Source organism: Primulina huaijiensis, chromosome 1 (assembly GCF_012295235.1).
Source record: "Primulina huaijiensis isolate GDHJ02 chromosome 1, ASM1229523v2, whole genome shotgun sequence".
In the NCBI taxonomy this organism is placed as follows: Eukaryota; Viridiplantae; Streptophyta; class Magnoliopsida; order Lamiales; family Gesneriaceae; genus Primulina; species Primulina huaijiensis.
Genome location: NC_133306.1, coordinates 1,944,977 through 2,073,592, shown reverse-complemented (window position 1 = coordinate 2,073,592; position 128,616 = coordinate 1,944,977). Strand labels below are relative to the sequence as shown.

The window sequence follows — 128,616 nt, the reverse complement described above, 5'->3', positions numbered from 1 at the left end:
TAATAATAATAATAATAATAATATTAATATTGATATTGATATTAATATTAATATTAATATTATCTCTAATAATAATAGATAATATTAAGTTTTGGTTTGAGAAAATTTCCGAATCCGTCATCGTCTTGTCATATTAATATTTTTGAAACGGGGATGGGAAGTTGATCGCCGAAGTTTCGGGTTTGGGGATTCCTCGAACCCGAAAAAGCGGGGATTGGGGCGGGTATGGGGGTGGGGATGGAATTCGGGTATGGGGATGGGAATGACAAACCCGCCCCGGCCCCGGCCCATTGCCATCCCTACTCCACATTATTGAGTTAGTTGTGGCTCATTATTGTGGAAGTGTCTTTTCACTTTCCACATTCTTGAGTTAATTGAAGAGTTTTGGCTATTCATATTCTTGAGTTAATGGGAAGATTAATTGAGTTAAATAATCTTGCATGACTCTTGGTATGCATTTTGGAGGTTATAAATAGTGTTTATTTCCTCATTCCATAAACATATAAAAATGGTTTTTACATTCAAGATCTCTTTCAAGCATTCTCTTGCATTTCATATTGTTAGCTTTCTATTTGGCCTCCATTAAATTTTGGTGATAAAGTGAAGGTACGTTTTCGGTTCGCTGGTGTAGTTACTTCGTGTTAAGTTGCTGCAAAGTTTTGCCGTTGTATCCTGGAAAACAGTTGTCCGTCAAGATCCTCGAAACACCGTCGGAGGGGACAAATCTGTTTTAAGGAAACCGTACTTCGTACAGGACTCGGTTTGATTTATTGTTTTATTGTTGTTATTTTATACACGATATTCATACTTTCAATAGTATGTTCATTCTTGTATGCTGTTTTTGATTGTCGACTACCGAGACCTCAACAAGGCATACCCAAAGGATGAATTCCATATACTGAACATGGATATACTTATTCATCGACAGTGGTTTGAAAACTTTTCATTTATATATTGATATATTGAGTATAATTTAATAAAGATGGCTCCTGAAGATACCGCTCTGTGTGTATCTTTACGAGATTGCTTTCGTTCCCTACTTCTATATTTTTGTTATTAACAATTTGGCTAACAGTTTTTCTAATATGTAGGGCGGGATTGAAAAGGGAAAATAGATGCAATGTTATCGGATCTTTCTCAACATGGTTTTCAAAGTTAGGTTTGAGAATATTCATGAAGGATAATAGAGAATGGGGGGATGGAAATATTCGATTGTGAAAGGGGATTTATTTTATGATGTTAGGATGATCCATTATTTTGTGAATAGTAATTCAATTTCTAAACGTTGTGTTAAAATTTTCAGTATTTTACCGAATCGTGATGTTTAATCTTTATCATGCATAATATATAAACAAATTATACAATGGTAGTATATCTTATACCTGAATTAAGATAGTGTTTGCAATCTTTAAAAAAACTGATTCGTCACTTTTTCACTTGAAAAAATTCAAATGAAAATTGAAAGAATTACTTTTTTGTGGAGGTTGCAATGTCACCATGTTTCCAGTTATAATAATTGCGCAAAAAAAAAAAGATGATCTGTTCCGATTATAATTAAAAAAAGATGACAAAAACTTGTATGAGACGGTCTCACGGGTCGTATTTTGTGAGACGGATATCTTATTTGGGTCATTCATGAAAAAATATTACTTTTTATGCTAAGAGTATTCTTTTTTATTGTGAGCATCGGTAAGGTTAACCCGTCTTACAGATAAAGATTCGTGAGACCGTCTCACAAGAGACCTACTCAAAAAAGATCATATATCTATAATGTTATATAAAAAGATGAGGTCATCATAGTTACTAATTAGGACGACACCAAAATATTTTATCACATAATTATCTTTCTTACTCACTACTTCCACTAAAAAACTTCTGAATTCAATCCAAGATCGAATTTTATGCATATCCTATCAGTTTTCATATTGTATTTATACGATCTCCCCAATTTATAAGAAGTTATACCATTGGAATTAACTGCGTGTTTATTGTAAATGAGAAGGTTCCTTTTTTTAAAAAAAATNAAAAAAAAAAAAAAAAAAAAAAAAAAAAAAAAAAAAAATTGGCCAAGATCGAATCCATCGTAGTGGAAAATCCGTTGCCATTTTCTCTTTATTCGATTCCAAGCTTGAAACCAACGTCTTGATTAAAATTATCAGGCTATTTACAAGTCGGATTAGTACCCGTAGATTAGAACTCGACCACGGATCCATAACTCGTAAAGAATATAACTCATTATGTTATTCTTATATATAAATTTTTATGTTATGACCGAATGGTGTTTTCTTATTTTTATTCAAAATAAGCTAGAAAGATGGTAAATGATCAATGATGTAGAATGGTCTCGAGTTTTATTTAATTTGTGTTAAAAAATTATTGAATTAATTATTTCATTTAACAGCTCGATAGTCACCCTTGAATATTAAAAACATACTCTGTACAAAAATAATTTAAATTAAAAGAATTTATGAAAGTGGTATCGAAATGATTCTCCATAAAGCTTGAGACTCAACTTCAAAACAATAATCCATATTCACATCTGAATTGAACTAGAACATGATGAAACAATTTACTTCTCATATTTTTAGTCATTAGAACTTAAACTTAAATAACATTTAATTATTGTTTTAAAAAATAAGATAAAATGATAATTATAATATTTTTTTAGCCTTGGGATAAATTTATTATAATTGGGGAAAATTGTAAATATTTTTAATAAATAAAAAGATAATAATATTTGTAGAGGTTTGATATTTTTAAGTTTTTTTATGAGATTGTTATAATTGAGACTCGGACATAAAAGGTCATGCAAAAACAAGGCAAAAACTTGTGTGAGACGATCGTACGAGTCATATTTTGTGAGACATATATCTTATTTGGGTCATCCATGAAAAATATTATTTTTTATGCTAAAAATATTACTTTTTATTGTGAATATCGATAGAATTGATCCGTCTCACAGATAAAAATTCGTTAAACTATCTCACAATAGACTTATTCTGAAAACAAATGGTAGCGTAAAAAACCCACGCACCCAACCACCTATTTCGTGGATATAATCCGTATATTCTCGTTTTACACGGGCACGTACGTGAGCCCCTCGAGTTTTGATTATTTATAATGTAGCCCCTCGTCTATCCTCATTTCCACGGATTACCCCTCCATTTATATATTTACACGGATCCATACGTAGGCAGAGCTGCTGCTGCTTTTTTTTTTACGTGTCTTTTCGGTTTCAGCTTCTCTCTGTTTCTGGATCTGTTATTGAGCTCATAGTGAGTGACATTCATTCTGAAATGGCTACTAGAAAATTGAGCGATTCTGATGAGGAGAAGATCTTCAACCTCAAAATAGCTGTCTCCGGTCTCAATCAAATCAGGTCTTATTTCCTTGTTGCTTTTGTTTTTTCAATATTTTATTTTAGTTGCAAGTAAAACGGATCTGAGGAGTGAATGATTTTGATTGGCATTCATGTTTCAGCGAGAATGAGAAATCTGGATTTGTCAACCTCGTATCTCGATATCTCAGGTGCGGTTGGAGATTTTTTCCCTCCCTTGAGTGATTATTCATGTTATGATCGTCGGAGATGTTTGGATTCCGTGTTTTGTTGCGTGTATAGTAGCTTGATGTGTTCCATTTGTCGGAATTTGTGAACAGAGGTGAGTAGATTTATTTAATTTACCTTTGTTTGGATTTTGAGCTCCATGCTAAGTGCGGTCAGCAAGCTAGACGGAAGATGAATGTTTTTGAGTCTCATTTATGATATTTATAAAATTTTATGCTCAACATCTAACAAACTTAGTGTCTTCTAACTTCTTACTCATGTATGATTTAATTCGATTGAATACAATGGTAGTGGATTGCATTTACTTATGATTTCTGCTGAACTGATTTTTTTGTGTATTTTACGTTCGGTTGTAACTCGTAAATAATAGTGGTGAAGCTCAGCATATAGAGTGGAGTAAGATTCAGACCCCAACTGATGAGGTCGTGGTGCCATATGACTCCTTAGCCCCTGTGTCTGAAGGTGTTATTCCTTTTCCAATCCTATATTTTTTCGCCTCTCAATTTCAAGACATCTCTCCTTTTCTCCTAAAACCATCAAATTTTTGATTGGAGTAATATGTTTTAGCCTACCGTAATTAATATATATTTGGTCTGGTGTGTTTACCTGTCTATTTTACCACAGATCATGCAGAGACAAAGAAAATTTTGGACAAACTTGTGGTGTTAAAGCTCAATGGAGGCTTGGGAACAACAATGGGATGTACTGGACCAAAGTATGCCTTGACAATATTTCTCCTTTATGGTCTACTTATCTATCTGTGATTACTTTACAATTGAACCAAGGAATGCTTCTATAATGTTGCGTCTCATGCAATAGTTTCTGTAGGCTATTGAAAACCAGTGAAATTCTTGTAATAATCTTGGTGCACAAAGTGTTCTCGGGTATCTAAATGAACTGGTGAACTGCATTTTGTCCTCTAACCCGATCTTAGGGGCTGTCTGAAAATTTAACCAAGTGTGAGGGTGATCCACCTTTTTTTGTTTAACGCGGTCTAAAATGCAACTGATTCTGAATGAACACTAGCATATCAAATAGGTTTTTTTTTACTTTACCATTTTATTATTTGCTACAGATAATTTTTTTTTATTACTCTATCATTTTATTATTATTTTTTTCAAATTTTAGACCAACCAAATTTTCTAATTATAAAACTATTTATGTGGGCTGTATACCCAGTCCCTTAAGAAAATATCATTTCCTATCTATTTTCCAAGGTGTCATATAGGAGTGGAAATATATGACTGATCTTGGAAGTCATCCATCTGACCAAATATCGTTTCCTGAATGCCAAAGTTTATATTTTGACCTCCTTGGCTGCAACATGTGTCAGAATTGTGCCATGATTTTCACCATGTTCATAAGTTACAGTTCACTAGCACAATATTTATCCTCGTTAAATATATTTTCTAGTACCATAGGAAAAAAGGTGATCCATCCATTTCAGAAGTTTGGAAGTGTGGACTGAAAAACTCTCTATGCTTCGTTATTTAAATATGTTATTGAATAGTTATTGCTTCCATTTTTCTATGCTTCGTTATTTAAATATGTTATTGAATAGTTATTGCTACCATTTTTCTTGCTAGTAAATCATTCTGCTCAATTTTATTGAAGATTGTTGATGAATGTTTTTGTATTACTTGGTATTGCCCTTACAGCAAAAGCTTTTCTTACCTTATCACATTTACATAGCATATAGAAAACTTGTCATAGTTGTGCTCGGTGATGCTCTTTGATTATCATAATCGGCTTTAAGTTGCATTCATTCCCATGATTTAGGTCTGTCATTGAAGTTCGAAATGGTTTGACATTTCTTGACTTGATTGTCATCCAAATTGAGGTATTATTCTTATGTCACATATTCTCCAGTTTTGTTTTATTCCATGGTGCATGCAACTGATTTTTTCAGTTGTCAATAGACACTCAATGCTAAATATGGATGCAATGTGCCCCTGGTTTTAATGAATTCATTCAACACTCATGATGATACTTTGAAGGTAAGATATCAGTTCTACCTATGGGAGGAGTCTCCCAAGATGAAATTAAACATGATTATTTTTTCTTTTCATATGCTAGATTGTTGAAAAGTATACCAACACAAACATCGAGATTCATACATTTAATCAGGTCTGTATACATATGTTCATTTTTCTGCAATAATTTTGTGATGACAATTTTGCGGTCTTAGTTCATTTCCTTTACTTTTCAGAGTCAGTACCCTCGTTTGGTGGTTGAAAATTTCTTGCCCCTTCTCAGCAAAGGAAATGTTGGCAAGGATGCATGGTATATTCTGTCACTGATTCGTTTGTTCTTCTGATTCTTGCAGATTTATATTTTGGCAAGTTTTTAATTTAACTGATACTTCTGGTGTCCGTTGTTATTTTCTTATGCAGTGTTTACTTTACGTATTTTTTAAGGACATTATGTATATTGTAATCTTCAAATCTATCTTTAGTTTCGCTAATCTTTTCACATTTTATGCATATTTCATTTTCTTTGTTTTAGAATCTTTAATTCTTATTAATGCATGTTGCAAATACAGGTACCCCCCTGGTCATGGAGATGTCTTTCCATCTTTGATGAATAGTGGGAAACTTGATCTCTTATTATCACAGGTGCAGCTGTATAAAACACCAAGCTCTTTTTATTATGGTATACAACTGCTCAAGGATGTCTGGTTACATCTCATTCTTATTTTCTTCTTTCTTTTTCCTCTCAGGGAAAAGAATACGTCTTTGTTGCCAATTCTGATAACTTAGGTGCTGTTGTTGATTTGAGTATCCTTGGTGACTGAAATCTCAGCTTTACATATTGTTCAAGCACTTAATATTTTTGTGTTTTGCTGCCATCTTGTAGAATTTATTTTTGCTTTATACATGTATGTATGTGTATGTGTGTTTTATCCGAGGTAGAATCTGTGGATTCATCTGCAAAACCCCGCCTTAATTCACTGTTGCAGAAATTTTAAACCATTTGATCAATAACAAGAATGAATATTGCATGGAGGTACTAAAAAATGGTTTATTCTTGAATTTTATTCCTTTTAGGACAAATTGTTTCCAGAGATCAATGTACGTGTTTCTGCAGGTCACACCCAAAACTCTAGCTGACGTGAAGGGTGGTACACTAATCTCTTATGAAGGGAAAGTACAGGTATGTTGAGTGGTTGCATTTCTCCTCATATAACATTCAATCCTGAAGTTTAAATTCTTTGATTATTATGAATCCACCTCCATATCATAGTAGATTGAAATAGAACAATTTCATATGCTGCCTCAATTTTATTTTATTTTGTTTTTCCTGAAATTATCTTGGCTCAGTTTTTGTGAACTCTGGTAGATTCCTTCCTGGAAGGGTTTAAACTAGTGGCCACCATTTTGGAGAAATAGGTGGCAAGCCATCAAAAGCTGTTACCCAATGTTGAGCCTTATGCTTCAGCTTTGAGATACCAAGTTACTTTTGTGCACGTGAACTCAACTCTAAGATTTGGTCCATGTGTTGTCTTTCAGATTGTAACTATAGCAACACTGACATATTTCAGTTCTGACAAAATAAATTTCTGTTATTTTGTTTTCCAGTATCTGACAACAAATTAGCAATAAAATACAGCTGTCTTCTCTATCACTTAATTTGCGCCTGTATATACTAATCAATATTTTTTTTACACTCTCTTGTTAATCTTCAATATTAGTTAGGGTAACTGTTGTCTTGTCTGTGCTGCAGCTTCTGGAAATTGCACAAGTTCCAGATGAATTCGTGAGTGCTAATTCTTTAATCTGTTCTATTTGGTGTTCTGTTATGGCAGTTTAAGTAATTTCTTATTTATGATGTGAATATATCTGGTCACCATGGTTATTAAATCCACGTACAACAATGTACCATTATTTATTGCATTTTAGGTATGGAAATAAACACGTATTTTCGGATGCATTTTTAAGGCTCTTATAACTGCATCAAAACTTTTATAGTTTCATATTGGACGACCATTGAAAATAAATTTTGGAACTAATAGGTTGAGATGATTAATAATCATCAGTCATATAAAATGGAAAGTCGAGTTCACTGATCAAAATAAAAATAAATGAACGTTTAGTTCTTATAATTTTCCATGATAAGATGTTTAGTGATCATAAGTTCTTGTTGCAAGAAATCAGGGAGCCAACTCATTGTTAAAAATGTCAAATGTCTAGTTTCTTTTTAGAGTGGAATCAGGGAATCCTAACTCATTTTTTTAAAATGTCAAATATCTATTTTCTTTTTTCACTAGAATTACGATAACATAAAATAAATCATTTTATATGCTTTATAAGAACATATTTTACAAATGTGATCTATAATCTTATAAGTTCTTCAGGAACATGACAGTATGTCTAGAACGTTATAAGATGCTTTAAACAAATTTAGCCAAAAGCCCCCTTAAATGGTCTTGTCTTTTTGTGTTCCTGCTGTTAATAAATATCATGGGCCACTACTGCTTGGGGTTGAACTGATGGATATTTTCTTGTTGATACAGATCAATGAATTTAAGTCCATAGAGAAGTTCAAAATTTTCAACACCAACAATTTGTAAGTCAGAAAATTACCCCAGGTTAAATCTGGCTATATTACTGCATTTTTCTAGAGAAATGCATAACTACTTGTATAACCATATCTTGCAGGTGGGTGAACTTGCATGCAATCAAAAGACTTGTGAAAGAAGATGATCTGAGGATGGAAATTATTCCCAACCCAAAGGTACAACGTTTATTGCTAGTAGAAATCTTTCTGGGAAACCAGACATTTCTAATGCGCCAATACGACTTTTATAGGAAGTGGATGGGGTGAAAGTTCTTCAACTTGAGACTGCTGCAGGGGCGGCAATAAGGGTACAGTACCTTCAAATGTCTTTGGAATAGTCAAATTTGACGCATTTAATTTTAATAATTTGGTTCCCAATTATTTTTCCACGTTAAATTAAATTAACTTAAGCAATCGTAATTCAGTTCTTTAATCATGCTATTGGCACCAACGTTCCCCGATCTCGTTTCCTTCCCGTAAAAGCAACTTCAGATCTGCTTCTAGTCCAAGTAAGTCTTATGGCACATGCCATAGTTTGTGCACTGAATACACTAATGACGGGAGCCACGCGCTGCTTATAATTGGTTTCTGACAAAATCATTTTCCTCAGTCTGATCTATACACCTTGTCTGATGGCTTTGTGAACCGGAACCCTGCAAGGGCCAATCCTTCCAATCCTTCTATTGATTTGGGACCTGAATTCAAGAAGGTTTGGGTTTATCTCAGCTGTTATTTTCTTTGATTGGCGAATATCTCTAAATCATGTAATCTGAGATCTTTCCGTAGGTTGGCGATTTCTTAAGTCGATTTAAGTCTATCCCCAGCATTATTGAACTGGATAGCTTGAAGGTAACGGGCGACGTATGGTTTGGAGCTGGTGTTACTCTGAAGGTAACTTGAAATTCGGTTGCTCTTGCGGTTTAAATGTGAATGAATGCTTTTAGGCTTCTCATATCTCATTATATTTTTATTCATCTTTGTGGATGTGGTACTTTTTCTTTCAGGGTAAAGTTACAATTTCTGCAAAAACTGGACTGAAGCTGGAAATACCTGACGGAGCTGTTATAGCAAACAAGGTAATATGCTGCATCTATCATGATAAATCAAGTGTTATTGGATTAGAGAAATTACATGGTTTATCTAGCAAGATTAATTGTAGGATTAAAATGTCGACTTGAAACCTAAATGCTTCATTCATGAGTTTGTACAACCCACATGCTGGTATGAAAAATTTATTAGCTAGAAATAACTTTGTTTCTAACAGGTAAAGTAAATCATTTCAAATCTACTGAAAATTTTTTTAGCGTAGGGATATTTCATTATTTGAGGATATGTGCAAGTTTTAAGTGCAATTGTGCTGTGTTCGTATAAGCCAAGATATATACACTAGAGGGGACTTGAGGACTAAATACCATTTTTATACATCAAAATAAACTTTTTGTAATTTTAAAACTTCTGAATTAAATTTCGCTTCGTTTCAGACACGTTTATTTTTATTTTTATTATTTATTTATTTATTTATTCAGACACGACTGTATGTGCCACGGTGCGACGAGTAGTTTGTTTTTTCCCCATATTTACGATTAAGTTCGAATTTATATCTATGGCTTATCTTTGTCCAACTTGTTTCCAGGAAATTAACGGTCCTGAAGATATATAGAAGACTTGTTTCTTTTGAATTCAAGTAACGTTTCTACGAGAAGTTCTTTTTACATATTTCTTGTGATTATAGCATCAAGAATTGAAGTATGAGTTGAATAAACCCATTTGAAGCGTTCTTTTATAAAAAAAATAAAAATAAAAATTGTGATGCATTGATTAGTCATCAGAATCTGTGAGCTCCCATGTGTGATTCCTTGAGTTATTACTCAGGAAGGAAAAAAACACGCACAGGCACACACGAGAGCACCTCAGATCCAATAATTGATCTCCAAACACCGCACGTTCCCACAAGCGCATAAATTACAAGTGAGGAAAATATATTTTCAAGTAAATCAACATTAAAAATTAATTCAATAATCGTGTCAGATAACTATATTCAAAAATTTTAATTTGAATCTAAATCCTTCTCACAAGCCTAAATTAAACGCCACAATATCGATTATAAAAAGCAGTATTTCTTCATTTCTTTTAATGACATATCAAAGCAGTAAAATTTCCAAATTCGTGGGACCAAGTTTGCAAGTAATTGACAGTTTAAGAGTGCCACGTTCAAATCAACCAAGGGTATACAGACTCGTTTTCAGTTCTTTTGTACTTTTCCAGAACGAAAATTTTTAAGTTTGAGATATATTAAAATGAAGCAATTTTACCCAAGACTACATTAAAAACTAACGATTTAACATAAACACAAAAACCATAAGTAGAGAAAGAGGGCTTCCAAAGCATGATCTCAATGGCCAACCGAACCATCAATTGTTGGTGTTAAATTGGTTTTTATAGAATTTGGCTCGACTCACAAATTAACTTAATTTTTCTTTTTAGAGAGATGAACATATAATTTTATTTATGGTCTTTGTCAACGGGACAGATTAATCACCCTCATATACACATATAACCAAAAACCAAATGCACGCAAGATCAATACAAATATAACATAGGAAGGAGTTAGACTATAGATAAATTAATTATATCCCATAGCCATAACCACCAAATTGTGCTATCTCATATATATATATATATATAAGATTTGACGACAGTCTTTATTGTAACGTCTCAGATTTGACGAATGTCACCACTGTAACAGGACAAGTCTTTCCCGCATATCTCAGAATTACTTTAAGTCAAACATGTTTAACTTTGGAGCTCTTGTGTGATGAGCTACCGAAAAAAAGATGCGCTTTATTTAGAAGTTCGGTTTTAGATTTTTAAAATATCAATTAGTTCGGCTTGATTTTGAGTTTTAATATAAAACTTCAATTAACCGAGCAAACCGAACCTTTGTAAAATAATAATAATAATAATATATTATTAATTTTCGAATAAAATGTATTAGGATATAAATATTATAAATTTCTAATAATTTTTTATTGGACACCATAAAAAAATTACAAATATATATATTTAATAAATAAATTTTAAATTTTTTTAATTCGATTTTTATAATGTATTTTTTAATTAAAATTTTATATAAAAAATCTAAAATTTTGGTTAATTCAGTCACCGATCGAAATAACCAATTTTTTCGGTATAGTTTCTTAGGTTTTCGTAGTAAAGTTTATTCTTTTCAGTTTGTCGCAAAAAAATTCGGTTAATTTGATTTTAAAAAGTTTAGTTCAATTTTAATCGAATACTCGCGCCTGTTAATGTATAGAGTATGTCTTTCATAAGATGGTCTCATGGATCTTTATTCATGAGACGGATCAATCATGTTCATGTTTACAATAAAAATTAATATATTTGACATAAAAAGTAATAATTTTTCGTGAGCGACCCATATAGAGTATTCGTTTCACAAAATTGGCCCGTGAAATCGTCTCACATGAGTTTTTATGTAATGTATAACCCGAGATGGAGACAACTCAAGATATTTTGAATAATGACTCTGCGTCTCTGTATATATATCTAACCAATGATGTATACCTAGGAGATAAGTATCCCAAAAGTTTTAGAGCATATAACTAAGTACTACATCATAGAATCCTAATAATCAAGGAGACATTCACAAGGGTCATAATATATTATATTATACTTTGGGAATTTATATATATATTTCGAATAAAGGCCTTTCCATACCTCTAAATACTCCGAATATGGAACAAATTTACGATTTTCACTTGAGTCCTTGAACATAGAATATATTTGATTGGGAAAAATAAAACAACGAATGTTTATTTGTAATAATGATAATAATAATCGGAGAATTACGAAAAAAAAAACATGGTTAGAATACGTACAATTTGTACGTAGTACTGATGACACATCAAGTGGTCCTCATACACGACATATCTATTTTCAAAGGCTCCACATTATTTTACTACGCAGTTGTAGGCGGATTAATTTATTTCCGAGTAAAAGGTACGTATGGGCAAACAACCCTCCACATAGATTCTATCCTCACAATCTACCAATTTTTTTTAAAAAAAATGATGCATGCATATATATATATATATAATAAATCTTTTGTGAGATGGTCTCACAAATTTTATATTTAAAATATATGTATTCCGACTACTATTTTTAATCAATATGATGTCATTTTCTCAAAACATGTAGCCAGATTTGTGTTTCTCAACATATTTTTAGTCTTCTAACGACTTCAATCCTCGTTAATGTTTTGAATACAACATACACACACAAACTACGGCAATTTCAGAACTAAAATGCGCTAGACTTAAGGATTTTGACATTTTTTTTCACTCAACAGGGATTGGAAGTTCAAACAGAAGAGAAATAAATGTTACAAATCCAATTTATGGATACATTAAAAAGGAAAGGGAGGTGGTATAAAAAAAAGTCATGAATTTAATGAATGAAATGCTTTTGTTTTCACGTAGATTATAAAAATAAATTATACAAGTAAATTTTTTATTTAAAGAATAGTCACAATAAAAAACTAATAATAAATATAAAAAATGAGATTATATGTTTAAGATTAATAAAAATGTATGTAGAAATCTGAATAAAAAGGTAAGATGATGGTACAAGTTTGATTTGAAGGGTTTCTTTCTCTTTCACTGTCATGTGCAATATTATATTATGTGTGATGGTCCGTACTCTGACAATGACCACTGAAGGATGGTCGCACATGCTTCCTGTCAAATCATTTTTCCATTCCACGGTCAGAATCCCACCGTACTATTTCATCAACGGTCGAAATCCCATCTTTGCCAGAACCTACCTCTGGTGACAGCCCAGTAGTCCAAGAGAGAGAGACAGAAAGAAAGAGGTGCACTCACTGAGCCATTTGCATAGTATCAGCAGTACAGAATTTGCATTTACATTTTCATCTGCATCATCATCCTCATCCTCATATACACGCACATACTTACACTTTTTTTTTTTTTTTTATCTTCCTTCCTCTCTCCACTGCGGGGTGACTGCATCAGGTCGACCTTTGGTCGGGTGGACTATAAAAGATAAAGAAGGCCCTTTTCTTTCGTTTTCTCTCACTTGTTCTCTTCCTTGATAGGAGTGGAGTGACAGCGAGTGGTTTGAGTTTAAGTTCTTATTGGTTTCCAGCTTCTGCTTACTGTAACTGTAACTACAAAACCAGAAGCAAGACATGAAAAATAAAAAAGATGGGGCTTTTCCCCTTTGTTTAACTTGTCAATCAATCGTCCATGGGGTGTCTTGCTGAAGGAGATGAAGTGGTCTCTTTTTGGCTTTATTTTTCTTGTGGGTTTCTTGCAATTATCAATTATCAGCTGAAATTGGGTGCTTTGAGGAGTCCATATGCACTTTCTTTTCGTGGGTTCGTGTGAATTTGGCCGTACTTGTCGGTGAAGAAAAATGCGGTGAGGATTTGAGTTGGGAGGCTGAGATGGTAGGCAGAAGGGGACTGTTGGAGCTTATAATTATGGAGTGTTTAGGGTTCGAGATATTTTTGATCTCTCGAATGGGGGTTTTTGTGAGCTGAACCTGATGTTACAATTAATAATTCTGTTATAGTAGGAATCGTTGCTACTTTAATTTATAAAGATTGATATATTCTAAATTCAAGTGAAGTGTGGATAAAACGATGAAGTCTTCAACATCAGGGATGGGTCAGCAGTCACATGAAGGTGCCAATCGTGTCTTCCCTTTGCTTCTTTGCACTATTCTGTTTTAGTTTAGACTTTTCATTTCTTTTTAAACTCTAATTCTCCTCAACTATTTCTCATGTTACCTATCAGTTTCTTTTCTTGCTGAACTGCACACTTACTGTCTCTTGGTAGAATTCTTTAATATCTTTTGCCAAAACAGAATTCCCAATACGGTATTTAGCTGCACGATATCATGGCTGATGGGTGATTTCTTGTTGATTGTGATTTTGAAAGGGGAGAAGAAGTGTTTGAATTCTGAGCTATGGCATGCCTGTGCTGGTCCTCTGGTTTCCCTACCAACGGTGGGGAGTCGTGTGGTTTACTTCCCTCAGGGTCACAGTGAGCAGGTTAGTTTGGAGTATTCTATTGCAATCTTTAATATGTCTTTTAGCATCATGCACCTTTTAAACACGACATTATCACTTTACACATGCGTAGCATCTAAAATATTATATTATTTGTAACTGGTTTGACAGGTTGCTGCGACAACTAATAAAGAAATAGATGCCCACATACCTAACTACCCGAGCTTGCCAGCACAGTTGATTTGCCAACTTCACAATGTGACAATGCATGTAGGTGCTCTTCATTATATATTTTGTTTTTGCCTTGCAAATTAACTCAATTTGGTAAATTATTGTGTCGACCTTTAAAAGAGTTCCTTTCATATGTTGAGTTTCAGGCAGATGTTGAAACGGATGAAGTATATGCTCAGATGACATTGCAGCCCTTAACTCCGGTACTTTGAAATACGCAAAGAATTGCTTGATACTTTGTGTAGCTTTCTTCTAATAATCAGAATCTGTGTATGAGTTGATCTTTATTTAACTGCAGCAAGAACAAAAGGATACATATCTTCCGGTGGAGCTGGGAACTCCTAGCAGGCAACCAACTAATTACTTTTGCAAGACTCTGACAGCAAGTGATACTAGTACACATGGAGGATTCTCTGTTCCACGTCGGGCTGCAGAAAAAGTTTTCCCACCTTTGGTAAAGATACTTGTAATCTGATCATTATGATGCAAAACTGGTGTTGAAACTGTCAGCAATTATCTTTTCTTCCTCAGGATTTCTCGCAGACACCACCTGCACAAGAACTTATTGCCAAGGATCTTCATGATGTTGAATGGAAGTTTAGGCATATTTTTCGAGGTCAGATTCTGAGGTCTTGCAACCTACATTCGTATGTTAGTGAAATAGTATTTGTCATCTAACCTCAGTCCATCTATATTTTATATCATACTTAAAGAGATTATATGCATGCATAACTTAACTATGAGCTGAAGTTTCAGATTCCGGACATATTACACTCTTTCTTTACGTGATCAGATAAATTGGGGCCTCAAATTAAAATAAAAGTCACCCAGATACAAAACCAACCCCTAAACCCTAAAAAACTATCTGGATACTAATAGGGGTATTTTTTTTAACCTCAGTCAACTCTTTTATTAAGAAAATGACCTCAATACACTTTAGGAGGTCATTTTCTTAATAAAAGAGCTACTAAATCAGGCAGCTGAAGGTGTTAGCTTTAAAACTCAATTTTTTTACGAGTGTTCTCCATTAGTCGCTATCATCATTAGAGTTCCTATTATGGTATCTCCTTTTGTTACCACTTAAAAGGCTTCATCTACTTAGAATATTCAAAATTAAAGGATACTGATCGTATGATGCATATTAAGTACCTTTCGCTCTTGCCTTGAACTCATGCTATTTTGTTATCGGTCCTTTCCTGTTTTATCAACTTCTTGTATCAGTAACAAATTCAATAGGACAATTGGTGACCATGCAAAAGCCGTCATTAAAATAAAAATAACATTAACTAAAATAAAACGAAAAATTTATTAAATTAAACAGCTTTAATACTGGGGATTCGTCACAACCTGAATAAAACGAAACTAACTTGTTGGAAGAAAATAAAATAATGAATAAAACAAATAATAATTTATGAACTACCTTAAAGATTTGGATAGCCTTGGATCTTCAATCACAGTCCTTGCTGCCCATAGAAAATCTCCTCTTGTTTGGATATTGAAACCTCTGAACTATTAAACTTTAGAGACAGTTCTTTCCTTCTGTCAGGAGCTGTTCTTCCTCACTTTTCTGCTGAACTAATGCGATTTGCGATAGTAGCAGCCCCAAATTCGTGACTTGGGGAGTTTTTCAGGAATATTATCTGTTGCTTCGGTTATGTTCATCTCATCGCAATTTTTTTCTTGATCTAAGCAGAATTTGGTCAATTGATGGACATAAATTTTTAGGCTTTTAGCCATAACAATTTGATAAGCTATCTTACAGGTATATGAGTAATATCTACAAAGGTCATCGGCCTTTGGATACGTAAAACAGAAAGAGTTCAGATAAGAAAATTTTGAAAGTTTTATAATTTTTATGCATTCAAATCAACTTGATTTAAACTTAGTATTGTGCACAAAATGTATACAAACCACATTTGTCAACTTTTTGAGGTGGTTTTGTGGAGCATCATTACTAAATGATTATACTGTACAGTGAAATAATTTATTACAGGATGAAAAAGAAATCAAATTTACTTGCATTTAGTGTGAAATTCTTGTCCTCCATGTTACTCCATTCTCTGAGTATATTTTGGAAATGTATCAGATTATTTCGGAGAACAACCATAATAACTTTTGGTATGAATAAAACAACTCAAACTACAAGAAACCTAAATAGTCTTGGCTGATGTGCATAAAGGCTCACAGTCTGGCGGGTTTTACATGCTTTAAATCTAAATATTTGATTTGTGTAAAAAATTCACTTACATTGATCACGGGTCTGCCTTGACCTTCTGAATTTTGCTATAGCATTCGATATTTTGACTTCATGCAGGTCAACCCAAGCGTCATTTGCTTACGACTGGGTGGAGTGTCTTTGTCAGTGCCAAAAGACTAGTTGCTGGAGATTCTGTTCTTTTTATCTGGTACCTTATACCTACTTGATTTTCAACCTCAATTTCAGTTTCTTCTAACAAAGTCTTATTCTATTGGTTTGTTTGCAGGAATGAAAAAAATCAGCTTCTTTTGGGAATTCGTCGTGCCACTCGACCACAAACTGTGATGCCATCATCCGTCCTTTCAAGTGACAGTATGCACATTGGACTTCTTGCTGCCGCTGCTCATGCTGCTGCTACTAATAGCTGCTTCACTGTATTCTATAACCCGAGGTGGTAATCATGATAATCATAGTAATTGCTTACGTTTATATATAAAGATAAACGTAAAATAATAATAATAATAATAATAATAATAATAATAATAATAATAATAATAATAATAGAAATATATAAGTTAGTCTGATAACAAATGCTTGTTACGCCAGGGCTAGTCCATCTGAGTTTGTCATTCCTTTGTCAAAGTATGTCAAAGCTGTTTATCACACTCGTGTTTCTGTTGGAATGCGTTTTCGGATGCTATTCGAAACTGAAGAATCAAGTGTGCGAAGGTATTTTTATGCGCATTTTCTAATTTTAGCAAAGAGCACATGCGCTTTATGTCAACACACATTAGATAAGAGCTCAAATTAATATTAAAAAAAAACAAACGGGATAAAAAATTTAATTCAACACAACGACGACAAATAAGCCTTTATCTATTTATATATATATACACCTATAAAAGCGTTCATGATGGAAAAAATTTTCAAATGTGAACGGACATAATCATCCTTCACACTTTTATTTCTTCCCATTATCAAGTGACACGTGGTACTTTCACATTTTATCTATTAATTAATAATTAATACTAATTAACATTTTACGGTTATGGTTTTGTGCTTTTGACTTTCTCCCGTTGCCTTTCTTTCATTATAATATTTAATTATGGCATATTGTATTTTATTTCATTTTTTTTTAAAATATTTTATTTCATTTTATACCTATAAAAGATTAAAAGTTGGATGTTGGAAAACTTTTTCAATTATAAATGGGTGTGGCAAAATAAAGTTAAGTTATATTTATATTTTAGTTTGTATGTAACAAAGTAAATCATCTCCATGTTCTTAAATATTTGAGCTAATTTTTAAAAAAATCACCATTAAATTTACTTAATATTAGTATTAATTATTTTTCTCATTTTAATAATTTTCTTGAACTTTCATTTAAATTCTAAATTAAATTAATTATGTTATTTATTGAGTTATTTCACTATCATTTGAATAAACTCAATGAATTATTAAAAATAATTATAATGTAGTTAAATTTTATATATGAAGGACCCATGATAAAATATCTGAATATTTTAATTGGAGAATCATCCAAATGGATTCTAAATTAGATATATTGGAAAATGAAAAAAACAAAAAAATGTAAAATCATCATTATTTTTCGTTGAATCAGATAAATATGATAAATATGTACAAATTTGAGTTGAAAGAATGTAAATAGAATAATTAGGTGCATATATTTATTTAACTTATACGACAATTAATTGGTTTATGATGAAATGATTACAAGTTAATTAGGATGATATATGCATTAAGTTTTTTTATTAAGAGATTATATACATTAATTTTTTGATTTATGATTATTTGTTATTGTTAATGTTAATGTGAGTTAAACAAATTGATTTGTAATGATTTTGATAATATTAAATTTACATCCGAATCTTTACTTGTTATAGCATTGTATTTGTTTACTATTTAATTTACGTTATTTATTTATTTTATATTTTTTATTATTAAATTTATATTTTAATTTCATTATAATATAACTATTGTTTCTGAAAAATTAAATATATTAATAATTATTTTAATTAATTTTAGTTGTCCAATTATGAAAATCTTAAATCATCAACATAAATCGAAAGACTTCTTGGGACATATATTTAAAATTTTAATATCATAAGATATGGAAATTGTATTCTATATTATTTTTATTTTTATTTACTTTAATTTTCTAACATAATTTATTCGTTGGTTAATGGGTCAATGATCATGAATATCATTAAATACTAATATTATTCACGTTTAAATTTTATAACCATTATTTCTCTCTTTAATTTCCTTGGAACTCACAAAGGCTTCATCTTATTGCAATTATTGTTTGAAGTATTCGTAAACGCTAAGGGTTTAAGATTGAAAATTTTGCAATTTTCTTGAAATTGCATTTGGGATCATAAGGCCTCCAGTTTCTCCCAAAAAATTGCAGATGAGTAAGTGCGAAAGGAAGAAAGAGCCATTCATTTAATTTACTTGTTTGATTGTCGTTTTTATTTTTATTTTTCAAGTGCTATGTCATCCATTTTTTTTCCATATTGTACTTACTATTTATTTCTATGATATATATCTAGTTAGATGTTGCAATGATAGTAGATGATTGAGGTCAAACTATAAATTTGAATTGACATATGATATATTATTTATATATTCTGCATGTCATTTCATCTTTATCTAATTTTTTTTTTGGTTACTTTACCTAATGTATAGTTTTTGAGTTTGTTTTCAATTTATATTGTTTTATATGTGTTTTGTTTCGCCTTTTATTGTAACGACCCATTACAGGCCCAGTGGACCGCCCATACGGCCCACTGCCTAGCTCAATTGGTACCAGGATTGTGCTAAGTACCTATATATCCATGTGGTCTTAGGTTCGATCCTGGGGAGGTACAAACTCCAGTGCATGGGCTGGAGTAGCTTATGAGTAACGATGCCTATGGAAAGCCCGTGAGGGAAAGAGTCCAGAGCCATAGAGCCCAGAGATAAGAACCCAAGACAGGGATAGCCTTGATTATCATTTGCTAATAATATAAGTTTTTGATTTTGAGAATGAATTTTTAACTTTCTATATATATATATATATATTTAATTCATATCATATATAATTAGTGTCAACATGCATCACACGTACTTCATGCTAGTTCAACTAAGTGGGGTCAAGTTATATGCCCTCCTATGTCATTGTGTTGTATCTCCTATTGTGTCTTTATTTATTTTACTCGTTTATTAGCCTACCCATTATTGTATGTACGCATATCCACCTTAGCATTCGCATATCTACGATATTAATGTTTTGTTCATGTGTCCTCTTTACTGCCTAATATTAAGATTCATATAACATAGCAGACCTAACCACTATTTTTTAATTTTTTGAGTTTGAGGGGTATTTCATGATCACACAAAATGCTAGATGCACTTTTTCACTTCTACCATCCTAATTTCTATTCCATGTTATAAATCTCTATCCTTCCCCCATATTTTTGTAAAGATGATCCTAGATACTTAAAGGTCACACTTGCAGATAATTCGACATCTCTTATTTTAACTATTGTCTTGTTGCTCCTAATATTGCTAGACTTAAATTCCATGTATTATATATTTGTTTTACTAAGCCTAAAACATGTCTTCCAACATTTTTTGCCAAGTTTCAAGCTTGAAATTTACTCCACCACGAGTCTCATCCACCAAGAGTAGCTTCATGGTATGACTCGTTAGCTTGATATTTTGTTAAATAACTTCATAAGTCATCCAATGCCTTGAGTCCCTCGGTACTTCCATACCTCGACAGGAATATCATCGGGTCTTATAGCCTTTCTGTTCTTCATCGTCTTCAAAGCTTCATCTACATCTGAAGTTTGAATTTTTTGATAAAAACTCATGTTTCTATGCTCCTCTAACTTGCTTAAATTACCTAAGTTAGGTTTATTACCTTAATCTTCATTATAAAGGAAAAATACCTCTTTCATCGCTCTTTTATTTCCTCGTCATTCTCTAACTCCCTACTTGACTGATCTTTAATACATCTTATTTGATTGAGATCTCTTGTTTTCCTCTCTCTTGCTTTAGCTATTCTATAAATTCTTTCCCCTTTTGTATCAAGTGTCGATAAAAGTCTTTGAAAGCTTTATCTTCCGCTTCTCTCACCATTTTCTTGGCCCCCTTTCTTAGCTACTGACATATTTTTTCAACTGTTATTCATTACAAAGAAAAAAGAAAAAGAAAATCATATAGGATGACTAGGAACGACCAACCCCTACATTATGTTCTAGGTTTTATTCAATAAAGATTGATGAACCTCAAAATTACATTATACTGAAAATATATAAACACCGAGGTTCTAGAAAAAGAAATTGAACAGTCCAAAAATTTGTGTGTTATTTTAAGATAGCAAATATTAATCGCGGGTTTGGTTGGAAGTTACACAATTCGTACTAGCCTGGTTGATATGAGGGATGTGCAGGTATTGGGGCGATCATAGTAGATTTTGTTAGGTTGCAAAAGGAAGCATTGTAATAAACCATGCGGAATGATTGGTTTTAGACTTTCCTAGCAATATTATTATTATTATTATTATATATATAATCATTTAGATTTTCATGGTATTGATTATTTAAATATTTTAATAAGTAGATTGTGACAATAATTGAATGGTACAATTATTTTTTAAAATTTTGGAAATTATTTTAGTTTCAATTACTATACTAGAATTTATTATCCTATAAAAACTAAAATAAACATAGAAGGGAAATAGTGACAATTAGTTAAATGAAGAAGTAACTTATGGCGGAATGCCATTAGCATTTTAGGTGTGCGAGTTCTTGTAGATAAGTTACAATTATTTATCTGTCAAAACAAAAAAAAATGTTGGTTCACGCAGATGGTATCATATTTCTTGTAGATAAATTACAATTAATCATCAGTCTAAACAAAAAAATGATTATCCAGGCAGATGGTACGTTATGCGTGCATGTTTAGGGTACCTTGAGTGCTCTATTACCATAGAAGACGGTAATTCTTAAAGTATGCACATACCAAAATTCATTATTGGTCTCTTTAAAATCTAGATGAGAATGAATTAGGCCTAAGAATTGGACTCTATAATAATAATAAATTAAAGTTCATCGTCAGTGTCATTATATTCTAGCTCATATATATGAATTAATAATATTAGCATTATCCATGTGTAGAATTACCCTCCGTGGTCTGTATAATATGGTAGATTTCTCGCAAAATCTTTGTCACATGCTTCAGTTAACCCAACTAAATTTCCAATCCATTCCACCTCTGGCAAGATTGTTCTCACCAGGTTTGCTAACCAGCACGGTGCATCTGTTTGGAGAGAGTGATCTGTACGAGGGGAAATTTTGATTGATCGAGACACGGTGAAGGGTGGGAAGATTGTTGATAAATAGTGGACAAAGAAATTATGTAAAGCATAATCACTCTTAAGTGCAACTCTATATTTTAGAAAGTGCAATGAATTTGGCCCCCTCTTCTTTTCCTACTGTTTCTGTTTTCTTGTTTCATAGTAAGAAGGGCGCATAATAGGTTCAAAATCCTGGGACAAAGCTCAGATGAAGCAAATGACACAATATTTATGTGTTTTGGTGAAGAAAATATGAGATGCTTTTGAAATACATTTTTGCAAAATACATTATAGGCTTTATTCCAACATCTTTACATGAAACGAAAGGTAAATGATGTGTGAACATGGGAATAATAGGAGACACGAAAAACAAAATTGAAAGTTGAGTGGATGATGGTGCATATGCTATGGAATCTGTTCAACGAATATGATAGAAGGAGAAGAAAATTTTGAAAGTGGAGAAGAGAAAAGGAAAAATTAGTTAAAAAAATTATTTATGACTGTCCTTTTACTTTGTTCCCCTTGGATGATTCCACATTCAATCACGCACCAAAATTCTTACTATGTCATCCTACTCGTTAACCACCGCATCCTTTTACAATTAAATAGTCAATCGCTCTATGTTCGAGACCACTAAGAAGTTGCTGTTAAGCTCCAAACTTAATGATGCCAGGACTTCATAAAATTAATATTTACATGAAAATTTTATCCATGAATGATTTTACATCTAGGTACATGGGAACGATCACTGGCATTGGCGACCTGGATCCTATTCGTTGGCCAAACTCACATTGGCGTTCTGTGAAGGTAAATGGCTTCTCGTTACTGCTTCAAATAATGTCTTTTCTTGCTCCTTCAGTATTTTTATTTCTCAACTGACTTCTATTTTTCCTGCTACATTCGTTTAAAGAGCCAAAGCCTTTTTATATAATCACTCTGCCCATTTTTCATCTGGGGATTTTTGTTGAGGTCAATCTTCCAATCCCACTCCCCTTGCTATCTAGTTATACCGATTGTGAAAAATATTAGAATGTGCTGCACAAAATTCAGATTCTCGTAATGTGTGCAGGATACTAAACATTGGCTTTATTTAGCGAACATTTTGAAATAGTATTTGGATGTGAATGTTGACAGTCAAAGTGTCCTAAAGAAAAATATCGCATAAAGATTAGAAGTGCATCTTGAGTCGTAAAGGCTGTCTTGGTTTTGTAAGTGTCAAAACCGTCAGTCTCGGATTAAATGACTGTCTACGGATGTCTCCTGTTCTCATTATTTTTCTTGGTTTTGTAGGTTGGCTGGGACGAATCAACAGCAGGTGACAGGCAGCCAAGGGTATCACTTTGGGAAATTGAGCCTTTGACAACATTTCCCATGTATCCGTCGTTATTTCCTCTCAGGTTGAAACGGCCCTGGTATACTGGGGCCTCCTCTTTTCAAGGTACAACTTTTGCCTAATGTTTGGTGAATTTTCCTCGTTAGGGAAAGGTTACATGTTCCAAACTTCCAGTGCATCATGAAACTGTAGTCTGTCCCGTGGGTAAGTGCTTGATGATGGAGTTCTCTTTACCTGGACAAATGCTGAACTACCTTTTGTTCGGCTTATTCTTTGTTTTTGCTTTGTGTCATTTCTCAAACCCGATATCAAATTTTATGCTCGTTTTATGTAGTTTACTAATTCCCAAACTCTTTTAGCTCAGATGGTAACAACGAAGCAATCAATGGCATGACATGGTTAAGAGGTGAAGCCGGTGAAACTATGAATTTTCAGTCCATTGGCATGTTTCCATGGATTCAGCAGAGATTTGATCCATCGGTCTTGAGAAACGATCTCAGCCATCAGTATCAGGCTATGCTGGTGTCAGGATTGCAAAATTTAGGTGGTGGAGATATGTTGAAACATCAAATAATGCAGTTCCAACAGCCAGTTCATTATCTTCAACATCCAGGAGGGCATGATCCTACGTCACGGCAACAGCAAGTAGTCCACCCCTCAGTTTCTTCTTCTCATATGCTTTCAGCACAATCCCATACGCTGTCGGATAACACGCAGAGTCCACTGCTACAGCTGGTTGACAATCATTCGGAAGAATATCATCAACAACATACTTATCAAGAACCATTTGCGATTCAACATGATCAGCTCCAACAAAGGCAGCCATCAGATGTTCCCTCCCCTTCTTTTACAAAACCGGGTTTCACAAATCCAAACAGTAATTTGTCGGCATCTATGTCGCATTCTAGTATGCAAAATATGCTGGGTTCTCTTTGTACTGAGGGGACTGGGGATCTTTTAAATTTCACAAGAACAGGTCAGCAAATACTCAATGAGCCGTCACCTCAACAATCTTGGTTGGCAAAATTTTCTCTGTCGCCCGTCGGTGATCGTTCCAATTCAACATCACTTCCTCTGTATCGTGGGAAAGATGCTTCTGGTGAGCACGAAACTTGTAGTTTGGATGCCCAGAATCATGGTCTTTTCGGCACTAATATTGACTCCTCTAACCTCCTCCTCCCCACCACTGTGTCTGGTCTTGGCACTTCTTCAGCTCATGCTGATATGTCCTCTGTGGCACTACGGGGATCTGGATATCAAAGCCCTCTATATGGCTATGTGCAAGATTCATCTGATGTTTTGCACAGTGCATGTCACATAGGCCAACCGACACGGGCCTCTACCTTCGTCAAGGTGCTTGTTCGAGATTGATATAATGTTACATCCCAACCTTTACTTAGTTTGAGTGTGTTGGAAGTGATTTTTTCTGTGTTCTGGTTTCCGTTCTTGTGTATAGGTCTATAAAACGGGGTCAGTTGGTAGGTCACTGGACATCGCCCAGTTCAACAGCTATCAGGAGCTGCGACTGGAGTTGGGCCAAATGTTCAGGATTCCAGGGTTGCTTGAAGACCCTCAAAGATCAGGCTGGCAGCTTGTATTTGTTGACAGGGAGGACGATGTGCTTCTCCTTGGAGACGACCCATGGGAGTAAGTATCTATATATGTCATATGTAAGTAAGTAATCATTATATAAACTACCTTTATATGTAAGTGAGTAATCATTATATAAACTACCTTTATATGTTTGGTGGGAGGTGGTAATAGAATGAAAATGATGATCTTAATAAAACATAAATACATAAGAACACATTTATTCTTTTTATTATTACGTAATGAATTATGTTTTCTTTAGAAATTTGAGATGATTGACATTCCTCTAACTCCAACTATTGTGCAACCTGAAATACTAAGCTGGAAAGTAAATAACCATAAACATATGTTGAACTGATGGTGTTAAATGCATGTACAGTGCTTTTGTTAACAATGTCTGGTATATCAAGATTCTTTCTCCCGAGGATATGCAGAAGCTGGGAAAACAAGATGCTGGGTCCTTGAGTACAAATGCAGTCGAAACGGTGGGCAACAATGATGCCAACGACGTTGTGTCGAGTACTCCAACTCTAGGATCTCTCGAGTATTGAGCAAGCTCAAAAGCGGGGCTTCTAAAGCACGCCTAGCTAGAAGTCACAGCAGATGTTGATTTTCTCCGGCTGTCTTTTATTTCGTTTCCAGTTCCAGACATGCTATTTATGATGTTATTAAGATATACGAGACCTAATATAATGGTGGTTAATTGTCTCCATTCAAACAACATGAATCTAGACCGCCATGCATTCTGTATCACAACTATTAATCAGCAACTTAAATTAGATAACTTGAGGATATTACTGTATTGTAATCTTTAAGTTGTTTCTAATCTTCAGTTGCTCTCAGCTTTTGATAATTATATATTCGATGCAAATATTAATATACCCTTGAGTTTTTAGCATTGATCTACGTACTTTTCTTTTGGATTTTTCATCTGTTTGAAAATGTTGCTTTTCACTTGCAGTGATTATGTTTTATCCCTGTGTTAGAACCTTTTTTTTAATAGTAATTTGAAATTTCCATATAACTAACAATTGCAGTATAAATTATTAATCTCTATAAATTAAATTAATATTTGACATGTAAGAAAATGTATGGGAGAGGATCGTAAAATGGCATTGTGTTGCGTGTTATAAATTTTGATTTTTTTTTATTTTGTTTCTAAAATTTTGGTTTCTTGAATTAATTAATTAAGATAAAAATAAAAATAATAGTTATATATTATTTTTTAAACAATCAATTAATTTATACAAAATATATTATTATTAAAAATAAAAAAAACATACAAATACTTAAATTAAATCAAATCTTCAATAGAATAATTCAATGATAAATTAATGATAAACTTAACTTAAAAAATTAGATATGAACAAAAAAAATTAATTAAAGTGAATTTTTTTAAATAATTATATATATTAAATTCTTGTTAGATTTATTTTGTATGAAATAGTATTTATATATAGTTTAATTCTATTAAGTTAAATTAATGATATTAAAATTAAATATTAATAGAATATTTTTAATAGTTGATAATAATTTCATAATATAATTTTTCTGAATTCAACTATATAATCATTTTGATCTAAATCATATATATAATTAAAAAATAATAATAACAACGCATCATTAGTTTTTATATATTTCAGTTATTCAAAAACACTCTAAAAATAAGATAAATCAAACTTGTGTAATCATTTTGAGCCTCCAATTTAGATAACAATTTTGAGCATTCAATTCATTTAACATTATATCCATATGAATTATTTATTTTTCTTTTCATGCTGAAATATACTTTGAATTTCACAAATTTGTCTTAAGTACTGATCTTTAAAGTGTTTTTGAAAAATTAAAATATATGGAAATTAATGATGCATTATTATTTGTATTAGTTTATTATTCAATCAAAATTGTTAGATCATTGAATGCAGCTAAATAATACGAAGAAATTGTTACAACTAGTAAAAATATAACTATATATTAATATAATAATATTCAATTACAAAATAATTAATTTAACTTAATAAAATTAACTATATATGTTATTTCATACAAATATATTTAACAAAAATTTAACATAAATAATTATTTAAAAATTAATCCTTTATTTAAATTTTTTGTTTATAATTATTCTTTTAATTAAAACTAATCATTAATATATTACTGATATATTATCCAAAGATTTTGGTTTATATCTTTTTAATTTTTAACAGTAATACATTTTGGATGAATTAATTGATTGTTTTTAAAAATAGTATATAATATAATAATATAATAATATATTTTATACTCTAATGAGTAATCGAAAAATAATTTTGTTCGTCGCGTAGCTCGTCCGAATTATTTTATCGATTCTAAATCAGTCCAAACTCATTTTTCTAACAGAGACATCACATTCTAATTTTACGTCATTGTTGCATGAGACATCAAATCAAAATAATTTGAAAATGAAATCATATACTCTATCTTAAGGAAAATTTGTAAAAAAACATTACACCTATTTGATATTAATAGACAATTTTTGGAATTTAAATGTTTTAATTCAAGGATAGTATAGAATACAGATATTTTCCTTTAATTTCCGACTAACATAATATAATATTCCCTGCATTAATTTGATTTATATAAATTTACAGTTTAAAAATGAGAAAAATTAAATGCTCTTCACGATGTATTTATTATTTTCTCCGACACCGCCTAAGAACAAGATTCCTTCCTAGGATTCTCGTAGGTGTACATTTAATGAGGACCCAAAAGAGATATCGAACAGATCGCGTCATCGATTCAGAAACCCAATCAAGAAGCCGAGATTTCTAAAAGCAACAATGGCGTCAGCCATTAGTAGGCATTCCCATGCTTTCCTGGAGGAAATAAAGCTGCTGGAGCATCCGCATTGGCGTTTCTTTCAGCTTTCCCTCTGCTGTCAGCAATGGCGGTTTGCACAGCACGATCAGGGCGGTGGTCATAGTGGTAGTAACATCCGTGTCGCAGGCTGTTTTCGGGGGAGTCGGAGCATATCAGTTAGGGTTTCTGCCATGAGAGTTCTGGTCAATATGTTGGTTTGATTCATTTCACTTTAGCTTTAAAAAAAATCAGATAGATTATTAAAGAACAATTTTCGTTGCAATTAAATTATAAGGAAAAATAAATAAATAATGTTTATTTCCCGTCCACTCCGCTACAACTTTAATTGTTTCCTCGTAAGTAAGAAATAACTCGGAAATCTAGGGGTGTTTAAACTTCGGATAAAATTGAAAAAACCGAAAATTTAAACCCAAAAAACCGAACACTGAATCGAACCGAAAACCGAATTTTATAATTCAGATATAATGTTAAAATCAAAATTTATTTGGTTCAGTTTCGAATTATATATATATTTCAAAACCGAACCGAACGAAAAAACCGAAATTTAATTAAATTAATAATTTTATTTTTATTATATATTTTTTGAGATGATATCAGTGAATGATGAATTATTTTGAATAATATTTAGTTGATTGTTGTTTATGTAATTCATTTAGATTTTATATTTAAATGTTTTACTAAGAGATTATGTAAAAAGATAACATTTTATATTTTACAATATATTTATCTTATTAATTTATGGGGAAGTTGGTGAAAAATCCTCAATCAAAATATTTCTTTGGGTTCACCCCCTACCCACAAAATTGTGGTAATATGTCATACAAAATGTGGTACGCTTCCTGTGGAAATGTGGTATTAAAAAAGTACCCAGGGACTGAACACAAAAAAATCGACGGCTGGGGACTGAAAGCAAATTTCTCTTTAATTTAAATAATTATATCAATATCGACATAACCGACCGAAATAATCAAAACATTTCGACAGAAAACCGAACCAAAGAAAAATAGTTCGAATATTAGATTATATATTTATAAAATCGAAAATCAAAAAAATCGAAAATCGAACTGAATAGATCGATAAACACCTTTACGGAAATCGGTTAATTAGCATAACATCGTGCAAATCAAATCAACAATGAGAGGCTCCAACATAAGATTCCTCGCCTGTAAATTTACTTTTCTGCAAAGTAAGAATTATTTAAGGAATACAAATCAATTTTCTAAACTAAAAAAAGAGAATAAAGTACAACAGCAAAAGTCAGCCTTACACACGTAGATCCGGTAATTGAAATTTCAAAATAAAAAAAATTTTTAATTTAAGAAATGTTGACCAGGACAAGTTTGCAGCAGTCATATATATATATACGCAAGGCAAGTTCCCGGAAACGCTAATACCCATACAAACAAAAATTGTGGTATGATGTCTTAGCAAAACATTTATTGTTATTTATGTATAGTCAATAATTGTTATAATATTTTATAAATATTATAATCGTCAACTCATTATTTATCGTGGATTTAGTCCTTATGAATAGTTTGGACTAGAGATGGCAATGGGCCGGGATGGGGTGAGTTTGTCATCCCCATCCCATCTCCGAATTCCATCTCCGTTTCAAAAATATTAATATGATAAGACGATGACGGATTCGGAGATTTTCTCAAATCAGAACTTATTATTAGAGATAATATTAATAGTAATATTAATATCAATATTCATAATAATAATATTATTAATATTTTAAAAAATATTAATAATAATATTATTATTAATACTAATAATACTATTATTTTATTATTGTTATTAATTTCGGGACATATTCGGAGATTTCGAGGATGAGGATAGTAATCGCATACCCGTCCCGAACTACATCGAGGATTTTTTTAAATCTCCGAACCCGAAAAAATCGAAGATCCCCATCCCCGTTTCAGATTTTCCCCGTTGGGTCCTAAACTTTTGGGGAAAGTTCTCATCCCTAGTTTGAACTATTTAAAAAAAAATCTCATATCAACGAAGATATCTTTCATCTTATAAATATATAATTTTCTTCTACGTAAGATTTGGATTGAATTTCCAACTATATGTTGTTTATATCGTCTAGAATATATATTTATATGTATTATATTGTAAGTGAGTTGGCATAAATGAGGTTTCATACAAAAATTTCACTTATAACTAACACAACACAGTCAATTTAATTTATTTATATTTATTTTATTCAAAGTAGACGTGTTAAATGTTTTTGGCATGTGATGGTACAATATAAATAATAATTTTGAAATAAATGGGAATACCCTTGGCCTCCCATTATCTTCTTCAAAATTCCAGTTGCAGCTGCCTAAATAGCAAATGAAATGGTGAATCTGATAATCGCCGCAATAGCTATAATACTCTCTTGCCTTTCGACCATTGGTGCTGAAGCTCAGAAGCTCAGAACATTCCAGCGCCAATACGGCCCTTTTAACCAGACACACTTCGGAATCTTTGAGGTTGTCAGGCCTGCCACTATCAGCAACGATGCTCTCCAGGTGACACCTGACTCGGCTTCTCCTGATTTCAATATGACTTACAATTCAGGCCGTATCATCTTGAAGCAGTCTTTCAAGCTGTGGGATGGAAATAACACCGCATCTTTCAACACTTCTTTTCTCGTTAACGTCTACCGGCCCCAAAACGACACCCCCGGCGAAGGCGTAGCCTTCGTCATCGCCCCTGATCTGTTGCTGCCTCATAATAGCTTTGGGGAGTTTCTGGGTCTGACGAATTCGTCCACTGATGGGAACGCCACGAACAAGATTGTCGCGGTTGAGCTGGACACTTTCAAGCAATCTTTCGATCCGGACGATAATCATGTCGGAGTGGACTTGAACAGTGTCAGATCCGTGAAGACTGAACCTCTCACACCCCACAACATTACGATTGCTCCCATGGGAGCCAGATTTTACAACGTCTGGATCGATTATGACGGTAATCGAAAGGTGATTGAAGTGTACATGGCGGAACAGCCGACGAAAAATGGCCCAACTCCCGCGAAGCCCGGCTCGCCCATCCTATGGGTGGATAACCTGGACCTGAGAGAGCAAGTGAACCAGTACTCGTATTTCGGGTTCTCCGCGTCAACTGGGAACGCGTCAGAGTTGAACTGCGTGCTGCGGTGGAACCTAACCGTTCACTACTTTCCTGAAGAAAAGAGTAAATGGATGATAATCGTAGTGGGTGCCGGAGTTCCGGCACTTGTGCTACTGCTGGTGGGCGCCGCGTGGTTTGGGTATTGTTTGCACAAGAAGCAGATGGCAAATTCGAAGCGAAGTTTGGTGGGGGCATTGAAAAGTTTGCCGGGGACACCACGGGAATTCAGGTACAGGGATTTGAAGAAGGCAACCCATCATTTCGATGGGAAGAATAAGCTTGGGGAGGGAGGATACGGGGTGGTGTACAGAGGGTTTCTGGCTAAGGAGGATTTGGAGATTGCGGTGAAATGCTTCTCCAGAGGGAACATCGAAGGTGAAGACGATTTCTTGGCCGAGCTCACAATCATCAATCGGCTTCGGCACAAGCATCTTGTCAAATTACTTGGTAAGTCAATTTTTTTTACCTTCTTGATCAGTTCGAACTATTAATTAAACTTGAAATGTGATACATCGAACAATAATTAATAATAAGATGGAATTTGATACATTATTGTCAATTGAATTAGTGCAAGAAATCGATCGTCCTTTTTTCACAACATTTGAACTGGGTTTGCAATCCAGTTTTTTAGAGAGAAATTTAATTTAAGTTATTAAAGAAGTCAATTTTTTTGGACTTGGAATGTAAAGCTTCATTCAGTCAATGTTGGGAGGAGTTTGGGAGAATTGAATGCGGAGCATCAAAGAATACAAGTCATGACTCAGTTTGTTGCTTATCCGCCGGGAGAACCGAGGCGGCTGAGCAAAGGAGGTTGACGTGTATTATCATATATGATGATAACTTTAAATATATGCCCAATTTATATTACTTTATTGAACTTAAAGATTTGACCTTTCATTAAAAAAAAAATTTTTGACCTGATTATTTGTTTTATTTTATTTAAATAAATAAAAATATTCAACCTCTTTTTACTGATAGTTATTTTTACTGTAATTTATATTTTCTTAAAACATTATAATATTTTAGGTAAAGAACTGGATATTTCTGACTGGGTCATGTCACTTGTGGATTTGACTAGCTGTATGTGATAGATATGATTTAAAATTTAAATAGGAAACCTATATTCTCATTACTCAATGAAAACCAAGGAAATTTCCTAGCAAAATGCCATGTCTACTAATTTAAATGCTTCATGAAAAGGACTTATGGCTGACTTTGGAATATTTCACTAGCAATTAAGTAGCTATTGAAATTGAAATTAATCTTAGTTTACAAATAAAAAAACGAATGCAGTATACTCCAAAGTTGAGAATATTTGCAGGTGCATCTTAGGAAATAATATGACAAGGCAAGAGAGAACATCTTAAATTAACTGATGATTCATGGTGAAATAAAAACAGTAATTTGATTTCTTGCAGTGACATATTTAGTGTGTAAGAATATTTCAGTCCATAATTCCACTACCGTCTTGCGGTAGAAACTTGAAGTTTTTCTAATTTATTTGATGCTGAAATTAATTTATGAAAGGGATTATTCATTAGTAGTTGCAATATATGTGTATTAGGATGGTGTCACAAGAATGGGAAGCTGCTGTTGGTGTATGATTACATGCCGAATGGAAGTCTGGACAAGCACCTATTCGTAGGACCAAACGTAGAGCCACTCGAATGGAACGTCCGCTTCAAAATTATTTCAGGTGTAGCCTCTGCCCTACACTATCTCCATAACGAGTATGAACAAAGGGTTGTTCACCGCGACCTTAAAGCCAGCAACATCATGCTGGATTCAAACTTCAATGCTCGTCTAGGAGATTTTGGCCTTGCACGAGCATTAGAAAATGAGAAAACCTCTTATGCGGAGGCCCAGGGGGTTTTAGGCACCATGGGGTACATTGCACCCGAATGCTTCCACACAGGAAAAGCTACTCAACAATCAGATGTTTATGCATTTGGGGCAGTCTGTCTTGAAGTAGTGTGTGGCAGACGTCCTGGATCCAAGATTGACAGGTATAATTTGTTGGTGGATTGGGTTTGGTCCTTGCACCGTGAAAGGAGATTGCTCGAGGCTGTGGATCCAGGATTGGGGGAAAACTACGTTGCAGAAGAAGCAGAGAGGCTGCTTCTGTTGGGGCTGGCGTGTTCACATCCGGATGCTAATGAGAGGCCTAAAACACAGGCTATATTTCAGATGATCATATCAGGGACTATGCCTGTGCCTGAGGTGCCACCGTTCAGGCCAGCATTTGTGTGGCCTGCTGCAGGACCGATAGATTTGGATTCGAGTTCGGTTTTTTCCACTTCACAGTACCTCAGCAAGGAGAGCTATACAGGGAACACGGACTCTTTGGTGTAAATTTGGGAAAGAAGAAAATAAATCAAGAATATGCATTGTTTGTTTCCTTTCTCAGTTTTTTTCTTTTTCTTTTTCTTTGTCTCTCTATGTATAGTTTCCTATTCTTGTAAATATCCTGCTCTTGTAAAGCTATTGTGTTGACAGAAAAGAAGTCCAGATTTCGAATACTGTTTTATATGCTATCTTTTTTTTTTCCTCTCATTTATCTGTCGAGAAAGGATGATGGAGGACTTGAATTGATCTTTAAAACTTCCAAGAATTTTTTGTTGATAAAGAGCAACCATACGCTCCAAGAGATTATTTGCTGAGATATGGTTTCAAATGTTGTTGAATGACAAACTATTCAAATACTTGAAAATTTACAATACATATTTATATAATCTTATTATAACTACCTGGAAAACTATGTAATGCTAATACTCCATACAAGTGTTCGTTCCTTGGAACCTTAACAACAGAATACTGGTCAAGTCAACCATATAGACGTAAGTTATAAGCTAAGATATAGATATCCTTGACAGCAAATACCGCTGATTACTTGAGCTCGGGGGATTTCACGATATGACCTTACTTCACAATTTTGTGTTGGTCAATAGCCTCGACTTTTGGTAAACTAACTTATTCATATCCAAAATTTAGGCAAATCAGTCGGCTGTAAGCAAGTGTAGAACGAGGACAAAGATCGAAGGACGACACCGTGGAAGATTGATGATTATTAGAGTAGACCCAATAAGAAGGATTAAAGATTTCAGAGTCTCTAAAAGAGTTGGTTTTGATTTCTCTCATGTGATGTTACGGAATTCTTGAACAAGATTAGTTTATTTCAAGAAACCAATGTAACATTAGATATCTTAGTTTAAACATGGCTAAAATATTTAATTCAAACTATATAATGAGCTTTATGATAACTTCAAATTTGACGGACTTGCAGAATCTTACATGAGAAGATGGCCAACATCATATCACAGGCATAAGAATGAAGCCTTTATATTTTCAAATGCCCAAAGTTTGTGTACAATATATCTATACATACTAAATATGCACGGCCAAGATGCTTGCTTTGAAATGTAAAACCGGTCGTGTTAATTAACCCATCGTGTCTAAACTGGTTGATACACGACTGCTTAATGTAAATGATGATAAATAGACTAGAACATCAGTATCACCTTAGGTAGGGCGAGAACTGGTATAATGTACTTGACTCTTTCCTGCCATTAAAAGCTAGATATGAGTGAAGATTGCGATCCCAAAAGATATTATTCTGTAAATGAGGATAAGCTAAATCATATGCCAGTTTCTCCGAGAAGAGCACTGAGGTGTAGAGAAATATCACAGCTGCCTCCTTCTCTTCTGCAGTTCAGTATGGACTCTCTGGAAGTTCAGTACAGCCCACACTAAATGGTGTAAGCCAACCTCCGGCCACAATGCTTTGGGGGAATACAAAAGGCAGTTTGAAGTCTGCCAAAGCAGAAAGTTGCTTAGTCGAGTCTCGCCTGAGGAACGGATCAAAATATCAGGATCAGGTGCCACTCCCATGTACATGTTTCTCTCGATATCTGCAAGCTTTATAACATGGTTTTCCCCAAGTTTTCCCTTACCATTCTCACCATTTTGGGCATCATTCGTTTTCATTCTAGATTGAACCTCATGCCACTTATCTTCGCAAGATTCTTGAGCAGCATGCACAATTTCATCAGTTGAAGTATAGGCCACACAAATAAGGAGAATGCTTTTGTCATTATTAGATGTGGCTTTCATGGCCTTTTCAGCGGCAAGTCTTACAGTTTCACTTAAAAGATTCAAGTCCCCGATGAAATATACCCTCACCCCATATTGGTTCACTATATTTTCTTCCTTGAGCAAACCTTCGATTTTCTCGAGCATCAAATCCATCACACTCTGAACTTCGTCAGGCCTTCTTTTGAAATTGTCGATGCTAAATGCATATATGGTCACGTATTTCACACCCAATTCGTAGCAGTATTTCATCAAAGACATGAGAGACAAAAAACCGGCTCTATGGCCCTTTCCTTCTCCAAGATTCCACTTCCTGGCATATCTTCGATTTCCATCTAAAATAAAGGCCAGGTGATTTGGAATTGGACCGACAGAAAGAACACTAAAAATAAATCTTCGCATGTAGCCTATGGAACTTCCAAACAACCTGCCAACAAGACTTTCCTTATTGTTGTCCATTTCCATTTTTCGCCAAACCTATGATACTGCAAATTCAGTAGAAAAATGCCAAGGAAATTTACGAATATAGATCCAAGCATAATTCTGAACCATTATCAGGAAAGTTCATCCACTGATATACAGGAATATAAAAGTGAAAGAAAAGAATTCAAGTCAAATTTTGCAGCGACCGACCAAAGACCTTGTTGCTTACACTGTTGAGCCCGTGGGGATGGAACCAACAAAGGCAGAACGTATGCTTCTCCTTCTCAAGCGTAAAGAAGGACAATCTTCAAGTATTATCCACAAATCTTAACCTTTTTCATCTTTTTTTTTCAATTTCGAATAAGTATTATCCAAAACCTTTTTCCCCCATGAATCAAAAGCCTGATTCTGGCTTTTGTTCATTGAATGGTTGTTCATAAAAATTTCTTGGCCTCCATTGAGAACAGAATAGAAAAGAAAGAAACACATTAAAATCAACACCTCCCCCAATAAAACCAAAAATAAAAACAAAGAAAAAAGCTGAAAATTTTTCAGAGAACCGCAGATTCCAGGTAACAACTGGTCATAAGCGCGATGAAAATCAAAATATATACAAGTGCTACCCACTGGGAATTGAATAAACATAAGTTGAGCTTGAACTGATTGATTTGATTTGGAGGAAGGGATTTGAATTAGGAAGTATTTGAGCACGTTTTAGATAAATTTGAAACCTATCATAATTAATTATTAAGATTACTTAACTCGATATGGAGTGAATTTAAATATTGCTTCAATCCTTTTCTATTCAAATAAGTGAAGGAATTTGAAATTCATTAATTCAAATACATCCTTAGATTGACTATGGATTATAAGTCTCAAATTTGAGGAACAGATTTGATCTGGATTTGGACGGACAACGTTATAGGGTAGATTCAAATCCATTAGAATACTTGACAAATTCAAGGAGATAAAAACAAAACATCCAATCTAACAGGATTGATTCATGACAATGGGTTCCTTCACTCCAAAAACAACATACACATCATTTTTGGGACTTATCTTCAAAACTACACCACGACTCCAAAGTTAAATCAGACCAACGAACTAAATGCAAATATATTTAGACAATATAAAAGAAAAACCATACATGAAGCATAATCTCGCAACTTTTCAAGATTCCTGAACAGGAACCAACACATAAAGCATAAATACAGAGAATTCAATCGTAAATCATGCGCGATTGGGAAAAAAATACCTCCGCGAATGTTTGTCGACACAAAATCACGCAACTAGTTCAATCATAAAACCCTGTAATTTATTGATAGAAAGAGGTTAGGCAGGAAGATCAAACAACATAATTGTTCAACAGAGTTGAAAAGCGCGAAAAATCATTTGGAGCCATGTTCGCTCATAGTTCAGTATGCAATTCAGAGGGTTCCACACTGTTTGTATGGGCGACTGTTCGGGGCAATGTTGGCGGGAAACACAGCTTTGCGTGATCGAAAAAGAACGAAAGGAAGGAAGGAAGGAAGAAAGCTGCGCTCTCTGTTGGGATCACAGCTTCGGTGTGGTGCAGGGAATCTAATTTATAGAATCACAATTTTTCTTTTTCTTTTTTTTTAATAGAAAACACATTTTTATTATATTTTTATGGTTACCATATATAATAATTAAAAAAAAAAACAGATAAATTACCAAGGGATCAGAATTATACAAGTGTCTAGAAATGAAATCCATAAAGAAGTTTAGATGGTGCATAATATTCGGATTTGATTTGAATGACAAGATCTTATCTACTCAACAAATGTCATGATAGTGTCATCATCCAATCAGCACATGACACGTATGTTGAGTGATGAATCATGGTCACTCATTCAGTACATGTGTCATGTATTGAGTGAATATATAAAGACATTACACATATAAATAACATGAACAAAACTATTTTTCTCATGAATAAACGGCTCATCGTTTATTTTATTTTTCGTTTTTCCGGCATCGCTATTGGGATAATGCATTCGGAGAACAAGGATGGCAAGTAATTTGGATCACATTATTGTGATGAGCATTCTTTGGTTCAAACATGTACTAAAGTCGCATTCAAAAAACATAAATCATCACATATTTATTTATATAGCAAAATGATGTATAATTTAATTTGAAGATGAAAACGTGAAAGACTATGGTCTTCTCAAGTCCCAATTCATGGGAATTGACACTCCAAGTAGATGGACGTTTCGGGACTAATCCAAGAATAAAGCAACTGTTTCGTAATTATTGGAAATTCCAAACCACGTCCGGTTAACGGGTTAAGATCGAGCATTTATGACCCTTTGTTCTTTTCCAAACAAATCAACATTAAGTTTTGCTTTCGTTTTACAAAGTTTTTTCCTCCACTTAAAAATTAAAATGCAAAATCATCAACGGTTCTTGTTAAACTACGTTTTTATATCTATATATGTTTATCTTTGTGTGATTTTGGTTTTTTATGTTGTCAAATTTCAATCTAGTCATGTATCTTTTATTTTTTTATGAAATTTCCTCATTTTTTAATTTGAAATGCTCATGCAGCAGCTCCGTACACATCAGCATCGTGTCGTCGTCATATCAGTGTTACATTAAGATCGTGTTAGATATGGTGGAATGAAATAATGTACTAATTAAATGGATTTTTGAATGAAATGGTGTGTATATTTCATTCTTATTATTAGTCGTCATATCAGTGTTACATTAAGATCGTGTTTGATATGGTGGAATGAAATAATGTACTAATTAAATGGATTTTTGAATGAAATGGTGTGTATATTTCATTCTTATTATTAGTATCAGAAAAATATACAATTATTTTAAATAGCCAAATCGTATTATATTTAAAATATTTCTATAATTATTTTCTATTACTATCATCATCATTCACTACACAAAAATAAAAAAAAATCAACTAGAGATAGTCAAAACCGTCGTTATTTAAATTAGCGACGGTTTTGAATTTCGTCTCTAAAATAGTTGTCGTTGAAAATTAGTGATGATTTCAGTAAAATCGTCGTTATTTAAATTAACGATGATTTTAGAGACAATTTTGAGTTTCATCACTAAAATAGTCGTCTTTGAAAATTACCAATAGTTCGCTAATTTTGTGATGACTTTTTAAAAATCTTTACTAATTTACCGACGGTACGTTTTGGGAATAACACAATCGTCAAACCTATTTATGTTTATTTAAAGTTTTGCTGATTTGCGATATTTTTTAAATCTGTCACTACTTGTGATGGTTTTGAAAAAAATTCAATAACAATAAAGTGAGTTGTCTTTTCAAAGTTTCTTTTCGAAGTTCCCATGTCTATTGGATAACACAATTTGAAATATTTGATAATTGATAATTAATATGTAATTAATTAAAGTAGGAAAATTAATAAAATTGTCGTAAAACATATCAAATTCTTGTTCAAATTTCAGTTTTAAAATTGAATTTCTTGAAAATATAAATTTCACTTTTAATTTCAAATTTAAATCTAAATATATTGAAAAAATAAATAGCATTAAGAAATTTGACATCGGTTCCATCACATGATTTAATATCACGGTTCCATCACACGGTTCATACTAACGAGGTTGTGCTGAATATGATTTGATTGAAAACAAATAATTTTAAAAATGATAATTCTAAAAAAAAGACATATCATTAATCTCGAAATAGGTGAGCTACAATAAATGATTAAAAACAATTAATTTTATGTGATTTTTATTGATATTTTTGTAATAAAGAATTATATATTTTCTTTTTAAAAAATTCAAATGTGAATTGAAAAAATTTAAAAATATAAACTTCAATTATTGTTTGAATTGATTATATCGATTCCTTTATTAGTTTAAATTTGAATTTAATTCATTTTTATAACAATGTAAATGTAATATATGAATTATGTGTTTTTATATTCTTTATTCAAATTGAAACTAAACTCAATTAAAAACATAAACTGCTTTTAAATCATTCAAAAATACATTAAGCGCTTAAACTCTTATTAGTTCGTTAATACGATTTACTAACATATGGAAACAACATAAATTCAAGTTTAAAATGTATTTTTTATTATCAAGATTTTATTACTATTTTTTTCATACTTTTTATTTTTGATTTAAGGGTATTATTTATATTTCTTTTATTTTATTTGGTTCACACACGCACACACATATATATAAACAAAGTTTTTTCCATATCTTGAAAGTTTTTCGTCAAAAATAATATGTTATAAAAAAATATCATTATTAATGTATTCGCATACCACATTAATATTTGAAACAAATAGAAAATAAACACGTTATTAAATGTGAATTGTTTTCAAATATTTATTTTTTAAAATTCAAATTTAAATTTGATGTTTTTTGAAATTATAAAATATATTTAAGTATCTGCATTGATTATATCATTCTATTTAATTTCAATTATGATTTTAAATTGTGTGTTACTTTTATAAAATTTATGTTTACTACTCTCTATCATATTAAGTAAAATACAAAAGATTTTATATAATATTATGTTTTTCAATTTTTTTAAAAGAGCGTATGTAATTTGTTGTTATTATTGTTATGTATCTTAATAGAACTTTAAAATATGTATTTTAATAAAAATTTAATATAAATATTTTTGACATGTCCAAAAATAATTACTTTTTTAGTCAAAATTTATTCATATAATAAATGACGAAAAATTTGAGTTTTTAAAAAATATTTATTTATTCTTTAAAATTTTGATAAACAAAATAATATAAGATTTTTTTAAATATTTTTCAATTCTTTTTATTTATAGCAGTTCCACTTAACCAATATAATAAGTCAATTTAACGACAAAATATTGTTATGATCATTTGACCGTTATTTCAAATGACATTAATATTTTGATATAATAATATTTGATAATAATTTTTAAATTTTAAATATATTCATTATATTAAATCAATAATTTTAAATAATTATTCAAACACTGATACTTACTAATTTTAATCATTAATATTAAATCAAAAGAAGGTCGTATAGGTTTGTTATCATACTTGCTGGACCGACTACATTGACGTGATCATGTCGATCCATGTATTCTCATTTTCTTGTAGGACTTCATGATCATCAACATAACTTAACATTTTCCATAAAATTTGGAATCTTTGTCCAAGAGTTAATAAATACGGGAGTTTTTTCAAGCTTTATCCTCACCTTAAATTTATGCAAGTTCATAAATTTTATGAATCAGACACTAAATTAGTTGATTGTTGGTTGCAAGAGAATTATTACAGCTTTCTACTTGAAGTTTAGCCTGTTATCTGTCACAGTTGCGAGAATTGAGAAATCATCCAGGGGCTATTATCATTCATATGATATCTAGAGTGTGTTAGACTTTATATGTGAATTTCCATTTTTTCACGATGGCAAATACATTGCATCAAATGAAAAAATGACTTGATCTTATACATCGAAGATTTCTAATTTATATGTCGAAAAAGAGCACGAATAAGGGAAAAAGTTAAAAATCTATTCCAACTAGAGGTTGGTTTCTTTGATGATGGCTTGCCTAGTTTACAACACAAATAGAATCTTTGAGAAAAGCTCATTGTTTAAGGACCATGCACATGGTACACGCTTCCGACATCATTTGATAAGGTTTCCTTTACAACCTAATAAAAGCCCCACCCCAAAGCAACTAGCTCCTAACAAGTATTACATTTTATTCCATCACCCTAAAGTTGCTTTTATTATTTTACAATCATACAAAACACCAAACCCCACTTACTCCAACACATATTCCCACCCATGGCCTCATATATATATATATATATCAAATTATTCGAGTTCAACCTACCATTTGAGTAAGTAAAAACTTGTGTGATACTGTCTCACGAGTCGTATTTTGTGATACAGATCTCTTATTTGGATCATTCATGAAAAAATATTACTTTTTATGCTAAGAGTATTACTTTTTTTATTGTGAATATCGGTAGAATTGACCCGTCTCACAAATAAAGATTCGTGAGACCGTCTCACAAGAGAACTACTCATTTGAGTATCATCATAAATCTATAACCAAAAATCTACATTTATTCTTACATATGAGATTTATGAATTTTCTCCGGACGAAAATTAATATAGCATTATCTTAAATATGTAATAAAAAAATATTATTAAAATAAAGATGTTTTACATTAGAATTAATAAAAACTCAAATCATGAATTGACTCGTTGAACAGTTAAGACCATTGAAGCATACTTTCCCTGTAACGAAATTGATTGATCGGTGCCCTTGAGGTTGTACTTTGAATAGGATGTGAAAGTTCTATCATCGTTTCGTGAAACTGTCATGCATCATCGCATGCACGTCTGTGAAATTTGACTGAGGATTAATTAATTTACAGTTTTTATAATCGATTTTTTTTACTGTTTTTAATTAAATGTACATGCATGTGTACGTTCTTTGTTGAACAAATATAAGTCCAGATAAGATAAGGTATTATTTTCGGATTAAAATATATATTGCTATATTAATAATTATTAAATGATAGGATTTGGAATATAATAATTAATATTTACAGCTGGTCACTCTAAACGATTATGAGATTCTTTCACATATACATTATTTATTATTTTTCCAATCTCGCATCAAACCATTGATCAAGACATTAAATTCATGGCCAATTTCTCATTTTATTTTTAAATAAAAAATATTTAACGAAGAAAAATTGACAAACGATTTCCACGAAAATCGTCTTTAATTAGCAAAACCATTGGTAATCAACTTTTTTTAGTGAATTTTACGATTTATTGTGTTCAATAACAATCGTATGAATAAAATTTTCATTTATTCATTTTAATTTCCATCAGATATTATAAATGTATTATAGGATAATTTCCATCAGATATTATAAATCTATTATTTCCTATATATATAGATATATATTGTTTATATATATATAGAAACTCGGTTGCTCTGAAATTGAGGTGATTATCCCAGAAAGCCGAATGATTGGATGCACTGTGGAGAATTCGTTGACACTGACATTCATCTGTTTTTTCTTTTTAGATTGAAAATTGAGCCAAATGGCGCACAACACCATTTTTTTCTTAGCTGTATTTAGATTTTGAATATATATATATATATATATATATATATATTAAACACGAATAACCCGACTCACGAATAGTGAGATTTTAATAATAAATGTTCTTGATGGTTATTGACTCGATCCTTGTTTGATTGAAAATATAATATTTTATTTAACATAAAAAAACAAAGCAGTTGATTCGTTTGTTCCAAAACTAAATTGTATTTTTTTTATTAATGTAATAATGTTTATTGCATAATAGTTGTAGCTAATTTTTTTTTAAATAAACATTTCAAATATTTAAAAAACACTTGAGTGAGTTTGTTTTTTTAAAAAAACAAAATAAAACTGGCCAATTTTTTTTTTTTTGCCAGTTATCTTTTTAATAATATCCATATTTTTGGCAATAAAAACGAATATTCAATTATCAACGTTGGCTTAAATATAGTAGTGTTCATGCTTAATTCTATATTAATAAAAGATGCACACGCATTTCATGTGTTATTATTATTATTTTTAATTTGATCAAATAATACTAAACAATTAACAGGAAATTATTTTCAATTTTAAAAAGTTGTTCGATTTAAAAGGAAAGTTTTGTTTATATTTTTTTCTATGTAAAATATGAAGTGACTTGAAGATGTTTTTAGTAAGCTAAGACCGATAATTATGAAATTAAATATTTTGGTGTCCTCTAAGATAGTTACTCTAAAAGTCTCACACTTAATAATATAGTATATATTTTAAAATTTTTTGGGACAATGATAATTATTAGATATATCACGAAAGTATTCTCATTAAGACAGCTTAATTATAACCGAAGAAATATTACATATATTATATTCAATCTTTTCTTGGAATTTAGTCGACGGTAAGTGTTAATTATATTACATATATTTTGAAGATAGGTATCCTATAACTATTAGAATGTCTTACGAATTTATTTTCGTGAGAAATGTAGACTAGATCTATATTTATAATGAAAACTAATATTTTTATTATAAAAAATACTAATTTTTCATGATCCGGATAAAAACGAGTGATTTCCTATATTTTGAAATGATTTGAGTCAAAACTCTTAATATCTTATATGTCATATTGATTTTAAAAAAATTATTTTAGACAAAATAAAAATAAAAAATTGTGAAAAAACAAGTCTAATGCTATCTTAAGTCTTAACCAACTAATTAATTAATGTTTAAAATTAATTAAATTAAAAGAAAACAGCGGGGAGAGAGAGAGCTGGCTTTTGGGTTTCTGCTTGCGTGATTTACAGCAATGGATGTCATCACCTTATGCTTCTTTTTGTCGAGAGCAATTATATATTAATTTTACCATACCATTATCTCCTCAAAGCTAGCTACCATTTCTTCTGGGAGTGTACAAAAAGCTGTAGCTTTGTTTCGTGTTTAAGTTCTGGCGGTTAAGATTTGTTTTCTTGCGAAGTTCGCATTTTTTAGCTGTTAATGCGGAGTCCAGAATCATTAATGTTCAATTTGGTATGGATCATATAGCTTTCTTTTGTGACAAATTTGGGATGCATTTAATATGCTTCCATTCTCTTGATGAGTGAGTGCGTTTGGATTCTTGGGCAGTACTGGGTTGTTCATGATGATGGATTATTGATCACTGCTGATATGTTTATAGTTTCATTTGTCATGTTAGACGGGATCTTGGGTATTTTTGTTGTATTGTACCATTTTTCAGTTTAAATTTGTGGCCATCATTAATGAATTGTGCGGTGATGAAAATATATTTCTGGGAGCTTAAGTTTATCTCTGTGATCTTGCATTTACCCTTTCCTGTTTTTGTTTTTTTTTTAGAGAGGTTTTTTTTTTGGTGGGAAAGTTTCCTTTACTACACTGTTGCATTTAACTAGAGAAAAATCCCCTTCCAGGAGAATGTCCTTTTTTTAGAACCAAGAATGTCCTTTTTCAATCATTTCTAAAGTTGAAAATTAGCTTCAAACAGTCACAATTGTAATGATCAATATATACATTCTTTGTTCCATCTGTGAACAGTGTAATCAACCATTTATACAATCTCAATTTGACCAATTTGCAGTTGCTGTCCTGTCTTCCTCAGAAATATTGCTGCCTTTGAAATTTGCTGCAAGTAACTATGCTTAAGGAATTATAGAGCATTTAGTTTCCTTTGGAGGATGTAGAGTCACATACATATTTGGAGAAACAGTTATTTTTCCAATTTATTGGCATTGACGAAGACTCCATGGCAAGAAAAGTTGTTTCACATCAGAGACATGTTGGGGGTAAGTGTGTACCTACCTGTTCTTGTTCAATCGCTCTGACATTCGTGATATTTTTCAAAAGAAGCCTCCCATACGCTCATGGAATCAGTAAATCTAGAAGTGATTTTGTTTCTTTGATCCATGAGTAGTGATTATGTTTCGAAAAAATATTGCAGGCTGTGTAATTTGAATTATATTAACTATCGCAATAATATGTTTACTAGCCACTTGAAACTGAAAAAAAATAGAAAGCTAAACTGTTTCAATAAGCTTAGAGGTCAGAAAAGAACTCATTTTCTTTGTGCTGTTCAGGCTTGGAGGCACCACGAAACAGTTTGGAACTTCCAGTGGAGACATCCTATGGCGTATGTGCTGCTAATGATAACATACTGGTATGAGTCATTGCCTTGCACTGGTTTTTTCCATATAATTTTTTCTTTTTTATTTCTCTCATTTCATAGTTTGTGTGCATTTTATTTGATTCCTGTATCCTGTCAGTGTTGTTAGTTAGCTGTTAGGGTCTCACCGTTTCTTTGCCACAGCACGATGGATCTCGTTTCCTTGGATGTTCTATTCTAGTTCCAATTGATAAAGCTTGGGTCTAAAGATCTTTTCAGTACCACAAAACAATATGAAGATACTTGTTTCTGTTTTTCATGTGAATAACTTTCTATTGGTTTGCTGCATCTGTTCAGTATGCTTATAAAGTTACAAAGGGGTCATCTGACAAGAACTGCCATCCCTCGGAGGCGCCGATAAAAAAGTTGATCAGCGAGGAGATTGCTGAAAAACCAAAAATGAAAAAAAATTCACCTAGCATAGTGGCTCGTCTAATGGGAGTTGATATGCTGCCCTTTGATTCAAAAGCTGCACCACACATGGTTGAAGTAAAAAATAGATCTTTGGAAGGCAAGTTGTTAGGCAAGGAACGATCAGAGAAGGGCTCGGTTCCTCATGTCCTTCCGGCCTCAAATCCCTCTCAGCAGCTGGAATTCGGTTCCTTTAACCATCATATTGACAGCTATTCTGACACGTGTGGCACTCGTGTAAAATTGAACAAGCCAAAGCCTCGAGAACATCCTCAAGAAGAAGAACTGCAGAGGTTTAAGAAAGAGTTTGAAGCTTGGCAAGCTGCAAGATTTAGGGAATGTTCTAAGGTTGTAGGATACAGCAGCGATGCAACACAGTTAATTGCACGAGCAGACCTTAACAGAGAAAAGACTTCTTGTTATGCTAATTCTAAAAGAATTGAGACTAGTGATAAAGCGAAAGAACCCAAGAATCTTGCGGTTCTAGCAGGGCCACATGAAACACTTGCTTTGCAGAACTGCAAAATGAAAAGCAAATATTATCCAGCTGAAGAGAAGGAATCTCTATATTCAAATACAATGTCCCAAACTGAAATTTGTGCTTCTCAAATGATGAATTCTGATCTCTCACTTGATGTGGTTTCAGCTCCCACCAAGATTGTTATTTTACATCCCGCTCCTGGAAGATTGGGTCTTTTTGAAGATTCATGGAACAATACGCCTAGCACTTCAGAAGAGAGAGGTAGCATAGAAGATTTCCTTGAAGAGGTGAAAGAAAGACTGAAGAATGAACTTCAAGGTAAAAGTTCTAAAAAGAGAACAACTGCTAGAGGAGGAGAAGTCGAGACTCATTATTGGGGAAAGCCTTTGGAACCAAAACAAATAGCTCAGCATATAGCTCAACAAGTCAGAGAAGGTGTGACAAAAGAACTTGGGGTGAATTTACATCGGTCGGAGTCTACAAGGTCTTACAGAAGTGAAATTCAGTTTAATGGAACGGGTTCTCCAGAGTTCATTAATAGAGACACAAGAAAATTCTTGACAGAGAGGCTGACAAATGTTCTGAAAGGAGAAACACGTCAAGAAATTTCTTTGTCTGTCCCTCATAGATCTAAAAGATCAGTATCGGGTAATGATAAAATGAGCTACTCTGATAGTTTTTCTAATGAACTAGAAACTCAAAGTGTGTCTTTCAGACGGGAGCTTGATGATAGTGGAGTGCAGCATAAACAACTGTCCCCTCGAAACCTGGTTAGATCTCTGTCTGCTCCAGTATCAGGAACTTCATTTGGGAAGCTCCTTCTCGAGGATCGCCATATACTAACTGGGGCTCAAATAAGAAGGAAGCGTGAAGTTTTTGAGAAAGCCTCGTTAACTACCAAAAAACAGAAAAAGGACAGGTTCAACATTAAGCAAAAGGTTTCAAACTTTAAATACAGCTTGACTCTCAGAGGGAGGTTGTTTCGTAGGAGAGTTAAGTCGATATCGGAACCACATCAAAAAAATAACCACTTATTAAAAGACATCACAAGTGGACCAACTGTGGTGATGAATTTCTGCGAAACACGCGTGAGGATCTTATTTGAGTCTTCCTTCCGCATACTAGATGCATTTTTCTGATCGAGTCATCGATCTTCTAAACATCTTTTTACTGTTATTTATTGTAGGAAAATTTCACTGAAGTGCCACCAAGCCCAGCATCTGTGTGCAGCAGTATTCATGAAGAGTGCTGGAGGCCAACAGATTATTTAAGTACAACACCATCTTCAGGTGTACAGCAGCTGGAAGAAAGTGAGATGCCTCAAGTATTCAAGGAAATAAACTCAAACTTGAATGGTTGGTAAATGGAACTGTTGATTCACTTATAGTCTTATCTAGTCAACTGATTTATTTTGATAATCAATATTTTTTTTGGTACAAGGTGTTAAAAAAATTTCACTATAAAATATAGTTGCCCGTTGAAATTTTTGTTTGACTGGGACTGGAAATTTCGTAAGTATAAATGTCTAATCGATTTCTCTTGAAACTCCATTACCTTTTGACCACGAGAATCAGCTTTACATTAAGAAAAAAACGCAAATACATTGCATAATACATTTGATGCTATGACATGCGATCATCTACATTTATTAAGTATCCAAATTTGTCATTCTCCTTTTCACTTTTGATCATACAGAGTTGCGAATAAGACTGAATCAACTTGAAGGTTCTTTTCCAGAGGAGACCATAAACGAGCAGCAACCAAGGGAAGTTCAAATAGATATAGAGGATCGAGATGAAGCCTTTGTAAGAGATTTACTCGTGGCTGCAGATTTGTATGATGGTTCACACAGTCGTTCTTCGTCTAAATGGGATCCACTTGGTAAGTCTATCAGCTATCAAGTCTTTGAAGAGGTGGAGGATTATTATAGACGACAAACCACTAAGGATAACGAAATATGCACAAAATATCATGGAGAAAAATTAAGTCACAAGATGATTCTTGATTTGTTAAATGAAGTACTCCCAACTATACTCAAGCAACCTCTGAATGTGTCGAGGTATATTGAAAAAGCTACTGGATGTTTGCATAAGGCTCCACGTGGAAAGAAGCTTCTGTGTTGTTTATGGAAAATTATTCAAGAAAGTTTGAACCCTTCAGATGATGAATCATATTATTCTCTCGATAATCTGCTGGCCCGAGATTTGCAGTCAAACCCATGGTCCTGTTTGATGGATGATGATATAAATGTCATCAGCAGAGAGATTGAATCTCGGATCACTAAAGATATGATCGACGAAATGATTGGAACATATTTGATGACAAATTCTTGAGGAGTTTTTAAATGTCCATTTCTGGATCATCTTTTTTCTATGCAGATTGGTTTGTTTTAGCTACAAAAGTTTGTTACAAGCGATGCTCAATAACGAGGGCAAAAATATAGAATAGTTTGATGGATAGAGGATCTAGTTCGTGTGTACTCTTCGTGTGTTGTACAGTAGATGCAGTGTAGATTGCTGATGTGAAGTTCATATTTCCGGCATTTTCTTTTACACATCTTTATTCATCATCATTTTTGTATCAATAACTTCTATTGTTACCATACTTGATTTGTCTCTTGAAACAGAGCAGATGTTGCCAAACATGCTCTTTTTGATGATCGGGTTTAATTCTAACAGCAATGTAGAATGTTCTTATGCTGCCAAAATTAGTCTCATGTATACTTCATGAAACAATCTGAGTATGTTTGCAAGGTTGTTTATTTGTTAGGCATAGATAATGCAAAACCAAATTGTTAGCTTGACCCACCAAATTTATAGCATATGTGCGTGGCTACCAAATTCAAATACGCCCAAATATTTCAATTCAAATCAATTATCTGATCATTTCTAATTTCTCATTTTTCCAAAGACTCATCTTCTATGCATCAACATAAATCAGTTTTGATGAAATAAATCTTCATCATCAGGTAACAACTCTTCCATACATCAAGAAAAACAAATAATTTTGTAGATAGAGGACAATGTTTTCCAATTGTGAATTAGAATAGTAGCGCTCACTCTGATTTGTAAATCATAATCTATCAATTAATTATTTTGGTCATTATAGTTATGTGTTAGAGACATATATAGAAAAAAAATTGTAATTGAATTGAGAAATTATTTGCAACTTAATTAATTGTCATTAATTATCCTTTAATCAGACCTTAATCTTCATCTTAAAAAATGTGATTGTTTCTCTATGGTGCATTTAGTATTGGAATATATTCAATTCTTTCATTTAAATGGGTGAATGGCTGTTTAATAACTAATTAGAACGTCTTGTGTTTTTTTATTTATAGTTCATTACTATCAATGATTTTAATAGAGTTTTGACATTCTTTCTAATCAAACTTCTAGAAAAGTCTAAAATAAAATTCTAATTGTGAATTTAATGCATACAATTAATCAAAAGTAAGCTCGAATAACTCAAAAGTTATACATTAGTAAAATAAGTCAATATCATTAATTTTTTTATTTAATATTAATTAATTTTCAATCTTCTTTAGAATTAATTTTTTCTTTTTTTCTTAATGTATGATACGTGGATAGATAAATATTTGTTTAAAAAAATTGTTTCAATCCATATTGTTCTATATATGTTATTCTTATTATCATTTGTTAATAACACAAACTTTATATATTGAATTTTAACTCTCTATATATATATATTATATATTTTAATTTATATTATATTTAATTTGAGTAAACGTGAATCGCACGAACTTTATTTTAACATATTCAAAAGCGTACATCAAATTGTTTGTAAAATGGATTCTACGGTGAAGAATGTGTCAAACTGGCCCTTACCCGTCAGTGTTGACGATACCTCAATCATATGATTCATAGCGAACATTGTGAGAAAATTGAACTTTTCATGAACCCTTCTCCCATTGGTTTACAAACTAATTAGGTATTTTTAATGCAATAATTTCGAAAATCATAGGAGGCGTTTTATATAAATATATATATAATTATATATATTTACAATTTGTTAAGCTAGATAAAGAAAGACATATAGAGAAATTTACAATTAGAAGTGGTATATTTATATGTAAGTAGATATATACCAAAAATGGAAGAACAAGAGAGTTGTTGGAGAGTAAAGTCAGGAATGATACCCAACCAAATGTGACATCATGGACAGATGATCAATCGATCGAGCAGCAAGCAATAGATTTTTTTATTGTTATTATTAAATTTCAAGTAGAAATAAATAGGATATATTTTAATAAATAATTTATTATAAAAATTCTGTATATTATCGTAATTACCCACGAAGAACCAGATTAGTCCTAACAATTAGTTCTATTTATAGATGGCGACTAGTCATTAATATATAGCAAGTACACGTTGAATAAAATACATTCTTTTATACATACATGTCCAGTTGTATGTAATATAATTACTAAAAATATATCTTTCAAAGTAAATACCAAACGTCTATTTATTTTATTTTCAATATAATTATAATAAAAATAATTATAATAAAATGAATAAATCTGAATTAATTTGAATGACTCGTACTCATATACATACGCCTAATTTTCCCCCAGATTGAATTAAAATCACATTAAAAATATTGCTACTAAATTTTTGTTATAATATAAAAGAATTTATTTAGGTCGGCAATAGTGCCAGCTTTCAAAGGCCAAGTGGTCATGTTTAATCACAATTAAAGAATGATTAGAGATGTGATTACATGCATGCAAGTGAGTCAGCACACGTCTCGTCTCATCCAACTCATCTTCTATTTTCCATTTTTGGGGGACGTAAAATAGCATACGATACGCAACTTTTTTGGAGAATAAAAAACAAATTATGACTTTGCATTAAGCCTGCAGTTATTTTCTGTATATATTGTAAGTGTGTTTGTGTGTGTATGAGCGCATATATAAAGAGAGAATACGATCAGCGCGAGGTTGATCAGTGAGATACTCCGCTATGCACCGTGGATCCAATACCCAGTTGCCAACAGGTTTCTTTCTCGAATCTTATTTCTAAAACACGTGTTTGTGTGTGTTGTTGAATTCAAGAATCGTCTAGTTTTTCGTCTTCATTTGATACTGCGTTTCTGTTGTTTTCAAATTCTTCTTCTATGCTTTTAGATTTCTTATCACGAAATATACGATTGGTTAGTTTCAATATCGATTCTACGACGGGAGAATTTGGGAGACGAGTCATGTTAGGCATATCGGTTTTTTTGGTAACTGTAATTCGTCAACCTAATGTACCGTTTTCTTTTGCGCTCTAGACACCATGGATATATTGCTTTTCTTTTGTCATGTCATTGGATCATTGTCATCCATAGGAATCTGCGTAGTGCGACCTTTATATATCTAAGCAACGATTTTTTCAAAAAAGAAAAATATCCCTCATTCTTAAGAATATAGATAGATGTTTAAGTACAGAGTTGAAGGAAGACATTTTTATTAACCCTTCCTTGAAGTTATTTTTCGGCTTTTATACATTATATTCTTCGTTTTACCTCCTGACAGAATCAAGCTTTCTTGCTGTGTCATACACACATACTTGTTCATATTGGAGGCCTGAGAATCAACAGCAAATCTAAGTAAAATTAAAAGAAAATTAGTTTAACAAAGAGAGATCTACAAGTACAGAAAGAGATCAAGAAATGGGGTTTTGGTCTCTGTTGAAGGTGGCATCGATGCCAGTAGTACAGGTGCTTCTGATAAGCATATTGGGAGCTTGCATGGCTACTGATTATCTCAAACTTCTCTCAGCCGATGCTCGAAGATCTTTGAACAAAGTACGCACCCCTAGGCCCTTCCATAATCTTCTTGAATAATTTCATTTTAAATATATAATCGGGTTATTAATTAATTAATTACAAAAGAGAATTCATTTTTTTTACAAAAAAAATTTGCAGATTGTGTTCTTCGCCTTCACTCCATCGCTCGTGTTCACGAGCCTAGCGCAGACTGTCAGCTTCCAGGACATAATCACATGGTACGTACTTACATACTCCAATTATTAATAATCAAGCTGCGTTGCTAGCTTCATTTAATGCCAATATTATAGGTGGTTTATGCCTGTCAACATTGCGATAACTTTCTTGGTTGGAGGAGGCCTTGCATGGATAGCAGTGAAAATAATTAAACCAGAACCACATATACAAAACCTAGTCATTGCCATGAGTTCCGCAGGTAAATATTAATTGCTTGTATAATATTGTTTTTTTTATGAAATTAATCATCCCTACTTTTCTTAAGTACCCATCATTTTATGATTTTATATAATCGATAAAATTTAATTAACCAGGAAACTTGGGAAACATTTTGCTGATAATAATCCCAGCAATATGCAAAGAGGGTGGCAGTCCATTTGGAGAGAAGAGTGTCTGCTCCAAAGTTGGACTCTCATATGTCTCCTTTTCAATGGCGGTGAGCAAATTAATCTGTATAATAAAAATTAATGTGCAAAAATCTAACGTTATAGTTAACAACGCGTAGTCTAATAATTCCGTGTTTGGATAAACGTACAGTTGGGCGCTTTCTACATATGGACTTATACATACCATTTGATACGAAGCGCCGGCGTAAAATATAGAGCAATTCAGCTTATAGTCGACGATCGCGAGTCCACGGAGGAACCAAACAAGGACTTGGAGGCTAGCAATGAGGATTCACTTCTTCTCAATGGATCCCATCACGTACTTCTCTGTTCTAATGCATGGAGTATATATCCACGTTACTTTATATTTGTACCCAGATTAAATTCTTTAGAAATTTAAATTTGAAAAAGGAAATCTCTGTTATTAATTGATTTTATAATTGTATTTGCTTATATATTTTGTTATAATATATATAGAAGACTGAATCGAAGGAGAATCCAACATTGTGGAATCAAATACTGGGAATTTCCCATAAGATATGGGAGGAGCTTCTGTCACCACCAGTTGTTGCTGCTGTGAGTACTTACTTTGTTCACATGTCTACGTATACATACATACATATGTACATATACATACAAGAATATATATATATATATATAATAAATGAGTATGAGGTTATACATAGCAATAGTCATAAGAGAGTGTTTCCAACCTTTAAAAACGGATTTTTCCTTCACGACGTAAGGCTGGTCACAATAATGACGTTCAGGTGATTGGACTCATGTTTGGGGGAGTTACATGGCTCCGAAACCTGATTATCGGAGATAATGCACCACTCGGAGTCATCCAAGATTCCATCAAATTACTCGGGTATGTATATGTATGTTTAAATTTCTATACTAATACTAACTATATCTAATGTTTGAGTTTACGTAGATTGTTCGGTCTTTGTCTTTTCTAGAGACATGTTTCAATATTATTGTTTATAAGATGACAAATTGTCTGTCTATTATGCTGTATGGACTCAAGGTTCGTAAATTTGCAGGGATGGAACCATTCCGAGCATCACCCTCATACTAGGAGGCAACCTAACACAAGGTATGTATACACGTGTGTGTGTGCGAGCGCATGTGTGTGTATGTATCCTTTCTTCTTAGTGGAAAAGAATAGAAAATTCAACAAATATTCACTGAACAATGATAAACTGATGCAGGATTGCGAAAGGCGAAATTGAAGCCATCAGTTATAATTACAGTGATATGTGTGAGATACATAATACTTCCTGTCATTGGGATCGGAGTTGTAAAAGCAGCTTCACATTTAGGATTTCTTCCTTCCGATCCTCTGTTCCACTTTGTGCTATTGATTCAGTTCGTTCTTCCACCAGCGATGAATATTGGTATTTGCAAAATTTATACGTGTAATTTTTGAATTTTCGTCCTAGAACCGAAATCTGATGGAATAATGGATCGTGTGTGGTGATGTAGGTACGATGACACAACTATTCAATGTTGCACAAGCAGAGTGTTCGGTCCTGTTTCTTTGGACATACTTGGTTGCAGCTCTTGCTCTCACTGGATGGTCCACTGTTTTCATGTGGTTACTGACTTAAACCACCAATTGTAAATTTTGATAGATCAATCTTCAGTGTGGTGATGTAGATATATTCATTTTTTTCCCAGCCAGATGGTATAAAACAAAAGGTCTAAAAACATACAACTCAATGCATAACAAATCTTTGTGATGGTTATACTAACATAATCGTAATATGTAATTTCAATTGTCGATATATCTACATCAGAATACGCCGATACGGTGAGTATTCAAATAAGAAGAGGGAAAAGGCCAACTAATTGTTTTAAGAGAGAAAAGGATTGATTTCATAAATTTGGTCTTGAGGTCCAGAGAGACCTCAAGTCAAAAGGTCCCCCTTTTAAAAAGTAAATAAAAACAATTTATGCCTATTCACAGAAAACAATTGTGTTAAACAAACATCAGCACCGCTGATAGACACACAAGGAAATTAAAAGAGACTTCGGTCGTGTTTGATATAAATAATAATAATAACAAGAAGCAAATGAACCAATCTAACATCAAGAAAACAAAACTCTTAAAAAAAATATTTATTTTGGAAAGAACAAAGGAACAATTTACCAGTATTTGTGTGGGATATGATCATGTTATTTGTGTGGGATATGAGCATGTCTTTTATATAAGAGTAAGCTGGAGCTTCGGCCTATTCGGCTGCGGCTCAACAACCTCCATGTGAATCATTACCGTTTGAAGCACACCATAACAAACATCACCATCTATCTTTTTGATCTGTTGCTTCTGCTCATCGATCAACCATTCTCCCCCTCCTTTTTGTCCTCTTGGCATCATGTATACAGGTCCTTCTATTCCATATCTGCAAACAACGCTCAACGATCAATCTATCATAGCATGTGGTGTCTCAGGGAGACGACTGCCTCCATGGGATGTACTCGCATACTTCCGATTGAATCAAAGTATAGTATGACATTCAAGTTACTAATTCATGAGTAAATGATGCACGGTGTAAATAAGTTAAAAATATTACAGAAGCATATGATACAGTACCTAGTAACATTCCAATTCATCAAAAACCAAAGAAAAAAACCACCAAAAAACAGTAGTGCAACTTTGTTCACAACCCGCTTTATCTAGATGGTGGTTTAAGCAAGCGAAAAAAAGGATCATGAGTACAAATTATCTAATAAGAAGCATAAAAGGCAACGGATAACAAAACGAGAATCTTACTTTGGCACAAACACAATGAAGCCGTTTGATCTTATTTTCACTATTCTGGCCTCAGTATCCGTGGGCCTGCACAAGTATCAATGTTCACACAAGTGAGACAAAGAGCGGGAGGAGGAGGGAGAAGATTAGATGATGGTTTATTATTACCTTTTCCTGAAATAAATGAGTGTATGGAGCTCGACTGAGGACCGGCTAGCCATCTGGGCATTTCTATGCCGATAATTCAAATCTGCATGGTATAATGTACATAAGACAACCAGCAGCATAATCCATGCATATTGGTTCTCACTACAAATTAATAGATTACAGAAGCATTACAAGCACATGCCAATAAAGGGTATCGATAGCAAAGTGTATTCAGAGAAATTGCAATCGTATCTTCAGAAACACAAAACCTGAAGCCGTAAAAGGTTTTATTTGTGCTTATCAATGAACTTAATGCAGAGAAGTGTAAATTCCAATCCTCAAAATCTACTAGAGTATTGCGCAGCTAAAATGACTTGAAAAGGCAGTGTTCTCATTCGCAGGATAGAGAGCAAGTTCTATAAACAGTGAAATCACGAATTAATGATCATCTGACAAAATGGAACAAAAAATTGTATCACAACTATTCATCTGAAAATGAGTTTATTCCCAAAAATCCATCCATCAAATAATAAAGTGATTAATGATAACACCTTAATGCACCAAGACATAATGCATACTTAACATCATAACCATGAATAGTGAGAAAGTCCTTACTATCAGCAACGCCAGTAAGCCACAATCTGTCTTGGAATACATCTGGAAGCCTGAATATCCCCAAGGATGCAGCAAGCAACCGGTGCACAATGACATCTATGAGAAAACATGGAGTTCCAAGATCACAATTTATTATTGAGGCACGAAAGTTTTAAAAATGAGATAATTTTTCACATACCTGCGTATCTTCTTATGGGAGAAGTGAAATGTGTGTACAGAGGAGTAGCAAGACCATAATGAGAAAATTCTGGAGGGCTGAGATCTCCACTGCAAAAGTATACTGCCTGAAATTGCACATTACAGTCACATGAATACTGAAATTACAAACTTTAACCATGAAAAGGAAAATAAATTAGTACTAATTTATTTTAGGTACCTGTGTCATGCATCTTGTTGCCAGAATGCGAATCAGCTTATTAAAGTATGGATCATCACCCTGATTTTTTTTGGGGGAAGAGGAAACAGAGTGAGAAATAATTGAATAAACAGATTTCTGAAATGCACAAACGAATCACCAAAATAAACAACAGAATGATAGGTAGCAAAAAATGAACCAAAACAATTACACTTTCAAACAGTTCTTAGTTTCATTACAGAAATTCCAATCAATGAATCACAGCTAAGAACCCATGCAATCTATTCTTGAAAAAACCCATAAATAACTGCAGAAGCCACGAAGGCCGCAGGAGAACAGATTTGCAATAGTCCCATTAATTTACGTGGAATTTATCTTAAAGACATTTTATTTCATGGTGGAGTAAATGAAAAACTTTATTAGTTTCACTCACCTATTATAGATGTAATATGCTCTAATATAAATCATCTTAAAAGCTGATCGCAATTTGCAACAAGCAGGAGTCAACATCTAAGATACATACAGTCAATTAGTCCATATAGGAATGCTGATTCTTTCATTGGGAGGAAATTTTAAGAAATAGAGTGGTGTTCTCAGTCCTTTTTCAAGCTCACCTCCCAAGACAACGATGTAGCTTTTACTTTATCCTACATCATTAACTTTAAAATGTAAATAATGCAAGACCATTACTTACAATTATGTTTTCAGAAAAGCGGTTCTGTGATCACGTTTATTATAAACAGGGAAAGCCAAAGTTTCACCTTATATGGAAACATTTTTATAAGGCTGTTCTACCTTCATACAGATGTTCAATCACACATTAAAACTTAGATTCGCTAGACTAAGTGTAAAAAAGAATGATTTTCAACATAGAAAGAAATTTCAAGATTTATTAACCAACCACAGCACAATCAAGTGAATCAGCCAGTGCTTTTGAAGATGACACATCCAAGTAGAGACCAACAGCAGCAGCTGTTCGAATCAAAGGTTCAAGCATCTCTTTGGTTGGTCCAGGATGCCGCCTGCATATGGAATATTCATGATTAATTAAACAAAAAAACCAGTTTCCTTCATGTCTTCCCACAAAGTTCAATCAGCTACTATAGCAATCACATCTGAGAGGGAAAGAAATCTGTCTGGATGGGTTAAGTAAATCAATCGACGTAAGCATGAAGATAACGACAAAAAAGTAACACAAGAAACTTTGTTTGTCACAGAGTTGAGAAAAATAAGGAACCCCAGCGAAAGAGGATTTGGTACAGGTTGTGGGGCTAAAACAGTACCTCAACAGAGCATTGAGAGGAAAACGTTCCAAAATTTTTTTAGCTACTGATATGTTAGCAGCAAGCATATATTCCTCGATCATCTGATTTGCTTCTCGAATTTGATACATACCTGTACATGAACAATAATTCTTACAAATCAAGAGCCATAAAATCACACTGATGTACAGCATTTCGAAATGAAACCACAAGCAAAATAAAAAGACAGATATAGGGGCACTTCATCATCCACAGGTAATTATAAGCTTTTGACATCACAAGCTCAATCTTGAAAATGAAAACTTTTCAAATCCAATAAGCTTTGGTGTAGGCTCCTATGGAGTACATATATAGATTAATTAAAGATCTTACATGATAAATAAACTCAAGGTGACAAGTTAGTTTGGATAATTTTCAGCCTAAAAAAAAGGCAGCAGAAGAAAGAAATTTGAAGTATTGTCCTTAGAAAGAAATTTGAAGTATTGTCCTTCGAAGAGCAAATAAAAATAAGTGCTAGTACTTTTTTAAAGCATCGGATTTTCTAAAACTCATCAAGGTTGGGAAAGCCTACAATGTTATGGTAAATGACAGGAGCAGTGTTGTAGACCTACATGAAAAATTGGCTCATCAAAGACAAAGTACGTACGCTCGGGGAAAACATATAGAATTGAGAGGTACAGAACCGAAGTTCTTGTTCGGGAAAAATGTTCACACGAGGAATCTTGCTTTCAAATATTTCTCAAAAGGGAAAGCAAAAAGGATCACAATACCGATATCAAGAGGATCATGAGTTTCGGTATCAATTTGAAATTTCACTTCAGCAGAGGCAAGCGTTAAGGCCCCTCTTTCAATGCGCTTTCTCCTCATTATCTACAAAATAACAATGTGCAAATAACAAATTAATCGCTCCATAAGGAAAAAGCAGTAATTATAAAACGTTGATTACCTTTGCCAGAGCATTCATATTTCGTAAATCTGTGGTTAATGGATCCACCAAGCGACTGTAAAATGAAAAGTTTTTTATATAAATGAACAAGGAAACAAAAAAACCTTGATGTAGTAAAACATAGAGAAACAATGTCACAGTGCTGCATAAAATTACATCCGCGCCAAAAACCGTAAAAAATTAAAAAATAAACTTATTAATTAAAGTGCAGAAAAAGCTGGAAACACGTAATAGAAGAAGAAGAAGAAGAAGAAGAAGAACGCCTGCGAAGCCTATTTTTCGATTTTTGAACATGCAAAGTAACATTGCTCAACAATAACCACTGGACTTCTGAGTGAAGTAACAGTTCAAGTATGAAGCAGACTTTTCTCAGGAAATCCCATACCTTATTTTGGGAACTGAGCTGGAGAAAATAAGGGAAACTCAAGTTGGAACAAGGATAGAAAATAAAGTTCTATCCTGAAATCATCAAGAAAAGATAGAATTACCCACCCGTCTGTCTATTGCGTCGAATAAAAGAGCCGAGGAAACAAGCATTTTTAACCATTGACATTTGATCTATCGCAGTATTTTTAAGTTTTTTACTGTTTCAAGAATTAAATATTCATTCAGTGAATTTGGTTCAGGAATCATACAACAAAGTCAATAAAGTTTTAAATGAGTCTATCAGATAGGAAAATCGCTACAGGAAGAAAAGTTACCAATAACAAAATACGATAGTAGCGACTTATCTAGGAATGGTAACAAAACGGTTCATCAAACGAGAAAATGAATTTGGAAAATAAGAGAAACAATGATAAAAATGAATTTGGGGGTGGGGGGCATCAAACGAGAAAATGAATTTCGAAAATAAGAGAAACAATGATAAAAATGAGTTTGAAGAGAGAGGGTGTTGCTATTTACTAGATGTAAGGAAAATGTTGAATATGTTACCTATCATCCATCCTTGCCTGAGCCTCAACATAAGATAATGCAGCGCATGATTTGATAATCGCCTTGGTGAATTTTGTAGAAATTATCTCTGCTTCAGGAGTCATTTCCTAAATTACGAAGAATCACAGAAAGTTGAATCAATAGGGATGTGTGGGTTTTACCTCATAAACTATATGTAAGCCATTCCACAGAATGTCTATGATTATCAATTTCCTAATAGAAATTGAATTGTGCGGACCAATTCCACAAGTTGGGTCAACATTAGAATGGTACTGATAATATTTTAAGATAGCTGAGAGCCCTTCCTTGGGATTGTAGAAGCAAGCATAGTTTAATTAACAGCTGCACTGAGAAAACTAACTTTACAAGAAATCTTCAATACTATTTTCTGAATGATATTTCAGCAACTACGAAAATCGTCTTCATTCTGAAGTAATGATACAGCTTTAAGATTACAACTAGGAATAAAGTATTTCTAAAAAAAACCCATCAAATAACCATATGATTATTTATTGCAAGGATTTCATTCTGATATCAAAGCAAAAGATGCAATCAAAGGCAGTTAGCAATCTCCTTGAGAATAAGAAAACAAAGGCAAAAATATCAACCATTTTATCGAACTGCTTGTTTTACAAGCACGGCATAGCTGGTGGAATGCATTAAACTTATCAGAACACTTAGGAGAAAAAGGAAACAATTAGCTTTTCAAAATCCCATTATTTTGAGAAACAACAAGTACCCAAATAACAGAAAAGGCAAGTCTTTCTGCATCTGCGCGGAGTGAACAAATATCTGCAAAGAACTATCGTTGCTTAGCACAGATAATCCTTTGGCCCAAGTATGCAATATTCACAAAAAACCTCTATAAAACCCCCAGAGTAAACTCATACAACACCTTCTGTCAGAGGTTTTGGAAGCATATCAATACGCCTCTCAACAAGGTAGACTGAGGTACCCCTTTGTGAAGCCTCATCATCCAAGGGAGTTCCAGGGTGAACAAAATTTGTAACATCAGCAATATCTGATACATGTTAGTAAAGATAAACACTTGGACGTGCCATTTTTTTTTCAAGGGAAATAAAACCTCAAACACAATTTTTTGAATAAGTCGGGAAATCTAAAGAATAACAGAGGAAAAAGATCCTAATAAACCCTTGTATACATCGCCACAAAAAGTGGACAACTCTTTATGCTATCTGAGATTTTAAAATCAAACAAAATGAGGTCATATTCCTAGAATTTGTTCATGCCCTAGTGCGATGGTAATGGAACATCTATCATAAAAGCTAAAATCACAAAGTTACAATTACATAATTTAACAGCAAAGCACATAAATTCATGATAATTATATAAGAACCTTAAGGGGAAATCCCAGTCAGTAAATAAATAGGCACAAAGGTGGCTTTGAAACACAAACTTGCATTAAAGAATATACAGTCATATCCAAGCCCCCATCTGTCGAATTGTGATGTAAATTAGGGTAAAACCAATTCCCTTAATTAAGGGATTCGATTAGGTCAATGTACAGTTAGTCAATATGCAGATTTTTAGGAATTAGTTAGTTTCCTGAAATAGTTAGTTTCATTTTTCTGTTATTCTAGAGTATTCTGTAAATCCCTATTTATGTAACTTTTTACTTTTCAATTGACTGATTGAAAAAGGAAGAAATTATTCTTGAATTATTTTTCCACATGATATCAGAGCACTAGGACATTGGTCTGGGTTCATTCCGCACATTCCAGCCTTCATTGCTGTCCAGTTTTTTTTTCAAGCCTTCATTGCTGTCTTTTCTTTCTTATTTCCCTATCCTTCACCATGTCAATCTCTGAAACTACCATCTCCAGCAGTTTGTCTCTCCCTGATGATACCACTGCTGTCCAGAAGACCGGTGACCTGCAGAATATTCGGGCCTCCAATCGACTCAACGGGAAAAATTATCTCAAGTGGTCCCAATTCATTCGCACGTATCTCAAAGGCAAAGGAAGAATCAGCCATCTTATTGGAACGGGACCACCAAGGGAGGATCCAAAGTTTGACGCTTGGGATGAAGAGGACTCTATGATCATGTCCTGGTTATGGGACTCCATGGATCCCATGATCAGTGACACATGTATGTTCTTCTCCACAGCGAAGGAAACTTGGGACTATATCCGCCGCACCTATTCAAAGACCAAGGACGCTGCTCAGGTGTATGAGATAAAGACTAAAACTACAGCCCTCAAACAAGGTACCAAATCTGTCATTGAGTATGCTTCTCTGCTGCAAAATCTATGGCAGGAACTTGACTATTAAAGAGTCTTTGAGATGAAATGCCCGGAGGATGCTGTACTATTGAAGAACTTTATTGAGAGAGACCGAATATATGATTTTTTGGCCGGATTAAACCCTGAATTTGATCAAGTAAGAATTCAGGTCCTTGGCCGAGAGGACACACCGTCCTTAGAAGAGACGATCTCACTGATTCGCTCAGAAGAAAGTCGCAGGGGTATCATGCTTGAGCCACAGCACATGGATGGATCAGCACTTGCAACAAAAGGAGAGGATCTAGAGACGAATAAGGCGGCTGATATGCAAAGACCATATCCAAGCAGAGAAAATCAGTGGAAGGGGAAAAAAGACAACCTATGGTGTACTCATTGCAAGAAACCAAGACACACAAGGGAAAATTGTTGGAAGCTACATGGCAAACCACCAAGCAAAGAATGGGGAGCCCGAGTAGGGAAGCCGAGACCTCAAGCGCACATGGCTGAGGATCAAACCAGGGATGAAAACTCAGCAGCAGAGGGGCTTATCCGAGAGGAGATTGAGAAGCTAAAAAATTTGCTGGGGTCCCTAGAGAAGCCCTCTGGTACATGTTCTCTAGCCCTCTCAGGTAATGGTTCATTCTCTTTTTCTGTAGATGCCTCAAGAACCCTAAATGCCAACTCGACTCTGGTGCTACTGACCATATGACACCCATATCTCAGACTTTTCACTTTTATACACCATGCCCAAGTAACAGGAAAATTATAGTGGCAAATGGCTCTGTGGCTACAGTGGCAGGCTTCGGAGACATACATATCTCCCCTATGCTTAGCCTAAAAAATGTACTTCATGTGCCAAAACTGTCCAGCAGTCTTGTCTCCATCCATAAACTCACTCGTGATCTTAAATGCCATGTTACGTTTTTCCCTTCCTATGGTGTTTTTCAGGACCTAGCTTCGGGGAGGAAGATTGGACTTGCTAAGGAAAAGGGGGCCCTTTACTACCTTGAGTCTTCACCACAAGCCAGGAGCAATTTGTCCTTGTCTAGTTCATCCAATAAAGATACCATTTGGCTACACCATTTGCGCCTTGGTCATCCTTCCTTTAGGACTCTAAAAGTTATGTTTCCTTATTTATTTCAAGGATTAGATATTTCGGAATTTCATTGTGACACATGTGAATTGGCAAAACATACTCGAGTATCTTTTCCTATCAGTAATAAAAGAAGTTTTTCTCCTTTCCATTTAATTCATAGTGATGTATGGGGTCCCTCTCGGATACCTAACATTTCTGGGGCCCGTTGGTTTGTCTCTTTGATTGATGATTGCACTCGTGTCACATGGATATTTCTCCTTAAACATAAATCTGAAGTTAGCACTATTATACCAAATTTCCATGCGATGATTCAAAATCAATTTGGAGTAAAAATAAAAGGGTTTAGGACAGACAATGCCACAGATTACTTCAACCAAATCCTATCGCCCTATTTCCTGTCACATGGCATTATCCATGACTCATCGTGTGTTCAAACACCTCAACAAAATGAGGTGGCTGAAAGAAAAAATGGACACTTGCTAAACACTACCCGAGCACTACTTCTTCATGGAAACGTTCCTAAGACCTATTGGGGGGAAGCTGTCCTTACAGCCACACACATGATTAATAGACTTCCTTCACGGGTGCTCGACAACAAGAGTCCAGTAGAGTGCCTTAACAGCTTCTATCCTCACTTTAGAACCTCAAACGGCCTCACCCCTAGGGTATTTGGGTGCACTGCCTTTGTTCATGTCCATAACACCCAAAGAGATAAGTTGGATCCCCGAGCCATCAAATGTATGTTCCTAGGTTACTCAGCCACTAAAAAGGGGCATAAGTGCTATAATCCTTCTTCTAGAAAATCGTACATCTCTATCGATGTGATCTTCAGTGAACATAAACCGTTCTTCTCCAAGTCCTCTCTTCAGGGGGAGAGTCCACTAGAAGATAGTCCTTGGGAATTCTTTGAACCGATCCACACTCTTGATCTCCCTCCTATACCAACCGAGCCTTCTAACCCCACAAATGTGTCATCTTCCCACAAGTTTCCTAGGTTCTCTCAGGTGTACTCAAGGAGGGAGACTGCCCCGGAACAGACTCAAGTCCAAGCTTCCAATCCAGACTCCGGAAATAAGACCACGGTAAGTCCCGAACACCCTTCTCATGTTCAACAGATTGAAACACCAATCATTGGCCCAACAAATGACCTAGACCTTCCTATTGCCATCAGAAAAGATACACGGAAATGCACTAAACGACCACTATACCCATTATCTCACTATGTTTCCCTTAAAAACCTATCGCCAGCCCACAAAAAATTCATTGTCAGTTTAAACACCATTGCAATCCCTACTACTCTCTCTGAGGCATTGTCAAAAAGAGAATGGAGAGATGCTATGGGAGAAGAAATGAAAGCGTTGGAAAAGAATAAAACCTGGGAGGTTGTGAATAAACCAGAGGGAAAGAACATTGTTGACTGTAAATGGATTTTTTCACTGAAATACAAGGCTGATGGATCCCTTGAGAGATACAAGGCAAGGTTGGTAGCCAAAGGGTATACTCAGACGTATGGAGTTGATTATCTGGAAACTTTTGCCCCGGTTGCCAAAATGAACACTGTGAGAATTCTTTTGTCATTAGCTGCTCACTATAGCTGGCAACTTCTGCAGTATGATGTTAAGAATGCTTTCCTCCATGGTGACTTAGATGAAGAAATCTACATGCACATCCCACCGGGTTTTGATGAAGAATCAAGCAATAAGGTGTGCAAATTAAAGAAGGCTCTTTATGGGTTAAAACAATCTCTAAGGGCATGGTTCGGGAGGTTTGCAAACTTTATGAAGGAATCTGGATACAAACAAAGCCAAGGTGATCACACCTTCTTCATTAAACACTCCTCTGCAGGGGGAGTAATGGCTCTTCTAGTCTATGTCGACGACATCATAGTAACCGGGAATAATGAAAAAGAAAAGCTCGAATTAAAGAGAAGATTGGGAAAGGAGTTTGAGATAAAAGAACTGGGCAGGTTGAAGTACTTTCTCGGTATTGAGGTGGCTTATTCTACACACGGGATTTTCATCTCTCAACAAAAATACATTACAGACCTACTTACCGAGACAGGAAAGGCTGGGTGTAAACCAGCCCCTACTCCAATGGATCCGAATCACAAATTGGGAGAAGATAAAGAGGAACCAGCAGTTGATAAAAGGATGTACCAGAGGTTAGTTGGTAGACTCATATACCTCGCTCATACTCGGCCAGATATAGCCTACTCAGTCAGTGTGATCAGCCAATTCATGCATGATCCAAGAGAGTCACATCTTCAAGCTGCAAATAGGGTACTTCATTATTTGAAAGGGAACCCAGGGAAAGGGATTCTGTTCAAAAAGAACGAGAGGCTTACTGTAGAAGCCTACACAGACGCTGACTATGCAGGATCCCTCGTAGATAGAAGGTCTACTTCTGGGTATTGTACGTTTCTAGGTGGCAACCCAGTAACATGGAGGAGTAAGAAACAGAATGTAGTGGCCAGGTCCTCAGCCGAAGCAGAATTCAGGGCGATTGCTCAAGGGCTATGCGAAATACTATGGCTAAAGATGATTTTGGATGATCTACGGGTCAAGGCAGAAGGTCCCATGAAACTCTACAGTGACAACAAGTCCGCAATCAACACTGCACATAATCCTATACAACACGATAGGACAAAGCATATTGAGATTGACAGACACTTCATCAAAGAGAAATTGGAGAGAAAACTAGTGTGTATGTCCTATGTTCCAACCGGGTGCTAGTTGGCTGATGTTCTGACTAAGGGACTAAGCAGTTCAAGTTTTCATGGGCTCATATCCAAGCTGGGAATGAAAGACATCTATTCCTCAGCTTGTGGGGGAGTGTCGAATTGTGATGTAAATTAGGGTAAAACCAATTCCCTTAATTAAGGTATTCGATTAGGTCAATGTACAGTTAGTCAATATGCAGATTTTTAGGAATTAGTTAGTATCCTGAAATAGTTAGTTTCCTTTTTCTGTTATTCTAGAGTATTCTGTAAATCCCTATTTATGTAACCTTTTACTGACCAATTGACTGATTGAACAAGGAAGAAATTATTCCTGAATTATTTTTCCACACCATCCTTTAAAAAGAGAAAAAACATAGTAATGAAGAAGTAAAAAGTTCCTTTGCAACAAGAAATCTCCAAGGAAGACTAAAGAAAATAGTGAATCCATGCTTACAATATTAACAAGCAACCAAAAAATACATGTGACCAAAGGATACGAACTCCCACTTCAAAATTTCCGCTAGGTAGAAGCGTGCAATGTAACGCATCATCAATGTCCCTGCATCCTGAACCAAAAGCAATAACATAGTTCATGCAAAGCAATGCAATAAACATTGAGGATCTAGAAACAATATAAAGCGGATTAACATCACATAAAGTTTATGCATTACGTCAATACCTGGGGGATCCACGCTAAAGACGCGTAGATCGCGCAAATCCAGCCTGATTGAATTTGCTACATCTTCTGCTGACACAGACCAAGGTAAGGGTGGCAAGCATGCTAAAACTTGAGATGTGAATGGCCTAGCATCAATATCATTTTCAATGAGCACCACCTGCAGCATAAAAGTATCAGTCAAAAATAGTGATACTGCCAATGGTAATCCTATTTCAAGATATCACATCTAGTTCTGACACAGGAAAGATAGGTTATGATCAAAACAGGACAACAAATGTTGACAGCAATAGTTCTAGGATCTTTTCCTTCCTCTCTTCTTTTTTTTCACACGTGTAATGTTCTCGCGACTCGTCAATGCACCAAATCTTCAGTTTTATTAGTTCTTTAATGGACACAACAGTTCTGCTCTCCAATACTTTTCGTAAAAGACAGATTATTTCGGCAAAGCTTATTAGCGAGCATTAGTCTAACATGTAACATGTTAGTTTGTGTTTAAGTAGACCGAAACACCATGTTTACTCTGATAACACCAATTCGGTCAAAGATTGGTTAGTTCATGTAAAAAAAATCGACACACTACACCAATATGCACACCACCCAAAGTAAACAAAAATATCATTTCAGTCATTTGCTCATTTCAAGTTGGTTTAAATTCCATAGGGATATCTTTAATTTATATTCAAATTGAATAACAAAAGAAAAGGAAATCGACATTTAGATGAAAATCAAAAGACAAACAATGGACAAAGGTCATATTCGATGCACCTAGATCCTTTTCAGAAGTTGATCCAAGAAAAATATTACTCAGAAGCCTAATGCGTGTATATTTCTAAGATTTTCCTACAATTGTAAGTAGTTGGTGCTGAATCTACAGGAGAAGCGGCCGTTAAAAATGTATGCATTGTCAAAGGTCATATTCAATTGTAGAAACGGTGTGAACATTTATATAAGAAATTTCCTGCTTTTAGAGTTGAAGCACTGACTGTGGAGATCCTCAAAAGCAACAGGCAGCATCCACATACACGGAGCAAGAATACGACCAAAAACAGTACTTAATAGAACATGATAAACTTAAATAGTTACACTTAAAAAGGTTTATGATCAAGACCGCGATAGAGAATTAGAGATGCTCCATGCATGGAAAGATATAATAAGTGGATTAAATCGTCATAATAGCAATTAATATTAGCATGATTCTAAAGTGATGGGTGGGGTAAAAAGCAGTACAGCACACCTCGCTTTCAGTATCTCTATCACCAATTTCCCCAACTGTTCTTATGTAATGCCCAGAAGGGTATCGAGATAAACGATCCCATGAATCAACAGCAACAATAATTCTTTTGTCTAATAGATTCCCAAGTTGACGCGTTTGTACACGTATCTTAGGAATTCTCCGATCTTTGGAAACAAACAGAGCATGTGCAATACCACCATCACCTGCTGGCATAGGCATAGGGTCTAAAGATCCACAATACCTGCACAGAAAAATGTTAATGAATGAAGCACAAAGGAAAGAACAGATGATAGTGATGTTAATCAGAATAACTTTTTCCATGTGCTTGAGTTTGATATTATCTATAACAGGAACTTCTGTCATTGGCTCGGTTTTAAAGGAAGCGGATGATAATGGCATCTTTCTAAGTTTAAGAATATCATGGAGAGAAATATTTTTCTTTCGACCGTTCAAAGATCTGAAGTCTGCCCTCTATAGCAAGATAAGGAGATCTGTTCAGGCTAACTGAGAGAATAAACTACAGTTAGGCTTGGGATGATGGGATGACATTTTTCATGGCTCTATCAATTGTAAATTGACCATGCACCAAGCGAATGATCATCACTGGAGAATGTGGTGCCTGTTTTCCTCGAATTCGGAAGAAGCGAACTTTACCGTATTTGGGTAATAGTTGCACAACTTTAATCAACATGACAAAGACATAAACTAACATACAACCAAACTTTCTTATCGATGCTTTAATTTCTTCCTAGCCCTTCTACATGCTCAGATGCTTCCTAAAATAATTTGTAACATAAGAGTTAGCACAAGTGTAAAATTACGCATTTGGAACCAATGTGATGGATTAATCCAAACTCCAAAGGTTCACATAAAACCAGTACATCGCAGAAATGGCCTTTTCTTTGGATCCTATTTCTCTCTCTCCTTATCATTCTGAAAAGACCAAGACCACTTTTTAATTGTAGAAACAGAAGAACAAAAAAAAAGGAAAAGTAGTGAACTTAACATATCATCAAGCACCAACACTGCATAAAAAGGATTTCAACTTTAAGATTTATGCAAAATACACTTTAAAAAATGGTTTGTTAATGTGAAAAATAACTAAATTTTCAATTCAGTTATCAAACCAATGTTTTCATGAATAGAAAGTAACAGGCTGCGCCAATCATCCTACTTACGAGTGCCAGTTCCGTTTGATAATACCAACAACACGCCCAGATGGACGAGTTGGCATAGCATTCTTGTCTCCAACCGAAACTTGTGAGATGTTTGTAACTCGTGGAGCGTCATCAGTACTAACTGGTGCTAAATGAACATCGTCTTCCTCCTCTTCCTCTGGAATACAAAATGAAAAAGGAGTAAATAGAACATTTTGCGACAAAATATGGAGAATCCAAATGAATAATGCTGTGAAATTTTAGGATGCCCCTTCCTCCATCACTACACGAAGTAATTAATTTCTACGAATTGGCTCAATTATATTTATCTTTCCTAAAACATTAATTTCTGTTCCTTGGCACTTGTTCGACTCAAATTGCACCCAGAAAACATAATAATAAAGCACAGCCAATTTTCTTTTTTCAAGAAGCATATTTAAGCATTTCAGGGGATTAAAATATTTCAGTAGCACAGTTTCACAGGAATGACAGCCATTGCAAATATTTTATAGCCTGATCTTGTTATTATATCATCTAAGAAACCCTTTTGATCATTACTAATAACAAGCATAGTGGTGCGAAAATTTTTTATTTGCAGCCATCATTATATTATTATGCAATATATAACATAAGCATGAAAAGGACTACAAACCATCATTAGCTATTGCGAGAGATTTTTCTTCGTGCCATTGATCCTGAGGCAAAAGCTCCACAACCACTATATCACCATCAAAAGCCCTATTCATGTTTGTTCGCCCGTAGATGATAATTTCATCACCAATACTTTCACTCCCAACATAGGCTTCAAAAGAATTGTAACGATTAACCCGTAGTTTCCCTTGGTGATAAATGCCACGGTGCAATCCAGAAGTAATTTCAGACATTGGTTTATGCTGCATGGGATTCACGCACGATTGCCTTTAAGACAGTAAAGATCAGCCAAATATTAATCATAAACAGAGCATGGTGATAGCCTACAACCTCAGGATAGATTATTTTTCTCTTCGTGGGCCTCAGATCTTCTACATCCTCCAATGCAGCATCCTCAGTTAGAGGTTGAGCAATCAGGTCAAGTAATGCTGGCTGACCAAGCGATTTGACATATGACTCAACTACAATGAGCATTAAATTCATAAATACGTGTATACAGATATAGATTCAAGATCGCACATTTTGATGACCAAGCAAAAAAGGTCTCTATTTTGATAAGGTAGAAGTTGAGACAGCCTAAGGGAATCTCAAGATGATCACATGGATTCCAACAAAGAAAACATAAGAATATTAAATCATGTTAATAATACCTGTTTCCGCATTAATTCCATCCTTTATGGCCTTCCTCTTGTTATCTTTATCGTTTGTAATAAGTAAGACACGCACCGAATTACCAAGATGATTCTGATACCATTGGGCTGCCACCCTGATAGCTGAATCATCATTTCATTGTCAGATAAGAAAATTCCACAATATTTCATAACTACAAGAGCAATATTTCAACACAATTACAGAATTGTTCCACGGTTTTAAAAAACCTACCTGAATTAGAACAAGAAGTCCAGCCAATAAGTTAATCTAAAGAAAAGAAAACTACCTTTATCTTGACATAGATATTTCAAGACAATTTCTGAATCACGATATATAGGTAACTAACATTATAGTAGAGTATACATTGACTTCCAATACTTCATGGTTCTCAAAATACAATGCAAAGCTTTTACTCATAATCATCCAAACGGCTCAGTAAAAAACACAGTATGGCCACAGAAATGATAAAGCATGCTGAAAAATTGGGAATCCTTCGCTAAAGCAAAGCAAGCCTTATAGGCCTTTTATCAGTGGCCAATCAACCATCACAAATTCAGCAGACAGTTCCAAGATTCTCAAACTGAAAAGAAACATCTTAGTTGAACGTGGTCTGCTCTTTGTTGTCATTGATGTATGTAAATATTAAGGAAATAACCTCAGATGTTCTTGCTGGTACTGCACAGAATTTGTAAGAAAAGGGATCGTGCATTATTAAAATAGAGACTTTTCTTCAAGGGTTTTGAGCTGGTGAAGAAGCTTTCAGCCTTCTACTTATTACCGATCAACTTCGTTCCTATGTTCGCCACCGTTCTGCTTAGGCATATTTTTTGTTATTTTTGAACACCCAGCTAAGTGACTATTCTTAATTTCAATTTACTTCCGGGTATAAGGCCGATATTAAATTACTTAGTTCTCTCATATCCCTCAAAAGCTTACATGTCTTCTTAGTTTTGCACTTTATGTTTATTATCTTATCGACTGGTCTCATGGAATCCTATGATGTCATCCCATATAACTCCACAAAATCACCACAAAGCATGAAAAAAAAATATATATTTGTTTATTATTTAAGTCAACATAGAAAAGCAGATTAAAAAATTAGCCATTAAACAATAAAATAAATTTTTTAAATGTATCTAACAGTACTAAGTACTACCATAAAAAGAACAATAGAACGTAAAAAATCTCAAATTGCTAACTAATATTATTTGATAACTAGAGAGCTGCCAACACATCGATAAGCAATCTAAAAATGTAGAAACAGGTGCGTCTCTAATTGAACACAAAGATCAACATACCTCTATCATTCCTGTCATTTGGAGTTTCACCAGTCTCGATTTTCACAAAAGTATCCCTAGAAAAAAAATAACATGAATTAGTAAAAATGATACCAGTAATTGTATTTGATCGTAGTATTAAAACAAACAAGAACAGTTTGAGAAACCATGACACCTATGATGTAAAAGAGCATTTCACTGTTAACTATCGAAGAACACTTCTTAGAATACTAGTGGAATACATAAATAGATCAAACAAGCAATTCAATACCAAACTTGGGGCAATCAGCAAAAAATGTTAACGACGTCAGGCACCCCATACATTAGAGTCACCTTCTATCAGTCAAATAACCAAAAAATGATGCACATCGACCTTCCTAAACACAAAAACATAATGCAAAACAATAGATAAAATACTCTTTCATCTGTATCCTAAATCATTCAAATTTAAAATAGAGCATACTTGTGGTATTCATTGGAAAAGACAAAAAATCTCCTCTGGGAGTTGCTGCAAAGCGCTCTAAGTCTATTATATACTGCCAGATTCTTGTTCTTCACCTCCTCCAACACTATAGATAGAATTACCACATCATCTAGAGCTGGATTTTCCAGTAAATCAATCTAACGACACAGCCAAAGAAAATAAGCAGAATGAGCCAAAAAGTCAGAAACTTTTCCCTGAACAGTACAGTCAGTACTACATTTTTTTCTTAAAACAAAGAAACGAAATAACAGCTAACCTGATGGAGGACAACATTAGTGTCAACAATGAGAATAGTCGAGGCAGTCGAATTGAGGCGTGCTGCCGAAATATCACAAACTTTACAAAATGGAGCACCGCAGTATATATCATCTCTCAAATAATGTTCTCTCACCACCTGCGAAGCAAGTGGCCAATCAAACGTAGTTAAGTTTAGGAAACAACACGAACTGAAGAGAGACTGAGAGAGGAAGAGGGAGAAAGAAAAATTCATAAATTAAGGTTTAGGAAGAACCTTGATGAGTTTTCCTTGCTTCGTTTTCTTGACAAACGACTTGCTTTGCAGCATCCTTAAACTTTTTCGAGTATTAATATCACACAAGCACTTAGCATAAAACAATAGCTAGATAAATAGGAGAACTTGTTTTTAAAATTTAATCGAAGTGGAGCATCGGAGTCCTAAAGAAGGGCGGCGGCGGCGAGGCAGGCGGTAGTGGCGGGATGGACTCGGACAGGGAAAATAGGTAAAGAACTTGATTTCATATCATCCTCATCGTTATATTTTAAATATATATATATAAATAATAATTAAGAAATATATTAATCAAAATTTAAACTTTAAACATCCTACATATAATCAAATATAATTATATTTATATTTTAAAAATAAATAAATCAAAATAAACTCTAATACTATTTAAAAAAATTAAAACAATCAAAATCTAAATAATTAAATATATATACAACTAAAAATAAAAAATATAAAAATATAAAAAATAATCAACTTCTAAAATTAAAAAATAGTGAACCGGTCGAATCGATTTTAAACAGCTTCACGATCGGTTCGACGGTTTTTGATTTGTTTGATCGTACAAACTGTTATTAGACTTTGTCTGGACCGGTTCATGAAAAAATCAGAAAAACTGACTGATCTAGTCCGGTCGGATTTTAAAGACACAAATTATATTATCTCTAAAGTAAAATAAAATTTCAGATAAATACAATATTTGTCTAAAAGATTAATCAAAACACGGTGAACTTTATTACAAAATAAAATTTTAATTTGATTTTTAACTAATTTTAACTTTAGTAATAATAACAATAATAATAAAATTTAAAATGTACGTGTAAGAATAAAATTCGTGAGGTTTAATGCGCATACAAAGTGTGAGTTGTCATACTTTCGTAAAAGTCAAATCATTTACATAACTATTTAATATTATATCTTTAAAAATATAAATCAACCTTTTAAAAAAACTGGTGAATTAAATGTGATGTTCCCAAAGTTTAGTACATCTGGATACATTCGAGCTTATGAATGTAAATGAACCAAACGATTTGCGAGCTATTCGAAGCTCGGCTCGATAAAAAGCTCGTGTGAGTTTGTTTGTTAATCATATCAAACCAAGCCCAAGCTCGATTTTGAGCTCGAAAATTTAATCAAACCAAGCCCAAGCCTAAGGATATTCGGCTCGTGAGCTCGCAAACATGTTCGATAATAGGCTCGCGAGCTCGAGCTCGGCTCGTTTAGGTGGCTCGCAAATATGATTTTGGAATGTTCAATAATATACTTATTTATGTTTTTTTTTGCTCTTATTTGTGTCGTTTTGGTTATTTATGAATGAATTTACATTTTTATGTCTGATTTAAAATTAGTTTATAGATATATTTAATTTTTAACAAGCTCGATTCAAACTCAAACTCGAGCTCAATTCTATGCTTATCGAGCTCGAAAACGAGACGAGCTCAAGCCAAGCTTGTTAAACATGTTAAACGAGCTATTAATGAATCAAGCTCGAGCCTGGCTTGATTAACATGCTAAACGAGCTTTTAACGAGCCGAGCTCGAGATTTTAACGAGCTCAGTAATTTCAATACAAACCAAGCTCGAGCCTGATAATAGAAGCTCGAATCGAGCTCGAGCCTCAAACAATTTTAAACAAACCAAGCTCAAGCCTGATACTGTTTGGTTTGGTTTGGATCGTTTGCATCCCTATTCGAGCTCATCTCAGAATGATCCCTATCCCACCAAAGGGACAGAATCCAAGCCCACAACCCCTAACCCTATTTCTATATGTGCAGACCATAAGATCCCGACCCGACCCGATCAGCTGTGCAGATTTGAAGATCCGTTCTCTAGACTGAATCCGAGATAAAATTTTAGTATCATCAAAATGTAACGGAGGAGATAAAGTATTATGATTGAAGTTTTAAGTTAAAGGGAAATATTTATTATTGAATTACTAATTCAAACTTATTTTTTTAAAAAAAATGTTTTAATTAAAATAAATTATTACTTAAATAATGAAAAACTATGGATTCTACGTGTATCATCATCCTTGATTGAATTTCGGTTTATCGTAAAGTTTCAATTGAGTTTTGTGTAGGAGAGCATTCAACATGTGTTAGATATGTTGGGTTGATCCGGTCCATCATATTTTCCGACATCAGGTATCGCGAGTCGGCCGACCAGATGATTGTTTTTTGGTTGGTCAGCCTGATCGTTACGGGTCGATCTGTTTGTCTGACAACTATGTGTGTAAAAAATACGGTTGATGTTATATTTCAAATTATATTGCATTTTATAAATGTTCACAAAAATATCATAGAAGATTTATGTCCGATGCTATTACTTATGAAAATTCTAAGTTGATTTGATATTGAATAAATTAAATTTGGGATATATATGTACGCTTAGAAAAGGTGAACTGAAATAAATTATAATACGAAAATTATAAAGTCGTAATTAAATTGAGATATTTATATGTATATAATATAATTAACCATTGGTTCAATTTTAAAACTTTTACGGGCTTCTTTTCTCGTACCCACAAAAACCATACCCCACCGTTGTCTGACTTACTGCAATGTCCTCTGCCTATTCCCATGCAAACATTCTCCAATATTTCCATACAAAAAATACACACCATCGCTTCTGCCTCTTTTCCTACCTGGCTAGACCACCGCTCCTCATCTTCCTATGGAGGAGCGGGAAGTCCCACCGGCCAACGACCGTGGAACCTACGTCGTTCAGATCCCCCGCAATCAAGTCTACCGCATCCCGCCACCGGAAAACGCCCATATCGTGGAGCAGCATACCCGAAATTTCCCTCAGAAAACCAACAAATGCGGCTTTTCTCGCCTCTTCTGCTGGCTTCTTCTCATTTTCATCCTCCTCGGAATCGTGGCCGGGATGGCCCTTCTAGCTCTCCGTGCCACCATGTACAACCCCAAGTCGCCGGAATTTGAGGTCGTGCAATTCCTTTCCAAGAATTTGGAACAACCTCCCCTTAATAAGAACAACACCACCAACACCAACACCCACACCCACACCCACACCCACACACACACGCCGGAATATGACATCACGCTGCACGCAACAAACCCTAATGAGAAGATGTCTGTTTCCTTCCTTGGAACTGGAGAATCTTCCCTGGTTTTCAAGAACAAGAAAATAGGGCACGGAGGTGCTCCATCATCAGCCACAGAAGAAGAACCCAACATCCCAATCCGTAGTATTCCGGTTACGCTGTACGGGTCCTGGGAGCCATTAACAGAAGCAATCAAGAAAAGCTTGGCCGATTCGAATGAGACAAAATCCATGCAGCTAAAGATCGAGACCTCGATTGAGTTTAACAACTGGGCCAGGAATGAGCTTAAAGATATCGTAATCACATGTGATTTTAAGGTGAAAGGTTCTTTGTCGAAGACACCCAAGGTTTCGTCACAAGAATGTCGAACCGAACTCTAGCCAGCTTCGGCCCCATCGAGGTACATTCTATGCTACACGTACACCATGATTAAGTAAATATTCGTGTGTATTTATGTACGTATAGGTTTCTTCTTCACACGATACATTGGCGAGGTTCATGAAGTGTATGTGTATGCTGGGATCGATATCTACTGATGGCCACAGAGCTACAGGGTGATTCTTGGTAAAATATTGGTGATTTAAGTAACATTTTATGTATCTTGATCAGATCATGATATTCAAAGCTTAGCTTCCGGAAAATGCGGGGAAAATGGAAGATATAGGAATAATTATATGGGGATTTTTATTGGTTTATTATTACCGGTTTGATGTTTTTTTAGATATATATACATCATGCATGCATGCTGGTTAGTTTCAAATTAATCATGAATATATTCTAAATAAATAAAAAAAGTACAATAGTTTATAGCCAACATAATTTTAAAAAAAAAATAATTCGAAATTACATATAATCAAGGGAGGAATAAATTAACGAAATATTGCTTTGAGACGAGAATAACAATCTTTGGGGGCGAGCTTAAAAATTATATCTCCTCGATATGTATTTTATTTATATATTCCTAATAATCAAGGAGAGGTTGAGTAAATAATTTTGATATGAACGGTAAAATCTATTTTTTATTTACCTAAAATACCTTCATTGATTTTTAAAATTTATCACTTATTTTTAAAAAGTAAAGATTGATAAATTTTTTTAATATTACCTATTATTTATTTGTAGGTCTCTTATGAGACTGTGTTATCGATGTATTTTCGTGAGATTGGTCAATCCGATTTATATTTAAAATGAAAAATAATATTTTAGCATAAAATATAATATTTTTTCATGAATCGGGTCAGGTTAGATACTCGTCTCATAAAACTAATCGTGATTTTGTGAGACGGATTTTCGTCCCTACTCAACTCATGAAAAAATATTATTTTTTATGTCAAAAGTATTATTATCAATGATAATTATGGACCAGGTTAAGTCTTCTCGTTATTATAAACTCGTGAGACAGTCTCACAAGAAACTTACTCTTGTTTAAAATATATAAATTGATGTCGTACTACTATTTTTATTGTGTGATAAAAATACAGGTTAAGAATTTAAAAAATTAAAACATCAGCATAATAAACATATTTTTTAACACAAAAAAATCTATGAGTTTATTTCACATGTCATTTATGAGACAAATCTCCTATCTAATCTTAAAAATATATTATTTTATGTGATAAATATTATTTTTGACTCTAAATATGAACTGTGTCGATCTGTCCGATATATATAAAATCGTGAGACCGTAAGAGACATACTATTTTTTAAATCGAAAATGTTTCGTGTCCTTGTTTGTTGATTGTTATCCTGTAATCCAACAAACCGATATTATTTAACAGCCTTTCTCTTCAATTAAATATCCTTTTTTTTCTAATCATAAACTATAAAAATTCATTGAGAAATCCAAATTTAAAACAACCAAAATTAGTAAAAATAGAAATATAAATGTTGAAAATATTTTCGATTGAGTGAAGCAACTGAGTCTCCCTATAAACGTGGCGACGAAAGTATTTACCATTCTCAGGCCCTCCCTCTCCTACTACCATGCTTTGGTTTCATTTTCTCCTCTCCTGTTTTTTTGGTTAATAGTTTTCTCTTTCAACTTATCATACAGTTTTCTTCAGCATTTTTCCTGGCGCACACAATTTGTAATTATACTTTGTACACAAAAAATTATTAGTTCTTTCTGAAATATTTTTACATGTATCTGGATTCTGGTTTGCGTAATCTTGTGCATGGTTCTTCTCTGAATGTGTTATATTGAATTCTTTATGAAATCACACGAGGGGAGGCTGTAATTTTACTAGTTCCAGCTTAGAAGAAACAGAGGTGGGCATTTAAGAACATTATAAAGGATGTTTGTTGTTATGGAGGGATAGTTTTATTTGTTGGGGTTGCAGGAAAAAAAAATTAATGGCTGGTGGAACTAGCTCATCATCTTGTCAAGCTAAATTAGAAAATGGGTTTTGCAAAGAAAATCAAAAGATGCCAAATTTTGAAAAGAAAATCCAAGAAAATCACGATGAAGGCGGCCAAGCTATAGTAGCACTGCCACCGGTAATGAGGCACTGCATCAGCCATGAAACTTTGGCCAATACCTTCTCGTTGGTGAGTAAGTAGTTGATTTTGAAGGTAAATTTTTGTTTTGAAATGTGGGATATCTCTGTAATATGGATTGATGTCGAAGAACATTGATTTGGGATCTGATGGAATTGGCTTCTCGTTAGATTGCTTCTCAATCATTTGGTTTCTGTGGTGGATCAAATCCCATTACTCGATGCCACCAAAGCAATATTTTTTAGTGGAGCATTGCTGTAAGATCAGTCTGTTAAAATCTATGCGTGATCTTAGTAGCATCTTTTGACTTCTACATGTGACAAGTTTTCGGTATATTTGGAGTCTAGCTTAGATTATACCCTATCTGAGATAAGGCTTTCTTAATTTGTTAGAAGATTGTGTATTCTGATGCATTTTTCTCCTGCGTCACGAAATGGACTGAAGTTTAATTTATTTGAATGTATAGAAACACACGACTGAATTTGGTTTAAAGCCACCATCAGGAAAGGCTTCTCTACCTATGTTTCGGTCAGGAAGCTGCTCTGAGATAGGGCCAAAGACATTTATGGAGGATGAGTACATTTGTGTAGATAACCTACATGAACATCTTGGTACAGCTAATGGTTTTCCTTCACCTGGAGCATTCTATGGGGTGTGTAACTTACTTTTGAGCTTCTGTTAGTTCTTCTCGTTGGATGGAACGATAAATAATTCTTGAGGAAGAATCAAAATAATTTTTGAACAAGTTTTCAAAAGTTCCATTCATACTCTCATTTAATTATCTTTGGTTATCTTTCACAAGTTTTTAGGTGAAATCTTACTTGATTTAGAAGAACAGAGGAGTGATTGACTCTAATAATGTCTATGGAAAAAATTCTCAGAAACCACCTAATCAATGTCATATGATTAATTCAACAATTTTTACAGTGTGATTAATCTTCAGGTTTTTGATGGTCATGGTGGTGTTGGTGCTGCGTCTTTCGCTCGAAAGAACATTCTTAACTTCATCATCGAGGACTTACATTTCCCAGATGGGGTTGACAGAGCAATCCAGAATGCTTTTGTGAAAGCGGATAACGCATTGGCAGACGCCAGTAATATTGATCGCTCATCTGGGACCACCGCTCTGACTGCTATTATGTTAGGAAGGTAATGAATCGAGCTTGTGTTACTGAAATTATCCTCTAATTTGTTTGCAACTTTATATTATGACATTATATTTAGTCATTCAAATGAATTGTTCACAATATTGCGTTAATCCTTGCACCTACCTCCATTCTTTATTTGTTCTGTTACAATCAGGACCATGGTAATTGCTAATGCTGGGGATTCTCGAGCAGTTCTCGGGAAAAGAGGGAGAGCAATAGAATTGTCGAAAGATCACAAGCCCAACTGCACATCCGAAAAACTTAGAATAGAAAAGCTAGGGGGAGTTATCTATGATGGCTATCTCAACGGCCAACTATCGGTGGCACGAGCTTTGGGCGACTGGCATATGAAAGGTGCTAAAGGTACAAAATGCCCCTTAAGCTCAGAACCGGAGATAGAAGAAGTGAACTTAACCGAAGAAGATGAATTCCTGATAATAGGTTGTGACGGTCTATGGGACGTCATGAGTAGTCAATATGCTGTAACCGTAGTAAGGAAGGCGCTGATGATGCACAACGATCCTGGGAAGTGCTCCCAAGAACTTGTTCGGGAGGCACTCAATCGCAACACATGCGATAATCTTACCGTGGTTGTGGTCTGTTTCTCACCTGATCCTCCACCTCGTATCGAGATTCCGAAATCTCAGAAGAGGAGAAGCATATCAGCTGAGGGGCTTGATCTTCTGAAGGGTGTACTGAATGATGTTTGAAACAAATGGAGGCACCTCAGATAAAGAAATTTTGAAATGCTATGTATGATTTTATTTTTAAAAACTATTATTAGATTTACAGAGTGGTGCTATGCGATTGTTTAAATTTACAGCCAATAATGTATCCTTCCATTAGTCCTAGTCTTCCATCAGCTAATTCTTTTGCCAAATGATTGCATATGTATCATAATTTTTTTTTTTTGCATATGTATCATAAAAAAATTAGATTAGTAGGATAATATATATGATATTGAAATATGATGATAACTTTCCTAAAAATATATAATAATATCGAAAGAGTATAGTCTAAGTGTCGTCAATTTGTTCATACTAATAAGGCTCCAAGGTTGGAACTAGGGATGGCAATGGAACGGACGAGGGCGAATTTGTCATCTCCATTCTTGTCTACGAATTTTATCTCCCCGAACTCGAAATTGCGGAATCAAATCTCCATCTCTGTTTCAAAAATATTAATTAAGCAAGATGAAGACGGATACGAAGATTTCTCAAATTAACATCCCATAGTTTATTTGTTCATCAAGGAAGGTTGATTTAATCCAAGCCAATATGATCTTTTCTTCAAATGTCTGTAAGTTTGTAATTATGCTGGATTTAAAATCCTAGTGAAGTTATACAAATGCCTGAAGTTGTATCAAACTAGATTCAGATAGCTTTGTTGGTTATAGAAATTGTACTGATGTTCTGCGCAGTAACATTCAGGGTGTACATTCTTGGCGATGCAACTCTTGTTTAGATCGACTGTATAGGATTTTTCTGTGTTCGTGAAATCTTGTATACCCTGGGACCTGGCTTGATTGTCACGGAAAGGCTGAGAATTATGGGTGCTTATCTTCTTGGGTTGTGCCGGTTACACTTACTCGAGCCTTTGAATCCAGCTAAATCCTGAAGTGGAATACTATAGTTGCCTAGTCATTTGCAAATTCTTGTTTTAAAATAATTCGTTTTTGAAATCTAAATATCTCCCCGATCCGAGTCACTTATTACCGCTTACCGCTGAAGCCGTGCATTGGACGAATCCTTGATTTCAGACTCTTATGGCTCTGCAAATGATTGGTTTGATTTTTTGGAGGTTTCGGCTTTTTGCCAAAAATTATTCAAGTGTTTATGGATTGTTATCAGGCTTCCTTGTAGAGGTACTCGTTAGAGGTTAAATGAATGAGTATCTTTAATCATTTTGTGTGTGTGTGTGTGTGTGTGTGTGTCTATATATATACTGCTACTTTTAGTCAAATTGCCACCGAGAAATTACCTACAGAGTGACTCAAAGTTGTGTTGAAAAAGTGTTGTAGCGACGGACTGGGAAAGCTTCAAGTGTTGTCATTGCCGGGAAAGGGAACATAATGGATGAAAGGAAAATGGCAACCGAATCTTAGGGCACCCGGACAGAATAGAACAATACGAGATTGCAAACCTCGAGTTAGTTCATACGAAATAAATATAGTAGCACACGTGAATGAACAAACATCTCAAATACCAACTTACAGAAGTCCAATCATAAAATGAATAACACTATACTATTATCAACACACGGAAAAATATCCGAGGAAAAAAGAAACCAAGTGATAATAACATAAAAGGAAAAATCACCACAAATGGAAGAAGCAATCTGCCTCTTCTGGAACAGTAACCCCAAGAAACAAGCTCCAGAGAAAAAAAGAAAAAAGAAAAAAAAAAGTGCCCAAGAAAAAAGCATGACAAAATTGCAACACTAAAATGCTTTCCAACTATCTGAATCTTTCTTCGGAGTTTGACCCTCAAGAGATGTCCTAAAAGGCTCATTAGACCCAAATGGATCCGCAGCATCATCAAACGAAGGGAAACCATGACCATGATCAGAATCCCGAGAACTCGGCATAGAATCAAATCTAGTAAACGTGTCTTGTGGAGGAAATGAGCCAAAGTTATAATCAGAATCTCCCGTGCTCCGGAAAGAATCAAATCTTGAAAAGGAGGATTCTTGGGGTGGAAAGTATCCTTGATCAAAGTCAGAATCTCTAGTGCTTCGCATTGAATCAAATCTCGTCAAAGACTCACGAGAACCAAAAGGACCACTGTCACTCATGTTGAACGAATCGAATCTTGAGAAACTGTTGAATGAATATGGCTCTTCAGAACCTTCGTTGAACCCTTTAGGAGAATTGTTAAAACTGTACATTGGTGTGCTCGGAACTGAATCCGCAAATAGACTATTCCTGGAAAACATGTTATCCCCGAGTGGAGAGCTTGTAGAATTATAGAGTGGTGTGCTCGGAACTGAATCGAAAAATGGACCCTGCTTTGGAGTGGCCATGCCCGTAGACTCAGTTCTAATTGGATTTAATATGCTAGCAGAGTTATAAAGCGGAGTGCTAGGAACAGAATCGAAAAATGGACCCTGCGTTGGAGTTGAGTCAATGGTTCTAGATCCAGTTCTTATTGGGTTTAATGCCCAGTCATCTGGACCAAATAACGAACTTTCGCTACGTCTCTCAATGTCAGAATCCTGGATTGGAACAGTACGGAGACAAAGTTCAGGCAGCAGCAACATTCGAATAGGGAACTATCACAGAAAGACCAACGGGAAATCAAAGTACTTTTCAATTAAATAAATACCTTAGGAGTGCCAGGGTTGAAATCCCATGCTGCAACAGTATCATAATGGGAATCAAAAGAACCCCAACCTGGCTCATCAAAACCTCTCTCCCCAGAAAGTACAGATTCAGCTCTACCATATCCACTGCAATTACAGACCAAATGACCGCAATTGTTTTAGCAGATCAAAACAACTATGAATAGGATACTAGGAGTTCAGCTCTAGATGGTTACTCAAAGTATTCAAGTAGAAATGCGTAAAAAGTTAAGATATCTGTGTAAAACAAGGAAAAAGAACATTATTAGTTACCCCGGGGTGTCAAATCCATGTGGTGAACCATTTATATTGACATCCTTCATCAGTTTCAGTTCCGGTAATTTCTTTGATGGGCTATCAAATGCACTTCCTGCTGGACTGTCTGGTGGACTTCTTACTGTTTGCTCCAAGTTTTGATTGTTTGGCCTCTCATTCTGAGGTAATCTCTCCCCAGAACCAGGCAGGTCTGATTTTTTATCATCTTTACTTGGTGACTTTGTAAAACCGCTGTTATACAACGGAGTAACTTTCTCTCTAACCAATGCAGATTTTGGTTTGGGAGGTGCAATCACATTTTCCACATCATGCGTAAGCTCTTTGACATATTGGAATCCTGTATCAGAAAAAGAAGTTTATGTGAAAAACTATAAAATGCCAAACTGTCACATATATGTTTAACGCGTAAAAAAGATCAGTATAGTGGACTACAAGAGTACCTTCATCTTCAAACTTATCCCAAACTTCATCCCAGTCAGCAGCTGTTCCTTCGATGCCAGGTTGCCAACCTGTAAAAGAAATTCAACCGAGACAAGCAATAAATCAGAATCCACTGATAGCAGAATCCATTGATAGCATCGCTCACAAGCAAGATATATATCATTTCAATAGAATATACTGCCTTTTGACTCCTGAATATTTTAATTTAGGATATCATCGATAACAAGATATACAGGAACACTATAAAGGCTAATACATCAATTTTTTAGCAACTAAGATAGATGAGACATGACAAATGGCACCCCTAATATTTCAATCATAACTGCTGGTGGAGAAAATTGGATAGCATCCAAGCCTGCTCTTAACAAGACATACCAAATGGGAGCTCAACGAGTGAGGTTGGTTTTGCACGTAACCCATAAGTTTTGCACCGTTCATTCAAGGCTTTTACCAGTTCCTCGAGAACTGACTGGAGTTGATTTGCTTGTTCCTGTACCCACCAATTTCTGACTCAGAAAATTCGTTGTCTTCTCGATGAAACTAACAGAAGGTACAACATACCTGAATACCATCAGCATTATCTTGTTCCAATTTGATAATTGTTCGGTATAGTTCCATTTTTTTATCCTACAAACAGAGTCATCAAACTGACACCATTTAACATTCCGAAAGCATGGAAAGCTTAAAGACAACATAAAGGAACAAAAATACCTGAATATCGCGAAATGTAGCTTCTTCAATGGTTAATTTAGATGCCACATCACCAACCTGCTTGTACTTCTCTTCATATTTTCTTGCTAATGAGTCAGCCTAGATGAAGGTTCAATTAAATGAGTCCAACAAATATCAGTTATCACTGAAAAAGCACCTCATCTTTAAATGCAATACCTCTTTTTTGTCAGCTACAACTTTCTCGGTGATCTCATTCAAACGATTATCGCATCGGCTTTTGTATAGTATCTAGCAGAAAATGGTAGTATTAAAAAAGGCCGCATATGATGCATTCAGTTGAAAATTTTCATTTCCCCAATGCATACTTCTTCAGAGATGAAAGTCACATCCTAGTAAAGAAATTTTGGCTTGAAAACTTGATTAAAATAATATGGTACATATTATTTTTGGAACTCAAAATAAAACAGGTAGAATGAACTAGTAAATCTGGCCACGATCATAAGAAGATTCAATAGTGGCTGCTTGCATCAGATTGTGCCAACATTATCGTTGTGCAACTGGCATTAAGAAAACTCACAAGTTCTTGCATCTTGGTTTGATAAAACTGAATTTTCTGTTTAGCTTCTAAAATATCCTTTTCCAAATCTGCCACCTGCGATCAAAACGATGAAAGAAACTGAATAAACGAAGGTCATGGGGACGTGAAGGGAATATTTTATTTTCATTTTCTTTTCTTTCCAACTAGTATAGCCATAAGCCAAAACTGTAGGGATACATAATCCTCCTGGAAGAATACAAACTCTCATTAAACCACATCTAAACAACACCTTTTGCATATTTTATCATCAGTTTAACTATAGACATTTAACTTAAATTAAATTAATGGAATACACAAAGAAGAATAAACAACAAATGCAACTCAACATCCATAATAATGTACAAAACCTATCGACACAAACACTGGAGGAAGCAGGCCCAGAACAGGGTATACAAGGTCGTTATCCAAATTGCACTATATAGTTTTTCAACATGACCTGGCTATATTCCTAAGCCAGCATCTTACTTCTCCAGTACAAAGAGTAAGAAAACCTTAGCATCGGCATCAAAATGAATTTTTCCTATCATTTGAGTCTGGCTGGTACCTTAATGCTTTACAAGAATAAAGCCAAGACAAAAGCACAAATCATAGATGAAGCTATACTCCTCCAAAACTTAACCTTGAAAATCTTGATCATCCTCAACATTGGCATCCAATAATAATGATCAATGGAAAATCAACATGTAAGCGAATGGAAAGTAAAACCATATCACGGTTTCTGAAAATAGATAATGAATTATGTTTGCATTACTCTCATGAGAATCAGCCAAACTGGGTAACCTAAGAAATGTACAAGCTCGAAATCTAAAACAACAGTAAGAAGTTCAAAATCAAGGATAAGATCATAAAATAAAACTTCAGCCTGTGAACCTATTCATGTCTCTCAGGTTGTAGATCACTTGGGTCTGATGGGACACATAAACACAACTAGTGGAAAAAATTAATTAATGCCTTGGATAGGAACTAAATGGGTTACATAATCTAATTCATAACTCAAGAACTAGCACCAAAGCATCCTACACTCTAGCATTACAAGAACATTAAGGTGGTGATAGATGTGAAAGATTCAAATTTCAAACCTAAATTCATGGAACAATGCGTAGAAAGAACAATAGAGATATACTACAAAATATCATCCTTATGATGGAATAGTCTAACGCTTCACGCCAAACATGTCACGTTTGAGTTGATTTTTTAAGGACACCGGTTTGATTCCTCTGATTTTCTTGGTTAACTTCGAAAAGTGAATTCCATTTATCAAATAGCTACATTATTCGCAATTGTGATATCAGAACTTGAAAAAGGCTCTGCGATGAAATCCCTAAGATCAGGTGAAGTATATTATTGCCGTCAATTCAAATAGAAACAACTTGCAATCCAAACTCAATGAGTGCCACGCAAGATGAAAATACATCACCAAGAGAAATAAGTACCATAAGTTAATCAAATCAATCTATGCAACTTTCCAATCTGAGGAAAGGAAAAGCAAGATGAGAACACACCACTATGACCACTGCAATATATTAGTAATATAGACTACTACACAAAGCATTTGCTTGATAAATTCAAAATTTCACTCTCTTTCAAAGCTAACTGGAGTATCCTTTCTCACAACGTTTTAAATGTACCAGTAAAGCATGCATTTTGACAGGTAGTAAAACACAAACATTCATAGATCATCAAAAGGTTCTCTAGAAATACACTCATCACACAATCGATAATTCCATATATAGATTGTAGGTACACCAAGAGTCCCAGAATCCTAAACTTGTAGAATTGAAAATCATGGTAAGAACTGTTACTCGGTAGCTAAAAAAGGAGGAGGGATAATGAAATGGCGAGGGAGAATGCAAGCATAGAATATCTGAAAAAAGTAAGAATCACCTGTTTTTCGGCATTCTTTGCCTCCTCAAACTTTTTATTCAGGGAATCCTGCTCCTCTGTGCTAAGTTGATCTACAAGTTGCTTCTCTAGAGCAGGAACTTTGGGCTTTTGCTGGACTGACGCCTCAGGCTGGGGAACAGGAACTGGACGAGGAGGCCTGCCTCCACCAACAGAAGAAATTGGCCTTGCATTCTTAGTCCCTAGGGGTTGTTGGAAGCCTGATTACAGATGACAGTATATGAGGGGCTGTGATTAAGATTCATATGCAAAAGCTACAGATTTGACATGTAAAACATAAACCAGTAGCAGGTCTCCAAGATGTATTGCCATATGACGCAGCAGGTTGGCTGGAGGCAGACGTCTCTTCAAACATAATATTGTTGGGAAGCGCCGCAGGAATAGGACGCCCTTCCCTATACCGTTCCATCAAATAGAGAGCAATGCAGAATTCCCTCAAAGAAAGCATGCTATCATTGTCTTGGTCAGACAAGTCCCAGACCTGCTTTAAGACCTCTATTAAAACAAATAAAACAACAAAAGTAAGATAAGGAAAACATGCATCAATTAACAAAACAGGAAGTTTCTTAAAAACCCAAGACTAAGTGAAGAATAGGGATGCATTAGCCTTGCTACCAGCAACACAATTTAAATCCTAGCTTTCTAAATTTGAAAAAAAAATATTCTTACATTGACACCAAAAAGAAGTAAATAACAGATTGAAAGGATAGGACGAACATATGGTAAATTTAAAAAATCATATTATTTGCAATATTTGTCTCTGGATTCTTCTCCTTTTTCAAATAAACGGGCTCACGAGTAAAATGATTATGAACCTAATTCACATTTATTTGGATCTTAGGCAATAAAAATCATGATATTTGGAGAACAAATAGAGAAGTCAATTCATCTAGTTATAAGCCCATTATTACTGTTACTGGTTTCACAATCTTGAACATCCAATTTGTCTACAATGTTAAACTGTACTAGATGTACATAACCATATTTTGAAGCTTTCGGCATCTTCTACTCAGTGAATTAATTGCAATAAAACTTGAACAATTAGGTTGTAGCTTCACTGGAAAAATTTAAGAGCATAACAAGCTCAAATTGAAAGATAACTTCCTAACAAAAAATTTATGCCACCAAATTACAGGCTAATTCTACTCATTACACTTTTGTCACCTTGCCCTGAATCTCAGATGGTTTTTCAAATGTTAAATATTTCATTAAATTAGGCACCGAAAGAGTTCTTGTTCTTCCAGATAACAGACTAATATATTAACATACTTCGGCGTATCATCTGATGAGCGAGGAAAAGATAACAAATTTTCAGGAAAATCATTCCTGAGTGAGAAAAGATTTATTTATCCAAACATAAATCAAAGTATAAACGAAATTTGTATCGAAAAGCAGATATTATCCCCGTTCAACATCGACAGTTAACTTCACATTATGAAGAAACAATTACATGAGAAAGGCATAAACCAGTCCAAAATCTAAACCAGAAAAAAGATTTAATCAAAATCTTAGGACTTAGATCAAGTAAAGCTTACCTCGTGGTAGCCTCCAACTCAAGAATAAGTTGCGTGCCTGTTCACCGGTAATTTTCCCATCTCTGTCGGTGTCGACCTGCACAAATACCTTGCTGTACTTCTGAACATCAGATGGAGTAATTTTAGGCCATGGGGGCTGAGTTTGAACAGAAGTAAGATTTCCAGATGGAATAGGAGATACAGGGGGTTTTTTAGCTGAAATTTGTTGATTTGCTTTCCCTGTGGACTGAAATTGTTGAGCTTGAATAGCTGGAGGCTGAGAAACAACAGTTGGCTGAGTAGGTAGAGTTCCAGCTGACGAGCCAGGCATGATGCCAGCAGAATATGAAATTGCTGAGGAGTTCTGCTTTGTTTCAGAAGGTGCCACTGAGAACACATCCCCAAAAACTGAGTCCCCAGAAGATCCATTTCCAGAAGCTTTAGGTGGTTTTGAGTCTTCCTTTCCAACCTGGGAGCCCAAGAAAACAGTATCATTTGGCTTGGCTGAAGAAGATTGAACCAACCCAGTCATTTCTGATGGTTTTGATTGTGCAGTAGATGAGAACGTAGGTCCAAATCCACCCTCTGTTGTGGAAGAACTTAGGCTTCTGTTAGAGACTTGAGAGGAAATTCCAGCAGAGTAAGCATTAGGACTGCCAGCAAATGAATCAGAGGAGCTAGGGCGGTGAGGAACAGGAATAGAACCTGCCCCAGTCAATCCTTGGCTTGAAATACCTGGTTGTGACTGGAAGCCATAACTAGGAGCAGGCGGGTGAGGTGGTCTAACAAATTGGCTTTGCTGAGATTGAAATCCATGAGGACCACTTACACCGACACCTTGACTAGAGATTGGAGCGGCACTCAACTGCATAGGAGATGCACCAGTTGTCAAATTCAACTGGGGACTAGGTGTAACTGCAAGATTTATCTCCGGAGCAGGGATTTTAGCTGAAGCTGGACCATATAAAGCAGCTTTCACAATATCTGGAGTTAAATCTCTTTTAGTTTGTGCCACCGTAACAAGTTTCAAAGCATTATAAAATTCCGAGCGACCTAGGAAACCAGTTCTGTTTTGATCAGAATACGTCCATATCTGCACAAAACCCACTGAAGTCATTTTCCAGGGCAAACTACAGAGAGTATATTCAAAAGGAAATCACCATACTCACGTATATACACTTTAAGCTGGCTCGTAACAATTTGAAATGCATGATTTCATCACGATTTGAATAAAAGAGTTAGCCCACATTGCACATAACAAGGCAAGGCCAACCAAACTTTTCTACGAGCCTCAGTTTTCAAACTTGAATTTAACATAGCTCTCACGGTGGATAGTTTAGTAGCCCATCTATCTCAAATGGTAAATACAATATAAAAAATCGTTGCTTAAAGTATAAAATAGGCTGATCAGTGGTTTCAGAAAATTTAGAAATAATGCAAAATAAGAACATAAATAACAAGGTACAAACTCTATCCTTCAACTCAAAACGAACCATCGATGAAAATTAAGATGGATATCGTGGTTAACAAAATTCAGATTGCAGTAAGTCAAAGTGGATTTAAAATCATAAAAGCAACAAGTAACGAGTAAACAGCCACATTAAGATCAAAATAAATGAGACGCCACACGACTGTGAGATTATTTTACAGAAATAACAAAAGGTAAATGAATGGATGGACCTGAGCGAGAACTCGTTGGGGTAGATTGGATGCCTTGAAGAAGGCAACAGCCTCATTTCCGCTAATCCGACCATCTCGATCCGTGTCCGCCATCTGAAAGTAAGCCTCGAAATTTTCCATAATTGCACGGCGGATCTGCGAATCTCAGTTTCTAGTTTCCTCCAAGCAGTAATTTCTGCAAGCGACTTCGCGAAATTGAGAGGAACTACAAGAACCCTAACATATAATTCGAATTAATTTCAAAAACGGATAGGAATCAATATATCAAAATTCGATACCACCTAGACTCCACCTTTTACACCGTCACATTCGAAGGAGCGCAGTGAATCGATTTGAACTCAAAGATTTTAGCAGCAAATCGGGTAATGAATTAGCAGATCGAGGAGGATTCAAACGCAAAGTGACTCGATTCGTGTTTTCGGATGCTGACGTCAGAGGCGGTTGGTTCTATGTTCGTGTTGGAAGCACAGCTCATCACCGTGCATCGGCTACGGGAGTCGGAAGGTTATTATGGATGTAATAATCATTTTTGGGTGATATTATTCTTTTCCGTAATAGTAACAATAATATTTACATACTACGCACCATTATATAAATATTTTAAAAAAGATGATCTAATATATTTATATATTATTATTATTATTATTATTATTATATTTATATATAAGAGTGAGCAAGATTTTGGTTAAACCGAATTAACCGATGGAACCGAGCTAATTCGAAAATTTGGTTCGATTATTTCAAAAATTCGGTTTTTCAATTAAAAAATTCGGTTATATCGGTTAATTCGGTTCGGTTACAGTTTTGAAAATTTTGAAATCGGTTAACCGAATTAACCGATATAATAAATACTATTATTTAATAATTTTTTTTAAAATCAATTTTATATATATTTTAAATTTTAATTTTAAAATCAACCCTAATTCTAATTCTAATTCTAATCCACTCTTAATTTTAAAATCAATCCTATCAATTTATATATATATTTTTATGTTTTTAATCCATATATAATTGAAGTTAAATCACAATTTTTTTTAAAAAAAAACTAATCGGTGACTTAATCGATTTTAATTCGGTTCGATTTTCATCGGTTATGAAAATTATTTCGGTCAGTTCGGTTATGACTAAATATTTTTGTTCGGTTCGGTTCGGTTATTGCTAATTCGGTTCGGTAGGTAACCGAACCGATCGAATGCTCACCCCTATTTATATACCTCATAATATTTTGATCTATATTTGAATTTAAAAATAATATTTTTATCATAAAAAATAATATATTTTAAAAAATCAGATCAAGTAAGAGATCCCTCTTGTAATATTAAACAGTGAGAGAGTCTCATAATTTTTTTTAATAATTTAAAAAATAATACAACGTGGTATTGTTTGCGAAGATGATTCACATTGGTTGTCAAATACAAATACCAAAAAATTAATTATAAATTTTAGTTATCAAACTAATTACTATCTTTCGTATTTAGTAATATTTTTATTTTCAAATGTTAACAATGCTAATACTATTGACAAACTAGATTAACTATTTTAACACCATTTGTCATTCATGAGTTCTATTCTATTCAAGATTAATTGATTCTAAAATTGGATTGAACTGAAAATTTATGAAGTTTATACATAATTAATGATTTTATTCAATTTTTTAGTATAATGATTGATCTTACTAACACAAAATAAAATATAAATATCGACTATCGTTATTATTAGTTATAATTTTCACAAAAACTCTTGTGAGACGATATCACATATCAATTTCGTCGGTCGAATCTCTTATTTGGGTCATCCATGAAAAAATATTGCATTTTATGCTAAGAGTATTATTTTTTTGTGAATATCGATAGGGTTGACCCGTCTCACATATAAAAATTCGTGAGACCGACGATATCACAGATCAATTTCGTCGGTCGAATATCTTATTTGGGTCATCCATGAAAAAATATTACTTTTTATACTAAGAGTATTATTTTTTTGTGAATATCGATAGAGTTGACCCGTCTCACATATAAAAATTCGTGAGACCGTCTCACGAGAGACTTAATCTATACTTTTTTGTCTCGAGAGCTTGATTCAGGCAGTACCTTAGGCTTGTTCTTAAAGCAACTCGTTGGAAAATCTTTTAAAATGGAATAAAATGCCAGGTGTATTAGTGGTTAATACATCACAATTGGATAATATGATAAACATGTCAATTATAAAGACAATACAATTAACGTTAAGCTGTGAGAACAAGTTAGGCTTTGCCACGTCGGAGTCTAATACTTGTGTTGAATTGGATAATTTCCCATTCCGTCGGGCTGACTTACTCTGACTCGTATGATATAATTAAAAAATGACTAAATTCATCGGATTGACCCTATCCGCAGGTGAGGAATAGGCCGGGAAATTCTCGACCCACTCACCGTTCCGCCAACTGACAGGCTGCGGCTCGTTGCAATATATTAAATATAAAATATAATATATAAATCATTAAAGTTTCATATGTTTAATTTTTGAGAAAGTTGGTGAAAAATCCCCAATCAAAATATTTCTTTGGGTTCATTCTCAACCCACAAAATTTTGGTACTATGTCATACAAAATGTGGTACACTTCATGTGAAAATATGGTACACTTCATGTAGAAATGTGGTACTAAAAAAGTACCCAGGGACTGAACACAAAAAAAATCGACGGCTGGGGATTGAAGGTCAATTTCCCGTTAATTTTTTTCCCACGAGTGATAATTTATTTAAAACAAATCAACACGATTATCTAGTATATTTAAAATAATATATTTTTAATTATTTATAATTACAATATTTAATCTATTTCGAAAATTCACATTTATCCTGGCAAATATTTTTTTATATATAATAAGCAAAAGGTGGAAACTGGAAAGAGTCGTGTGGAAGGCCACCTTTCACCTCTGACGTCCCTGCTCCATAAATTCTTATATTATTAATGAAGATTAAACTTAATTGCTAATTATATCTGATGATGACAATTAATCGAACAGAAAACGCATTTAACGCAATAAATTGTTTTCTTTTGAGCTCCTCCATTCCACTTTTCCTCCTGATCTTCATCTGCCTTACCCAACCAAATTTTGGCGTGTTATATTTGAATTGGATTGGCGATCCAGGAAATCTGTGGGGAGGGATATATTCGATCGCCTTTTTGTTGATTGGGAATCTGTGATTGGCATTAGCTGCGATCATGTCTGGTTGCTCTTCGTCATCTTCAGCATCGGAAGAAGAGGATGAAGGAATAGATTCGTACAGGAAAGGTGGATATCATGCGGTGAGAATCGGTGATTCATTCTCCAGTGGCCGATACATCGCCCAAAAAAAACTTGGATGGGGTCAGTTTTCCACCGTTTGGCTCGCCTACAATACTCAGTCGTCCGTGAGTGCTTTTTAAGTGGCGACGTTTTGGTTCCTGTTTTGTTAAGCTTGTTGATTGTCTGTCGTCTTGATTTTGGATTTGTTTTTTCGAATGATGCAGCTTAAAATCCTTTTTTGTTTATGGTTAATTTTTTGTTATATTAGCTTGGCCTATTAACTTGGCTTTCGATGTCAAATCGAATCTTGTTCTATGTGGTGTTGATGCCAGTGATCTGTCTCTTGTGGAGAATAATTTATTACAGAACGTGTACGCGGTATAAAGTTGACACTTTAGCATATTTGATGAGGTGGTGATTTTAGGTACTTCTGAAAAGGAAATGCAGCCACCTTCGAAGCATCATGTAAAATAATGGCTATTTAAGTTCTTACCATAAATGCAGTTGTAACGGTGTTATTTTGTGCCTCCTGCTTGATCAACTGCGTACTTAATAACTTCATTGTAACTTGTGCCGTGTTTTGACTTTTGTACCAGCTTGGCAGATTTGGTTTCCTGTGCCTGCAAGCTACTTAGGGGAGCAATATAAAGCCTCATTTTTTTTGTACACATTTTCTTCATAAAATTAAGTAGTACCAATTGAAACATTTATTTTAATTCATGGTACAACATTGTAATCCCACGTTGATTGTGCAACGGAGTGACTAAGAAGTTTGAGGGCTTTAGGAATGACCTAGGAAAAAACTTTCATCTGATCAATGTTGGTAACATGGTAGTGTTTATGCTACAGGCTGGATCGAGGTCTATGCACCGAATAATGAAAGGTGAATGAAGGCTTTAAAAGTGGGCCACTGTGGGCATTGACTTTTCAAGGATAGGATAATAAAAGTAATTGCATTTTAGTGATGAGTTTGTGGCCTCCTTTTTAGGATGGATAACCTTTCGAATCTGGGTTCTCCTTTTAGACTTATGATCTGATTTATAACCAATGATATGTTTCCAACTAAAGAAGCTTGAAATCAGTAGAGATCTGTTGTGGCTCAGTCGCTTAGACTTGGATATGATGAACTGTTATTTAATTTTAAGGATATTCGTCACTTCTGGATCGACTTAATGTGACTTGCCGTTCTTTGTATGATTTACATTTCCCATGGCGTGTTTAATGCCACGGCTTTGTGAATTTTCTAAAATTTTGTTTGTTTGGTTTCTTATAGAAATACGTTGCCTTGAAGATACAGAAAAGTGCACCACAATTTAGTCAAGCTGCTTTTCACGAAATTGAAGTCCTTTCTGCTATTGCTGCTGGTGATAGCGCTAATACTAAGTGCGTCGTCAACTTGTTGGACCATTTCAAGCATTCAGGCCCAAATGGCCAGCATTTATGTATGGTTCTGGAATTTCTTGGAGATAGTTTGTTGCGTCTCATCAAGTATAACCGTTATAAAGGTCTTGAATTCAATAAAGTGAGGGAGATATGCAAGTGCATTTTGACTTCTCTTGATTACTTGCATAGAGAACTTGGAGTTATACACACAGACTTAAAGCCTGAAAACATCCTTCTATATTCAACCATTAATCCTTCTAAAGATCCAATTAGGTCGGGAATGACTCCAATTCTTGAAAGGCCAGAGGGTAACCCCAACGGGGGAGTTACCATAAATACTATTGAGAAAAAACTAAAACAAAGGGCAAGAAGAGCAGTTGCAAGGATATCAGAGAGGCGAGCTTCTGTGGGAGGCGTAGGTGTGATGCCAAAACCTGCTAGAAGCTTAGAAGGAATTGACGTAAGATGTAAGGTTGTGGATTTTGGAAATGCATGTTGGGCTGATAAGCCAATCGCTGAAGAAATTCAAACTAGGCAATACAGAGCTCCAGAAGTCATACTTCAATGTGGTTATTCTTTTCCTACTGATATGTGGTCTTTTGCTTGCATTGCTTTTGAACTTGCCACGGGTGAGATGATGTTCACTCCCAAGACTGGGCAAGGCTTCAGTGAGGATGAGGTACTGCATTTATATCTGATTGGATTTGATTCTAAGTCGTCACTGCGTTAATGAGATGTCCGTAAGAAACCCATATAATTTGTGTAACTTACGAAGTTTGTAGGTGTTACGTTTCTCTTTCAGAGATATTTAAAAAGACTTCTAAGTTTTAGTGGACAAATTGTTCAACTGGTTGGGGATACTTTGCGGAGTTAGATGCTAGAACTCTTGATTCATCTGTAATTTCTGTAAATGCTTCAAATTTTACTCTTGAACTTGCAGGTATAAACATACCATTTTGTTGCCATTTCTGGGAAAAATTTTACTTGGCTAGTTTTATTGTCCCAGTACCTTACTTTGGGGAATAAACCTTACTTTGGGGAATAAAACTGAGTATTGCCTGCTAACATCAAATCCTCACTGTCTTGTGCATTTCGCAATCTTTCATTTTTAAGCCCCCAAAAATTTGTTGAGGAATTACTTCTGAATACTTAATATTAGTTTCACTTCTATAAACTGGAGCGACCATAAGTTATTGCACTCGATTTCTTACATGACACTGATGTGTGATGTTGCAGGATCACCTTGCTTTAATGATGGAGCTCCTTGGGAAGATGCCACGAAAGGTACATGCATATTTTTCTCTATACTGGTATAAACTATGCATGCCAAAAATGTTGCTCAGTCTAGATTCCTACTGCTTAAAATTTAGATTGCCACATGTGGAGCACGGTCCAAAGATTACTTTGACAGATATGGTGATCTGAAGAGGATTAGAAGGCTAAAATACTTGCCGCTTGATCGACTACTTGTTGAAAAATTTAAATTTTCTGGTGCTGATGCTCGTGAATTTGCTGATTTTCTCTGCCCCATTCTCGATTTTGAGCCTGAGAAGCGACCAACTGCACAGCAATGTCTGCAGCACCCGTGGCTCAATATCAACAAGCAGAAGAAGGATGAGGTAAAGAGTGAGTTTAGAGTTGAAAAGCTTAATATTTGAATGACCTACCTCCTAATTAAGTTCGCTAGCTATGTCAGAGAGAGTTTCTTATTCTTGATTTTAGGAGGTTGCCAACAAATATTGCTTGTATTTGATTTATTTACTAGCTACGATGTAAAATAACATATGATTTGCACGAGGAAAGGATTCCACGTGAAAGAACAGACTAAGAATTAAAATGATTTTCAGTTGTCCCTAGTGTGATACAATTAAGATTTTGTATATATATCTGAAGTGGTGGTTACTCTTAAAAACTTTAGGTATTATTAAATATTAAGTATTTCTTAAAATAAAATAATTTATATTCTACTAAATAGCATCAAATTAATACAAAATCAACTTTATTAGTACAAATCTTTATCGTTTCGTATATTTATTAATCGATAAGACTCAAATACCCAAAATGCATTAAAATTAAATCATGCAGACACGGAGAATTTTTCAACTTCGACATCAAATAATCCATCCTCTCCATCGTTGTAGTTTGTTCTGGAAAATTCCTCAATACTTCAAAATAGTTTGATTATGATATTATGATATAAAACGAGATCCTTAATTAAAATAAAATAATAATTTCGTTTATCCAGTTTGAAATTTGATTTTTGTGGATGAATTTTATTCTTAATAGGAAAATAACTAAATTGTAATAATTATATTTTCAGTATATGTGAGAGATTTTTCGCTATCATCTGAAATCGTCGTCGGAAAAATGACAACGGGTGAGCGGATAACTAACAAATGAGCAAAGATACATTCTAGCCGCCGTTTTTAGCAGTGAGTCTCATGTGTGTGAGACGGGTCAGCCCTACCCATATTAACAATATAAAGTAATACTTTTAGCATAAAAAGTAACACTTTTTCATGGATGACCTAAATAAGAGATCCGTATCACAAATACGACTTGTGAGACCGTCTCACACAAGTTTTTGCCCGTTTTTAGACTCCATAGAGACCAAGCCTGCCATTTATTTCCTACTATATTTCCTGGAAAATAGGATGTAGCATAGAAAAGTAACGAATAACTGATTTTCGATTACATTTTCAAATTAGAATAATCTATATTCTTAAAAAACAATAAATAGATGCATAAAATTAATACAAAAATCAAATTTATTACCACAATTTTATGGTTTCACGTACATGTATCTCTTGTTATTTATTAAGAATCTTAGTAACAGAGTTAAAATAATATGATTTTATTTTATTTTGTCTTTTTTGTTTTTGTTTTTAAATTTGATTATTTAAAATTACAGTTAGTCACTTTGCTTTTTTATTATTCTAAATTATAACTTAGTTCTGATTAATTTTTACAATTGTTATATGATTTAATTTAAAAAAATAATAATCATTATTTTTTAATTAATATGAATTTATTTCAATTTAATTTAAATATAAATCAAATTAATCATAATAAATTAGACGAATGAGTATTTAAATTTAACGTGTGTAAAATACGTTAATGATAATGATTAATTAAATGTTTGAGCTGTCACCCAAAAAAGAAGAGATGGATTTTATACTTAAAATGGTTAGCTGGAGTCACCGTTATCCTCCTCCATTTTGGTCAACCTTGTACAGCGCAAATGGCAGAAAACACCAGAGAATCTGTTTCCACAATGCGAAAATCAGTATATCGTCCCGCCATTTTCGTCTCACTGTTGCTATTACCCGTGCTTTCGATTTTTCTGTACCATCTCGATTCGTTCGACCCGGCTGATTATCCAGACAAAGAGTTGACCCGGAGAGAGGCCTTGTTTGTTCCTCACCGGAACGCCCACATGCTGAGAGGTTCCGAAAGACTTGGGGAAGGTCGATTGCTGGCGCCGGAGGACGTTGCTTTTGATCCAAAGACAGGGGTTCTGTACACTGGTTGTGAAGATGGATGGGTTCACAGGGTCAGTTTGAATGGGTCGGTGGTGGAGAAATGGGTCAACACGGCGGGAAGGCCGCTGGGGATCGTTCATGGGCTCCACGGTGAGGTTATTGTTGCAGATGCTGTGAAGGTGAGATTTCTGCAGTTTTGTGATAGTGATGTGTGATTTACTACTGTGTATTCCTTTTGATTTGTGGGGTCTTCAGATTAAACAAAAATTAGTAGTATTTGTTGCACAAAAACGAAATCTTGCCCGTTCAACGGACGCAAAAAATGCTTCTTGAGTTTCGAAATTTAGGCTAGCTAAGCATATTCTGATAGCAGAGGACATCCGTGGCAGGGATTATTGAACATAAGCAATGATGGCTCAATAGAATTACTAACCGATGAGGCTGAAGGTCAAAAGTTCAAGTTAACAGATGCCGTTGATATCGGTCGAGATGGCACGCTCTATTTCACCGATGCTTCGTATAAATACGGTCTACATGAGTTTATCTGGGACATTTTAGAAGGTAGGCCCTATGGAAGATTCTTGAGCTATAATCCATCAACCAAAGAAACAAGAATCCTGGTCCGGGATTTATATTTTGCAAATGGTGTTGCTGTCTCCTCTGATCAGAGTTTCGTTATTTTTTGCGAAACCGCCTTGTAAGATTTACTTCAGGATGTTATTTGGTAATGTTTCTCATAGTCTACAGAATGGATTCTTGATTTTGATCACTGATGTCGGATTAAATCGCAGGAGAAGATGTCAAAGGTACTACTTAGAAGGTCGCAGAAAAGGATCTGTAGACATGTTTATTGATAACTTGCCCGGGGTTCCTGACAACATTCGTTATGATGGCGAAGGCCTATACTGGATTGCCTTAAGCACGGTACTGCGTTCTGTTTTATACTTCGTTGTCAATTCCCTGTAACGTCTTACCCTCAATGGGAGAAAAAAAGATAGAAATTCTGTGTAGTTATTTAAAACTTCCAGCTTCACCCCAAATTTGACATAGGGAACACCTTGTGGCAATATCCATTTTTTTTAATCCTGTTCTTATACCAGTTGACGAACATGGCAGGGGATTTCATATCCTGTGGATCTGCTTCAAAGATATCCTTTCATTCGAAAAGTTCTTGCAATCATGGAGAGGTACATTGGTCGTCCGAAAATGGAGAAAAATGGAGGGGTTATAGCTGTCGATTTGGATGGAAAGCCAACTGCACTGTATCAAGATCGTGATATCTCATCGATGTCTAGTGCTATCAAAATCGGGGATCACTTGTATTGTGGATCTGTATCATCTCCATACATTCTACGCCTCAATGTGGATCGATATCCTGCCATGCCTAGGGTATGATCAAGCATCCTCATATCAAACCTGCATATTTTCGTTAGTTTGAGCCTTGGCTTGATTTCGGAACTAATGTATAAGATCTCCAATAAATTAGAAACAGTCAAATAGTTTCATGCAAGTGTTGTAATCAAGCTCCACTTCGTTTTATCAAAGGGATATTGAATACACTCGAACACAATTTTATATTTGTTAGCCAAAGTGGAACTTGCGTCAAATCTAATGAATAAGCTATGAAAATGAGCCACTAATGAAACTCTGGATAGAATTTGGTAACGCAAGTTGGCTATTTTATCAACTCTACGGGCATTTTCACAGCATATTCCTCACATTTAAAAACATCGTTTATTCATCATCATATAAATTTACTCCCAAGTTGTCAATGATCATCAAAACAAACATTGTGCTACCTTCAACACACTAAATCCAGGTTAAGTTGCTTCTATTAATGTTTTCAGGGTACAAACAGACAGTGCCATCGCATTTACTGTACTTGTAATATGACAAAATTCCGGGCGTTCAGTTGTTTCCAGCAGTTCGTTTTGCTCCAACCGCAAAGAATTCAGTTATAACTTCAAGAGGCATCCCTTTTGTTTCTGGGACTTTAAATAACACAAAAAACCATGCAATGGTGCAGACAACAGCGTAAATGCCAAAGACACCGGCAAGTCCAATGGAGTTGAGCATGACTGGTAGAGAATATGTGACTATTATGTCCCCTATCCAAAATGTGAGAGCGCATATCGCAATACAGAGTCCACGAACACGAGTGGGGAAGATTTCTGCACAGAGGATGTTAGGGACCGGTCCAAATCCCATTACGAAGCAGCAGAAGTAAACTATCACGCTAACAGTTGAGATAACTGCATGCACAATGCTGCCCAGATTGATGACATTCCCAAGGACCAAGACAATAAGTGATACCAATAGAACAGGTAAAGTTGATAGTAGTAGCCACCTGGATTCAAGAAAAAATGTAATCGGTTATGGAAAACGTACTGAAGATGGTGTGTGCTTTCCATTAATAATAATCTCTCTTAAATCAATAACACATTATTCAAAATCATAAAACAGAAATAATACACATTACGACTGGGCTAAAATACATGGATATGGCCCCCTTAGATTGACCAGCAACAGGATCAAGTCCTAGGGTCGGGATATTTACTGACACCTCCTAAGGTTTGGAAGGTAGGAGTGAATCTATTAGGACAGCTTTACCTTTATCTGTTAGAACTAGGAAAGAAAGATTCGTGACTTGCAAATTACTATAGAAGAAATTAAGGAATTATATGTCAAAAGCATCACAATTCTTGATTAATTTGGGAGTAATTTCCCCCAAGCCATCCGTCAACTCCTAGTGTAAGGATTAGCCCCTTTTGGAAGGAAGTAGAGGGAACAGAGCGGGTGGACGACTCAAAGAAAAGGTTATAGTTGCGAGGTAAATAAAGCTAGAGGTGTGGCACTATTATACTTGGATTTTTAGGTGGTGAATGGTGGTCACGAGATTATGCAAAATTGTTGGTGGGTGTGTGGAGGATTGGAATTTACTCGGAAGAGTATTACCTTCTGCCAGCAATATCCATAAGTCTCATAGCAACACCAATGCTGGGAAGCATCAACAATGTTGTGAGAGCACTTATAAGAAGAGATGCAGAGTCTGAACTAATGCCCAAATTCGACAGAAGAACTCCCACTCCGGCTTGTTCCAGGATTTGAGGAGTGTAGTAGAGTACTCCATTGATACCCGAAAACTATATTCCAACATGTTCATCAGCAAACATTATGATATCTAAGAGAATATTCGGCATAAAATAGTTATTTTAATAGCTAGAAGTACGATCTTTGGTTGGCAGAGCATATTTACCTGTTGAAGAATTTGAATTCCAACACCTACAAACAGTGCATGTTTAACTCCTGGCTCAAAAAGTTCCCTCCAACTTGATCTTTTTGGAGCATACTCAGCTCGTTTATCCACAGCGACACTAATTTGATGCTGGCTAGTGAGGTCGCCTGGACGAAGAACAGACTGGCTAACCAACGCAGCGGCATGAATAAACTCGCCATCAGCAGGAGCGTCTCCCCCTGAAAGAGAGAGAACCGATCCACGCCTTGATCCGGGACCACCCTCTTGATGCAAGTAAATCCTCTTGACGCCTCCAGGAATTTTATCGTCTTTTCGATAAGCCAGCTGCCAACCACCACCAATCCCCATGCCACTAACTTGATCATCGGCGTTCTCCTTTTCAGCATTTGTATCCTCACGAGAAAGCAACGGACTCCTTAAATTGTCGTCAGATTCATCCCCAGAAGCATCTGATTCGTGTTCACGGTCCCTTTTTGGGCTTTCCTCGTCCCATTGTTCGTTCTTAGCATTATTCTCAGCAACATTGAACATGCTTCCGAAATTTGGAAACAGCATGCTTCTCATGCTTCCCGATTCCGGGAGCTTCTCATGAACACTTCCGAAGAGAGTCACCATTGGATCCATAAGAGACATACTTTGGTTAGACACGCTACCATAACGGGAGACCATACCCAAAGTACTCTGCCCTTTGACAGGTTTGGCTATCCAAGATTGTCCCTCTTCGGCACCGTATAATTTGATACGGTCCTTCTCTGAGGCAAGCTCTTGGTCATCAGCAAGATCATCGTCTGGACCAATTATATACTCTTCTATGGATGTTTCACCTCCAACATCCAGACCCTCCACTAATAAAGCCATTTCACCTGTGGAAGAAGAGAGCCAAAGCAAAAGAAAATCAGATATGTGGTAACCCACCTGTAAATATATTTCATCATTCACCATGAACAAATACCCAAAACAGACAAATTGTCGCATGATTGTAAATCATGTAGGCCTCCGAACTAAAAATGATCTCAAATCTTATCCAGTTCGTGAAATTCATCATAAACATGGATGAAATTAACAAACTGAAGGTAACTATTCCGAGCTGACACCAGCACAATGATATCTTCAAAATAATGTGCTGGTAAGAGTAAAATCTTTTGACTATTTTGCAGCTCTCCACGAATGCTAAAAACTCGAGCAAAATTTTGACGGATCGACTGTTACATCAACATAAAACAAATAAGAAATTAATCAAGAAGATACTTTGTTTGATTCTTTAGCCAAAACGAACCGTCGATAGTACCTGAGACATCTTCCCTTCCACGTAACATCTGTAAAACTTGCTTCGCCTCTTTCATCTTTCCTTTACTCACTAGCCATCTTGGAGATTCAGGCAAGAAAAACACAGCCAGAGCAATATAAATAATAGAAGGAATTGATAGAACCCCAAGCATCAATCTCCAACTAGGGGAATCCATCAATGACATACCGAAAACCATACAATACGACAGGAACATGCCCGCAGAGCCCGTGAACTGTGGAAGGGTGTTTAGTAATCCTCTTATTTCTGGCGGGGCAGTCTCAGATATATAGACAGGAACAAGAGTCACAGCAAGACCAATCCCGAAACCATCTAAAAGCCTCGCCAAGAGAAGTACATACACATTTGGGGACCATAACATCACTAATCCACTAAGGAAATACAAAATGGATGAGATTAACAGCATTGGGCGACGTCCGAGAGAATCGGACACGGATCCGGAAAATGTTGTGATTACTGTTGCTCCGATAAGGGACATTGCGACGATTAGCCCTTCTATGGTTGGTTGGGTCTGCAAGTTAAAATCTCTTTTGATGTAAAGCACGGATCCTGATCAAGAATTTTGACATACGCTTCTGAGATTATTCAAGATAAATAATAACATGACCAGAAAAAACAAAAAATCTGCATTTTCTGATTCTCCCATAGAATTGATGAACAATGAATCTCAAAACAGATTTGAATCACATAACAAAGAATTCTTTTTTCTGGCATGAACAATAGGAAACAAGATGAAACTCATACCTGCTATGGTTGCATTGTCCCATCCTTGCAAAAAGTTGCCGATGGCGGCGGCAATGGCGACTAGCACCGCTCCTCGCATCCTTGATTAAAAAAAAGTACAGGCCTTTTTCTCTATCAAATGCGGTAAAACGGCCAAGATTCACGAATCTTTTACCTTTTCTCCAATATACGTTCACGTTTCCTGTGGTGGGTATATGGATTCAAGAATCAGAAATTTAATCAAGATCCTTTTCCAAACATCAGACTAAAAATCCCAGACACGCGGAGAGAAAGAAGGTACCTTTCGCTTGCATGAACAGAAAAGAAACCAATAAATAAGAGAAGATGACAAGATATTTATCAGCTAGATACCTCGAAATCAGCAAAAACTCTAAACTACCGATTGATGGTCTACAGGAGCCCACATACCATATGCAACGATGTCATATATTCGACAGATGGCAAGCTTTGAATTATTATTTGAATATAACGGTGATGACGACGCAATACTGAAGCGGACAGTGATGGATGAAAGCTGGCAGAACGTGAGAGAGATGCGTGAATGGTTTCTGGGATCGAAAAACCAGTTCAAAAAGATGAGCTGTCCATTCAAGAACGTGCCTCGCTGATCTATTCCTTTTTTTGGCTTTACATATACATAATTTCACTATACTATTTTTTACTGTCCCGTGAGAGAAGAAAGATTCGTGGGTCGTCTTTTGTTTTGCCACCGCTGCTCCGTAGAACATTATTCAAACAACGAATCATGAAGCGTCATTACGCTTGCCACGTGTTGGGTGTTTCTTTTCTCCACAGTGATCTGGCACATCGCTAGAACAATCATGCTTTTTCAAACAAAATAATTAACAGGATATGATTAATCTCATTACTAAATAACTTTAATAATTTCAGAATTACGCAATCCCTATTCCATCGAGTATGGAAGATTTAAATACTAGATTTGACATTTTGGAGAGGTTTATTAGAAGTTGGTCTCGAACTCAAAACTTCAGTTTAAACTTGAAACATTTATGTCATTTTTATATTATATATTCGCGAACGATAAACAATCAATGTGTGTAAAATAATGATTATTATGTGTATGAATTATGATCATGATTATTAATAGATCGAGTTGACTCATAAATTTTGTTATAATTGTTAATTATTATTTAAATAACGATAATGAAATTGTGTTAAAACTATAATCTGTGACGTCAATTAGTTTACATATATATATAAATAAAAAGTTGAGATTCTTAGTGATACCGTTTTGTGATATCAATTAGTTTTTACGAATATATTATATACATTTAGATAAGTAAAGTTTTTCATATAATTTACTCATAACTACAATATCTAATACACTCTATTATTCTCTACAAATAGCATATTTAATATAATTGAATTATCTGTATCCAAATAATTATTAAAAACTACAACATAAATTAATAAATGAACTTGATCTATTAATGATAATTATCATATACATAACAGTCATTATTTTACATCATCATCGCTTGTGTTGTTCGCTAGTATGTTATAAATTATGAGTAGGTCTCTTGTGATACGGTCTCACGAATCTTTATCTGTGAGACGGGTCAACCCTACCGATATTCACAATAAAAAGTAATACTCTTAGCATAAAAAGTAATATTTTTTAATGGATGATCCAAATAAGAGATATGTCTCACAAAATACGACCCGTGAAACCGTTTCACAAAAGTTTTTGCCATAAATTATATGTTAGATTTCAATATTAATCTTAGGGGGTCGTTTCAAATCTAGTTATTTGAATTAATCAGAACTTAATATTCAACCGAAGTTTTGGTACAACTTAATGAACCAATAATTAAAAATCTAATCCCACGAAATTCATTTTAATTTGAGTATAAATTGATATTATATGACAAAATTCAAGGCATTGAATATAAAACCAGAACAAAAACAAAATCTATTTCGTTTGATGTGGATTGTGAGCTACAGTGGCACAATTTGACGAAACATATAATCATATCACAAGCATATTTACCTAAAGAAACAAAAATTATCAATCCAGGCAAAAACTTTATGTGATTTTAGTATTAAAAAAAACATAAATAAATTTTGTTGGAATAAATTATAATAGGATATTCCATGTTGTCATAAAATAGCGTGAACTGACATTACAACGCAGCAAGAGGTACTCCAACTGTGCTAAAATGGTGCCCCCAATTATATTTTTTAAAGTGTAAATAGATATAAAATAAATAAATTATAAAAGTTAGAGCAAGTTTACTTTAAATCCTCAACTTTAAACTAAAGTTTGTCGGTCATTGTCAGAAAAATCATTTATGTGTATTTCCTGATCCATAAAAATATATGATGCGATCCGGGTGAAATGGACGAGCCGGGTCCGGTGCTCCGTCGGATCTGCTATTAAGATAATGAAGGAAATAAGAGCAAGAGAGAGTATATCTGTGATGAAGATATATCTCTGTAATATGGCTCCAGCTGTAACCTGCACACAAGGAAAAAAACTCGTGAATGGACGCCGGAGGGGTGTCCGGCGTGGCCACTCCGATGCTTAAGTCAGCAGGGTACTCAAGCGATAAAACCAATGTAGTCAAGTGATGACTGTGTGATTGGTGTGTAAAGGGGACAATAAATGAATGAATACTCAATGCAAAGAGATAACCTGGTATTTATAGTAGGAGAAGTAATGATTATCTCGTTCTTCGTGCTACCTACTAATTATAGTAGGACGGCTGATTGTACCCTATATCTTGACATGTCAAATCTCATATTAGTCACATCACGTCTGTCTGATTTTGTCAACCACATAGTACCATAGATAGGACGGTCGCACACACACTACTTTGTTGGTGCAATTAAATGCAGCACTCATATCGAGGTGGTCCGGGTAGAAAGTCTCTCGGAAGCTTGCATGGAGCCCGGGAGCACAATAGCCCGGGGAGAAGATGTCCCGGGCATTCAATTGCTCGGCCTCTAGTGACCCTTCTCGTAGATTATCCCAAACTTTGAGTTATCCATCCAGTGTCCCGGGTCGTCCGTGACCCGGGCATAATCAATACTCCTGAGCCGGACATAACCCATGACCCGGTCTATCCCGGGGGTATCAATATATTTCAGCATTCTCTAGACAAATATGTATAAAACATTAAAAATATAATAATAATATATGCAATGCGAATGATATATATTTGTTGATTAGAGACAAATTATTTTGACGATTGCTGTGTTATGATCCGTAGGCATATCATTATATTCACCCTCCACAATATATGTCTCCTTGTTATTCCACATTCACATCTCGATACAATCACAAATGAGAGGACGTGCACATTGCTATGTTAGACGTGTAGCATTCATGGAAATTGGGGATGGATAAATTATATGTGGACCTCTCTGTTCATCTTGCAGGTAACTTGACTTAACATATTTTAGCTACAATCGTCTAAAGCAAAAGTAATTTTCTTAATAACTAGCATTTTTCTTAACAATTGCAACTCGATTTAATAATAGTTTTACTAAGTATTTTAAATTACTTGTCCTGTTTGATTTAGATGGATATTCAATAAGCGAAAAGGTTGTACCCATCTAAACAAAAAAAAAAGAAGCAATGTAAAATATTTTTCTAATTAAAGTTATAGCTAAATCGAGTTATAATTGTTACTATGCAGTGTACAGAGCGATGAGCATAATTGTGTCGTAGTTTTATTGACCTTCACTAGTCTAACGGGAACAATGTGATTGTAATCATGAACATCAAGACAAAGAGATGTCATTCTTCAAGCGCAAATATGCAAAAAAAAAAACATGGCCATTAGTAATAAAATTATTTTTGCTTCAAACTGTTGTAACTAAAACGTGTTAATATAGTCAAATTACAATCAAGATTAACATAGTCTTGTATAGTATTTTCTTTTCTATAATTGATGTTCTACATAATTCTAGATAGAGCAAGGCTAACATAACATTTTTCCAGCTATACCTTCTCACCCTAGTAATATTACAAAAAAGTTGTAAATACATTAGTCTTACATGTCACCATTACCATAATCAAAGAGAATCCATCCCCAAAATACCATCAATTCTACATATCGAGCATATTTTACGGCATCCAAATCTAAACTGTAATTATCAATAAGCTTGTGTCTGAACATTTGTCTAGAATGATCGAGGACATACTCTCTCAACTCACTAAAGAAGTATCAGGTTCAAAATCTAATAATTTGACACGTTCTTGTTATCACTTTCCAGCTTTGTGAGACGTGTCAATTCCGGTTACAAATTCATTTTTAATATTCAAACCCCAAATTATTTCAACATATTGAAGAGTGCTAGTGGTCTCACCAACTCCAAGGCGGAATGTGTGAATCTATCAACTAGAATTGTTATAAGATGGTTGTCAATAGCTCGATCATAGTTATTTAGGACGCAAGGCGTACTAAAACGCTAGGGTGAATCATGGGTGTAGAAGAAATTAGAGTAAAAATTTGCATAGATGATTGGCAGAAGTAGACGTGACCGCCTTAGAGGAAGGGCAACTCGAAATATGAATATAGAAGTAGAGGTGGAACAGGAGCCACTAATCCGTCCAAAAAGGCTCGTGGCAAGAAATGTGGAAGTTGATGTTCAACAGTTGACCCAAAGAATGAGAGAAATGAAAAATTTTTATTCGTTTATGTTAATAAATTCGGGTTGTTTGATAATTAAAAATTAATCAGAGCACATACCCTCGCAACTTTCTCCAATTCCAAGCAACTTTCTCCAATTCCAAGCTACCCTTCTTCCATGCCTCCTTAGATTCCCATTAGCTGGCACAACAATGGAACACTGACCGTATCTTGGGTGACCGACCTCATGCAGACATTTAATTGGGTATCCAGAGCTCTGCTCCCATCGGAATTTTCTTCTGTGTTCCCCGTCCAAACCTTCAATAAACTTGTACTTACTGCATCGAACATTCTGCATAAAGAGGCCAATTTTGTGAGGATCAATGAAAACTCAGGGTTGGATTCAGAATCAAGGGTTGTGGTGGTCGGGGATGTGCATGGTCAGCTGTATGATGTTTCGATTTTGTTGAAAGATGCGGGATTTCCCAGCGATGATCGTTTTTTCGTGTTCAATGGGGATTATGTGGACAGAGGAGCTTGGGGGCTCGAGGTTTTCTTAATTTTACTGGCTTGGAAGGTTTGAATTCTTAACTTGATTTCATCAACTTTACCGACAGGTAGTTTTGAGCTATTAAATTGTATTTCTTGGCGTGCAATAGAGTAAATTAAATCGGATCTACATTAATTTTTGCTACTTCTTTATGAACTAGCTTAAATATTGCTTACTGTTAACATATTCTGTTGTGTTTTCTGCACAAAAATGTTACAATCAGAACCAGCATGTTGTGATTATGCTTTTTCTTTTTTTCCAATTTAATATTTTTAACCATGTGCCTGTTTGGTCCATGAACTGTATTATCTGAAAATTTGGGAACTTAACTTATGCAGTTGAAATATGCATTCTTGCGTTCTTTGAGGATTCATGTGTATATATCCCAGCAAGCCCTGAGGATCCACGTGATTAGTTATTTGATCAATTTTACATTGGCTTGTGTATGGTGATTTGTTTGACTGATTCGTCTCCCTTTCGGTTATTCTGATTTTGTCTCCTGTTTGGAGGTAGAAACTATTATGAGATGTCTGCTAAAGAAAGTTCTCATATCATTAAAGACACCATGTCAAATGTCGTTATAAAATGTTACTTTTACTCGACCATTTCCTGACTGGATAATTGGCCTTGGAGTTGCTAATAATTGTATTTAGTTCTCTTGTTGACGGGTAATAGTTGTACATCTATTCTATTATTTGGTTTATTTTTGCATGGCGAGGAAATTTGTGGAAATCATTTAATTGTAGTCTGCACGGAGCTTTCAACTTTCTCTCTGTTTGCTATATTCTGAATATTTTATGGTTAAGAGTACTTCTAACCAATTCTTAGAGTTTGTGCCTAGTTGTAGCTACTGGTATGTTGCAATGGCTGTTTATCAATATCTATTTCAAATCATCTGGTCACAATTCGCCTAGGCAGGCTAGGCGTTGATCGCCCGTCCGACTAGCGCCTAGTGAATTTTAGAACCTTGCGTTATTTTCTTGAAGCAATTCATGGTTTTCTTATATTAGCCCCAAAAAGATTATTACAATTTTTACATCCATGTGTGAGATCTCGAGTCTTCAGACAAATAACTTGGAACAAGATTAAAGCTTTTGAATCAAGTATTGGTTCACAAAAATTGCAGACAAATTATGCTATGCCTTTAGCAACTAGCAGAGTGAAAATGGCACGTAATAGAATGTTTTTGATGGCCATCTAACTTCACTACAGGTTGTTTTGGCCCGTGCGGGTAGTTTATGGGGTGCCTGCGAAGAGTGTAATAGGATTCGGATCATCTAGCCACCGCCTCTGAATCAGGCGCATCACTGTGGTGTCCCGGCAAATGGGATGATTAAGATCAATATTGATACCGCCGTCCGGAAATCAGTCCATTCATTTGGGGTGGGTGTGGTGAGTCGTGATCACTTTGGGGTTGTCATCTTTGCCGTGGTACTTCTTCTTCCCCGGAATCTCTCCTCACTTGGCCGGAGATATATGCAGTACAAGAGGGCATCCTGGTAGCACACCAGCTGAATTCGAGACTTGTGCAATCTCAGTTTGTTCAAGCAATCAATAAACCGCATCCACTTTCTATGGAGGTTCCACTTACTGGCATGATTTAGCAAACTTGTGAAATTGCTGCCACTGCTTGCTCCAGGAAAGCTAACTGTGTGGCGTGCATTTGCTCGCTTCCAAAGTCTTGCAGATTATGACTTATTTTGAGTCAATCCCCTTATATATTTGGAAGGTGCTGCACAATTGATCCATCTGGTTGATAGAACTATATTTTGGATTACAAGAAAAAATGGCTATCTTGATTGACTTTAATAAAGAATAGACTTGAGCATTATATATTATTTATTTTAAAAAAACAATTTTAATAAAAACATGAATACACTGTGTGGGATATATTCAATTCAGAGTTTTGATGACTTTTAATTACTTTTTCAAATGCTAGATTTTTATGGAATTGATAGATTTTTATTTACATTTACAGAATCTCACAGATTTATAAATAAATTTATGTGGATTCATGTAAATTTTTTGCAATATTTTTATAGACTTTTGTGAATTTTTATTATAGAATTTTATAAATTTTGTATTTTATTATAACATATTAATTTTTATTAATTTCTTTGAATCAATAATTAATTGACATATATAATATATTCAGTTTAAAATAGTTAAATAAATTTATTTATCTAAAAATTAAATCATATAATACTTACGTGTGTATATATGTGGGTTTGTATGCATGTTTGTAAATTTATTAAAATACATCAATTGATTAATTTGTAACTTTGTTTTTGAATCGATAATATACATGTGAAAAAAATATTATTTAGCATTGTGTGGATATAATTGTGTATAAAAATATCATAGCTTACATATTAATTGAAAATACTAAAAGGAATTTAAAACATCATGGTTGTTGCGAGGTTTTTCAATTATTAAGAATTAAGCGATATTTTTTTGTATCATCTTTTATTATTATTGAATATTACATTTATTTGTATAAATCATAAATTAAAAATTACAAAATCAATTCTAGAATTCAAAATTTCCTATGATATTAAAATAAAAAATTATTAAATGAACAATCAACTAAAAAATTAAAAATTTGAAAAGGAAAAAAAAGATGAAAATATATATAGAGATACACATCGAAAATTTGAGAGAGTGATAGAGATAGATGAGAGGAGAGAAGATAAGAAGAGAGGTGATATAAAACGACATATAGAAAAATAAATAGTTTGCGTATGAGTTAGAACTTTTAAAAATCCATCCAAATCTTTGGGTTAAACCAAATACAATTTTTGACAATTTATAATTGTACCTTAGGCTTTAATGTTCGTATATTAATGAATTCCATGAAGTTATTAAAAGTCTATTGAAAATTTGAATACCTATAGACTTTTATAGAGTTTTTAAAAGTCAATGTTGAATATCACTTGACTTTTTAAAACTCTATAAAAGTCTACTTTGAATACCACTAGACTTCTATAGAGTATGTAAAAGTCTTAATTGAATACATATAGACTTTTAAAATCTACAAAAGTCATTAAAAATCAATAAATCTCCTACATACATCGCACTTTATAAACATCAATCATTCCAATTATCCTAGTTTAGCTATAAATACAATAATATATAACTAGACTGTGGGTTAATTACTTATCTGATCAATTATCAATAATTGTATTTTAACAAATTAGAAGGAAGAAACACTCCATATACACAAAATAAAGATAATCGATTTTTTGAAAAATAAATAATAAAGAAAAGAAATCCAACAACTTTCGATATAATTAAAAGCGGATAGAGAAAAAAAAAATACTTCTTTAAAACATTGTGTGACGATGTTAAGTATACTTTTTGTTACATGTATGTGAGACAATTCCTGTATCTCTATAGATTTTCTTAAATTAATGTTGCACAATTGAGCCAAATCCGATAATAAGAGTAGAACACCACCCAAGATATGCTCGCTACGTCGTCTGATGCAGCGGCGCCGCCAACGCCTCCGCCATCTCTGCCGCCAGCACCATCCTCGGACGAGGATTTCTTCTCTACAGCATCCACTTCCACTTCCTCCGATTCCAAGCCAGCCTCCCCCACCCCTGCTTCCGTACGTCCTCAGATCCCCATCACATGGCCCGAGGATGGAAGCCTAACCGTATCTTGGGTCACCGACCTCATGCAGACATTCGATTGGGCGTCCAGGGATTTGCCCCCATCGGAGTTTCCGGCAGTGTTCCCCGTCCAAACCCTGGATAAACTTGTACTTACTGCATCGAAGATTCTGCATAAAGAACCCAATTGTGTGAGGATCGATGAAAACTCTGGGTTGAATTCGGAATCAAGGGTTGTGGTGGTAGGTGATGTGCATGGTCAATTGCATGATGTTTTGTTTTTGTTGAAAGATGCGGGATTTCCTGGCGATGATCGTTTCTTCGTGTTCAACGGGGATTATGTGGATAGAGGAGCTTGGGGGCTCGAGGTTTTCTTACTTTTACTGGCTTGGAAGGTTAAATTTCTTAACTTGATTTCATCAACTTTATCGGCGAGTAGTTTTGAGCTATTAAATTGTATTTCTTGGTGTACAATAGAGGAAAATAATTAGGTTCTGCGTTGATTTTTGCAACTTCTTTATGAACATACTTCAATTTTGCTGTGATTAACATTTACTTTTGTGTCTTTTGCCCAAAAATGCTAATTTGAATGAGCATGTTGTACTCTTTCTTCTTTTCCAATATATTATATTTGACCGTGTTAGTTGTTAGGTCCATGAGCTGCATTACCTGAAAATTCAGGAACTATAGTCGGTTTAACTTGTGCGGTTGAAATATGTTTTCTGTCAGCATTCTTTGAGGATTAAGGTATGAATCCCATCGAGATCTGAGGATCCAGGTGATGCAATCACTTGTTCAATTTTATATTGGCTTGTGTATGTCAATTTATTTGCTAAGAACAATTTTCCGTTGATTTTCTGATTTGATGAAATGAAAGTTAGATTAGCTAATTTATTGTTTTAATTAGGAACAAATCAAGGTGGCCTTCCTTTTCCCCATTCAACTCCTTGATTTGACGCCATACAAATTTAAGCTTGGTTTTGACAGAACAAGGGAAAATACTGTCACATTTGGAAATCTTGTTGGATTCTGAAATTTCAAACATGACTAATGTGCATATTCTACTTGCTCATGATTAAAAAAAAAGGGAAATGCTCCAAAATCTGCCTTCTTGTCTTATTTATTCATCTCCCTTTCCGTTATTCTGATCTTGTCTCTTGTTTGGAGGTAGAAACTATTATTAGATGCCCGCAAAAGAATAGTGGAGTTAATAAAATTCAGAATTTTAAAGTTCTCATTTTTTTAAGAAGAAAATTCTCATTTTTTTAAGAAGAAAGTTCTCATATTTATTAGTAACAATTATGATTTTCTACCATGTGGAATGTCATTATAAAATGTCACTCTTACTCGGCCACTTCCTGACTTGATAATTAGCCCCTGATTAGTTTTTCTGGAAATGGTTTTAAATATATTAGATTATTTTTGCCTTGAATGGGAAGGGTATTTTTGGAATTTTTTAAATTTTTATAGTCTGCGCAAATTTGGAGCTTCGGGCTTTCTCTCTGTTTGTTATATCCTACATGTTTTATGGCTAAATAATTTTATTAGCAACTCGTTTCTTAGATTTTGTGCCTGATTGGAGCTACCAATCTGTTGAACTCTCTCTATATCGATATAAATTTTCAATCCATCTAGTTGGAATTGCTATATTCATGTTTTGGATTCCAAATAAGCAGCAATCCTGTCTGTAAATTCTACTTCATCTGTTTTGAAATTTCTGTTGTTTAACAGAGTTTTCTTTGTAAATTTGTCATGGAGAATATCTGTACGTGGAAACACTTTTGTGTTTTGATTCAAAAGTTCCCTTTTTAACTAATAAAGAGACATTGTCATTTACCGAATCAAACCTAGTGGAAGATTTAGTTTCAGAATGGCGAAGTTAAGTTGTCATAATTAAATTGACTTGTGTTGGAAGAGGCCCGAAAACAATGTGGAGTAGATCGAGCAAACGGCAGGTCCATGACAAGAAAGATCTAGATTTGTAGCAAGTTATAGTCCATGGTTCTTATTCAATCATTGATCGAGTTTTTTTTCCCCAAATTAAGTTAAAAAATATTCATTTATATTTTCTAATTTTTTGTTGCTGCTTCAACTTTGGTTCCATTATTTTGATTTATATCTACTGCTTTAGGGGGTCCTAAGGTAATGTGGGATCTCCATGCTTCTGTTCTCATTCTTTGTTCTAGAAGAAGAAGTCTTCGTATGTTGAATTACGTATGTAGATACATTGTTACTTGAACAGTTAACTTGCTTATCAGGAAACTATTCTTGGCAATCTTAAAATTTTATCAATTTTATGCCTAGTGATATACTCCGGATACATTTTCAGAATATCTCAAGTCTCTACGAGTTAAGATTATAACCGGAGTAGTCCTTTTGTAGGTTCTTATGCCTCATAAGGTGTATTTACTTCGTGGAAATCACGAATCAAAATATTGTACTTCGGTTTATGGATTTGAAAAAGAAGTGTCTACAAAGTATGGAGATAGTGGAAAGCATGTCTACAGAAAATGTTTAGGCTGTTTTGAAGGACTTCCCCTTGCTTCCATCATTGCTGGGAAAGTTTACACTGCTCATGGAGGGCTATTTCGTGGTGCAGTTACTACCCCATCAAAAAGAGCCAAAAAGAAAAATCGGAAGGTAGTTCATACTCCTGAGGTTAATTCCTTAATTCTTGGTTCCTTGGAAGAGTTGGCTAAAGCTAGACGATCTGTCCTCGATCCTCCTTGGGAAGGTTCGAATTTGATTCCTGGTGATGTTCTATGGTCAGATCCTTCGATGAGCCTTGGTCTTTCCCCGAACACAGAACGAGGTATTGGTCTCTTGTGGGGTCCTGATTGTACTGAAGAATTCTTAAAGAAGTTCAATCTAAAGGTGATGCAATTTTATCCTATTAATTTGATAATCAATATCTCACAGTCACTGGCCAACCTTTATCAAATTGATTTTCATGTGCCAATTTCATATACCATCCATTCTTTAAACTTGTTGATTAAGGTTGACTGATGCTAGATTCATGAGGAGTGAGTAGTGCTTGCTAATATAAAAAAATGATGTTTCAGTTTTGTTGAGGACTGAGGTGATCTTTTCAGTCATGCTCACAATAAGACGGAGTGATTAGTGTACAATGAAAATGGCTTGAAGTTCTGTTCTTATTGATTGGTGTTGTGATTAAGAATATTCTTTGTCCTTAATCTCGTCGTGGTAACACTTGTAGTCTAATTAGGTGAATGTTTTTACTTGTATCCTTGCAAATGAATTGCTGATCATTTTGAGTTGGAGGAACTCAAAGACGCTTTTTATACTATGGATTAATCTTTTTTATTTACTATCTAAAGCTTTTTGTCGCAATTGTCACTGAAATCAATTGTTTGTGAGAGCTCTTGCACATTTGATATCTTACTCCTTCCATGACTGCTTGCATGAGCACGCCCATAGAAGCTCATTCCGATGTTGAAATAGATTGGCTGATTTGAGATTTATTTTCTTGTCAATGCAGATGATAATCAGGTCACATGAAGGTCCTGATGCAAGGGATAAGCGACATGATCTTGGAGGAATGGATGTAGGATATACTATAGATCATATTGTAGATTCAGGGAAGCTTATTACCCTATTCAGTGCCCCAGACTATCCACAATTTCAGGTAGCTTCATTTGCTCACAAGTTTTTCACCCTTTTAAAAATAGTTTTGGTTTTTACTATCAGGTGTTCATCTTTTTTATGTTTCATCTGAAAAAATTACTTTTGAGTTTGGATTGAAGGTGTTGTGCGTTAAGGTCTAGTTTTTTCTAGGCACGTGTTGAGAAGCAAAAAAGTATATAACAAAATAAACTCTCTTTCCCTTTGATATGACTCCTGCCTTCCTGAGTAGAGGATTGATGATATCGTCTGGATGAAAGCCTATGATATAGTTGGCTACAACCCACATTTGAAGGAAATAGAAAATACTTTTAACCCCTAATAATATTCTTGGGTTTTCTTATAGTTCACTGCATATTATGAGGCATGCAAAAAGAATGCTAGAATGATGGGATTTATTTCATGTCTATTTCTCAGGCAACAGAAGAGAGGTACCGAAATAAAGGAGCATATATTGTCTTAGAACCCCCTCAATTCGACACTCCCATTTTCCATAGTTTTGAAGCTGTTGCTCCAAGACCAAAGGTAAATTTTGATACCAATATTGAGAAACAAAATTCAAGATGACGAAGTACAACCTAGAGGCAGCTAATACAATAATGGGAAGCCGAATATGATCCTATTTGGCTGTGCGAAAGGACTCCCGAGCAACAAACAGCCCTTGTTTCCTTTGTTTATCCATATAAATTTTCTTTTAGTATATCATAAACGATAAGTTGGTTTTAACATTCTCGCAGGCAAACCCTTTCTATGATTTTGAAGATGTAATCGATTCCGATGAAGAATTGGACCTGGCATCAATGGAAGCGGCTTCTTGAAGATTGACTGTCATCTATTCCATCTCTTTGAAGAGGCACACTGTGTATTTTTTAGAAGCGAAAGTTGTGTATCTTCTCGTGTTTATTTTATTTTTTTTGTATGCAACAGTGCGAGAAGCTATTCTTTATTACTAATTAATGGTTTCTGAACTTTTCAAGCGTAGATTTTGAGCACCATAGATTCCAGTCTAAAATTTCATGTTCTGTGACACCTTAAACGTATCGAGTGAGACATTGGCATTGCAAGTTCAATGTTCAATGGTGTGGTTGCCTTTGGTTTCAAATATTATTCGACACTTGGTGTTGAATTTACTCTCAATAAACTGTCAAATCTCAATCATTCCAACTAATACTATTATGATATAATTGCGTTCAGTTCAAATATTAACAATATATCTTTTATTGAATTAGGACATTTGGAACTAGAATCCTAGTTCGATTAGGTTAAGGATACTTTGATAAATAGGATGTCAGCTAAAAAAATCAAAATTAAAAATTGATAATTTTTGTATTTAGCTTAGAAATCGGGAATTTGTAAGAAGAAACTGCTCGTTCAATCAAAAGCAAAATAGAATAGTGAAATTAAAATTAAATTTAACCTCCTGGTTACCTTGCAATTAAAAAAGTGCCGAAGCAAATGCAAAGTGGGGATGGTCAATTAAAAAGGCACAAAAATTTATAGGCAAAAACTTGTGTGAGACGGTCACACGGGTCATTTTTTGTGAGACGTATCTATTATTAGGGTCATCCATGAAAAAATATTACTTTTTATGCTAAGAGTATTATTTTTTATTGTGAATATCGATAGGGTTGACATGTCTCACATATAAACATGGGTGTATTCAACCTAGAGATTTAACGACTTTTAATGACTTTTTTTAATAAGAGACTTTTGTGGATTTGACAGACATTTGTAGAATCTCATAGATTTCTAAACAGAAATCCATAGACTCCTGTAGACTTTTTGCAAGACTTTTGTAGACTTCTGTTAACTTTTTAGTTAACAAATAATGAATCACTAGTCAATTTAGAACTCAAAAATTGAACTNTACTCTCTCTTATTTTTTCGGGCACTGCAGATCCAGGTTTGACCATCATATCTGCTGCAATGCTATTTAATGCTTTCAACACCTTGTTGAAGTTTTGGCTTGTATTGTAGTGTGATCGTTCAAAGGTTTTACGAATTAAGCAATATCGGGTATTATGACCAACAACGAGTAAAAATACGGCAAGCATTTCTTCAATACAAATGTATCTTGTATCTTGTAAATGTGTTTTCTCTCTAAGGATGTTGCACAATTTTAAAAATACATCGGGGTACATTCTATAAATCTCTCGAAAGTTTGTTGGATCTTCTTTTAATATTTTATGAATATAATCGTATCCCCTTGAAGTTATTGGTCGTCTATTTAAAGGACGATGGACACGTTCACAATTCATGTTAGCTATATGCTTAGTAAAAGTATAGAGGCTCCCACGAACTTCAACTAACAAAAACCTAATAGTTTCGTGTAATTCTTCTTCAAATTCATCTTCTTCCATTTGTTCTTCTACTTCATCGACGTTGATATTTGACATTTAAATAAACTACATGATATCAAACAGATAATTAAAATAAAAGAAACTCTATAAATTTATTAAAAACCATTCCATGTATCAAACAAGATATGTTCAAGAAACAACAAAAAACTTATATAAATCATCCAAAATTCAAGAGTTTTCTACTAGATCAATAATTAGAAAAACAATTCGAAACAATGCGAATAGAATTTTTAACATAAGGTAACTCTTTAAGAATTGTGTTTCAAAACATACTCATTCATTCAATTTATAATCTATCCATCCCGAACGCTCTTCAATGGTCATTTTCAAGAAATCCATCTTTTTTGATCTGGTATTGAGTAAATCAAGCACCTTATATCGAGTACGATTATCTAAAGTGTTTCTAATTTGATTATTTTCTTATTTGAAGGATCCGGAAGGTCTGTTCCCTTGTATACTTGATCACGAGGCTGCAGGGTAGGTTAATTCCTTAATTTTCAGAGAGATGCTCTCCATTTTCTATCAGATTTGACTCTCTTTTTACATGGAATTATAGGATAGTTGGAAGTGTTGGAGAAGGTGTTACTGAAGTTCAACCGGGAGACCATGTCATCCCTTGTTACCAGGCAGAGTGCAGGGAATGCAAGTTTTGCAAATCTGGGAAATTCCCTATTGATTCTATCTTAGAAACAACCTTCTCAAGACTATGGGAGAACTCATGCATAGCATTTGGGTCAATACTTTTGAATGTGTTTGATTTTGCTTCAAACTCGGTCATATCCCGTTTCCTAGTTGTTGCTGGAACCTCTGAACATATGGGCTGAGAGGGTAATGGTGAAATAGAGTCCTCGAAAAATGGAGGTTGATACGAAGATTCTTGTCCGTCTCTTTGCACGAAATATTCACCAATGTTGTTATCAAACACATAATCGTCTATTAAACTAGTTTCCCTGTTTTCTTCTATCTCAAATTTTCTTGCATCAGTGTCATCTCCTACTCCAATTGAGTGTTTTCCTGTAGCAGTTCCAGTCCCAACCACAATTCTCAGGTCTTCATAATCCTCAAAAGTGTCTGTCCGATAGTGTTCATGTTTAGGGTGAGACTGGTAAAGAGCAAAAAATAACATCAAGTGTTAAGCTAGTTATAAATCTAATTGTAAATATAAATTTTATTTTTTTTAAATCGAAGACTCTCACCTTAAAATAATCTTCCCATACTTCGTCATTAGCCGTGAATTTCTTTGTCTCAGGATCCCATCCAAAACCAGAGTTATGACGCATAAGCTTACAATAACTGCTGTATCTTCCTTTGAACCACTTTAGACGACTTTGAATTTGTGTAATAGTTTTTGCACACCCAATCTTGTCGTTCAGAGCGGGAAGTATTTTCTTTTCTACAGTTTTTTTTGCTAAATACTCCATTCTTATCATGCCATCCTCTCATGGCAGCATCAACCATAATTTTTAGCAATTCATTGCTCTCTTCAATCGTCCACACATTATATTTTTCTCGTGAATCTCCCATTGATAGTATTACTTGAATATGCATAAGATAAAATCTCAAGAACAACTCACAACAAATTTTATTAACATTCTATAATCCATAACAAACCTAAAACTATGCAATATACGCATATTGAAAACTTAAATAATAAAAAAAACTTACAGACTAATTATATTCATTCAAACCTAAAACTATGCAATATACATATACTAAAACATGATATTTAAAAATTAATAAAATACTTGCAAATTATTGATTATACTCATAACAAACCTAAAACGATGCAATATACATATATTAAAAACATGATATTAAATAACAATAAAAAACTTACAAATTATTAATTTAGTGAGACATTTGATACAATTGTGAAATTAGGTTTGTGTGCATCGAACTCAATAGGATTTGTGTGAACGTGTAGACAAAATCGTGAAATTATATAGATTTATGATAAATAATCATGATCAAGCTGACAAGGAAAAAAGAAAAATGAAACACCATAATAATTGAGAAGTCAACTTGAATTTGTACAACAACAAAAAAAAAATCGTGACTGAAGAAGGGAATAATACCTTTGAAGTATTGAATTGTGCAGGAGGAAGAAGAGCGGCCGCCGATATGGGGTGCAAAAATTTGTTGATAAAAGTCTACCAAAATCTCTAGGGTGAGTAGAAGAGAATTTTTTATTTCTAATTGTTGTACCTAGTGTTTTAAATTTTGTACATAAAGAAATCTATAAGAATCATGGAAAATCTATGGAAATTTTGGATACTTATAGATTTTCATAGAGTCTTCAAAAATCAAATTTGAATACCACTTTACTTTTAACAACTCTACAAATCCTAATTTGGATACCCCAAAACTTTTATAGAGTCTACAAAAATCCATGTTGAATACCTCTAGATTTCTAAAATCCATGAAAGTCATCAAAAGTAATCAAATTTCCTAGATTGAATATACCCCTAAAAGATTCGTGAGACCGTCTCACAAGAGACCTACTCATATTTATATTAGATTGTCTTATGCTTCAATTTTATCAAACTATTTTATTATATTTATGAAAAAAATATTACTTTTAATATAAAAAATATTATTTTTCATTCTAGATATGTACAAACTAGACTCGTCTAACGAGACGTTTATTCTTGAAAATATTAGTTATGCCCCTCATAGAAAGTATTTTAATTAATAGAAACGAAGGTCTTTTTGGATTTCTACACGAAAAAAAGATTAATCTATACTACATTACAAAGGTTGATATACCTTGAATACTTAATTTTAGTGTTATGATGAATTTTTAAATAAATCAAAAATTACTCGTCTCGATTTATTAAATATGCTTTATTTTTATTTAATTAATAAATAATATTATAAAACTTATTTAATAAATTTTTAACTTATCTATAAGATCAAAATCTTTTGAATCCAAAAAATGTGGAAAAAATCATTAGTATGATCGTATTTAAATAAGAGTAGGTATCTTGTGAGACGGTCTCACGAATCTTTATCTATGAGACGGGTCAACCCTATCGATATTTACAATAAAAAATAATATTATTAGCATAAAAAGTAATATTTTTTTATAGATGACCCAAATAAGAGATCTGTATCACAAAATACGAGCCGTTTGTTCTAATTGTACAAATAAGTATACACACACCATTATAATATACACACACACACATACGCATACACATACACATACACATACACATACACATACACACACAAATTTAATTGAAATATGTCGAATGATATTGCGATGATCGCCGGATCTTTCTACGTACCCAAAAGTAAGCCCAACAAACCCCTCGGGGAGGACTCGCACTTCATCGACCAAGAGGCGCAGGTCATAGGGGTGGCGGATGGTGTCGGCGGCTTTGCATCGAGGGGAATCGATTCTGGTAAATACGCCAGAGAGCTAATGGGCAACGCCGCGGAGATAGTCAAGCAACGCCGCTTCGTCAACCCGAATCAACTCCTCCAAGAAGCGTTCTTGAAATCTAGATTACCGGGTGCCTGTACCGCCTGCATCATGGCAATTGAAGGAAATCTCCTCAAAGCGACGAATTTGGGCGACTCTGGGTTCGCGGTGATCAGAGAAGGGGCAGTTGTGTACAAGTCTCCAGCGCAGCAAACAAAGTTCAATCGCCCGCATCAGATGGAAAGAAAAAAAGGTGGCCCTGAACTTGCGGAGGATTTGGAGGTGGCGGTGAAGGCTGGAGATGTTATAGTCGCTGGCACTGATGGGTTGTTTGATAATTTATTTCCGGAAGAAATCGCAGCGATGGTGGAGATTTCCTTGGAACAAAACAATCAACCGGAAGTCCTGGCACAGATTTTGGCTACGGCGGCGTTGCAAAAATCTTTGGATAGAAGCTGTAGAAGCCCTTTTGGTGTGGCGGCTCAGGCAGCTGGTTTAATACACAGTGGAGGGAAATACGATGATATCACTGTGGTCGCTGCTTATCTTCATGCAGTTTCAACCGGAAAAGGTTCATAAATCTTATAATTGCTGTAAATTAATTAATGGGATCAAATTCAGTCTACATCTCAATTTAGTTTAGAGTAGTTCTATTGTGAGACGGTGTCACGAATTTTTATGGGTCAACTCTACCCATATTCACAATAAAAAGTAATACTCTCAGCATAAAAAATATACTTTTTCATGGATGACCCAAATAAGAGATTCGACCCACATAATTGATTTGTGAGACAGTCTCACAAGAATTTTTGTGTTTATTTTACTATAAATAAATTTAATCGTCTATTTTTTATGATCAGGTCACGAAGTTGGCTCATCCGAAGAAATGTTGACGGAACTTATTATCATTGATCAAATACCTCCAAGTTGCATCGACTCGAACACCAACCCATTAGGTATTTTTCAATTTGATGCGGAAGTTTTTTTCCAAACAGACATTCAAATAGTAAGTTTGTTATAATTTTAAATTCATAAATATTTTGATGAGATATAGTGACACGTATTTGAAGATTAGATGGTTTTTTAAAATTTTTTTATATAGATTTTATAGATTTAAGAATCTTACATATTTGCGAACATAATTCCATAAACTCCTATAGATTTTTGAGTGGGTCTCATGTGAGACCGTCTCACGGATCTTAATCTGTTAGACGGGTCAACCCTACCCATATTTACAATAAAAAGTAATACTTTTAGCATAAAAAGTAATATTTTTTCATGGATGACGCAAATAAGAGATCCGTCTCACAAATACGACCCGTGAGATCGTCTCACACAAGTTTTTGCCTATATTTTTTTTCAAGATTTTTATAAATTTTTGTAAATTTTTTCATATAAGTTTATAGATTTTGTACATTTCCTTACATGTATGTGTATGTATGGGATTTGTACGTGTGTATGTTTGTACATTTTAAAAAATGTGTTACTGTATTAATCTGCAATGGTTCATATTTTTTTTCGATACATTATTACTTAAATTCTGTGAGCAAATAAAATTTTGCTTTTCCTATATGTAGTGCGATATTTTATCAAAAATTTCATAATTATAATTTTAATACTTGTTAGATTTCAAAATTAAAGACATGAAATAAAGAGAATAAAGTATCTTTTTTATATATATAAAATATAGCTTAAAATCTTGATTTTATTTTATTTTTTTATGTTTGTTGCATGAATATTCAACTATTTAATAATTAATAATCTACATTATAATTTCTTTTGTTATTTTTTTATTAAATATTACAATCATTGATATACATAATAAATTAAAAATCATATAATCAATTCTATAATTCAAAAATTCTTATGAAATTAGTAAAATGAAATTATGTTTTGAATATCTATAGACTATTATAGAATATATAAAAAACATTGAATACATCTAGATTTTAGTGTAATATTAATTTGTTTTTGAAATAATATTGTTATTTTTTTTAAATCTAGAAACACATTAATTTATACTTCATAACGTTTGAAAAGCTGGCAAAAGACTTGGTCGAGGCATTCATAATGATGATGTTATCATATAGTTTTTGTATTGCAAAAAGAATTAAATAGACTCAACGAAAACAATTAAAAATGTTATAATGTTTAAAATATTTGAATCTGTCCCAATGAATTTTTTTATATTATTCTTTATAACATTATTAATTAATGAGTTACAACTTATTTTAACTTTTCGTAATCAATAATAATAAATTTTTATTGGTGATACACAAATTGTTACTTAAAAAATGTTACAATATCCTTTTTTTTTTTTGGGAAGAGACCGATAAAATATTTATAATTGTCGACCATTAAAATTATAATATATTTTGTACAAAATATTAATAAACATAGATCATAAAATGCAAATAAACAATATTGAGCTACTTAAATTTACTATTCTTAATTTTATTGAGAGAAATCTAAGTACATGTCAATAAAACCAAACAATTTTAAGATATTTTCACATTTTGTAGCGTTCACCCTTGTATTTAATAATGTTGGTGCTGAAGATGTGCAAATTTTAAATTGTCCGTAAGTTGTAACAGAAGATGAGCTTTGGAGTTTGACTCTATCTTTTTAAGACGAATTTGACAAATACACGATGCTTATGGGATGCGATAATCGTCTCCTAAGATATAACAATTTGTGTTTTGTGATATGAGCACTCTAAATCACAAAATCAGACGAACTTCTAAGATTTATTTTTTGAAATTTCTTACAAACGGACAAATTTTTTTGCTACAATATGTGCTGGACGAAAACGTATGTGTATTTTCGAATTTGATAGTCTTACCTTAGAGTAGGTCTATTAAGAGACGGTCTTACGAATCTTTATCTGTGAGACGGGTCAAACCTACCGATATTCACAATAAAAAATAATACTCTTAGCATAAAAAATAATATTTTTTCATGGATAACACAAATAAAAGATCTGTCTCACAAAATACGATCCGTGAGACCGTTTCACACAAATTTTTACCTTAACTTTATATCGTTACGAGGTATGAGCCTATATATATTTTTTTAGGGTTGAAAGGAGATTCAATATGATTCATTGTATCTTGATCCGATCATTTATATCACACACCATTTGGTTAGCCATCACATAACTTGATAGATTCAATCTAGTGCGTTCAAATTGTACTTTTACTCATCTAATTAAGTTGCATATATAATGTGTATTAAATTTAGGCCAAAAATAACTTTTTGGAGTCCGTTTACCGCTGCCATAAGTTCCTTTTTTTCCAGAAAAAATTAATAATTACACTCGCACTTGTCGAATAGTTTCCATTTTTCTTCATGTTTAATGAGATATAATAAATGATAATTCAACCCCTTTTTGTTACCTCAACTTATTTGAAGGAGGTTGGTCAAAAAATGGTTCACAATATTTATGGCAGCCATTAAAGACGATGATTGATGCATAGAAACATGATGTTAAATGTATTAGCCCCTTCGTTGCATCAAGGAAATGGTGGCAAAAGGTGAACATGAAGATAATTAATAATTTTGACATAAAAATAATAATTTTTTTATGAGTCAGGTCGGATTTGAGATTTGTTTCACAAAATTGACTTGTAACACGATCTCATAAATGAGATTTTTTGTTTTTTTTGAATTTTTATAAAGATGTCGATAATATATGACATGAACACCGTTCAATTTTCGAGTTTTCTAAAATATTTCAAGAAACTAAAAGCTCACATGGTGGGTGGGTAATAGCGGCTGTGAAATGTGGAACAATAATTAAACAATCAAAATCAGACAACTAAAAAAAAAAAGGTAAAGGGTCTTAAATCTCACATGCTGTCCGACATTTGCCAACCAGGTAACCGTTACACTAGCCGTTGGATTTGAAAAATAACATAAACAATACAGCGTTTGGTTTCAATGGACAAATACCCCTTCACTCTATCTGCTTACCTCCGCCATTGTTAAGGGCTCTTTCTTCAGGCAGCAGGAGGAGCTGTTTGATTTACATCTTGGGTTTAAGTGTTTGTTTCCTCGGATAAATCGAAGAAATGGTTATATCTGATGAGAGCAAGCCTGTTCAGGTTGTTGAACACTCAAGTCTACAAGGTAAGTTTATTGAATAAAACGTGGATAATTCCCAGCTGGGATGTGGTTTCTTGGATTTAAATCAGCTTAGAAAGTCCATATTTTCTTTAATGATGGATGTATTTTAATTTTCTTGGAAAAACAAAAGGTGTGGCAGAAATGGGCAGGAGGAAGTTTGGAGTTGAAACCCGACCCAACAGAAGAGCTCTAAGCGTGCTTAATCAGAATTTAGGCGGAGTTAATCCAAACCCTTGTGTGATTAACAAGCGAGGATTGCCTGAGTAAAGATTCTAGCTCAAAAAACTCAAAAGATTTTTTCCCTTTTTTTTACGTGCTTTTGCATTCTTGAATTTTTTTGGCTGATACAATGAATTTTTTGTCATATTCTGACTTTTAGAACAAATGGGGTTCGTGATAAGAATGCTCAAGTTCCAGCTCATAGGCCAATAACAAGGTTCTTGCCCTTCATTTCAAATTATTTCCCCATTTTGGAATAAAGTTTCTTCTCTCAGTTTGAATTGTTTTCCCAAAAGCACTATCCTCAACATTATGCTGATGTATAACTCCATGGTTTGTGAAGGAAATATGCTTCACAAATGACCTTCTCGCACAAACATTGGCCAGAGGTAACGACAAATTATGGTTAAGCTTGTAGAAAATTTCTCAGTAGTCAGATGAATTTCTGCACCCCATCTCCCAAAATTGTAAATTTCGAAGGTTTGATATATTCTTACATTAAACAGGAATCAAAGAAGCCAAAGACATCAGCAAATGAGTTAACTGTATGGGAGGATATCTCCCTAACAGATTCAGAGGATCAATTAGGAGCTGCTAAAGACCAGCCAGTGCCTATGTTTTCCGGATTCGAAATAACTGAAAACAACCAAACAGTAAGTGCAACTTTACCACTTTTTTCTTTTTCTTGAAAATTATTGGTCGAGTTTAAGATTTTAGATCTAACATCTCTCAGAAGGAGGTTGAAATGGAGGACATATTTGAAGACACTGTCTTAGACATAGACGACTGTGATTCAAAGGATCCACTTGCAGTGATCGAGTATGTCGAAGATTTATATGTCTACTACAAGAAAATGGAGGTAAGAAACACCAACGATGCTAGTAAGAAATAACCAAATAGCAATGTTTAAAATGGTTTATTGCTTCAGAGTTCTTGCTGTGTTTTGCCTGGATACATGGCGCAACAATTTGATATCAACGAAAAAATGAGGTCCATTCTCATAGACTGGCTTATAGAGGTTAGCAAGCACGACATGTTCGCTGTCTTAATAGGTTTAGAACTGTATAATCTTCGACTTATCTGAGCCATTTTGCTCTTGGTTGTGACACAACAGGTACACCACAAATTCGAACTTAGAGACGAGACATTGTTTCTCACAGTAAATTTGATTGATAGATTCTTACAAAAGCAATCGGTGGTCAGGAAAAAGCTTCAGCTTGTTGGCCTGGTTGCACTGCTTTTAGCATGCAAATACGAGGAAGTTTCCGTACCAGTTGTGGATGACTTGATCTTTATTTCGGACAAAGCTTATACGAGGAATGAGATTATTGAAATGGTAACTGTGTAATATTCTAAAAAACTAGCATTAATTTTTATTCAGTGATCGCAGTTCTTGAGATTCTAATCCAAAGTTTCGTTTTTCAATAATGTGCAGGAAAGATTGATGCTCAACACTTTGCAGTTTAACATGTCTGTCCCAACTGCATATGTTTTCTTGAAAAGATTCCTAAAGGCAGCCCAATCGGACAGAAAGGTCAGAATTCTCACGTTAATGAAACGTGTTCCACGTGAAATGAATTTACCAAAAAGAAACTAATTATATTTTTCCTCGTGTCTTTGTAACAGCTTGAGACACTCTCCTTCTTCTTGATTGAGCTGTGTCTGGTGGAATATGAAATGCTCAAGTATCCACCATCTTTCATGGCTGCTGCTGCAACATATACTGCCCAAGCTTCGCTTTACGGCATCGGACAATGGAACAAGACCTGCCAACATCACACCGGCTACTCAGAAGGTCAACTAATGTAAGTCGTTTATTATAACTTATAAGTAATATCGAATACTTTATCGTCGTCATTCTAGCTCGATTTAATTCATTGGTAATCATTCTTCTTCTGCAGGGAATGCTCGAGAATGATGGTTGGTTTTCATCAGCTCGCGGGGACCGGAAAACTCACCGGTGTGCACCGGAAGTACAACACGTCAAAATTTGGATATGCGGCAAGATGGGAGCCTGCACATTTTCTTGTGCAAACTCCAAGCCCACAATAGGCAGAGAGGCATGTACAGTTGGCTGATAACTTTATATGACTTCTGTAATTGTAATAGTCACAAAATAAGTTGTAGATTCAACAACTTAATTATTTCAAAGTTTACGAATCAATGAATTAATTGCTAATTAAATTGTACACTTTCATTTGATTATCGTCTAATCTAATAAGGCAGTTGTTTCTTGTCATTGTCTTGTTCCATTTTTTAATCTATGTCCTTCTTTGGAAGTGATGAGTTTATGTATAATAAATGTTGAGGTCCTTAGTAGCTGTTAAGATTTGCAAAACAAAATATAGAAAGCGTGAATTTAAGATTTATCTTTAAATTTTTGTCACGGGTTTTTTGCTCGAAATATAAAATTTAATGGAAAAAAACTTTAATTTCTGCTAGAACTTAACGATACTAGCAGTTAAATCAAATCACAAGGAAAATCCTATTACAAAGAGAGAATCGATCCTAATATAACTAGGTAACAACTAAAATCTAGGACGAAATCCTAATTCAAAATAACTACTAGCTACTTGGGGATGTAATACACAGGAGTGCCTGCGTTTTCTTCGTAACTGTTTGAAACACTCGTATAATCATTTCTTTTCCTCGGATAATATGTTTTCTTGTTTCTGAATTCTGAGTTCGGACTCCACCAATTGCAGCACGAACAAAATTTATGAACCTTGGCCTTTGAGTATGCTCGAACATAACCAGCCACGACCGTAATATCGTCTGATTTTCCTCCGCTGTATTCCAATCCCGCCGCTTGAGCCGCCACGCCATACGGGCTTTTACAACTTCTGTGCAAAGATTTTTCCAGCGCCGCCTTAGCCAAACTTTCTGCCAGGAGGTTTGGTTTAATATCGTTTTGTTCTAAAGAAACCTTCACAATCGCCTCGATTTCTTCCGGAAACAAATTATCAAACAACCCATCAGTGCCGGCGATTATGACGTCTCCGGCCTCCACCTGCACCTGCAACTCTTCCGCTAGACCAGGGCCGCCGCCGGTTGTTTTTCCCATCAGATATGGACAATCGAACGCCTTATGCTGCACCGGAGACGTGTAAACTACTTTCCCTCCTCTTATCACCATGAATCCAGAGTCACCAACGTTCACCGCTTTGAGAAGATTTTCGTCGAGTGCGATGATACAAACAGTGCAGGCACCGGTCGACCAGGAGTTCGAGAACGCATCTTTCAGGTCATATTTCGGGTTTAAAGACGTGACAGGATAGCGGCGTATCTTGACCTTCTCCGCAACTTTGCCCATCAGTTCTCTAGCGTATTTACCTCCATCGAAACCATCGGCCACACCTATTACCTGCACCACTTCGTCGA

General features: G+C 34.4%; 16 protein-coding genes and 2 long non-coding RNA genes across 31 annotated transcripts; 14 read left to right on the top strand and 4 right to left on the bottom strand.

Annotated features, from left to right (window-relative positions):
* Nucleotides 1-3,175: 3,175 nt before the first annotated feature.
* LOC140975797 (UTP--glucose-1-phosphate uridylyltransferase) lies at nucleotides 3,176-9,947 on the top strand. The gene is made up of 21 exons (XM_073439727.1): nucleotides 3,176-3,379; nucleotides 3,481-3,528; nucleotides 3,936-4,027; nucleotides 4,190-4,280; nucleotides 5,345-5,405; nucleotides 5,485-5,562; nucleotides 5,642-5,692; nucleotides 5,775-5,848; nucleotides 6,108-6,180; nucleotides 6,285-6,342; nucleotides 6,525-6,571; nucleotides 6,653-6,718; nucleotides 7,289-7,321; nucleotides 8,079-8,131; nucleotides 8,224-8,299; nucleotides 8,374-8,430; nucleotides 8,548-8,631; nucleotides 8,733-8,831; nucleotides 8,909-9,013; nucleotides 9,127-9,198; nucleotides 9,756-9,947. The coding sequence occupies exons 1-21, from the start codon at nucleotides 3,297-3,299 to the stop codon at nucleotides 9,780-9,782; spliced, it is 1,428 nt and encodes a 475-aa protein (XP_073295828.1). The 5' UTR covers nucleotides 3,176-3,296; the 3' UTR covers nucleotides 9,783-9,947.
* Nucleotides 9,948-13,001: 3,054 nt separating this feature from the next.
* On the top strand, nucleotides 13,002-25,789 carry LOC140975788 (auxin response factor 8-like). 2 transcript variants are annotated; one of them, XM_073439714.1, is made up of 15 exons: nucleotides 13,002-13,845; nucleotides 14,101-14,213; nucleotides 14,343-14,441; nucleotides 14,549-14,605; nucleotides 14,701-14,856; nucleotides 14,934-15,018; nucleotides 16,717-16,807; nucleotides 16,886-17,050; nucleotides 17,206-17,328; nucleotides 22,696-22,771; nucleotides 23,255-23,402; nucleotides 23,662-24,396; nucleotides 24,511-24,650; nucleotides 24,754-24,944; nucleotides 25,267-25,789. In XM_073439714.1, the coding sequence occupies exons 1-15, from the start codon at nucleotides 13,803-13,805 to the stop codon at nucleotides 25,436-25,438; spliced, it is 2,394 nt and encodes a 797-aa protein (XP_073295815.1). In that variant the 5' UTR covers nucleotides 13,002-13,802; the 3' UTR covers nucleotides 25,439-25,789. The 2 variants fall into 2 exon arrangements, with proteins under 2 accessions (XP_073295815.1, XP_073295806.1); XM_073439705.1 differs by having other exon boundaries at nucleotides 13,003-13,845; nucleotides 23,662-24,650.
* LOC140975802 (uncharacterized) lies at nucleotides 17,335-20,821 on the top strand. The gene is made up of 2 exons (XR_012175038.1): nucleotides 17,335-19,344; nucleotides 19,598-20,821. It is a non-coding gene; the product is annotated as an uncharacterized lncRNA (long non-coding RNA).
* A 4,240-nt stretch (nucleotides 25,790-30,029) lies between the features above and the next one.
* Nucleotides 30,030-33,417, top strand: LOC140975781 (probable L-type lectin-domain containing receptor kinase S.5). The gene is made up of 2 exons (XM_073439692.1): nucleotides 30,030-31,319; nucleotides 32,437-33,417. The coding sequence occupies exons 1-2, from the start codon at nucleotides 30,098-30,100 to the stop codon at nucleotides 33,222-33,224; spliced, it is 2,010 nt and encodes a 669-aa protein (XP_073295793.1). The 5' UTR covers nucleotides 30,030-30,097; the 3' UTR covers nucleotides 33,225-33,417.
* A 681-nt stretch (nucleotides 33,418-34,098) lies between these two features.
* LOC140975754 (dehydrodolichyl diphosphate synthase CPT3-like) lies at nucleotides 34,099-36,995 on the bottom strand. Of its 6 annotated transcripts, none has more exons than XM_073439680.1 (3): nucleotides 36,784-36,995; nucleotides 36,640-36,692; nucleotides 34,099-35,438 (listed from the first exon to the last, which is right to left on the bottom strand). In XM_073439680.1, exon 3 carries the CDS (start codon nucleotides 35,424-35,426, stop codon nucleotides 34,554-34,556), a length of 873 nt encoding a protein of 290 aa, XP_073295781.1. In that variant the 5' UTR covers nucleotides 35,427-35,438; nucleotides 36,640-36,692; nucleotides 36,784-36,995; the 3' UTR covers nucleotides 34,099-34,553. The 6 variants fall into 6 exon arrangements, with proteins under 6 accessions (XP_073295781.1, XP_073295772.1, XP_073295751.1 ...); XM_073439671.1 differs by having other exon boundaries at nucleotides 34,099-35,446; nucleotides 36,784-36,994; XM_073439650.1 differs by having other exon boundaries at nucleotides 34,099-35,446; nucleotides 35,614-36,995.
* A 7,593-nt stretch (nucleotides 36,996-44,588) lies between these two features.
* On the top strand, nucleotides 44,589-48,667 carry LOC140975744 (uncharacterized). The gene is made up of 5 exons (XM_073439641.1): nucleotides 44,589-44,741; nucleotides 45,033-45,112; nucleotides 45,416-47,098; nucleotides 47,197-47,365; nucleotides 47,706-48,667. Exons 1-5 carry the CDS (start codon nucleotides 44,702-44,704, stop codon nucleotides 48,341-48,343), a joined length of 2,610 nt encoding a protein of 869 aa, XP_073295742.1. The 5' UTR covers nucleotides 44,589-44,701; the 3' UTR covers nucleotides 48,344-48,667.
* A 2,228-nt stretch (nucleotides 48,668-50,895) lies between these two features.
* LOC140975710 (protein PIN-LIKES 7-like) lies at nucleotides 50,896-54,122 on the top strand. 3 transcript variants are annotated; one of them, XM_073439578.1, is made up of 11 exons: nucleotides 50,896-51,026; nucleotides 51,547-51,818; nucleotides 51,939-52,018; nucleotides 52,091-52,215; nucleotides 52,331-52,452; nucleotides 52,554-52,721; nucleotides 52,880-52,978; nucleotides 53,173-53,273; nucleotides 53,449-53,501; nucleotides 53,617-53,802; nucleotides 53,891-54,122. In XM_073439578.1, exons 2-11 carry the CDS (start codon nucleotides 51,684-51,686, stop codon nucleotides 54,013-54,015), a joined length of 1,194 nt encoding a protein of 397 aa, XP_073295679.1. In that variant the 5' UTR covers nucleotides 50,896-51,026; nucleotides 51,547-51,683; the 3' UTR covers nucleotides 54,016-54,122. The 3 variants fall into 3 exon arrangements, with proteins under 3 accessions (XP_073295679.1, XP_073295689.1, XP_073295697.1); XM_073439588.1 differs by having other exon boundaries at nucleotides 50,923-51,026; nucleotides 51,543-51,818; XM_073439596.1 differs by having other exon boundaries at nucleotides 50,933-51,015.
* A 235-nt stretch (nucleotides 54,123-54,357) lies between these two features.
* Nucleotides 54,358-72,349, bottom strand: LOC140975702 (exosome complex exonuclease RRP44 homolog A-like). The gene is made up of 24 exons (XM_073439566.1): nucleotides 72,121-72,349; nucleotides 71,866-72,003; nucleotides 71,589-71,746; nucleotides 71,147-71,202; nucleotides 69,848-69,970; nucleotides 69,528-69,658; nucleotides 69,199-69,439; nucleotides 68,568-68,724; nucleotides 67,390-67,630; nucleotides 66,156-66,312; nucleotides 65,974-66,042; nucleotides 60,314-60,439; nucleotides 60,158-60,210; nucleotides 59,419-59,525; nucleotides 58,486-58,540; nucleotides 58,310-58,409; nucleotides 57,561-57,672; nucleotides 57,179-57,299; nucleotides 56,299-56,358; nucleotides 56,101-56,206; nucleotides 55,923-56,018; nucleotides 55,329-55,410; nucleotides 55,182-55,247; nucleotides 54,358-54,810 (listed from the first exon to the last, which is right to left on the bottom strand). Exons 1-24 carry the CDS (start codon nucleotides 72,172-72,174, stop codon nucleotides 54,612-54,614), a joined length of 2,808 nt encoding a protein of 935 aa, XP_073295667.1. The 5' UTR covers nucleotides 72,175-72,349; the 3' UTR covers nucleotides 54,358-54,611.
* Nucleotides 72,350-74,713: 2,364 nt separating this feature from the next.
* LOC140975736 (NDR1/HIN1-like protein 13) lies at nucleotides 74,714-75,575 on the top strand. The gene has a single exon (XM_073439629.1). The coding sequence runs from the start codon at nucleotides 74,805-74,807 to the stop codon at nucleotides 75,573-75,575; it is 771 nt and encodes a 256-aa protein (XP_073295730.1). The 5' UTR covers nucleotides 74,714-74,804.
* Nucleotides 75,473-79,718, top strand: LOC140975723 (probable protein phosphatase 2C 47). Of its 2 annotated transcripts, none has more exons than XM_073439617.1 (4): nucleotides 75,473-75,595; nucleotides 78,158-78,343; nucleotides 78,635-78,840; nucleotides 78,994-79,718. In XM_073439617.1, the coding sequence occupies exons 1-4, from the start codon at nucleotides 75,557-75,559 to the stop codon at nucleotides 79,547-79,549; spliced, it is 987 nt and encodes a 328-aa protein (XP_073295718.1). In that variant the 5' UTR covers nucleotides 75,473-75,556; the 3' UTR covers nucleotides 79,550-79,718. The 2 variants fall into 2 exon arrangements, with proteins under 2 accessions (XP_073295718.1, XP_073295710.1); XM_073439609.1 differs by lacking the exon at nucleotides 75,473-75,595 and adding an exon at nucleotides 77,180-77,742.
* Nucleotides 79,719-81,068: 1,350 nt separating this feature from the next.
* Nucleotides 81,069-89,791, bottom strand: LOC140975687 (uncharacterized). 2 transcript variants are annotated; one of them, XM_073439544.1, is made up of 14 exons: nucleotides 89,554-89,791; nucleotides 89,262-89,477; nucleotides 87,603-88,674; nucleotides 86,350-86,562; nucleotides 86,050-86,267; nucleotides 84,145-84,219; nucleotides 83,784-83,855; nucleotides 83,607-83,705; nucleotides 83,457-83,522; nucleotides 83,271-83,385; nucleotides 82,895-82,963; nucleotides 82,452-82,791; nucleotides 82,163-82,286; nucleotides 81,069-82,052 (listed from the first exon to the last, which is right to left on the bottom strand). In XM_073439544.1, the coding sequence occupies exons 2-14, from the start codon at nucleotides 89,379-89,381 to the stop codon at nucleotides 81,279-81,281; spliced, it is 3,357 nt and encodes a 1,118-aa protein (XP_073295645.1). In that variant the 5' UTR covers nucleotides 89,382-89,477; nucleotides 89,554-89,791; the 3' UTR covers nucleotides 81,069-81,278. The 2 variants fall into 2 exon arrangements, with proteins under 2 accessions (XP_073295645.1, XP_073295653.1); XM_073439552.1 differs by having other exon boundaries at nucleotides 89,563-89,791.
* Nucleotides 89,792-92,262: 2,471 nt separating this feature from the next.
* LOC140975673 (uncharacterized) lies at nucleotides 92,263-95,762 on the top strand. The gene is made up of 4 exons (XM_073439521.1): nucleotides 92,263-92,654; nucleotides 93,803-94,591; nucleotides 95,149-95,196; nucleotides 95,283-95,762. The coding sequence occupies exons 1-4, from the start codon at nucleotides 92,466-92,468 to the stop codon at nucleotides 95,568-95,570; spliced, it is 1,314 nt and encodes a 437-aa protein (XP_073295622.1). The 5' UTR covers nucleotides 92,263-92,465; the 3' UTR covers nucleotides 95,571-95,762.
* A 1,333-nt stretch (nucleotides 95,763-97,095) lies between these two features.
* LOC140975679 (protein STRICTOSIDINE SYNTHASE-LIKE 6-like) lies at nucleotides 97,096-98,978 on the top strand. Its single transcript, XM_073439535.1, has 4 exons — nucleotides 97,096-97,573; nucleotides 97,784-98,091; nucleotides 98,186-98,318; nucleotides 98,511-98,978. The coding sequence occupies exons 1-4, from the start codon at nucleotides 97,154-97,156 to the stop codon at nucleotides 98,787-98,789; spliced, it is 1,140 nt and encodes a 379-aa protein (XP_073295636.1). The 5' UTR covers nucleotides 97,096-97,153; the 3' UTR covers nucleotides 98,790-98,978.
* Nucleotides 98,979-99,051: 73 nt separating this feature from the next.
* On the bottom strand, nucleotides 99,052-103,323 carry LOC140975659 (monosaccharide-sensing protein 2-like). 2 transcript variants are annotated; one of them, XM_073439508.1, is made up of 6 exons: nucleotides 103,052-103,323; nucleotides 102,701-102,881; nucleotides 101,939-102,505; nucleotides 100,651-101,513; nucleotides 100,350-100,537; nucleotides 99,052-99,741 (listed from the first exon to the last, which is right to left on the bottom strand). In XM_073439508.1, the coding sequence occupies exons 2-6, from the start codon at nucleotides 102,777-102,779 to the stop codon at nucleotides 99,303-99,305; spliced, it is 2,136 nt and encodes a 711-aa protein (XP_073295609.1). In that variant the 5' UTR covers nucleotides 102,780-102,881; nucleotides 103,052-103,323; the 3' UTR covers nucleotides 99,052-99,302. The 2 variants fall into 2 exon arrangements, with proteins under 2 accessions (XP_073295609.1, XP_073295603.1); XM_073439502.1 differs by lacking the exon at nucleotides 103,052-103,323 and having other exon boundaries at nucleotides 102,701-102,974.
* A 4,103-nt stretch (nucleotides 103,324-107,426) lies between these two features.
* LOC140975639 (serine/threonine-protein phosphatase 7) lies at nucleotides 107,427-116,245 on the top strand. Of its 2 annotated transcripts, none has more exons than XM_073439482.1 (5): nucleotides 107,427-107,875; nucleotides 113,845-114,336; nucleotides 114,962-115,108; nucleotides 115,522-115,629; nucleotides 115,842-116,245. In XM_073439482.1, exons 1-5 carry the CDS (start codon nucleotides 107,546-107,548, stop codon nucleotides 115,920-115,922), a joined length of 1,158 nt encoding a protein of 385 aa, XP_073295583.1. In that variant the 5' UTR covers nucleotides 107,427-107,545; the 3' UTR covers nucleotides 115,923-116,245. The 2 variants fall into 2 exon arrangements, with proteins under 2 accessions (XP_073295583.1, XP_073295576.1); XM_073439475.1 differs by lacking the exon at nucleotides 107,427-107,875 and adding an exon at nucleotides 111,220-111,857.
* On the top strand, nucleotides 107,882-109,679 carry LOC140975653 (uncharacterized). Its single transcript, XR_012175017.1, has 2 exons — nucleotides 107,882-108,800; nucleotides 109,061-109,679. It is a non-coding gene; the product is annotated as an uncharacterized lncRNA (long non-coding RNA).
* A 4,474-nt stretch (nucleotides 116,246-120,719) lies between the features above and the next one.
* LOC140980635 (probable protein phosphatase 2C 55) lies at nucleotides 120,720-122,000 on the top strand. The gene is made up of 2 exons (XM_073446627.1): nucleotides 120,720-121,462; nucleotides 121,752-122,000. The coding sequence occupies exons 1-2, from the start codon at nucleotides 120,730-120,732 to the stop codon at nucleotides 121,910-121,912; spliced, it is 894 nt and encodes a 297-aa protein (XP_073302728.1). The 5' UTR covers nucleotides 120,720-120,729; the 3' UTR covers nucleotides 121,913-122,000.
* A 2,850-nt stretch (nucleotides 122,001-124,850) lies between these two features.
* On the top strand, nucleotides 124,851-127,474 carry LOC140980518 (G2/mitotic-specific cyclin-2-like). 2 transcript variants are annotated; one of them, XM_073446500.1, is made up of 11 exons: nucleotides 124,851-125,019; nucleotides 125,147-125,279; nucleotides 125,396-125,452; nucleotides 125,579-125,624; nucleotides 125,742-125,888; nucleotides 125,972-126,094; nucleotides 126,164-126,253; nucleotides 126,350-126,571; nucleotides 126,671-126,769; nucleotides 126,862-127,040; nucleotides 127,137-127,474. In XM_073446500.1, exons 1-11 carry the CDS (start codon nucleotides 124,962-124,964, stop codon nucleotides 127,285-127,287), a joined length of 1,305 nt encoding a protein of 434 aa, XP_073302601.1. In that variant the 5' UTR covers nucleotides 124,851-124,961; the 3' UTR covers nucleotides 127,288-127,474. The 2 variants fall into 2 exon arrangements, with proteins under 2 accessions (XP_073302601.1, XP_073302522.1); XM_073446421.1 differs by having other exon boundaries at nucleotides 125,969-126,094.
* Nucleotides 127,475-128,616: the final 1,142 nt, after the last annotated feature.

Coding starts and splice junctions, on each gene's coding strand:
- LOC140980635 (XM_073446627.1), top strand. CDS start 120,730: ATGATCGCCGGATCTTTCTACGTACCCAAAAGTAAGCCCAACAAACCC. Junction 121,463..121,751: donor TGCAGTTTCAACCGGAAAAG/GTTCATAAATCT, acceptor TTTTATGATCAG/GTCACGAAGTTGGCTCATCC.
- LOC140975754 (XM_073439650.1), bottom strand. CDS start 35,426: ATGGAAATGGACAACAATAAGGAAAGTCTTGTTGGCAGGTTGTTTGGA.
- LOC140980518 (XM_073446421.1), top strand. CDS start 124,962: ATGGTTATATCTGATGAGAGCAAGCCTGTTCAGGTTGTTGAACACTCA. Junction 125,020..125,146: donor TGAACACTCAAGTCTACAAG/GTAAGTTTATTG, acceptor GAAAAACAAAAG/GTGTGGCAGAAATGGGCAGG. Junction 125,280..125,395: donor AACAAGCGAGGATTGCCTGA/GTAAAGATTCTA, acceptor TCTGACTTTTAG/AACAAATGGGGTTCGTGATA.
- LOC140975744 (XM_073439641.1), top strand. CDS start 44,702: ATGGCAAGAAAAGTTGTTTCACATCAGAGACATGTTGGGG. Junction 44,742..45,032: donor ACATCAGAGACATGTTGGGG/GTAAGTGTGTAC, acceptor TGTGCTGTTCAG/GCTTGGAGGCACCACGAAAC. Junction 47,366..47,705: donor AATAAACTCAAACTTGAATG/GTTGGTAAATGG, acceptor TTGATCATACAG/AGTTGCGAATAAGACTGAAT.
- LOC140975788 (XM_073439705.1), top strand. CDS start 13,803: ATGAAGTCTTCAACATCAGGGATGGGTCAGCAGTCACATGAAG. Junction 14,857..14,933: donor AAAAAGTTTTCCCACCTTTG/GTAAAGATACTT, acceptor TTTCTTCCTCAG/GATTTCTCGCAGACACCACC. Junction 17,051..17,205: donor ACTGTATTCTATAACCCGAG/GTGGTAATCATG, acceptor TTGTTACGCCAG/GGCTAGTCCATCTGAGTTTG.
- LOC140975639 (XM_073439475.1), top strand. CDS start 111,312: ATGCTCGCTACGTCGTCTGATGCAGCGGCGCCGCCAACGCCTCCGCCA. Junction 111,858..113,844: donor TACTTTTACTGGCTTGGAAG/GTTAAATTTCTT, acceptor GTCCTTTTGTAG/GTTCTTATGCCTCATAAGGT. Junction 115,109..115,521: donor CAGACTATCCACAATTTCAG/GTAGCTTCATTT, acceptor TCTATTTCTCAG/GCAACAGAAGAGAGGTACCG.
- LOC140975659 (XM_073439508.1), bottom strand. CDS start 102,779: ATGCGAGGAGCGGTGCTAGTCGCCATTGCCGCCGCCATCGGCAACTTT. Junction 101,514..101,938: donor TGGAAGGGAAGATGTCTCAG/GTACTATCGACG, acceptor CTTCTTCCACAG/GTGAAATGGCTTTATTAGTG. Junction 100,538..100,650: donor GAATTCAAATTCTTCAACAG/GTAAATATGCTC, acceptor GTTGGAATATAG/TTTTCGGGTATCAATGGAGT.
- LOC140975673 (XM_073439521.1), top strand. CDS start 92,466: ATGTCTGGTTGCTCTTCGTCATCTTCAGCATCGGAAGAAGAGGATGAA. Junction 94,592..95,148: donor AAGGCTTCAGTGAGGATGAG/GTACTGCATTTA, acceptor GTGATGTTGCAG/GATCACCTTGCTTTAATGAT. Junction 95,197..95,282: donor TTGGGAAGATGCCACGAAAG/GTACATGCATAT, acceptor CTTAAAATTTAG/ATTGCCACATGTGGAGCACG.
- LOC140975710 (XM_073439578.1), top strand. CDS start 51,684: ATGGGGTTTTGGTCTCTGTTGAAGGTGGCATCGATGCCAGTAGTACAG. Junction 52,019..52,090: donor TTCCAGGACATAATCACATG/GTACGTACTTAC, acceptor CCAATATTATAG/GTGGTTTATGCCTGTCAACA. Junction 52,979..53,172: donor CACCACCAGTTGTTGCTGCT/GTGAGTACTTAC, acceptor AATGACGTTCAG/GTGATTGGACTCATGTTTGG.
- LOC140975723 (XM_073439609.1), top strand. CDS start 77,548: ATGGCTGGTGGAACTAGCTCATCATCTTGTCAAGCTAAATTAGAAAAT. Junction 77,743..78,157: donor TGGCCAATACCTTCTCGTTG/GTGAGTAAGTAG, acceptor TTGAATGTATAG/AAACACACGACTGAATTTGG. Junction 78,841..78,993: donor ACTGCTATTATGTTAGGAAG/GTAATGAATCGA, acceptor TGTTACAATCAG/GACCATGGTAATTGCTAATG.
- LOC140975687 (XM_073439544.1), bottom strand. CDS start 89,381: ATGGAAAATTTCGAGGCTTACTTTCAGATGGCGGACACGGATCGAGAT. Junction 88,675..89,261: donor CCCAACGAGTTCTCGCTCAG/GTCCATCCATTC, acceptor GGTTTTGTGCAG/ATATGGACGTATTCTGATCA. Junction 83,386..83,456: donor ATAATGCTGATGGTATTCAG/GTATGTTGTACC, acceptor TGGTGGGTACAG/GAACAAGCAAATCAACTCCA.
- LOC140975679 (XM_073439535.1), top strand. CDS start 97,154: ATGGCAGAAAACACCAGAGAATCTGTTTCCACAATGCGAAAATCAGTA. Junction 97,574..97,783: donor TTGTTGCAGATGCTGTGAAG/GTGAGATTTCTG, acceptor CATCCGTGGCAG/GGATTATTGAACATAAGCAA. Junction 98,319..98,510: donor ACTGGATTGCCTTAAGCACG/GTACTGCGTTCT, acceptor CGAACATGGCAG/GGGATTTCATATCCTGTGGA.
- LOC140975736 (XM_073439629.1), top strand. CDS start 74,805: ATGGAGGAGCGGGAAGTCCCACCGGCCAACGACCGTGGAACCTACGTC.
- LOC140975781 (XM_073439692.1), top strand. CDS start 30,098: ATGGTGAATCTGATAATCGCCGCAATAGCTATAATACTCTCTTGCCTT. Junction 31,320..32,436: donor GCATCTTGTCAAATTACTTG/GTAAGTCAATTT, acceptor TATGTGTATTAG/GATGGTGTCACAAGAATGGG.
- LOC140975702 (XM_073439566.1), bottom strand. CDS start 72,174: ATGCTGCAAAGCAAGTCGTTTGTCAAGAAAACGAAGCAAGGAAAACTC. Junction 68,725..69,198: donor TCTCGCAATAGCTAATGATG/GTTTGTAGTCCT, acceptor TTTGTATTCCAG/AGGAAGAGGAGGAAGACGAT. Junction 56,359..57,178: donor ATTCACTTGATTGTGCTGTG/GTTGGTTAATAA, acceptor AAAAAAAATCAG/GGTGATGATCCATACTTTAA.
- LOC140975797 (XM_073439727.1), top strand. CDS start 3,297: ATGGCTACTAGAAAATTGAGCGATTCTGATGAGGAGAAGATCTTCAAC. Junction 3,529..3,935: donor CTCGTATCTCGATATCTCAG/GTGCGGTTGGAG, acceptor CGTAAATAATAG/TGGTGAAGCTCAGCATATAG. Junction 7,322..8,078: donor CACAAGTTCCAGATGAATTC/GTGAGTGCTAAT, acceptor TTGTTGATACAG/ATCAATGAATTTAAGTCCAT.